Raw genomic sequence first — 121,896 nt, forward strand, 5'->3', positions numbered from 1 at the left:
CACATTAGAAGAAACTTTACTTGCCTTTTTATACACTGATGGATAGCAGGTATCACTCATCTCTCAGTTTTAGTCCTCCCTGGTGAGACTGATGCTCTCAATAGATGATCTGTGAGTAATTTCTTAAACATAAGGAGAGAAAAGATCATTTAAAGAAGATTGGATTAATGTGAGGAAAGTAGTTCTCTCTGAGGTCTAGGAAAAGGTGATTTCTTAATGCCCTTAATGAGGAGGGAGAGATTTTAAACAGCTGATTACAAAAGGTCCAGCTGGAGTTAATTATGTTGTCTAAGAGGCTTTGTACTGACTGTGTTTCCTGGCCTTTGGCATCCCACAGGTGGAAAGAGAGACAACAGTTGCCCTCTGAGTTTCTCTGGGTACCTTGTTACCTTCTTCCTCATTCCTTCTGCCCTGGTGCGACAGAGCCCTAGACTGAAGTCCTGGAATTATCAGCAGAAAGGGTGCCATGCAGGCTTCTGGGATGAACTTGGACACATCTTCCTGAGGTGGTTGGGCACCCCTCTTCCAACAGCACAAGTTCCACCCCCTTTCTGGCCTCTGTACCAGTGTGCAGGGCCTCTTGCTTTGGCCCAAGTGCACTACAGCTGCTGCTGGCCTCACCTTGGGAGTGTTGATAGGGATAGGGATAGGGACAGGTCAGGCAGAGTAGCTCCTTGCTAGGGGTCCCAGGGGACAGGCAATGCAAAACTGCAGAGAGAAGCCTAGGAAGGAAGAAATATTACTGCAATTTTCTCTGCTCAGTTTGGGCTTGTTACTTCCCACTCCTCTGACTGACTTCACCTCTCCACAGTGGCTGCCTGCCATCCATGTAGTACCTGACCATTTAAAACATGTTGGTGTTCTTAAGAAGAACAGAAAGTGCTAACCATCTGCTCTGTAACCTTTACTTGAGTTTGGGTATCATATAAAGAAACATTCTCACGCTACAGAATGTAGTACACATTCTGTACTACAGAAGAGGTGAGAAAAATGTTTGTGGTGACACAGCCACTTGAAGTTGCAGGTCTTTGCATTTTGTCTGTAACTTACATATCATTATGTCATTTTTTATTTATTTTTTTTTAATAAAATCCACCTTTGAAAAGCAAACTAGTCTCTAGGCAGGAAGCGTGGGCAGCCCAGCTCTGCAACCCCTCTGGAGGGCAGCTCACTCAGAAAGCAGAGGGTGGTATTTCCAGAGTATCCTTTACAGAACTTTAACTTGTGGTAGGCTGGACACATGGAGTCTGTTGGAAAGACATGCTGAGTTAATTTGCTGCTTTAGCAAAGTTGCTGTATCCACACTGCATAGGGGTTATAGGTACTTTGTGCTATATATTTCTGCTATAAAGAATGAACCCTAGGCAGATGATAATAGCAGCTACCTTTGTGCTATGCATTTCTCATGAGTTCATGAGTAATTCAGTGAACTCCTCCGCACAGCTCTAATGAGGTAATTCCTCTTGTTCTCTGCCTGATAGGTTGCTCTTTTCCCTGAAATCCACAAATATGTTTTGCATGATGATCCCAATTTTTTAGATTTCAACAGCAAACAGTGGAGATGATCAGAACCCAGAAATGGTTCCCTGCAGACAAAGAGCCTGAGACACAGCCTGCAGTAATTAACCTTCAGTCAGTATTAGCAGGATGGCACAGAATTGTCTCACTCCGGGTGACTTCAGAGGCAGCAGTGGGACCTAGAGGCATTTTACTGCAGTGGGACGAGCGATGCTTCAGAGTAAGGGACCAGAGAAAGATGGGAGTGTCCATGGAATAAACTGAAGGCCTGAAGAGTGCAGGGACTTAAATGAGTAGAAGAGAGGTAATCCCGTGAAACCAATGATCCTTATTCTGCAGTGTGTTCTGTGTCACACACTCCTGGTGGGCTGCTGTACTTCCCAATTCCTTGACGTTGGATACACCTTTATCATCCTGGTCTGAGCTCTCCAATATGCTCCTCAACAAGCTCTAGACAAACACTCCTTTACAGAAACTGCTTTCTCTCATGCATTTCTTGAGAAACTGCCTCTCTTGCTGTCAGCCTTACTTTTCTGCTCTGTGAAACCTAGGTCAGAACTGGCTTTTTCAACTTCCAACCAGTGTTTGTACTTAAGGCCTCCAGAAGTGGTTTATTTTCTCCATCCCGTTCTTTTGTGATCACAGCCAAACTTCTGGTATAATTTGTTCAGCATGATGTAAGAGCAGAAATGCTGCATCACCCTCAAGCACATCTAATAATGCCTTGTATCACTTCCTCAGGCTGGTCTTGAGAAACTGGCCTTTCCCTTTTTAGTAACAGTGTCATTTGTAGATGTAAGCAAAGTTAGCTGAATAAAAATGCACTGTAAGAATTGCAGTCAATACCACTGAGGTGAAATATTCCTTGCTATTTTACTGCTTAAACTCTTCCTCAGTAACAGTCTTCACAGGCAGCAATATGTAATGACTAAATTGGTTTTAATGTATCTAACAAGAAGCAGGATAAAATAGTGATATCCTCCCCTTCAGAAGTGTTAAGGAGGATTAGAACTGTAATTTTTTGTTACTGACTCTGTCTTTTAACAAAAAGAATTAGAAAACCAAAATGGTCCTAGAGAAGTCATTCTCTGAATACATATCTTCATTAATTCAGTGTCCTCTCCAAAGGCGAAGGTTCCTGGAATTTCTAATAGTGTATGGAAGTCTGCACAGAATGACCTCAAATAATGCCTAAGTATGATCCCCAAAAATGCTGCACACATTCAGTGAACTACAAAACTGAAAGTTGCTGTTGCCTTGACCATCGTGTTGGGCACTAGGCCACAAGGATAGTCCACAAAAACCACTGAGGACCCTGCTGAGTGCCACCAGCTGGGTACCCTCTTGATCCCTCTTTTCTGCTGTCAAATTTGTCAATGTGTACAAAATTATCTTCAGCAAATAAGAGATGCATGGGAAATGTACAAAATCAGCCTGAAGTTACAGCTTTCTGAACATCCATCTACCAGCCTTGTTCTCCTCTGTTTGCTCTGTTCCATTTAGATAAGACAACATGTAGATTTTATCACAGCTAAGCACATAGAAAGAAACCATATGTACCTCTACAGCCCCAAACTTGAACTGGTAACCCATGCTGGTAATCTAAGTAAATAAATCAAGTTACAATTTTGTTACTGAAAATCTAATCTTAGTTAGCAAAGCAGAACTGGATAGGAGGATATACCTAAGCATTTGTCTTAAGAAAAAAATATAAATCACTTATTGTCCAATCAAGCTGCTTTTGCTCTGAATCCAAAGACTAGAGATCCTCAGGTTTGATTCCTCTATTCAGAAGGTCTGTTCTTCCTTGTGTCCACACAGTCATACAAAATTAAAGAAAGAGAGGAAACAAACAGTGGGAGAAGAGTTTCTTTTCCCTCTTTTGGCTAAGATGAGCCTAATGACACAGATTCGGGGGAAGGAGTTAAAGGTGATGAGATGTATTTTGTTATTTTGTAGCTGCTGTGGATTTTGCACAGAGGCTTGTGGTAACTGCCAGCTTTAGCAACTAATTGGACCAAGCAAGATAGATGAAAACAAAAGAGCCAAAGCATGAGTCTAATTCTTTGACAACTGAAAATCCTTGGAAAGGCTACTCTGGGACAGTAAAGGCAGTAAAAGTATAGCTAAAGGTCCTTGAAGTGTGCAAGATAAAAATGGCTGTTGCTTTATAAGAAGACATATAATAAGAGAAACATTCTGTCTTAAAAATAAGTAAATAAAGGCTTCCCGACACATACAAAGTTTCTTGATAGTCCAAAGGGGAAAAAAGCTTTTCAAAAGAAATTCAGGATGTGTTCTTGTACAAAATTTTTCTCCCAGGAGAAATATTTAATTTTTTTTACATTCATTCCACGGGCATATAGCACTTCCAGTGGTATTTGGTGTGTTTCTCTCCAGAAATTGTTTGTGTTCCAGTTGCCCCACTGTGTGCAGGGGTTGTGGGAGAGTTTGTTCCTGATGCCATCATCCATTCAGTCCATCAATACCTTGAGATTGTGCTACTGAAACTTGCAGGGGGTTTCTGCAAAAGAGCTGTGCCTGTGCTTAGACATCCCCCAAGGGAGCTCCCAGCTTGGATGGGCTGTTTGGTGTTTCTTTGGCCCCCAGCTGTGTCACAGTTTGCTCCTTTCAGGCATGGCTGAACAATGCCAAGGTCAGTACAGGATGACAGGGAATAGTATATTGCAGTCAAGCAAATGAAATCAAAACTGTGCCAAAGAATGGATTCTTTATCTTGTTTGGTTATCTTTAGAAAATAAATAGACTGCAGCACACTTCATACAGTAAACGGTAACTTTGACTGGCCTTACTCCAGTAGCACCTGAACAAATATTTCTAACATGGACAACTCCTCCTCCCTCCTTCTCAGCTGGACTGATCACATATTTGTGTAACTCCCTGTCAGGTCTGATGTGGTCAGCCAGGGCAAGGAAGCTCCCAGAAATAAAGGAATTCAGACATTGCATTTACTTTTTCAACAGTCTTAGAACTAAATTATGCCTTTCTAGGAACAGCCCCAGAAAATATTCTATCCAAATTCTACTAGTTAAGGTCTAAGGCTCCCACTTCAATCAGTAGGCTACTGACAGCTAAAGGAGCTCAAAGAAGAAGACTGGATAGCATATGTACACACAGAATGCAGGCAGGCTCTGCACAGGAATATTACATTTTGGAAAACATTTTTGGCAACTCTGCTTAATGAAAACAGGAATATTTGTACTGTTGGACAGTTGAAGGAAAAATCTAAATTTCCCTGTCATATTAAATAATTTGGAAGACCTTGTTTAGTTAAAGAAGATTCTCTCTGAAATTACACGAACAATAATCGAGAGGCATCAAGTCCTTTAGTTCAAGATAAAACATCTGAAATGGTTTGAACTGTATTGACAATGTTAAGGTGAGTAATGTGTTTTCTTCACTTTCAGCGTCCTACCCAAAAAGAATCCTTTGATAAAGAGGTGCTGAAGCTGCTTTACTTGTACTTTTTAAGCATAAATATTCTCTCACTAACCATTTTGTTCTTTCAACAGCACGTTTCAGTTCCGCCTTCAGCAGTGCCCCTTTGAAGATCTGCTGTATCAGTGCTCTGTGAAATCTGTGGTAATTGTGAGGTTTTGACAGTACTCAAGAAAATTCTTGAGTACTTTAATTCTTACAAAAGATGCCTGAACATTTTACTAATCCTGCAGAACTACTTTGAATAGCAAATTCAGAGGTTGCTTATAAACTGAAATCAAACATTAAGACATTAAATGAAAACGTATATTTATTGATGGACAAGCCAACTGTTGGACAGATCTCAGGAGGGCAACTAAGGGGTAGTTTGCTGGTTTGAAGTCAGTGTGAACTCCTCCACTCTCTCAGCAGTGTTTCTAGGGGAAATACTGATGTGAAAGAACTGCAGGAATACCTTACATGCAATTGGAGAAAAACAGCAATGGAAAAAATTATATTAGCCCTTGAAAATTCAGGATTAGAAACTCCACGATTTGCAGAGTTCCAAGTATGCTGTAATCTGACTTCACTGATGCTTGTCTTCTCAAGCAAGATTAGACATTATTCCCATCCCTTTTTACATACTCAGGTACCATTAGCATATCAGCTCTGTCTCTAAATGACCCAGAACCTTTCACTCTTCTCATTTCACAGCATTACAGAATGGGGTTGGAAGGGACCACTGGAGGTCATCTAATCCCACTCCCCTGGTCAAGCAGGGTTCCCTAGAGCACGATTCAGTATTTCCTAGAGCTCTCATCACAACTCTTGTACTGTTCTGGTTTCTTTCCAGTTAGGGCTGCCATCCAAGACAAATACAAAGGAAAGATGGGATGCAGGACTCAATTTTTTTCAATTCCAAAGAGAACTGCAGTCTGTATGATTCAATTCATCAATCATACATGGTATAGACCAGTTCCCATTTATTTATGGTACCTAAATTTCACTTTTGTTGTACTTTATGCTCACAATTACTTTCTGCTAAAATGGATAAGCATTCCTGACCCACTATTTGAGGATTCAGTTGGTTGTACATAAATGCAGTGCTTTGCACTTATCTGCACTGGATTTCATCTTATTTTTTTCTGGACCATTTTATCTGTTAGTTATGATGCCATTGGCAAGAGACATAAAGCCATATTACACATCACATTACAGCCAGGACACATTTTTACCATTTTTTTTTTCTAAGGACACAGGACTTACACAATCACACTGTTCTCTGTCACCTCCACCACTTCCTGACAAACCGCTTTTGAACCACTTGCTTAATTCCATCAAAACATGATGGAAGAGAAAGGTCTCAAAGTTTGACCTCAGCAAGTGGGTAAAGGAGAAGCCTGAAACTGCTTTCCTTCCCCAAGGTAAGTGCCTTTGGCATGAGCACACCTCCTGTGTGCTGTTTGTCCTGCCAGGTGGCCCATCCGTCCCTGAGCACTCACGGGCCCAGAGCACACGTGTCGCCCCTGAGGACCAGGCAGAGCACGTGCTCTGCTTTGCTCTGCTAACACAACAGGTGAGGGGGGAGCACTGCAGGACCACCTCCTGGAAGAGGCAGGATTACACAAGACAGGGGAGGGAGCTGCAGTTATTGCAGCTGGTGGTGTGTACACACCAAGGACATGTAGATAGAGGCCACGGCACTTCGTTAGTTCTGCTGCTCAAGGAGGAGCTTGTTTTCAGCCTCTGGCACGGGGTCACTGGGGTGCAGATTTCCTGTGTATTGACTCTCCCCTGACTGAAGCAGACAACAGCTTATCATGCACAAAGTGGGGGTGCTTCCTGAGCCAAACTTACGGCTTTAACACATTTTGCTCTTGTAGGTTTTTTGATCCTAATGTGTTATGCTTAGGTATCTACTGAAATTCTAATAGCAGCATCCACTGTACATTCCCTTACCCTTATCTGCCAAAGGAGGAGACTCAGATTTTTTCTCCAGTAACTTCCCATGCATTTACAAAAGATTAAGAACTCTTAACTATGCACGTGTGAAAACAGATTGCTCCATCACTCTATATGAAGACTAAGAGTGGAAAGCACATAGCTGCATGCTTCTCTTGTGACCAAATACAATAAAGTTTAACTAGAAAGACATATTGACCCATACAAGGACAAGCTGAAGTATTTGAAAAAGCATTATTGAACAGCGTGCACTTTGTCCATGCTCTCTGCAAGCCTTTAAGCAAACATCCTTGTTCAGTTTTTTTCTGCCCTTCAGTGTTGCAAAATATGGTGTCTTTTTTAAAGCAGAAGCTAAAGGTATAGTCTTATTCCAGGAATAAAATAATTCTTATTACATCATGCAGTTAAGAGCACCCACAAGCAGGAAAAAGAATGTTTGAGTACTGAGGGCAAGACAAAAAGGACTGTTACTCTAATACTACCAGCTTCTCTGGTACTAACTATTTGAGAAAGACATGAATGCAGAGTACAGCACAACATATTCCTGGAGAATCTGAAAATAGCTCAGTCTTGAGGCAGTTGGAAAGGCATTAGTCCCTCCACAGTGCTAGATTTAGAAAAGCTATTAAGTTGCTCTCTCTTCTCTAACAGGAAGTCTTTACTCTAAACCACTTCATGTTTGCTGACCTGGGACATACACATCATATACTGCATAGAAGCAAATACAGCAGTGACTGTAGTATTTTAAAACTACTAGATATGAACCTACTTACTCCTTTTCTAAGAGACAATTTTCTCAATAAAGAAACAGAAAATAGTTTAAATTGAAGGGACTGAGTTCACTCTTTCTGATTTCCTTTAACAAGATTCAACTTCCAAGCCCCATCAGTGCTCAGTTTATGAAAATGCTTTTGAAAACAAAAATCAATTAAATACTCAAGTGCAAAATAACAAAATACCTTGCCTTCCAGAGGTAGGGCTGATAAAGCAAAAGCAAAGCAGTGCAACAAGCAAACAGTGGTAGATACCTCCAATCATTCTACCTTTGGCTGCTGAGCCACTGGATTCCACAGGGGCTTAAAAATCTCTGAACTTTCCAAAATGTGAACTGAGTGAAAGAAAACAGTGAAACCACCAAAGGGGAAATTGTGAAGGGCTAAAAAAGTGGGGTTTATCCACTTAGAATACTTCACAGTAGTCACAATTCTTTTTCTTTGTACTTTTGTACCTACAGAAGTGGATACGTGTAACTATTTCCAAGTCAATATTCTAACGCTTGTCTTAGTTTGTAAGTGGCAGTGATGGGGGCAAACATTGCTAAAAATGAAACTTGGTAATCTGACTTTTACATTGACATTTAGGGTAACTCTTAGAGAAACATCACTTACCCTAATGCCACAAGTCTGATACATGCAATGAAGCCTGTCGTTCTAACACCCCATTCTAATTCGCACATGGGAACAAACAATTACTACTAACTCTAATTCCCACAGAAAAATAACAAGGTAGTAACACAACCAGGGACAAACCATAAAGGTGTTTTTTTAGGCAAACCTCTAGTTCAAGGATGAATCAGTTCCAAGAAATCCTAGTGAATTAACACAGTATCCTTCTAAAGATCAATTCATCATGCAAACATATCCTAACTACACATAACCAGAAGCAGTTCTGTATTTAATTTTGAAAACTACTTGAGTGTTAAAAGTATTACATTTATCTGTGAACACTCCTACACCTAGGGTTCTCCCCTACAGGTTGCTGCTACAGAAGGCCATAACCTCAAATTCAGTATGGGAAAAAGATGAGTGGCAAGGTGAAATCATTTGCTTTCTGTTGCTCTGCAGGCCAAGACACAAAACTGCTCTGTGACCAATGCAGGACCTGGGCTGCAGTTTCAATACCACAACTTCATCTTCAAATATTGTGCCTTACATTACCACTGTGATAAAAATAAAAAGCAATGCACTGAAGAGTTATAGGGCCATTGAAAGGTTTTGACTACACTTGACATTTGCTGCTTCCTCAGTGCTTTTTGTTTGTACTTCATGGCTGTTCCATCCCATGATACTGAAAACCTTCATCCACAGGACCGATGCTAAATGCAGCACACCAGCATCCCCCAAACTAAATGATACAGGACAAATAAGGTTTTATGCAAATTTATTCATTAGCTTTAACAATACATAAATCAATACTATGTCCAGCATAAGGTTGTATAATAAAATATTCTGGTAAGATTAATTTCTAGTGCGAACATTTTTAAGGGCAGTTTTCATCCAATTTGGACACATTTTTTAAAAAAATAAATAAATACAAGGCCAAAAATGCTTACTTTATGAAAGTCCTGCTAAGTAAGACTTCAGGCTCCACATTGCTCCAAAGCACTAACAAGTACAGGTGTCTGTGTACATCTCAGACTCGCACACAAATGGGCTGTGCTCAAGCAGCAAACATTTTTTGACATCCAACTCAGACCAGTACATACCAGATTTCTAATGTAGACCTCCTTATTCCTCTTAAAGCTAGCATCCACTTTTTTACTGTAGGATTGTCTTGCCTTCCAGCTGTGATCTGCATATATGAATCCTAACATATGCACAAAATAGAGGTCCACTCCCCTCTTAATATTATGTTTTTGGCTTGAGATCCTGACTGCACTCTCTAGTGGAACTATTTATGAAACAAATTGCTACTCAATTCAAGTACACCTAAATTGCCCTTGGAAAAAAAAAAAACAAACAAACACTAAAACATTTTGGGAACAGGCAGGTACATTACATGCTCCCAGCTTTCTTTGTTATGCTTTGGAGCTCTCTAAACTTCAGGAATACATCCTCTCTGGGATGTTTGATGCTTAGTGCTATGGCATTAAGTTTTAGGCACGCTGGGTTCTGTGGGCTGCAGACAGTCCAGGAAAGGCTGCATTTTCAGCTTTGTTTCCCTGGTGGTCAGGGAGTCCAATATTAAAATCTGGTCCCAATTTAAACTAGATACACATGAGAAAACATATTTGGCACATCAAAGGTGTTTTATTTACTAGTGTACTTATACCATATAGGCTATCCTTTGGGTATATTTGTTCTACAAATCTAGATAAGCTTGTTTTGTCTTCTGACAAATTCTCCTGATGGCAAAATTCCCTTTTCCTTAAGTTACACTCAGGATTGAGTCACAAATTTTAAACCTACTCTAAATTACACATTTTACTTCATTATATCAAAAAAAACCTGCCAATGCTTGGTCAAAGTATAAACACTTACAAATCTAGAGAAAACATCCCTGAGAAACTTTCAGCAACATAGAGTAATTATTGGTTTTGGTCCACTAGAGAAAATTGTTACATCCAGGTATTGAAAAATGTGGGCTACGAGTCCATTGGTTGTACACCGGATTCCCATTAATTCACTTTCACTCCCCTTACAAAACATTGTATCTGAGACAAAGACCACTAGAGGTTCTTTACATTCTATTTAGTTTGATAGAGAATGTAATTGTTAAAAAAAAATTGTGGTGAATGGCCTAGATTCAGCCCTGGTGTAACGCCTTTAATTTCAATGGAGTTCACACACATTCCAGGGCTGAAGTCTGGCAACACATATGACTGTGAAGGACAGTACCTAAAGTAAAAAAAAAAAAAAAAACCCTTAAAAGTTAGAGGATACTTTTCACAAGTTGCTGACATTTTTTTGCATACTACTTATTTTGCAAACAAACATTTTACCAATATTGAAGTTTAGAAGTCAGACTGCCGTGCCGTAGGAAAACTCAAAACACCACCTGGTTCAACTCTACTGAGAAAGCAAAGTGCACAACTTCCACAAGAGTGCACATAGGGCTAATGGCTATGGAAATACTGTCTTAGCACACATGCAGGGCAAAGAAACAAAAGCAAAAATGCAGGAACTTCTTGAACAGAGGGATGTGTCAGCTTTAGAGGGTCACACAGTCCACCATCTCATTGCTTTAGCGATATTTTAGAACAAAGCCAAAACTCACATACACATGACATAAATGCAAGAAATCCACTTTCTTTTGCCTGAAATATTAAGTATTTTCAAATACAATTGTTTTCAGAAACTCTATTAAAGCCTGATATATTGGAAAATTTATTAAAGCTGCTTGTACTCTAAGGCAAAAAACTAAGTTAGCACTAGAATTTATCTTTCTGTACCAGTACTCCTGACCTTAGCACTTTCTGCTACAAGCCTGAGCAAACCTGCAATTTGCAATTCAAAAGCCATGCTCTGTAATGTTACATCAATAGCTTCTGCTAAATGAGGCTGTTTCACTCTATGAAGTGCAACAAAAGTGTAATACAATATCTTGTACCTAACACTTGTCTAATTTGTAAGGAAACATGCAAAAAAGCCTGCAAAGGTGTTTCCATAAAGTTAAACCAAAACAGATAAAATACTATAATGGTTTTGGGAAAACATCAAAAACTTAAGAGTCCACTTCAGGAATCTACAAAAGATCACAGAATATTCTGAATTGGAAGGGACCCACAAGGACCATCAAAGTCCAACATTTATAAAGGACATTTATACTAATTTAAAGAAGGTAGGGGAGCAGAACCATTCATGGTATGGGAATATTGGAGAAAAACTCCAAAAAAAACCCCAAATACTGTATAATGAGTTATTATGAAGCAACTAAAAAACCCCCTCATTTTACTCAGAGAACACAAGAACTGTTCAGAATTTATGAGTGAACTGAGCAGTTATAGCCACCGAACAGTATCACTGTGGGGGTCAGCAACACAACTTCAACATTATTTTTGAGATCAAACACTAGACATATGACTGCTGGGGATCCTTTGATACAACAGCTGTCAAGATCCAACTGGGCTGTCCTCTGCCAAAAGTGAAGCCTTTGTACAGAGTTGCTGTAATACAAATTTTCTCTCTTGGGACAGCTTCCCCAGACAGCTAAGTTATGCATTCAACTCTAGAGAAACACCTCAGACAGGGTCATAAAAAGGGAGTATACATGCTTAACCATGATATTTGTGCAGCAAAGTTAGTAAGTGAAGTGGATCCTTTCAGACAGTAGATGTATTACCAGGTGGTGAACTGTCAGGGGCTGTTTTGGGATCAGGAGTGCGACAAACAAACAGTTGTTTTCCCAAGGTTTTTTGGGCAAATCTGAAGTACATTATGTGGCCCATTGCAACAAAAGACACAGAAATAAGCACCAATAAGCCAAAAGCTTCAGGGTTTGGAGCCAAGATGACCATGATGAAGTGCAGCAAATCAAGAAGATAATTCATGGAGTTTTGGACACCATTTATGATGCCTCTTTCAGATTCTACCACATTTTCCTGGAGTAACTGTGTGACAGTCAAATCAAAGGACCAAAGGCCTATGGAGAGGAGAAAAAAAAAAAAAAAAAAGTTATCCATGCAACTGGGATTCTCATAGTAAGCCATCATCACTGGCACAATACAATTCCTCCTTCAAACACTAATTTCTGCCAAAAATGCACAGGATAGGATATCCTCTTGTATGACTAGAATTGATTTCACACTCACAGCCAAGAGCAATTTACTTTCCTTTTACTAATATTTCCTGAAATAATACATACTGCTTGACACATTAACTTGCCTGTCATATCTTGCTTCAACATGTCTATGAAGTTAAAATTTCGCTCATCTTTTCCTTGTTTAAATAGCTGGTTTACAGCTATTTACTGTGTATTCATGCTAGCTACAACCACTGAGTTTTGCAAAAGATGTCTGCAAAAGAATTAAACATGTTTAAACTATGCAGAATACATAATCTAAAATGGTCTCAGTTGACACTAACTTCCATACTGTTTTAGTCCATTAATGATTCAGCTTTAAAAGTTTATCTTGAAAACAAACCTAAGACACGTGAATCAAGTATTTTATTCCTCCTCAATTCAGCAAAACCTGCAGAAATTAAGTACAAAGATTCTACAAATGACAGTTACTGTTCATTACATTCATGCATTTGACTGCTTCTGCTGTTGACTAATACTAATACTACACTAACCAGCAATTCCTCTAAAAATTAAGCTGTCTGAATCAAGTTGCTATTCTAAACTCTGAGATTAGACAATTTAGTAAATTGATTAATTTAGTAAACTGCAGAGTTTGAAGGTTTTGACAGCAGATGTGTTTAGTTCTGTTTCCTAGTAACAGTTTCATTTGGTTGTGATAGAATATCATTGAGATGAGCATTCCAAAGAACCAGTTGCATTAATCTCCAAATGTGGTAACTTTTTCCCATTAGTGACATACAATGTACAAGAAATTAGTACTTCATTCTTTGCCCCGGTGATCATTTTTACGTGAAGTATAATCAATTAGCCTTAGAAACGTGATACAACACTTCAACTATAGCCTAAATTCTAAATTAAAATTTGCATTTAGTTGACAGGCACTGCAGTCTTTAAAATGAAAAGCAGTTAATAAACAAAATTTTAATAGAGACATAATACTCACCAACTCTAGCAGCAATGACTCCTGCAAACAGGAGACTGACAGAGATCAAAGGCACGGGCTCAGGACTCGTCTCTGGGTCGCTGTTAGCAGGAGTAGTAGACCCGTTTAACAAGTTGGGCATTCCAGTTGCCAAAATCATTTCAGGTTCTGGAGATGCTATAGTAGGTAATGGCTCATTTTCAAACAGCCTGGCACTGATGTCAGCAAATGGGGAAACAGTCAAATCCATAGGACTTCCAGGCATAAATACAGAGATGACACATAAGATCAGACAAGCAAACTGAGCAGCTCCAGAAATGAGGCCTGTGCGGATGAGGCCACACTTGCGACGAAGCCAAGTGAAAGCTACTGTTCCCATGATTCCAGTGACTGCCGAGGCACCCATGAGGAGGCTTAGCACGGAGCCACTCAGCCCCTGAGTGTATGCATAGCCTGTAGTGATACAATCAAAGCCCAGAACAGTCATGTACAGAAATGCAAGACCCATGCCTGCGAGAAACACCGGCTGGTTGTAGTACGCGACCCATCCGTCGCGGAACGTTATGAAGGGTTCAGCAATGCGGGCGGCGCAGCCGACTTCCTTCTCCTGTGGGGGCTCAAAGCCAGTTACATCTTTCTCAACAATTAACTGCACTCCTTCAGCAGGTTTCATGTCACTCTCTGTGAACAGAAAGGCAGCTGTCAGATACACTCCTGCCTGGAAAGTGCGCAGTGTAAACCGACAGACAGCAAGTTCACTTCTGCAGAAGTGCATCAGTTAAACACCACGACCAAGCTCTCTCTGAATTACCTAAATAATTTTAAAAGTGTCCTAAAAATCCCACCTGCAGGGCAAGATCAAGTAAAATTTATCCCTATCAACTTAAACTCCTGCTTATTTAATTGAACTGTGATAGAAGAAAGCACTGCCAGCTTCTAGACTTGCGACTGAATGCTCCATTTTCATAAAGAAATTATTTAACAAAAGCTAATGTTAGTTGACATTTTAACATAGCTTTGTATGCTTCAATACACTAATTGCAGAAAGAAGGGAATACTTAAACACCTGTCAATATCTCATGTCATGGTAGAAGAACTAAGGCTGAAGCCTATCCAGAGGCGAAAGTTTTCAAAGTTTGACTTAAAAAAACCCTTCAAACCAGGCTTTTCTACAATTTTATTTTCACTGTAATATAGGAAAAAGGCACCAAAAAAAAATAATCCAAACCCCCCATAGCAGTATTTACATTTAGTAATATGGATAGAAACCCTACAAATGTCTGGGTTTTTACACTGTTTTTACACTGTTAAGCTTAAAACTAACTCCACATATAGTGAGAAATGAAGTATTCTTGAAATTTTTAAAAATACAAGTCTCCTACTAAAATCAGATACTGCAATAGCAAAGATTAAGAGGTGTTTCCTACATATTGACATTTGCTAAATGCTTCGTTTTTCAGAAGTCATTAAGAGTCAGTTCCAAAGCCCTGGAGCCTTCTACACTCTATTTTGTTCCCCTACCCTGGACTGCCATCAGCCTAGTCCAAGAGCTTACTAGACCAGCCATTACCACAATGGATCTGATAGCTGGCAAGATATGTCTCTTCAGTACTTTTAATAGCAGCTTCCTATCTCACCTTATATTGAGCAAAAATTGCTAGCTACCATTTAAACAAAAAGCAGGAATTCTTCATATTTCTTAAAAAAAACCCCAAAAATTGCAACCTATTGGTTTTTGGAGCCCATGAGATGAGCTTTCAGTAGCATTCACATACTGCTACCTTAAAAAATGAGAAAACACTTATGTTTGGTATTCCAGTATCTAACACTTCAAATAATTCATAGAAATAATTCGTGCTTCTGAAACAATTTTTATTGCTGATATTCAGTCTACCTGAAGTAATGTTAATACCAATTTTAAGGCTGCTTATAGGAATAGCCATAGTCATAGCCATCTACACTGTAAGCCTCATTAGTTCTGCTTGGCCAAGAAAGCAAAATTCAAGGTCAAAGTAGATTTTTTTATTCCTCCACCATTTCATGCAGCACAGCATTCAAGCCTGCCAGGCTAGACCACCTATTCTACAACCTCCTGAAAGCATGTTAGTACTATGTACAAGTAGAAATGAGTTAGCAAGAAATAGTCTTACAGAGGCTGTTTTTCCCCTTGGAAACTACAGAGCCAAGGGCTTTGTCCAGATTATTAGCTATGGTACAGATGAACAGGAGCATTCCTTACAATCAGCCCTAAGTTAGAGGGCAGACCTACTCTAAAGGGTTAAATAAGAGGAGAGAGATCATTCTTTGGCTGTATTTTATGGAATTCCTCCAACAGCTGCACTAAGTATTGTTACTTATATTAGAGTCTCTGGTATTTATGTCCAAAACCTGAAACCTCCAATCTCTGAGTAGAAAGCTATATAGCCTCAAAACAGTGTCTGTAGAGAAGTCAACACTTCATTTGACTGATACAATTAATATACTGTAAATTTGAACAGTTACTTCTGTGTTTTCAGTACCTTTTGTTACATTCAGCTGTTTCAGTTCTGATTCTTCAACTTTGGCAGATTTGAGAGCCAGAGTAGGGGTTTTCTGATAAACCTTCCAGAGCAGCAGATATTCCACACACATCGACATCAGGTTCCAGCCAGAAATGAATCCACAGCCAATCATCGGGGAGCCAAACGTCATTATCTGACCAACCGCCATTGGAGCCAAGATGTTGGTCAACTGATCAATTCTTCTTATTGTGGCATTCATATCTGTCAGAAATTATGATGGCATAAAATAACTGTGGAACACTTACAGTTAAATATTCACTAACATAAGAGTGGATTACACATGCACAAACATCAAGCTCTGTAGTCTTGCTCTGACTGTAAGTGGTTCCAACAGGAGAAACCAGAGGCACCTTCAGAGTGTTCAAGTGTTTAAGTTTACTGCCATCAACCAAGGTGTTTCTAAGCCAAATCCCTACTCCTGCCAGTTTTGCCTGCATGAGGTCTTCTAGGTTAAGCATGCTGGGTTTACACTGAAAGTGTAATTCTGCAGGTAAAACTGCTGGTCCTGAGATCAGATCACCTTTACATATCATGGCAATGATCTTGTGGACTCCTAAGTCTCTCTCTGTAACGCTCAAACCTAGCATGCACAATTCCAGCAATCTCATTAGGTGGAATTCTTTCCTGTAAAGATAGTAGTTGCTGAAACTATCTCCCAATACTGCAACACATATTTCTTAGTCTCCCTCACTTACTGCTAACAACTGGTGACAACAGCACCACCACGATAGCAGCAGACCTTTGAAATGGCTTTACCTTTCCTTGCTGAGTCACACTGGTTGATGGCAGTTGTAGGCATTCTCAGATCTTACTGAGCAAAGTCCTCACTCCTTTCTGTTCCACACTTTGATGTTAACAGTCAAAACAAGCAGTCCATGCTTAGAACAACTGCATCTTCCATTTGCTGGGAGGGGATGTCTCACTCTCCTCAATCTTAGCCACTTCAGTGCCATTAAACCCTCCAGGCTCCTCTGAGTTCCCAATTAGTAGTGCCATTGTTCCACTCCTACAAGTTGCTTGACACTCAAGGGTTTCACATATCAGGGCTTCAGGCTGCTTAGAAGTACATCTCAAGCCCATTTTAGAGTTCTACTATGAAATTAGAGCTTTTGAAGGACAAGTGAAACTGTACATCAGTACAAAGCTGCTTTACTGAACCTATAGAGAATTATTCCTCGCCATTCTAAGAAAGATTTATGTTATTCTATTTAGAATTCTAAGTCAATTTAGTGTTAATCTAGGTAACTCTCAGTCAAATCTAGGTAACTCTCATCTAAATAATTAAGTTAGATGTTTGCATAATACTGAGCTTTGGTTTTTGAGTATTTGAGGAAGGCTAATATTTCCACTCAGGAAAGGTACAAAGTAAGAGTGAATAGGAAAACTAATTAATGGCAATGAAGAAGGGGAAGCCAAGGGAATTTTTTATCACTAACTTGCATAACTTAGGCTCCTCTTTGAGGAAAGGTAGCAGAGCAGACATGGACAACAGTATTTGCTGCAAAGTCAATGCTGGCACTTCATTATTTTAAGTTAGGGAACTTCAAATCTCCAAGTTAAATCATGATTAAACACAAACCAACCCTATTCAGCCTGGAAGGGATCTTTTAGATAAACCTGTTGAACTAAGGTGCTTAATTCAGTGGCTGTTTTTGAACGAGAATTTAGAGTAACCTCTTGCCGGATTTTTCAGTACAAAATCTATGGGGTCATACAATTGTGCCCAAGACCATGAAGCAGAGAAGAGGCAGGACTGCCTCCCAGGCAGTTCTCTGCAGGTGTGGTCTGTGCCTTATCTCAGCTGTGGTATGCAGGACAGGCACTGGGGAGATGATTTGCTGAGTAAGATCTGACACAGGAAGAAAGGTTAATGAGAACTATTAAAACTAAGACTCTTACAGACAGCTGCTATTTTTCTACCTGTGATTCACATGCATGAAGAAAGTTCACCTGTACTGCTGCTCTACAAAAGGCATGACCTAGAAAGGGACAGCAAGGTCAGAATAAAAGACTACAGGGGAAAATTTGTATACTAAAAAATTAAGGTATGGCACTTCCAATGCATCTAAGAATTATCCTTTCCTGGATAAGATGGGTAAGTAATATTCCTTCACTGAAGATAAACATCAAGTAAAAATCTGGAATACAGGATTCAAATCCCTAAAAGGATTCCAAACTTTATGGGCAATTTAGCAGCTTCATACAAAGTCAGAGTCCAGAAGCTGAAATGCTATCTAGGCCTGGAATTATTTCAACTGTGTCAGACTAACTTTAGTTGCAGAGTTAGTAAGCTATAAATGTCTTGGTAATGTTAAGCTGCACTGTTCTGTGTTAGCAGTTCAGTATCGGTTCCTCTGTCTGAGAAGGCTCAAGTCCCTTTATGGGGACTATATGGGTCCCTATATGGGAGCCCATATAATCTGATCAAATTCACTGTGAAAGTGCTGCTTCCCTGTCTGTTACAGTCAGAGGAGCAGCAGAGCCAAAGATCCATCATACACCCCTTCGTGTGATTTGCCTTGGGGCCAAGAGTACCCCCAGCAGAGACAGGTTCAATGCATCCTTGGGGAGGTTCCCAAACTCCAGCATCCAAGTAGTGTCATGACTACCAAGTGCAGTAGAATTTGAATGAGAACTCATTCTCTCTTCTAATAGTACCAGTGCTACTACGCAAGAAAGGGTGGGGGGAAGTAAAAACATTTTCTAGGCAAAAAAAGATGATTAAGTCTGTGGTCAAAGATTAAAAGTATCAGATGGAATTGGAAGCTCTACTTTCCTTTGAGGACTGAAGAAAGGTGTTCACAGCTCTGAGTTAGACATCTAATTCTAGAGAAATACAAGATTTCCAGTGTGTCTGCATGCACAGTGTTACCTACTGGCAATATCCTGATCTACCTACTTAACTGTTCTGGACTTCATTCTCATGTACCTCTTGGATCCCTATGAGAGGAGCCCAGTTATGCAAGAGTTTTCTGTTTCATTCCAGGGACCTAAAAATAAAGTATTGCAACACTTGGCTTGTTCAGCAAGACTAGTTTTCCTGACAGATCTGCAACAGGTCTAAAAAGAGGACAAAACAAGTTTAGGGATGCCTAAGTGAACTGTAATCACAACAGTAATTTCTGATCTCAGTCAGAGCAAGGAAGAGCAAAATAGAGGCTGCCCCTTGACTTGATGTTTTATCATAATATCTGGAACTCAAAGATGCACTAATATCTGTAAAACTCCAGTCTAGGAAAAAAAAAACAACAAAACCCCAAGCTTGGAAAGTAAGACATGTAAAGTATTAAAAAGGCAACATATTTCACCTGCCAGTTTGCTTCTGTCTTCCCCTGCAACCACAACAATCCAGTCCCTCTGAATTGTGATTGCTGTGGCAGTGCTGGCCAAATTGGCAATATTTGCTATTGTGATAACCAGGATATAGCACACCGTCTAGAGAGGGGGGGAAAGAGTTACAACATGAGAAAATTCATGAAGAAAAATCTCCACCTCCTGCACAAGCAGAAAAGGATTTTACATTTGAATTCACACATTTTGGCATTATTATTCACACAAAACAAGATCAAGTCTACTTTACAATTCCTGGCAGAAAACAATCATGTCTGTTTACCCAACAAGCTCAGTTTCATTTGCCAGTTTTAGCTCCCAGAAATGTCTAAACAGACTAGAGGAAAAAAAATAAAAATTCATCCATCTCCCATGCTCCCCAAAGTTCTTTGTAAAATAATTTCTTATTAACAAGTTCAAGTACTCACAAGAAGCCATCCATGGTATAATGTCAAGAGTTGTGTCTTAAACAAGAAGATAATCATCAGGATAATACCACACAGGATGACAGATGCATTCTGTACGATCAAGGATGTCTGGGCCACTGTTTTAAATCAAAACAGAGAACAACAGTTATGAAATAAGAATGAGCTAACTATAAACTTAGGAAGGACATAATTAAGGAACATGCACAGTTTCCTTAAATAATTTTATTTTCCTAGTCTTCCCAAAATATGAGCAGCAAAAGTCTACTTCATATTGCATTTTAATCTTCCATTGTCTTAGAGAAAGAAATTAATGTCTGATGTAACTTTGTAGCTCTTGATTCACAGTTCAAGTAGGTCTTTTCTCAATCAAAGTCTGTTTAAATGCTGATACTATCTTTCCAGTAGTAAAAGCCTAGCTCAAACATCTAAAACTTATCTTCAACCTACCATGGATGGATGGGATGCTATTTTGTAAACTTTTGGAAAGTAAAAACTCATATGAAGAACTTGATGCCATTTTCTTTATATAACGGGCTAGAGAATACATTTTTTAAATACGTATTATGCAAATGCAGTGTGTGTTTGCACTGAAGTGAAAGATGTTTGTATCCTGACAGAAGACAACAAATAATGCAAGTGTATGTTAGTGTTAGACTGTAAAGAGCCTGGTCTGTAAAAGTTGTGGGCTTTTACCTTCTGCATTTCCAGGCATCTCTCCATACCACACAGGTTTAGCCTGAGTAACACATAATCACCACTTAAAACTGTTTTCCTCCTATCTTAGACAGTATCTTTGTGTAACCATCACCACTCAAACCCTACTCCGCCCTTCTTGTAAAGAAATTAGCAAGCCCCATTCTCGTATGTGACTTGAGGAATTAACTCTATCAGCTTCAACATTAATTTGATCCATCCTTAAGCAAACAACCTGCTCTAGACATCTAACCTTTGAGCCTGGAGTTCTTGTCCACCCAGTCTCCAATAAGGGCCCCCAGGAGAAGAACAGATCCCGCCACAACCAGTCCATAGACCGCAGTCAGGAGTAAGCTGTTCCCATAAAGTTCCACCAGGAACACGGACACAGCAAAATGCCACATGCGATCTCCCTGCGAGAGTAACAGAGAACACACACATGCAGCATTAGTTTGCACTCTGCAAGCACACAGGTTCACTGTTTTACTAACGCCCTGACAAAGAATCTGGATGAAAATAAAGGTTTGTTATGCATGCAAGGGTGGAGTGGGGGTGGTTGTTTTTGTTTTGGGGTTTTTTTTATTACTGTATCCCGCCACCATTGATTTTATCCCAGTATCACTAAGATCATCTGTCCTAATCGAGTGAATCATTACAGCTTGCAACACCACATCCAAAAATCCCAGGTATTTTCTATTATAGTATTACAGGACCAAGTCTATTATCAGCCACATCCAACAAGCCTCAAAAAGCTTACATAAATTCCCCAGCACAGATCAAATATTAACAACAGATTTACTGGTTATTGACACTATTTAAATAACTTTGAGACAACAGTTTGCTCTTCGACGATCAAAGCTTAAGTGCTGCTTTAAAACACAAGAGTGAGTCGAGTGAAAGCAAGTCATACAATTTAGGAAAGACATGGAGAAGTGTTAACTACAGGTTCCTAAGTCAATGGACTTCAGCTATTTTCATGTTAAGCATTGGCATATTACTCAGAGGTAGAACATCAGAGCTCATTTAACCTATTGTGAACTCATTGCTAGTTCAGCCTATTTAACTTACTGCTCGTTTAACCTAGTGCTTAGAATACATTTTCACATTCTGATACCACTTGCTACAGGTACAAAAAGGGAGCCCAAATTGCTGAACATGTGCAAGTGAAGTAATTTCCATACTGTTCAAAACATTTTCAGGTTTGCTAATGAATACGTGGGGTTTTTCTGCTGTCACATGATGGGAGTCATATCTCACTTTATTATATTGCAAGAAATGAACGACAGAAAATGCTTTATGTAATTAGTAACAGAGCAGATGAATAGAAATCATTCATACTATTCTAAGGCACACAGGTCGTTTAATAAGGGTCCCCTTAACATTAGCCTTCTACAAACCAAACACAAAACTGTTTTCTTCTGCTGCCTTATCTTAAATAAACAATTGCTGGGTGATACAGCAAATAGTACAAATTTCTAAGGACCTCAAATATTCTTAAGGGCTGGGGGAGGTGTAAAAATACAAGTACTTTTAAAAAGCTAAGCCTGCCAAATCTAACTTAACACGTACCACAGCAATCAAGACATACATAAAAAGCATGCTATTTGGAGAGTCAAAATAACTGCACTTTGATTAAAGTCTTCAATATAGTACAGACACAAAAAGCATTTGCCTTTTAATGTTATTCAAGCTCCCTGAAGGAGGTTTCTGTTAACATTGTAATGTGCAAACCTTCATATTTTTTCCCTAACCATAGGCAGAAAAAAATTATACTCCAATCATGTGGAAAGAGAAATTTCATCTGTTCAAAGAAAAACTCTGGGTATTATGTTTTTTAACTAAATCCAATGAAAAATCCTACTACAAGCATGATTATCTTTTATGTCCCCATACACATATAATAAACCAATTTTCAGTTGAGATACACCTAAAGTCATCTGTAAATATATTCCACTTATATTCCATGGTTAGTTAGTAGAAATATATAGAAAATATCCCAGCAATAAATCCACAGGGATATAATTTCCCAAGTCAGTCATTCACTTAATACAATCTGAGGTGGTACTTTAAAGTATTTCACTTAAAATACATGCAGGTGGATGAACTAAGTTTTGATCAGCCTGTATAACTGTTTATTAAGCTAGAAAAGTGAGCCAAAAATGTGCTTTCACAAGAACATTTCACAACAGAAGTTTGGGTTTTTTCTTTATGTAGAGATGTTTCAGCTGTCTAATTCTCAAAAGATGAAAAAGGCATTTTAAAAAAATCTAAGCATGAGAAAGTCAGTGCCAGACACTACTGTCAGATTTAAAAGCTGAATCTCACTTGAAATTCATGGGAAGGTTCCCTTGACTCCAGTGAAACCAGGATTTTTCTATACAGTTCATTTAAACATTGCTCAACCTTATCCAATTCATTTACTCAGAGTATTTTGATCAGGCCAATCCACAGAGACAATTCTTGGGGTAACCAAAGCTGTTCTAGCCTGGAAGCATGAGTTTCTTTCAAGAATTAAAAGCCATAAAGAGCAAGCAAAGATCAATGAGTGTCATAAAAGAACAATATTAGTGAATTACAGAGGCTTGAAGCAGGTACATAACCTCAAACTAGGCTCTATTGAAACTTAAACAGCAAACATTGTCCTCAGAATCAGGCAAATCCTTGATTATATATACTTAATCCCACTTCAAAATGTGGGCATTTCAAAACTTCTAAATGGCTACAGATGTTTAGCCTCACTATCCTTTTAAAGACAGCTCTTCCTCTTCTTTATTTATAATTATCCTTATAATCACCTCAAACGGAACGTTTACAATCCCACCTCAGAACTGAAGCCAACAAGTTAAGCAGGAGCCAGGCTACTACCTACTGACAGGCCTCCTGATGTCTGAGGGGCACAGATAAGGCTGGGAAATTGCAACCAACTGACCTTCTGGGAAGCATTAGGCCTGGCAGCAACAAGGTAAACCCAGTTCCATCCCGTTCCCTCTTTACTGCTGAGGGATTGACAGCCATGGATTAAATACAATAAGGTCTGAGACTCCAGCTCAGCAGAGCACATCCCTGGGGCCAAGCACAGTTCAAATGCTTTACTCAGCCAGAGCCTGACAGAGTCTAGACTTTGTTCAAGTCTCAACATTTGTTGAGCTGTGACATGTTTAATCATTTACAGGTTTTTCTTTTTATTTAGGAATGGCATAGTAACACAGAAACCTAATTAGCTCCCTCAGTTACAGTAAAACTCCATTTCTATCAGGTTTTGTATTGTGGGCAGAGCCATTCTAGAACAGAGATGATCTATTACTTGGAGTTCTAAAGATTTGGGTATCTGTTTATTTTTCCTACTATCAAAAACCTCCAGAGTACAGGAATAGCAAAGTTTAGGAGATATAAAATAAGATGTATTTCTGTTATTTCAGCAGGTTGTTTCAGCAGGCTTGGTCAGGGGTTTTTGAATCAAGATTTTCAGCACAAAACCTACCAGACCATTACCAGGTGTACATTATTAATATTGCTAAACAGCTGAATAGATATTTTGCAGTCTAATGTTTGTTATGGTGTGCAACATTATTCTCAAACTCTGCTTTGTCACCTTTACTCATGTACTCAGAGAGCAACCCTACTGCCAAGCTTCGAAGCACTCGTCATAGAGCAGCAAGCAGGGTTCGTGGGCATGACTGACAAAAACTGTTGCAGGTAACAACCCTGACCTCTAAAAAGCAGCAAACCAAACAGAAACATCAGCACTCAGCTCCTTCAGTAATATTAACAACTGCCAAAATACTGCACTTGTTTAAACATGTGTTTGATACCACTCAAATTCTTCTTCCACCAACAGAAACGTCAATAGGACCCTTTAGGTTAGTGAAAGCAAGAAGCTGCCAGAATCAGGCAGGTGGTGTTGTAACTGTAGATCAGCCATTTGTTCAATGCACACATCAAAAGAACCCAAATGCAGGACTAAAAGGCAAAACAAGGAATATTAGGGGAGAATTTTTCACTTCTTTTTTTAATCAAGCCATTATATGGAGACTTAAATTCTTAATTTTATTATATAGAATAGAACCACACTGTCTATTTTTTAACACATATTTTAAGGTGGTGTTTGGATTTTTGTAGTATCCTTCAACTGAGTAAAAGCTGGTGTAATGAGTTACTTTAGCACAGAAGGAAAGCATTTCAGAAGGCAAACGTTTTTACAGAAAAAGAGACATCTCCTGACAGTGTCATCAGGTTTGCTAAGAAGCAATGGGACCATTGCAAACATTGAGTATTTCCCATTAGTAAATATACAAGTCCTTCACATACATGGACTGTAATGGACTGTCTCTCTCTCTGCTCCTCTTTAAGGAGTCTCACTGGTTCTGTAGTTATTTAAAAAGTACAAAAAGGTACAGAGCCAGGCCCTCCAGAAAGCGAGCACTGCACTACTCTGCACTACACCTGAACCTACTGCAATGTGTCACATAAAGATTATGAAGACCTAACAGCGAGGTGTTGTAATCAGACCTCTGTCTTTGTGTGATGTGTGTGAAGATTTTTTGGAAACTACCAGTAAAACTCAGGTAAGTCACGGACAAATTAATAAAACCCTACTTCTACCAGGCCGGTATTTTACTTACCCAAGTGGACAGTGCATGCCCAAGATAAAGAAGAAACTTTGCAGACGTAAAATAGGCAACCACAGATCCTAAACGAGAAACAAGAAACAGATGCTAAAGGAGATGCGGGCACATCCACCGCACTTCGGCACGCACCGGGTGCACTTCGCTGCCGTGAGGGGGACCCGACGCGGCGCTCGGAGCGGAGCCGCCCCGGACACACGGCGCGGTCCGGAGCCCCCCCGCGCCCTGACCCGAGGGAGCGCACTGACCGCCGCGCCGCCGGCCCTGCGGCTCCGCTGCCCGCGCCATGCCGGCCCGATCCGCCGCTGCCCGCTGCCGACAGGAGGGGGGGACGCGCGGCTCTCTCCGTGTTGCCTTCCCCGACTTAGCCAGCACTGTAGCTGAAGTCGGAAAGCCTTGGCCTTATGCGGCGCGGGCGGCGGGGACGCTCCGCCGCGGAGGGGCCGAGCGCCGCTCGACGCCCGGCTCGGAGCTCTGTGGGGCCGGAGGCTCCGAGGCTGTGGGCTCGGCTCGGGCCGCGCACCGCCCTTTGTATCGGCGGCGGCGGCACCGCCCCCGCCCGGCCCCTCCCGGGGGCGGCCCCGGCCCCGCCGCCGAGCCCGGGGAGCGGGAGCGGCGCCTCGCGGGCACCGCCGGGCCGGGAGGGTGTTCGCGGCCTCGGCCACGGCGGGGGGACCCGGCGGCCACCAGGGCCGATCAGAAAGCGGCACAACGCCGAGGTGATTTTCGCTGTGTGCTGGGCCCCTGAGCCCTGCCCCTGGCTGGGCTCTCTGCTGTTGCCGTGGTGTTTACAGCGATTCGGAAAACGTGACGTTCGTGAATGGGCAGCTACGCCAAGAAGCCGGGGTTGTAAGGGAAGCGCCCAGTATCACAAGCCAGCCCTTGAAACACCTGCGAATGACAGGGCTTGCTCCCAGTTCAGAGCTTTCAATTTAAAAAAAAAAAAACTAAGCAAAGTACCAAAATGTAAGCTATTTAACTGAAATAACATTCTGTTCTAATGAAGATAGTGCAGAATTCACTCCTTCGGTGCTGGCTCAGGCATATTTACGGCCCACCATAAATACTTTTTTTTGCGCACTATGTGACCTACTTTTGGTACTGACCACCACCAAAAGCTGCATTTTTATAGAACTTAAAAACCAGTCAAAGTGTGCAATAAGCTATTTTTTTCTTTCTTTTTTTTTTCCCCAGGATATACAAAAATATTTAAGAAGTATCTGTCCTTGTGCAGTTGAAAAGATAATGATTGCTCTTGGCTGCCAGATGATTTTTTCATTGTGTAATACTGCAAAGTTGCCTCCTATATGTGTAAAATTGCTTTTGTTTTGGGTTGTTTTTTCGGTCTTGTTTTGTTTTGGTTTGGGATTTTTTCCCCCCCAAGTATATAGGCCATCCCAGAAGCAAATATGCCTGACATAACAGACCAATAATCTGTTCTGGTGTTGCCATTCCTGTGATCTTGTTCAAAGTATTTCTTGCATCAATTAGATGATTTTCTATGCATGAATCATGGATTACCCTTTGCATAAAGGGAACTAGACCTTGGGAAAAAAAAATCAGAAATAAAAATTCATATAAACATGGGAAGCCTAAAAATGCTGATTCAATGGGATTGGTTATCCTAGGTGAGTTAAGCATTTTTTCTTATGGTATGTTTCTTAAAAAATGCAGAAAATTTTTTCTCAGATTGGCATCAACAGCAGAGGAAATTTTCTTGATGGCTTGTCTTACAAAGCCTTACTGCTTTACTAACAGCTAAAAAGAAAATTATTTTTCCTAAACTGTAACATTTTTAATATTATTAGCCCACATTAAATAAAAAAACCCGACCGTGTGTCAAAATCAACTGATATTTAGTTGGTTTAAAGTCTATTAAGTGTCAGTGCTTGCATTTTTACTACAATTGCAGTGTAATCCACAAGTAGATACACTTGAATAACTCGGGTCTAACACCTGATTGTTACTCTTATCTCAGCAGTAAGGCAGCACACAGTCTCGAGGAGCACGGTGAGATAGGTGCCTGCTGTGGTCCAACACATCTGACTTGCATCTTTTCCACCCCTGTCCCTGGTGGCCCTTGTGGCCACTGTTACAGTTTGGTTACTGGACTAGGTGGGCCTGGGGTCTGATCTGGTCTGTCAGGTACCATACCTAATACAGCAGCACAACTGGATCCTACAGAGATTCACTGTCCACTCAGGAACACTAGGAACACCTACCAGGACAGTACTGCTGGTTAGATCCTTTTTTTATTAATAGAGAACAATGTGGATGAATTAGAGTTGAAATAATAATTTCCGATTCAATGCTCACTGAACTTTATACATGTGCATTGGATTATTTGGATGAAATCATCATCTCTGTCATTTTGTCTACTGGGTAATGATTTTTTATTTGGTGATATTTAAGGTATGAGAAAAGGCAATGAAAACATAGCTACCATCCTTCGAAATTTAAAAAGCAGTGGTTGCTATATCTCTCTGGGATTTCTTGTCACACATGTCTCAGACACAAAGCCACTGCACACATGATGTAGGGTACCTACTACCTGCAGGTATCATCCAGAATTTATTATATCCAAAGCCATATATATTATACCCTTTTCTAAGAATTTCTCTGCCGAATGTCCAGCGGTTCTAGACGTAGAGCTAAAAGGCCATTCTGGATTTAGGAAGCATTTGTCTCCTTCTTAAAGCAGGGGAGTTGGCAGGCAGGGAAAATCCACAGTTATTCTCCTGAATTTGCCACCACTTTGCTGATAATCTTTCCCCACATGCTCATTAAAATAAGTCTGAGCTCAGGTCTCTTTCCCTGTCAAATAGGGGATAACAGATCATTTTTACAATACTGATGTTAAAACCTAATACAGTAGCTTGAGCACTTTGATTTTTACACCTAAAAAAGTTGCCGCTAAAAAAGTCCCAAGTATTCTTATTAATGCTCCACCTAAATCCAAGTTTTATTAGATTGCTTTGTGAAGCCCTTGTGAATATTTTTAAAGATGTAGCTCTTTTTTCAAGTTGACTGGCTCACCGGAGTCTTTTCACCACAACACTTACAGATTTCTGATGCATTTAGGGAGGTGTTTAATAGCTGGAAGCTACACAAGAGGAGTTACCAGTTTTACTTGGTGTAGCCCCGACTCAGCAGTCTTGCAACAATATTATACATAATGGGACAGCTACAGATTTGAGACCAGGCCTGACTAATGGTCACTGGCAGAGTGGAAATGGAGACCAAAAAGTGGGATTGGAACTAAAAAGCCATATATTTATGTTACAGTCTTCCTAGCCTAAATTTTTTCAGTGGATAAATTCCATAAGCTTTCTAAGAAATATACTGTTAATGTCATCTCTCTAGTTATTATTTGAGTGAAGAAATATAACTACTGAATTAGGTTTGAGAATTGTTAAGTTTATGATTAAAATATAAAAAATAATTTCATTCAGAAAACAGAGACATTCTTCAAAATATTTCTAAATGAGACAGCTGTCTAGAACCAAAAAAAGTTATAGTATATTCAATTTGTCAGGCAACAAGGGCAACAATTCAACTATAAGATGTAAACAACTGAAAATGTTTTAATTATTGGTAAATGCATAACTACGATGTGAAGAATATTCAAAGATACGCTTCCAGGAAAGAAATGTCTTAAAACATAAGAGAGGATATATTTTAGCTTTAAACAACTGCCCACATCAGTGGCAGCTTCTTTAAGCACTGTCCTTGTAATAGAGCTACTAAATGTAGAGCAATAGCAATTTTACAGAATAATACCCACATTTGTCATCACGGTTTAAGCAAAGAGGTGTGAATCATAGTGAGACCTCATGCACGCTCAGATCTTACACTCAGCTGAGAGGTTTCATGAAGTTTAATTATCATGATGTTACCATTCTTCATTAAGATGCACCTCTTGGTGTGCAAAGTGGTTTTTTTACTCATGTAGCTCACACAAGGCCTAGCAAAACTGGAAAGGATATGTGTAATCTGTGCCTTTTGAAGGGTGAAGCACAAAAGCCCTTGCTGCACTGACCCCTGCCATGACTCAGGCACAGAAAGCTGTGGCTCTGTTGCTCATAACCCCACACATTCGACTCTCAGAACTACCATCCCCACATCAGATGACACTCAGAGGTTGCAATGCTGTTGCAGAAAGAAACGGGCAGAGATGAGGTGGAGAAAGGTCTCCCAGGGTTTTTAGGATTACTGCTTCCTTTCAAAAGAGATGCTTTTTACTCCAAAACTGTTCATTTCACTTACATGTTAGCAATTTGAATATCTATATCTACTAATGGTCACTAAGCAAATGCCTACTCCCTCTCACTTGCTCTAAGATCCACAGTGTAATGCTCCTCTTGGATTTGTTTCGCTCAAAGTGACAGCCCCTGTCTCTCAGGGCTAGATGACTAGACCACACTCATTTTAACCTGAGCTTTTCAGGACCAGGGCTAGACTCCTGTGACAAACTCTTGTGAGAAAACCATCCAGAAGCTCTAGCAAATTCATAATTGAGAGGTTTATTTGGAGAGGGTAAAATTACCTAGCTTATACTAAACTCCAGCTCAGGGGGGCTGACCCAGCTCTGTGCTCACATCTAAGATGTTTTAACTGAACAGCAACAGCCTAACTAGTGAGCAACTGCTTAAAATCATGTGTTCTGTGTGACTGCTTGATTCAAGAAGAGAATACTTTTGTCCAATCTTCCTCAGTCATAAGAAAACACTGTACCCTAAACAGAAATAAGGAAAACATCCTGTACCAAATGAGAAAAAAGTAATTAAAAGAAAAGAAGACACAACATCTACTTAGGGATAAGTGGATGTTTTGCACCCAAATGTCAGGAGTAACATTTCTGCAAACTCCCTATATCATATGGCACTTTCATTCTCAAGAGTGGGAATTATTTACTTGAACTGGAACACTGTGTTGAGGAAGAGGCTGAAATGAGTCTGGAGGGTCAGATAACAGTCTATCTGCAATTTGAGCTCATTTGGTTTGTTTTCTTCATTAGAACTTACTGCAGTTTGACTTCTACAGGGTGTCATTGTTCTGCTGCTAAAGAATACACCAATGCTTAATGAACAGAATTTTGTTTCCCATGTGTATTTTAGTAAACATTATGAAAACACTGGGATTTGTTATTTTCCCCACAGCCATCTAATACCTATGAATTTTGCCTTTACTCCTTAATTCATTGTTCAGGTATTTTGGTACATACAATAAAATCAAATGTGAAAGCAAATCAGACAGTATTTGTATCCCTTAAAGAAGAAACCCTGTTATAAGTAGTATGCATTCTTCTCTTGAACAACTCCTGTAGGAGATTATGGTTGGCCTCTCTAACACAGACAGATTTTGACATCCCTGTTCACCTTTCTGCAATGTTTTATTCTGATTCTATGCCAAGAAAATACTTAAAACCACATTTTTAACTTCAGGCACATGTTTAGTTTCCATTGATTTCAATGAAATAAAAAACAAACAAAAATTTACTAGATTTAAGATACTGTTGAAAAACTTTTTTGAATAGAAGTGGACAAGGGAATAAAAGTTTCTTTTGACCTGCCCTTAGTTTGAACCGAACAATTTCTACTATCACTGATCCCACAGCAGAAAAAAAGGAAGAACTTCAGTTGCACTATCAATTTCTGTTTCTGGGTGTCTCCTAGAACAGTCTTCATAAAAACATGTTTGTCTTTGGGGACCAGTATACACTTATGTTCAAATTAGCCACAACTTGAAAGTAATTTTTTGGAAGGCAAAGCATAAAGTATAGGAAGTACTTAGAATTACATGATGAAGCAAGTATATGTCAGCAAATAAAATCATTAATTTGAACTGTTCTGCAGTTATAGAAATAACATCCACCTCAACAGCCATCAGTTTTGTAGTCATTGGTCTTGCAGGTGGAACCCTGCACCCATAGACAGCAGGGCTCTGTGCTGGGGCAGGACACTTACCCAAATACATCTTTAGAAAACCTGCAGAGATGATTCTGACACACAGTTATGAGTACAAGAAAAACCTCATACTACCATCTGACTGTATTTGATGTTAGACAGTGATTAACTAGGTCACCATATCCTATTAAGAAATAATAAGCCATCTTTTCTAGTTCTGCAATATCATTAATATAATCTTTCAGTGTTAGCACTGTACTGATTATTCATAATAATAAAAACAACAACATAATCTAGTAATTAGCCATCATTGTACAATTACTTAGCTTTCAATTCTCATAAATTCTGGCCTTAGCTTTCAAAGAGTAGTTTAGCCATCAGACTCAGTCAGATACCTTCTTATAACCACTGCTATATGATTTCACTAACTTAGTAAACATCAACTATTGTTTCAGCCAGGTAAACCTGTTCCCATAGGAAGCTCTGTCCATCTTCAGGCTATTTGCTTAGAAGGTAGCAAGAATTAATAAGCAATTTAAAAATTAAAAAAAAAAAACCAAACAAACCTGAAAATTTAAGTTTGCTCTGAAATTTCTTGTATAAAGGCTCTAATAAGAACTTTCATATTAATATTTTGTTAATTTTCGAACTTCTCTGAAGTGAAAGTTAAGGTAATAGCACAGGAAGCATTCTCTCTGTTCCATTAATGACACCTGTTGGCCTGAATCATATTACAGAGATGCTGCTGAGGAGACCTCTCCAATGTCCAAAATGGTTCATGGAATCTATTGGCACCAGTATATTTATGCAGTGTGCTCAGGGACAACATACAAACTCCTCTGCCTCTGAAAGTTTTTCAAAGCCTTTGGCCACAGTGGTGCTCTCAGCCCTCACTTTCAGCTCTGTGCAAGCACTGCTCTATCAGAGCTGCAAACATGGCTTACAGGTTTTTTTCACAGAGCTCTTTTTTTTTTTTTGTTTCCCAAAATCTTAAATACAGATCTACTCGGTACCTTAAATCGATGAACAAGAAAACACAAATATGACTGATAGCTTGCTGTTATCTAGAACTTCTCCACCCTATTATTATGGCTAGCACTCCCAAATGGATGAAATGATCTGTTATCCTACCTCAGATAGTTGGCTAAAGTACAATTTTTCATGGAACAACCATGCTCAATGGCCTAAATCGTGATATATCTAAATAATTAGGGAAACCAGGTCCCAGTGTAAATGCCCTTTGAAAATTTTAAAAGCAAGAAGAAGTGGATCAGGGAAGGCTGCTGGACAACAAGTTGAGCATGGATCAGTTGAACATGAAGCAGCGTGTCCTTGCAGCAAAGAAGGCCAAGTGACCCCTGAGCTGTTTTAACAACAGCATTGTTGGGAGGTCCAGGGAATTGACTCTTTCCCTCATTTGGCACCTGTGAGACTGCATCTGGAGTACTGTGACCATTCCTCTGGACAAGAAGAACATTGAAATACTGGAGTGAGTTTAGCAAAGGGTCACCAAGATAGTCAGGGAGCTGGAGCACATCATATAAGAGGAAAGGCTGAAGGAGCAGGGTCTGTCCATACTAGAGAAGGCTCAGGACATATCTTAATACTGTCAGAGGATACACAGAAGATGGAGCCAAATTCTCCTTGGAGGTGCAATAGGACAAGAGGAAACAGATCACACTAAAAATCCACTGAGCAGAGTCAGTGCATATAAGAAGAAATGGTCAAAAACTCATCCTGTTTGTTTGAGAAGACAATGTTGATTTGAATTTGGGAAGGGTTGTATATACCTAGATGTTACAGAAGAATTGCTCATGAGTCAACTCAATTTAAATCAAGGTTAAATTAATATAATAAACACAATCAGATCTCTAAGATGTTGCACATCAGGAGATCAAACATTAATAAATTAAGGGAACTGATATGGAAAGTTAGCAACATCATGGGGCCCTGGTCATACGAAGCCTGGCATGTGAGTCAAATGTGAGGTAGCAAGAATCCTTTCCTAGCATAGCAGTGTCAGGAAAAAGAGAAAATATTTTCAAACAACTTAAAACAACTATGAGGAGGGAAAAATCTAACAAAGTCTGTATATTACTGGTACTGCAAATACCGGTGCCAGTACACTGTATATAAGCTATATTCTTAAACTACCCTGCGTAGGTTCACACATAGAAAAAGTAAAACAATGGCAAGATCAATGGATTTTAAATTGTCTCTTAATGTAGTATAATGATTTTTTTTTTCTGACCTCAGCTGGGGCTGAGGGAGGGCTCTTGCTTCACTGCAGAAGAGGTTGACTTAAGTTGCTTTTCAAGGTAAATTTCAAGTAAGTAGTCTTTTAAATCTATGGGCAGCTCACTAATTATGTCTTCAGTCCTATAAAACACATAATTGTCCATTACTGTATTCAGTAGAAATAGTCAAACGTTAATTATGCACGTGCTTCCAAGTGTTTTCAGGATGAGAGTCCATGCCAAAGTCAATTAAGTATAGGGCTCCAAAGTGGTTGGGAAATTACATAGGATAAACAGGCAGAGGATGTTTCTTAAGTGAAGGTGCAATTCTGGCTGTCAGACATGGTCAGGAGCATTGTTGTGATGTATTTAACCTTGCGAACAAACAGAAGAGTTGTTGTAACATATAATTATGAAAGACAACTTTGTCACAATTAAACCTCTAACTAATGTCTATTTACACAATATTGACATCCATCTGGAGGAGCACAGGTTTTTCATTTGTGAATTCCTTTCTTCTGTAGTCTTTCTGTTTTGACCACATTCTTATTGCCAGCAATCGATTTCGTACCTCCCATTGCAAAACAAGTATTTTGTTTATGCTTTGCCAATAACAAGTTTCCAGACAGTGATTATTTCAGATGAAAAACTGCTCAGTGACTACGTTACATAGGGTCAAAATAAACTCCTTAAACATGGGCATCTATTTCAAGAGACCTCTGTGAAACTACAACATCCAAATGGTAAATACAACATAGATCCTGTAAAGAGACCTGGGCTCTTCTGAGGTGTAACTGGGTGGCAAACAGGATACCCTCTGTCATCTCAGATGACAATAGATGTCTAAATTTAGAAAAACAGAGCAAATTCTTACTCTCTGAAAACCTTACTGAGGCTGCTGGATCTTTAGGATGGCATGTGTTTATTAGTATGGCAGGGTTTTGGCTTTTTTGCAGAGTACTTTGCCAGTATTTCTATGTTGAGACTCAGCAGCACTTCTGCACTAGGTTTTACAGCCACACTGGAAAAGAGCTGAGGTTCAGGAAGATTGAGAGCCACATTCAGTTTTCCCAAATCTACTTCAGTCTTTGTGTCTAGCATTTTCCACTGGAAAACCCTACAGCTAACCAACAGAAACACTGTGACTTAGTTGCAATTTGTATGGCCTGAGTTTGACCTTACACAGCTTTCTCCAACATGATCCCTTGGGGCCAGCAGAACCCTTGGATGGAGTCTTAATGGGGAGCTTGTCCTGACTGATTTTTAGAAGGCACTCTGAAAGAAGAAAATGAGGTCTCTACAATATATGAGCTTTTGCTGCTGTAATGACTAACAGGTTGTAGTTGTAACCGAAGGAGCTACTCACTAAAAAGGTGAGAATCATTCCAAATTGTCCAAGGGAACATACCTGTCTTCACAATCATTATTCTTAGATAACTAAATACATGGATATGGGCTGTGGGAATCACTATTTGGAATAAAATAGTTCAGATCCTTAGCATTTTGTATAGGTGCCTAGACTCGGTGATTTACAGGAAGGCATCAAAAGAAGCATTTCATTAACTCATTCAAGACATGAGATTCATTCTTGTGATTTGTTTGGTACAGCCATTCAATCAGCAAAATTACATAATTATGCTCTGATCTGTCAAATCAACAAATGGAAGATTCTGTCAATTCAAGGTTTATTACTTTCTCTAAAATGCACAGGCCAAAGACAGTGGGACAGGAAGGCTGGGCATTTACTTAAGTAGGGAAGGATGAGGGAAGAAAGAAAATTCAAAACTGTACCTGCCAGTGAGCACATGATCTGATCTCCAGTGGGGCCTGCAAGAAGTAGAAGGCAAATGGGAAGAAAGCAAAGGGAAAAAAATAAAAATTCAAGCTTGGGCACACAGGAAGGCAAGACTGAGAAGGAGACTGAATGCAGCGAGTGACCAGCAGCCTGGGTGCCGGGCCCTTCTGGATTTTGATCTTACTTTCCGTGCTGACTCACCATGTGGCCGCCAACCAATGGCTCCACCTTCATGTTTCAGTTTCTCATAAGCAGGTTGGCATTTATCTATTAGCCTTACGGACTGTTGTAAAGATAATTAATACAGGTTTGGAAAGCGCTTTGAAGATGAAAGGCCAAATTCACAGGAGGAGGGCATGGAATTGAGTTGCTCATTCATTTTCAGCAAAAACAGTCTATTCTTACAGAAAGCACACAAAAAATTGCCATTTGCTATTGCCACCTACTCTCTTCTCTACCTATTTTCACCTATTATTACACTCTGTGTTTAACTAATGTTTGATTCAAGCAAATCATATGTGTACAACTATTTATCATCTAAAGTTAATCATGTGCCCGACTGACTGTCAGATTAGATTCCAGGACTAAATGGTGTATAGAGGGCTGTCTATTATTGTGTATCTACAGAAACATCTGATAAACACTTTTTCAAGTACAAATAATAACAGCTGGCAAGTTATAAAAAGGTGACAAATACATTTAGCACTGGTCATCAGCTCTCTGAAGTTGGGACCATTTTTAAGGTCCATTTTTCTACCTTAGCATCAAAGTAAATGTTGATGCTGGGTGTTTGTTACAATTTTGTATTATTAAAATATACTTATCAAAAGCACCTCAAACTGACCTTCCCTAATGATTCCTCTGCTCTAGGCTGAAGTCTTTCAGGTTGGCAAAACAGCCTTAGCTGTTAGGCCATTAGTGTTTTATGGGTGCCATAAACAAACTGTAATTTCTATCCAACTCAATATGTCTGTCTTTAATATGAGTCTATTTAAAGTTTTGTGTGTCAGGCTTTACAGATTCAACTATCTATGAAATCACAACAACTTGACCTGATTTGGTAATGTTGTGTCACAGAAGAAAGCTCATTTGAGAAAGCTCAGTAGCCATCCTGAAATAAAGTTTATTTGTAAACTATTCAAACAAATGATTTTATAAATAATTTTGAACTATATTTTTAGTGTGTTGCCAATTAAGATTTGCTGTGTTTGGTCAGGCATTGCCATTGAATTATCATCATGTATTACAGCAACAGAAAAGATGGCTATTCAATGTGAATTAGTACATGAAATGTACAATGAAGTGATTGGTCCACTTCTGCTTCTAGTGTACATAATAAGTGAGTAAACTAGATTTTCATTCTAAGGAGAACTAGAAAACTTGCTGAAAGATAAAAATATTATTAAATTCTGGAAAAAAATTTGCTTTTAAGGCTTAATACATTTGTAGTTTAGGAAAATCCAGTGCAAAATAATTTATCATCTCTGCAAGGTGTTCGAATGGGAACATAACCAAGCACACAATAGGTTTTGTAAAAAAAGACAGCTAAGTTGTAATTATTTAACAGACAAAATAACAGCTAGTTTAAAAACAAACAGACTGTATCTCCAATTTCAAAACACCACATATAACATCACTTGAGAAGTTGCAAGAAGTGTCATTACATCCAAATATTCACATCTAAATAGGAAAGAAAAACAACAATGTTTTTGTGGCTTGAGTGGCTTAACTGAAAGTAGGATGGAACCACTGATAATTCACTGCTTTCTCCCTACTGATACCAAAATGAAATGATACAGCAGTTTGCTAACCAGTAATCTTGGATTCCTCCTGCCTGGGGCTCTGTCCCTGATGCAGGGGGCACCTACAATGCAGTCTCTCACACCAATCTACTTCTGGCAGCAGTGAGTTGAGCAGAAGCTACACAGCCTGGCTAGAAAATGGGGTACGTGCTCAGGCAGCCCATGTTGAGCTTTATGCTGCCATACCAGTAATGCTGAACATGCTACTAACTCCAGGGAAAACATACCAACAGTATGTCACCTTTTCCTTTATCAGCAGCTCAGTGGTTGTAGAGTGAGAATCCACTGGTCAGACTCTATTTTTTGTTCTATCATGCGGGTTTTTTTATGTCTTTCTAATCAAGTGCGTATTTTGTCTTAGTTTTACATGCTATAAAAAGAGAGATACTTTCTAAAGTCTCCTAAAATTTGTGGATGAATAGTGTCCTGCACAGTAAATTCACAGCACTGTCATATGCAGTCATGTCTGGTTTTATATCCTCATCTACAGAGTGAGGATTATTTTATGTGTTACAATTAACAGGTCACTAATAGGTTAAATTCCTGAATGTCAGACAGCTATTCTGAAAACCTGAAAATGGAGACAGCATTCAACAAATCATTTTATTAGTTTCCCCACATGCACCCTGCATAAAGTTTAACTCTACAGAGAGGCCAGGGAGCAGGAGACAGGGAACAGTGATGTTATTGTGCCCAGGGTGGTAATAGAACAATGACCATTATAAGGTGATGATAATTTATCAACTGAATGGAACAATGGCAGAGGCCTAGCACCCAGTACTCTATTAGTTGTGACATTATAAATCAGAGAGCTCACAAGAAGGAGGCCAGTTCTCTGGACTAATTGTGTTCGGCTACTTGTTGAGAATTGTTTTTGTAAGAAATGTGTAGTTCAGTTTACAGATCTAGTGTACTAAAAATTAGACAACCAAAAGGACTAAAACTCAGCTGAGCTCCTCTCCCAGTGGTACCAGTCAGGTTCCTTTGTGGCAGGATGCTGAGCACTTCTTAAAATCCAAGGGGAAAGCATGCAGTTTGCAGGATTCATGTGTCATGATTTGTTCTTTGTGAGGAGGAGTCACACTGTTAACATCTAAAACATATGTTTCCACACTGTCCACAGTACTGGATGCTCTTCAGGAAACAAAGCAGTTGGACAAAGCTAAGTACTGAGTAATTCACACACCATTTTTATATTTATTTATTCATTTGTTTGTTTATAAAAAACTGGCTAACAGCACTGGAGCTTGTCACACTGAAAACTAAGGACCAATTAATACCCAGTGTGTCTGACCATACCATAGTTCTCCCAAGGAAAGAAGATCCTTATGCAGTGAACAAAGAGGTGCTAAGTTCAGGCAGACATCACTTTCCCTTCATAGCCCTCTCCGTGCCTTCCCACTGTGCTTGCCATGTTCTTTCTGATGTGCAACAGCTTTTTGGTGAGCAATCTGCACATGAATTGAGAGATAAAGTGAAGCCGTTAGAGCAGGGGCTGTGCAGCAGCACAGCAAAGCACGGAGCTGCAGGAGCAAAGGCTTATCTGCTGAACAGAGGGGACAAGAGGGAAAGCAGGATGTGTAAAAGTCAAATCTGAAATGCAAGATGCAATTCATTTATTTTAGGTGTTAGAAAAAAAAGGGAAATTAAACAACCCGAGTAAAGTGGAGTAAAGTGGCTTGACTGGCCAGGTCAGAAAGTTTTTTCTATTGCAAACAGTGTGATAAAAGCATGAAAGATGGAAAACAGATTAATTGATCACATACAGTAGTACTGTCAGCATGAAAGAAGTAAGGAAATTAACTTCAGTACCTGAACATGCACAAGAAAATAAGGCTTCCTTCAAATACAGTGAAGATGGTGTATACTGTCCTTGTTCTCTCCTCTCTGCAGTGTTACTTCACACAAGTTCAACAGAAGTTCTGTTGCAGCCTTGGGGACAACTGCTAAGTACAATCTTTGTATTGGAGTCTGTGGCAGAGCAGTGAATATGGGAAATGGGGTTTAGGTAGCATTCCCCACAGCTACAGATCATCTCACAGAGGCAGATGTGAGCAGGCTGAAGGGACACTGATTAAAGGAAGATGTTGCAGGTGAACATCAGGCCACATTGTGGCAGGTTTTATGGGTCTTGTGAGTTGTTAGACACCTTCAAGTTTTTTTTGATCTCAAAGATTTGAATACTAGGACAATTCATGCTGGAGAAGAGGTCAGAAGGTTTCTTGTCTAATATCCTGCTCCAAGCAAGGTCAGCAATGAGATAAAGTTACTCAAAGGTTTATCCAGTTAGGTCTTGAAAACCTCCAAGGCTGGAGACTGCAAAACATCCCTGGACAACCTGCTCCACTGCTCCACTGTTCTCATCTGCATCTTCTTCTATCTCATCTGAGAAACTAATTATTGCTTCCAGTTGCCAGATATCTCCTCTATCTGTTCCTGCTTCATCCTCATTGATAGTGGCCCCCTGGAATTGCTGTGGCATTATGATGAAAATAAAACCCAAGGAAGATGATGCTGTGCTATAAACTTAACCCCCCATCCTTGTTCAGGGGATCATACAGCATTAGCTGATGGCACTGTCATGTTATGAACAGTCTCACAGTTGTTATATTTAAATTCTGTAGGCTAAAAGGCTGAAGTCTAGTGATTTTAGGAGCATCCACCTGACTTCAGGACAATCTGAAAACATTCTCACTGTCATCAGAACAAGGATTTCAGTCCCCAGGGATGTTTTATGAAGGACAAGAAGCAGCTGTACAAGCATTCCTGCCAAAATAATCAACAAAACAGTAACTGGCAGTAACTGGATGCATATTTTGCACCCTGAGAACTGCAGGGAGCCAAAATAAGAGCAATAGCAATGGAAGAAGTAGTTAAGTAGTCAGGGAGATAGAAAAGGACAGCAAGATACTCCATGATATGGAGTTTTATTCATTTTGAGGTATGCCAATGGGCCTTCTGAGGCAGAGGTGAGGCTGCCCAGCACCTCAGCAAATTAAAAATCAGCAACGTCATTTGGGTCCCAAACAAAGCAATGATAAATGTTCTTCCCACACCTGTGCACAGAGGTGTGGCACTCTGGTCTTTCATCAAATCTCTGTTTGGAGGAAAACACCTTGCTAGATAAAGCTACTGCCTAGTAAGAGCCTTTCATAATGTACACTCTAAACCTGGCTGAGTAACCCAGGAAAGTTCCTCCAATTAATAATCCTTCCTGTCCCAAGCTGGCGTTTTTTAGGTAATTCCGTGGACACTGCAGAGTGCTCAAGGGCAGAATATTGGCCTGATTACACCACACTCCCTCCTCAGACACAATGCAGAATTTTCAGTCAGGATGTTGCAGCTGTCCCACCGCTGTGCACTGCGGTGTTATGCAATAATTTAGGCCAGGAAATGGAGATTACTTCATACCTTTTGCAGAGTGGGTGAGGATTTATGAAAATTCTCAGAGGTAAAGTTTTATTTTACAATTAAACAACAGGCAAGTAAACACATGAAGCAAAGGCACTAAAGTCAATCAGGAAGCCTGCTTAATGACTTTCAAATATGAAGAACTAAAAGTACAGTCTAAGATAAAATGACAATAACATATGGAAGAAATAAAAATATCCTCAGCCTGTTCATCTCAACTGCTGAGTTTACCAGAAATATTTTGCCTGCTATTGGATCATAGAGAAGATGCTCCACAGGCAGTAAGAACTACTTGATCCAAACACACAGGACACTCTGTTTGATGAGAAGCAAACTATAAAGAATTAAATAGAGAAATGCTGCTAAATCATATTTTTATGGATGAGGTCATTTGAAGACAAATGCCATCTATTCTGCTAATCAGAATTTGACAGATATTTAATAAACAAACCCTTGCAAAAAGACCTATTTACTGTCTACATCTATGCTACAGTCTCACTTTTAAAGATTAACTAGTTAGAAAATCATTAAAAATTAATTGTATTAATACCTAAGGAGAATTCCTTTTAGTTGTATCTCTCAGCAAAAACCGTAGCAAATGGTTCTGTGGAAAAACAAACAAACAAAAATGTTCTAATGCTGAAATAAAAATGCAGAGAACTTCAGGGAATTCAGTTATCTTTAATTAATCGTGCTAATTAGCATAGTGGAAGCCTCAAAATTGAAGATGATAACCAAAGCTTAGCATTGCCAATTGCCTATCTTCTGATACAAGTCTGATTGCACTGGTATTTGTGAAATTGTTTTAATACTTAGCAGCCAGCACAAGATACTGTGCCATTGTGTTGTTGCTGTTGATTTCTTAAAATGAACATTTGATCCTGCAGCATTTGACCCATTGCATTTATCTAGGTGCCTGACATTTTGGCCTTGCTCTGCAGCAGCCAGTACTACAGAGCAGATTTCAGCAGATGTGCAGCTCACTGTTGCTTTTGCACACACCAGTACAGAAGGAGACTGAGGGGCTTGAATCAATTCCTTTCTGACACCTAATGAAGCATGAAATTTTGTTCTCCTTATTCTACTGTGCCCTATGACAAAAAATATCATTAGAGCTCAGAAAATTAGTCTATTAAAAAAAAAATCAGCGTTTTAAAACTAGGAATTTCTGTGGCATTGCATTTCACCCACCGTGTGCAATACGAATATTTTCAGTTCTAAATATATTACGACCCCAGCACCCATCAGTTCTTTTTCTGCTATAAAATTAAATTTAAAAGAGGCAACAATCCCTACTATCTGGATGTCTCATTCAACCATTTTTCCAGGTCTGACACAGTTGTAAATAAATTCTCCCACACATCCAACATACACTACCAGCGAAGTGTTAGATCAGACAGATAATTACTGTCAACACTGTTAGCAATCATCTTGCCAATCATGTAGCAAGTATTTCCTCATTTATGTTCTGCATAGGGCCAGCAATGTCAGCAGAGTAGATGGTGTAACCTGTCATTAGAAGCTCTGCTGGGAAGAGGCTGAATACTACAAACCTTCTCTTCCCCCACTCCCTCAAATCACTTCCCTATCTGCATGTTAGAACACAAAACCCTTATCAGTAATCAGCCTTGTCCTCAGCATCAGAATATGAGACACTCACAACTCTGCAATGGCTAAAAACTGAATTGTCCAGTAACTGGAGTCAAATCTTCAGCTTTCTTCATCAGCTGTGTGCACGATGCAGCCTTGTCAAACAAAAATACCTTCAGTTCTGAAAATCTAAAAGCAGATTGAATAACACTGAGTATATTATCAAGATAATATATTGAGGTATACACTGAACATGCTTACCAATGTAAATACTAAGACATTCTGCATGGTTTTGGAATGGAGTAGTGCCTGAAAGAAAATAGGAAACTGCAGTGATCCCAGGTGCATGTTTAGGATGGATTCACTACATGTTGTATGGAAACTGCCCCCTTTGCTGTTCTGTTCATATGAGTGTTTTAATTCACCTGAGACTGCGTTTTAATGACTTCTGCAAACTTGAAAAAACATTAGTTGAGGTATCCACGAAGATTTAAAAATCCTTTTCAAAACAGCATCTGGCATCCTCAGAGGTCATCAAGCTTAAGAGAAAATTGTGTATCAGTAGGCAACACAGATCAGAAGTGGAGCAAGAGCAGCATCTTTTAAGCTAAAACTATTTATAATTCCTCCTGTTCTCCTGAAGTCTTTTTTTTTAATTGTTTGTTTTTATGTTTTTTTCCAAGTGCTTAGTATCACCTAACTTCCTTATTTGTCTTTATTTGACAGATACATACTTAAGAAATATGGAATTCTACAATATAAAGAAATGCTGTCAACAATAAATAGGATTATTATCTAATACAGTATGCTTATGTGCATATATATAAATTTGTATTTCAGTACTCACACACAAACTTGCACACACTTAAATTTATACAAATGAGACATTAAGTTCCATTAGAGCTAATGAAAATCCTCCAGCAGCAAGACTTTCAGGACTGTGCTGCTTATATTCCCCACAAGAAGGATGCAGTCACCCAAAAAGTTCTTCACCAGCTCCTCTTGCTTTGCAATCAACAGTCATTAGATTGAAGTTGTCTACAGGAGGAAGGCAGCAGAATTTGGCTTTGTGGACTACTGTTCATTTAAACAAGAAAGATGCAGGTTGCATGTCCAGGTTCTTATATAATAAGATGATAATGACTTGAATTACAGTTCAAATACCAACTACCATAACAAACAAAAAAATAAATCCTTCTTACAATCCTTACTCAGAACGAGAAACACATTTCATTTCCCAATGTCATGTATGAACAAAATTTTCCAGTTTTTCAGGCATTCAAATATATATTTTATTCTCCAAGGTGTTAGCTGTTAACTCTTTCATTAAAAAAATAAAGCTAGAGCACTAAAGGAGGAATCATACAGTCTGCAGGAGTCTAGTCTAGTGCATTACTGAAAATAAGCCTGGCAATGTCTCCTGGCAACACTTAATAAACACAGAAAACAAGTAAGTTACATTCAGTAACTGAATGCTAGAGCTTTCATTTCTTAGCCAAACATATTTGCAATAGTTCTATGTACTGTTGAGGAACTGTTGTACCCATTTCAGTAGCAGACAATCCATATTGGGCTATATAGTGGACTTATTTAATAGAGGATTAAACATCAATTGAATAAGTCAGATAAAAAGTAAAACGAAAAACAAGAAAGAGCAATAATTGCCTTCCTCTGATTTTTAACTCCTCCTAGTTAATACAATTTTTAATCAGATATCTTAATGTAATTTCTGCAGTAGGTGTATAACTAATAGAGTAAATCTGATAGCTGCAAGGGCTATGAGGCCTTTTCAGCAGGTATTGGCCAAACCTGTCTGCTCTGCTTTAATTATGCTGGTTACTGTATAAATTCTATAACAGTTGTGACAGATTTATCACTTAAACTCTGCTCACCAATAAGCTAAACACAATCTCTGACACTACTGCTCAGGGGCTTGAATGTGGGGGTTTTTTCCTACTGGTCAAGAACCCCTGCAGTCAAATCTTAACCCTTCTCTGTGTCTAAAGGTTGCTTTAAATTTTGAATTGTCTTTTGAGCTCTGAACACTGTTCATAAGAGGATTTTGATCATTCATTATCTCCTTGATAATCATTTTTAAGCATTTCATTGAGGATGGAAACCAGCAGAGAAGGCTAAGAAGATACAAAGGAAATTAAAAACCATTGCCTGTTTTCCCTTTTTTAGAGAGAACTTTCATCCTTTTGGACTGGAATAATTCTAGAAATGTATGTTCCTTCATTATAATTCATTGTCATGCCTCTATTTTTGTTCTGGTCTGGAGGGAATCAAATGTGGTCACATCTTGCTCCTGTTGCTTGCAATTTCACCAAGACTGGCTCCATAGTTTAGTTTCATATGCTACTACTGGCCACTCTACATTTTCCTCCTTTATGCCAGGTACACTGATGCTGACAGAACTGTCACTTCAACCTGTTGTGACTGTAAGGAAAATTTGGCAAGGGTTGCTTATTCTAAATTCAGTATTCTTATTTCTGACTTCTGCTGCTAACCAAGGTCACTACTTCTGAGTTTAGGTCTGTCAAGTTACCCTGACACTCTCACATTCTTTGTAAAAAGGTTTTAAAATTTTGCTTTAACAGTATTAACTGAACCTACATTGTGTGTAGGCTGAGACATTAACTTACAGGTATCTGATGTTAGCTTTGGGTTGTTTTGTTTTCCAGACAGCTACTACAGTGTCCTGATTTCAGAAGTGCTGCATACCAGTACCTTTCTTTAGAGAAATGTCAGAATATTTACAAAAAGGATGTTACTAGAATGTTCAATGTTACAAAACTGTATGATTTATCTGTCACATATGATAATGTGTGTCACTGGCAGAAAGACCTTTATTCTATTACCTAAGCTACTGGTAAATTCAGAGCCATGGGCAATGTTTTGATAGATATTCAACAATTAAAATACATGCCAGGACTTATGCAATGATACCTCTGCCTCCCTTGTGGTTATTCTTGCTGCAAATGATGAATTAACATTTTAAAAAATCAGCACTGTGAATACTAGGAAGGTAGACAAATTAGTGCATTTTCAGTTACTGTATGAGATACAGATAAGGCAAACATTCAAAGCCTATCAACAATTACATTGCTGGTTTCTATGTTTCTAGTGGTTCTGCCTTGGAAGAGAAGGAAACCTTTTGAGGGCATAGAACATGAGGTTCTTACACCTCACAGTAGTTATAGCCCACTCTTTTGTACTACTATACATCCTTCTTCCTTAATTCCAACAGCTGTAATTACTTCAAGAAGTGTGTTAAATGTAGGAAAGAGTATAGGATCAGTGATGGTGTTCACAGGAGGATAGCTGGGGAGAGCAATTAAATCCCAGTGATGTTTAGACTTCAAATATGATGACAATCATAGCAAAACTTAAGGCACAGGAACTTGTAACCAGCGAATTTTGCCTTTCCTCAGGTTTTATGTCAACATGGCAAACAGAAATGTTTTTGTTCTGTGATGACTTAAAATAAATGTTTTATGAAATGTTTTCTGTGAGCTTTTTTGTCAGAGCTCACCCAGGTTTCCTCTCTGTATTCATCTATCTCAGTCAGGCATTTTGAGTTCTGTGGACCCTTAAAGCACTAAGTATCATATTCACCATAAAAGGATGGTCAACAAGTATAACCCTCAAGACTGAAAGTTCTAGTAAGTATTCAGTTATCTGGGTATCAGGTTTTTGCCATGTGTGCAGGCTGATTTGTACAAAAGCTTCAAGCAGAGATTAAAAAAAGAAGAAAAAAAAAAAGCTAGAGAGGAATAATCACAATGGGTAATGGGGTAAATGGAAAGCCCTCACAGTAGCCTAAGACAGAAACAATGAAGTTTAAAAATAAGTGAAACCCAACAAGCCATTTGATAGCATGGCCTCTGGCACATTAGAACTTGAAAACCCAAGAGTTGCCTTTCAAATAACTCCCCTCTCCAAACATGGAAAAACAATCTCTATCCTTGGTGTCCAAGGTACTATATTTACTCACTAGCAAGAGCCAAGTCCAAATGTATATGACAATGAGAACAAAGGCACAAAAAGCACATGAGAGCAGCACATTTAATAAAACAATCCAGGCAAGGTCCTAATCCAGCAAGGTGTCTCAGAATGAACCTTCACTCTTGCCTTAGAGAGCCTTACAAACTTATTATGCATTTCCCCTTTCTCCAGCCTACTCAGACATGTTCTGGTCTGCTCAAGCTCACACTTAGGCAGGTCCATTTGGTGTCTATGGAACATGCTTTATGGGACTGTAACTGTCTCAGCTGAAATGACTAAGTCCCTGATTCCAGGAGACCCATACTTTAATAACCCATCCTGCTCAGGCCTGCCTCCTCCTTCAAAGCAATCTAATCTCTGTGCTTTATCTTCAAGAAAATATCAGTTGTATACAGTATTAAACACAATACTTACTGTCAGGGAGGCACTCCCAACAGGAAAGAGAAGCAAGCACATAATTATCTCTAGTCTTCTCCAGGCTTCCTAGCTCAGCTTCCAAAAAGAAGACTTACTGGGCAGGCTGATCTTCACTCAGAGTGTTTTTGGTGCCATTCTCTTTTCCTTTTCTCCCTAGCACTGATCTGATTTGTATCAAGATGCCCAATCCAAAGTAAAGCAAAGGAAGCATCAGTCCATCCAGTGTCTCTGAGCAGTTCTAAGCCTCTCATATCCTTGCTCTTTGATGGCATCAACAGAAGAGCTTCCAGCATCCAGGCACCAGGCTCCCATCTTCACACTGCAAACAAAATGTTCGTTGTTGTAAGACAGAGCATTTGATTTTTTAAGATCTCTGAACATTCACTGCCCAAAATATGTACCTGGAAATCTGATCCCATATTCAAACTAGACTGTTACTACAGTAAATGTGGGCATGGGTTCAAAAGCCTGTGAGGGACTGCCCTGCCAGGTTATAAAGTCTCTGTATCAAAAGGGAGTTCATAAACAAGAGACAAACCCCCAAATCTTTTAGTTCTACTTTTCTAAGTGAAACTACCACTGATGTGAACTTAACGTTCTTTCACACTCTAACAAAGTGCACAAGTTGTTCTGCACTAAGGGAGGAAAAATTATGAAAATTAAAGGTCAAACTCTTCTCATCTACTGCAACACAGGACCTGGAGAAAGGCTCCTGTATTCATTAGAGTTACTTCAATTTACATTGAAGAACACAGAGTGGACTTGGAAAAGTCTATTTTTAAATCCTCTCCTCATCATCAGATGAAAGACTGATGGGAGTATTTTACAGACAAGCTGCTTGGTTCAGCACTTTTAGAAGCTTTAAGGAATGCAATCAGATTGTAAAAACTTATGAGAGACTGATGATAGTCCTCAGCTATTTTGACAAGAGCCTTGAGATCGTCCATGTGAAAGTGATGAAATTCTGCTTTAAATTAGAAAATTAAGAATTTTATGTGTGTGACCTACGCAGAAGTTTTGTGTGAAGGAGTTCTCAGATTGCTTTAACAGTGTATCAGAACTAAATGCCGAAAAAAATGATTGTACTTCAAGCTCCTAAAAGTGCTCAGACTTCTTGTTTTACTTGCAGCGACAGGACTTTTAAAGTAGAATGATTATAGGGTTTGAAAGGTTTCTTGTGCAACTGAAAATCTAGATACTTAACCTAAGAAAACAAACCACAACTTTACCCAGATTCCAGTACACAGATACAAATCCCTGGCTGTGTAAATTAACCTAACTCCCTCCAAATCCTAACGTATCAGACAAATTAGCAGAAGGATTACCATAAAGTAAACCCAACTAATTTCAACAATTCAAGTTTTCTTAGACCAGTATGAGTTAGCAAATTATTAAAATACAGGTTCAGCTGAGAAATTAACAGGGATTGATGTCACATCTCAGAATCTACTCACGTGGATTCTGATGGAACAACGTCTGGATACAAAACAACCCAGGATCAGAACTGAAAATGTTCCAAAACAGGCAAAAAAATTCAAATAACCTTTAACTGTGCTCTCCCCTTCCATAGACCTCATCCACCTGTGTTATATCCCTGGCTCCACTGTTTCCCGGACTGTCTCTGAGCAGCCAGCACAGTTCCGGTTTGCTCTCTTGTGGCCAACGTTAGAGCTACAATTGTCCTGGTACTGCTCCGTTCCAGGGACCTCTGTGAGTGGTCTTTCTAAAGCTCGGCAGGTTTCCTCAGATTACAGTCCCTTACATGACTCAGATTTGAACACACAACCAGGTTGTTGTTGTTGAACATGTTACCGAGCACGAGCTGAGGTACAGAACCGCAGCAAAGAATGGGAACCCGGCACTGCTGAGCCTCAAAGGCAACACCAGTCCTACCCTGTAGCTCTCACATCTGTGAAGTCATCTGACACAAATGGATGGGCCACAGCCTGAAAAGAGATCTTGGAGACTCGTGGTGTTTTCAGAAGGATGGCCTCACATTTTCAGTGTGCTTTTAAAAGCCGCCTTTCAGAGCTTGCGCTTGGTTATTTGAGGAAACCGTTTGGGCCGTGTGTTTGCTAACAGGTGACAGCACCTTCAAACACTTTCTGGCACTGGAGACTGTTTTGTAACTGTTTACACTGGTTGTTGGGCAATTTGTGCTATTTTATATATTTTTAAAGATGCCAGATGCTGAAAAGGTGAGGCCTTTAAAAGACTGAAGTATTCCTTGATCCTTTATTAACATTGCATCAGGCATCGTTAATCTCAAAAAAGGTAGTTTTATGGCAGTAAAAAGAAAAATAGTTCAGAACACCAGAGCTGGCACAAGAGCACAGACACAAGCAGATTGACCAGAGAGGTATCCAGCACGACTGTAATTTCAGGAGTGATCTTGCTACAGGAATCCATTCATTTTAAAAAGGACTTATCACAAGCCCATTCCATATCAGTAGAAGAATCACCAATTTGTGGTAAGACCAGAAGCTGAAAACATTCCACATTTGCTATTATGCCTCAAGACCATTATCAGCACTCTTCTGAAGAAATCAATAAAACTGAGTGATGGGTTTTTGATTAATAAACATTAACTGCTTTTATTACTGAACATAAGAAGCATAATCATTACAGACATTATACTTTGACTACTGGGTTACTTGATCATCAACCTTTGTAACATATCAACAGCAAATAAAACACTCGGGCAGCAGAGGGTTGGGAGTTACTCAGATTAAACAAGTTACTCAACAGAACAAGAGTGACAAACTACAAAGCACACTGAACAATATCACCAGAACTGCTTTGTGTGACCCAGATATGTGTATTTCCTCTAGAATTTGAAGGACAAGCCTCAGAACCACTCCAGCCCCGGGGCAACAATTTCCCAGCAGCTTCAGTTCTTCTGCTTTTTGGGAGTGCCAGAATCACACAAGCACTGGTGCATTGCAGAGAAAAAAGGATCAGCTCCCTGACCTGTCCCATCACACAGTCTCACACACAGCCATGGTCATGCAAGGCTGGAGGCACAAGTGTGTGGTTGCAGGTGGAGGGAAGAGCAAGGCTGACCTTTTCTGAAGATGTAACTGCAGTTTCTCTTTCTGTTAAAGGCAAATAAGCAAAGTTACTGTATTGTCAAATATTCTTATGGCCAAATTGTCTTTTTTCATGCTTCTACTAGGAGCCAAAATCTTTATTCTCCCTAAGCCGCTGTCAAAAATTTCAGTCAACATCACAGACATTCCAACCAAGCTCGTGGATACCACCAAAACAAGGTATAATCTTGCCACAAGCTCTAGGAATTATCAAAATATATAATACGTATGCTTATGTGAGCCACAAAGCAGCAAAAGTCAACACTCCTACATCACTTATGAAAGTAGCAAATATTTTCAAATAATTGATCAAGATTTGAACTATATTTGCACTGCAGTTTTGGCACAAGGACTTGGGATAGATATCTCATAAAATCCTACAACTGAGCTATCGGTAGCAGTCTGTAAGTTTGGAATTACTCTTGAGTGTTTAGAATAATTATACAACAATGTTTAAAAAGAAGGGATAAAAATGAGACAAAAACCCCAACTGGAATGTTCCTGCATTAGCTACCTTGATAAAGTCTTACCCAAAACTCCCCACTGATATCCCCTGGTACTCATTAACAAATCTATAATCTATTTTGTGTGCAAATCAGCAGACTTCTGATTTCCTGAGATATGCATTCATTCACCAGTTGATTTAGTGATTAGAACATGTAATTCTTTTCATAAGTAAGCCAATTTCTTAACTTAATTTTTTACTCCTCATTGGTGCGATGGGAAGATATTTTCAAAACCTTCTGGTCACAGTAATTGGCTCCTGATACCATTTCTCAACCTAAATTTATTTAGGATAGTGAATCATGATAATAGTATTTGTCCTGCTATTGTTGCCCTGTCACTTAAACTTGTCCCATGATGTGTTTATAAAGACAGGAAGAGAGATGCATCACTGTGGAGATGCATCACTGTGATAGAGTGAAAGAGGCAGAGAAATGTTAAGGCCATCCTAGGCCTGAAACATCCACCTTGTACAATAATAAAATCATGTGTCTGGTTTGGGTTGGAAGGGAGCTTAAAGATCATCTCCTTCCAACCTCCTTGCCATGGGCAGGGACACCTCCCACTAGACAGGTTGCTCAGAACTTCATCCAGCCTGGCCTTGAACACTGCCAGGGATGGGGCACCCACAGCTTCTCTGGGCAACCTGTGCCAGTGTCTCACCACCCTCAAAGGGAAGATTTCCTCCTAATATCCACTCTAAATCTGCCCTCTGTCAGTGTGAAGCCATTCCCCTTGTCCTGTCACTACACGCCCACGTAAAAAGTCCCTCTCCGTCTTCCTTGTAGGAACATATAATAATGATGAACATAATGAAACATATGATGCTAATATCTGTAAATAATATATCATTCATATCTCCCCTGGAATACCTTTAAGCAAACCGCCTAAAGGTGTTCGAGAGGCGGGATCAGCCCGGGGTCACACCGCACCGAGCCGTTCCTTTCCTTTTCCGGGTGTTCCCTCGCACTCCACAAGGGACACAGTTTCCAAGCCTCATTCCACACATCTTTCCCACATTCGGCCTGTCCCGATGCCCTCACGGACAGCGGTGTGACACGACTCCCGTGGATTTCTGTCCCGACCGGGGGGAAACGCCCGCTTGGGGGGGGGCCCGCGAGGCGCCTCAGGGATCCCGCCAGCGGCGCGCGCCGCCGCGCGTGCTCGGGCGCGCCCGCTGATTGGTGTTCTGCGCGGCCCCGCCTCCGCGCACGCGCTGTGTCGGGACCGGCCGCGGCCGCCGGGGCTCGGAGCGCGTGGGGCTGTCGCCGCTGTCGCCGCTGTCGCCGCTGTCGCCGCTGTCGCCGCTGTCGCCGCTGTCGCCGCTGTCGCCGCTGTCGCCGCTGCCGGGTGTGAGCGCCCCGTGCCCGCCGGGGGGATGTCGGGCCGCCTGACGCGGCAGGAGGACGGGGAGAGCGCGGCGCTGCGCCACAGGGAGGAGCTGAGCCGGCAGGTGAGCCCTGTCCTGCGGGGGCCGGACCGGTCACCCCGGGTGCGAGCAGCCTGAGGGAGAGGGCGGGGGCTGCCGGGGGCCGGGGATCCTGTGCCAGGGGTGTGCTGTCGGGCCTCGGGAGCGCCCCGCGTGTAGCCAGCCCGTGTCGCCTCGCTGGAAGCTTCTCGGGTTGTCACGTTGGGTCCTTCTGCTCCGAGCGGAGATCGAAGTGTCGGGTGAGGCGCAGTGAGGGTTTTCTCATAGAATCACAGAATCTCGTGAGTTGGAGGGATCCCACAAGGATCATCAGAGTCCAACTCCTGGCCCTGCACAGGACCATCCCCAGGAGTCACACCATGTGCCCGAGAGTATCGTCCAGACACTCTTTGAATTCTGTCAGGCTTGGGGCTGTGCCCACTGCCCTGGGGAGCCTGTTCAGTGCCCAACCACCCTCTGGGGGAAGAATCTCTTTCTAATGTCCATCTGAACCTCCCCTGACACAGGTTCAGGCCATTCCCTCGGGTCCTGTCACTGGTCCCCACAGAGCAGAACTAAGTGTCTGCCCCTCCTCTTCCCCTCCCGAGGAAGTTGTAGCTGCAGTGGGGTCTCCCCTATGTCTCCTCCAGGCTGAACAGACCAAGTGCCCTCAGCTGCTTCTCATATGGCTTCCCCATATGGCTTCTCTGTAGTACCAACTTCATCCTTATCTGCCCAAAAAGTCCCAAGGGATTCCAGCCGCAGAAGTTGGTGCTCCTATGAATTCACTCCCTCTTCTCTGGTGCCCACTATGGAATCTATCAAGCCCCATGAAACTGCTTTCCCTCAAAAAAAAGCTCATTGCAGCCTTCCAGTATCTGAAGGGGCTTACAAGGGAAGCCGGAGAGGGGCTCTCCATCAGGAGCTGTAGTGATAGGACAAGAAGTAGTGGGTACAAATGGAAAGAGGGAAACTCTAGGTTAGATATTAGGAAGAAATTCCTTACTGTGAGGGTAGTGAGACACTGGCACAGGCTGCCCACGGAGGCTGTGGTTGGCACAACCCTGGTGTGTTCAAAACCAAGTTGGACAGGGCTCTGAGCAACCTGGCCTAGTGGGGAGTGTCCCTGCCCATAGCAGGTTTTTGATGTCCATTCCAACCCCTTAACATTCTATGATTCTGTGAAAAAATGACTTCTATATGGCCATAATGTATAGAGCCAGTGGTGTTTTTGATTGCCTGGGAAGCTACAAAGCTGGGACATAACAGAGCTGCAGGTTGATGGTTTAGTCCTTAGCTAAGGATGGCAGTGCTGTTTTGCCTGTTGGTGTAGCTGCTGGAGAAGTGGTACTTTCAGTGTGCCATATTCAGTTTGGGTAACATCCCAGGAAGCAGTAGCTTCCTGCTGTGCCACCAATTCCAGGAGACACAAAGGAAAAAACCCTCAAACTGTATAGTTTGCTTCTAACAAAAAACCGTTGTGTCCTCTGACCAGATTTTGTTCCAGTTTTTGGCTTTTATCACAGTCCTTCTTATTGCTTTTTGCCATTCAGAGCTGTCATAAAAGAAAATGGGAAAACCTGCCACATCTGTCAGTGCAGCATAGAATGGAAAATCCCACTAAGGAAGTTAATGCAAAAATCCAGAGCAAGAGAAAGGCTCCCATTGCTCTTAATACAGTTTTAGTGTATTTGGATTTTCATTAATTTAATTTTGAATCTGGAGCATACCTGTGATTATAAAGTGTATTCTTGATATTATGCTAAATTTGTTTTCTAAAGTTATTTGATGTTGTATTAGTTGTGTACATGTTTTCTCCTGAGGGAGAAAAATGTGCTCTCTGATAATAAATAGCTACAGGTACTCTGGCTTCCCAGTAACGATTGCTTTTGGGGGGAGGAGAAATACCAGTGCATGCAAGATAACCTGTTTCTAGAGCAGTTACTTTAAGTATTTAATTTTTATATTTACTTTGTCTTCAGTGGTCCATTTGGAGAACAGCAGCTATATATGCATGTAGCTGTCTGAAAATATCGGTAAGAATGTTCACCACTAGCATTATAACACGGTGGTTTATTTTTAATAATTAAAGTGCATCTTTCATCTTTCAGATTAAAGAGCAGAAGGTTGTAGTAGATGAGCTTTCTAATTTGAAGAAGAACAGGGTAAGTATTTACAAATTTGCTTTTGACTGGTTTATTTTAGAGGAGAAATAAGCATAGAGACAAGAGGGGAAACAAAACCAGAGCATGCTGTCTTTAATTTGTTTTAATACAGATTTTAATACACATGTGGTCTGCTGTCCTCACAATAACTTGTCCTGCAAATGATTTGGTTCTGTACCCTTGTGCAGTATCTGAGTTATTTCAGTGAGATGTTGGAGTCGATCAGAAGACTTTGTGAGGTATTCTTACTTTTTCTGTGCACGTGTTTAAATTAGAAAAGAGAAATGCAGAATAGTCATGGGTTGATCCTTAAATGTTTTTGATGGTACAACATTAGAATGTTGGTGTTGTTAGGGCACAACTTGTACTTCTGGCATTAAAGTGAAGGCTTATCTTGGTAGACCCACACCAGCTTCTGCTGCAGTGTGGTTCACAGCCTGTTGCTGTGACTTAATTGGTTTTGTTTTGCAGAAACAAACCACTTAAAGCGTGGTTTTTGTTTTGCAGAGAGTTTATAAGCAGCAACCCAACAGCAACATATTCTTCCTTGTGGACCGAACAGAAACGCTGTCTCAATGCAAAAGTGAGTTTGCAGTGTAAAAGTAAATCAAATGATTGAATATTTAAAAGCTGTATATTAAAATGAAAACCTGACAGCTGTATGTCAAAAACAAACTAAACTTCAGACACCTGCTTGTTTTTCTGGACTGGACAAATGTGAAAATGTTTTCACTTGATATGGATGTGATAGAAGAGCAAGTGCTGAAGATAAAGATGGAAAACATCTGCTCCACAGAGGAGTCATTATTATCAGTGCCCTTTGGGCAGCTGTATAGCACTGTGTCCCTTAAAAAAAATTTAAAATTGCACAGGATGAGGAGAAAGAAAATAACAAGTTTAAACTGGAGGTTAAGTTAGAAATCTTTAGTTGAAAGAATGGGTCTGTGGGATTATGAAGAAAGGAGAATGGATAATAGAGGTGATGGTGGAAGAAACATTAGATATTTACAAAATTAGAAGTATAAATTTTATTTTCTGTATTGAACAATTGCTACTTTCATTTTCTTTCCTTTGATTTGGATTAATAGTGTTGACATTTTAATCAACAATCCCCTTTTCTTTCTACAAATATATAAGTCATACTGATAGGATAGGCAATACTTGGCCTATGGTAACATGGTTTTCTTTGGGAGAAAAAAATTATCAACTTTGTGTAATTAAGAGGAATAAGCTACAGTGGGCTATAGAAATGATGGTGTACAAACACAGCACTTTGGTTAATTAGCATTTCATTGAACAAGTGGCTGGAATTACTTATTTCTTAAATAGAAACTTTTCTGTTTATGAAACTGATTATTTGTATAATGCTCTCTTACACAGATACATTAGATGAATTAAAGAAGGCACAGCAGGAGATGGAAAATTCAGAAAAAGCTAAAATGAAGAAATAGTTCATGTGAATCCCAAGTCACAATGTGTGGTATTTGTTGTGTTGTTACTTTGTGTGGCCAACGTGCTATTCCTGATTTCCTCAGCGAAGACACACTCCACCGTCTGAGAAGAAGAGGACCAGACAGTAGCCAGCAGTTGATGAAAACTGTGTCAGATCTCTCTTACAAATGTCTGTTTTCTGGCCATGTACTTCACTTGAGGGGACTGGTGACTCCTCAGCCTCTAGAAGATGCCAATAACAATGTTTTTCTTTGGAATGGAGAAGTTTTCAATGGAGTGCATGTAGGAGATCTAGACAATGACACTCAAGTAATGTTTCATCATCTCACATTATGCAGGAGTGAAGAGGACATTTTGTCACTCTTTTCATCACTCCAGGGTCCCTGGTCTTTTATTTATTACCAAGCATCTAGACACAGTTTGTGGTTTGGTAGAGATTATTTTGGTCGTCGTAGTTTGCTTTGGCAGTTCAGTCCTGAGGCTGACAGTGCTTTCTGTCTCACATCTGTAAGTGGTTATTCTGAACCAGGCAACCAATGGCAAGAGGTCCCAGCATCTGGAATTTTCAAAATTGATCTCAAAGCTTGTGCAGCAACTAAGTCTTTGTCTTTAACATTGTTTCCATGGAAGTACTGGTACACAGAGAAAGCAGCAGAAGAAACGTTCATTAATGTTCTTGACCAAGTGTCAAAAGATTTGCCAAGCCACATACATCTTGTGATGAATGAATCAAAGCTATGTCTCAGAGCACCAGTTATCCCCTTAAATACATCCATTTCTGAAGCTTCAGGTGAATGTCCAGGCACTAATAGTAGCAACATCATCCATGTGGCTTCTGTAGAAACCCTCCAAGGATTTCTCGCAGAGGAACACAAGAAAAAATTGGTGTGTCAGTTTATTGATGTTTTAAATGAAGCAGTCAAGAGACGAGTTTTATGTCTCTTTAGAGATCAAGATCAGGAAACCAGAGAAGTTCCAAGCTTGTCTCATAAGAAAGCACATGTTGCAGTGCTCTTTTCTGGTGGCATTGATTCTATGGTTATTGCAGCCCTTGCTGATAAACATGTGCCTTTGGAGGAGCCAATTGATCTTCTCAACGTAGCTTTCATGATGAAAGAACAAGCTAAGCACAAGGGTACCACTAAAAGACATCCCAACCGTGAAGTACAGCTTGATTTGCTTTGTCCTCAAGAAACCTGCCAAGATCTTCGTGCTAAAAGTGATGCTCATTTATCTTGCTTTGATGTTCCTGACAGAATCACTGGTAGGGCAGGACTGAAGGAATTAGAAGCCATTAACCCTTCAAGAACCTGGAACTTTGTGGAAATTAATGTTACACTAGAGGAATTGAAAAAGATGAGGAAACAGCGCATTAATCACTTAATCTATCCGCTGGACACAGTCTTGGATGACAGCATTGGCTGTGCAATTTGGTTTGCTTCCAGAGGGGAGGGTTTTATTAGTAGCCAAGGAGAACTGAAACCATATAAAAGTCCTGCAAAGGTACTGATTTTTTTGTTTGTTTATTTTCTGTCTTATGTTTGTAAAACATAAGTTATGACTTACGAACGTAAAAACAGTTCTGTTGATTCAGAAATCAGGTGGTACCTTTGCTATTCATAAGGTTTCTGAAATTCAGTGACAGAATGTAGAATAGTTCTGTAATTATAATCTTTTTGTAATTCTGGAGTTAAAAACTGCATTCAGTTCTTTTGTCATGTGATGTGTATGGCTTTCCAGAGAACTTGGATAAGCAACAACATGACTAGGAAAAAATAATAACCATCATCTATAATTTTCAGTGTTTCAGTTCCAATAGTGGGTAACAGCTATTCAGTCCAAACTGTGTTAATAAATTTAGAGATGTTAGTGAATTATTAAGTAATATTGTTTTGTGCCAGCATCCCACCACTTGTCAAAATATCTTCTTATTTAGGCATGCTCTTGATGTGATAAAGTAGCAAATAGCATAGGCAGAAAAGATCTTGGCATCTTTTGTCATTAGAGTCTGAATGACAGAAATACAAAAACTAGCTCTTTCCTTTTTGTAACTTATCTTCATGTATGTAGTATGAAGTAAAATATTTTTGGTAACTAGGTGATTTTCTGGGGAATTTGATTCTGATTTCTCACTTCCCTATTTCTGATGATTTTCGGAGGGAAGAATGAACTGTTTAATTTCAGGAATTTACAAGCCAACCACCACCTCTGCTTTTTGAGGCTCCTGTTACTTTTCTAATAACTGCTAGATCCTAAAACCATAAGAAATCCACCATCAACAGAAACCCCAACAAACACAATAGTTTGCTTAAAAACTACTACTGTAGAACACAGTTGATATAGTTGGCAGATTTACTTAAGGATGTGCATCTCAGATTTGCAAAACATACAAATTCATCCTAGGTCCAGAATATGTTGAAATGGGTCATGGGTTAATAAAACATAAAGCAAAAGTGTCATTTTCCCATCAGTTATGTACAGCTGTGTTGGTAAAAATTGAGTTGACCACTAACTGGTATCAGATTAGTAAAACACACTTGACTGTTTGTTAAAAGACTTCCACTTTTATAGTGAATTGCTGTTGAAGGCACAACAAGGGGCCAGATGTGGTAGTTGTTTTTGTACTTACTGAAGAGACAGAACATTATGAGCCATTTTTATTTAGTGTAATGCAATGTACTTACCCAGTATCTGGTAAATTAATCTGGGTGTACATTCAGATAGCTATTTAGAATATATGACATGATCTTTGGAAACAAATTTTTTTTATAAAGGCTGGTGTTTAACAAATGCTGTTTATTGTAATAGAAACTAACAAAGACATTCTTCAAAGATACTGGGTGTATTTGTGGTGCATAGGACGTTATTTTGATGTTTTTTCTTTGGATCAGTAGAAATGTTTGTGTGTACTTTTAGGTCTGATTGTGAGCCTATTGCAAGTTTCCAGTGTGATTTTTATTGGAAGTTGTTTCAGACTTTGTAAATGTGTAAGGCAGGTCCCACTGTGATAAGTAATACCTTTAGAGGATGCCTATTAAAATGAATATCCTTAAGATGTAGTTAAACATTTAAGGTTGTTACATATTAACTTGCCCAGATACTAAGGTTTGTTGTATCCTGTTTCCTTAGGTTGTGCTTACAGGAATTGGAGCAGATGAACAGCTTGCTGGGTATTCTCGACATCGTGTTTGCTTCAAGAAATACGGCTTAGAGGGTCTGAATAAAGAACTTGAAATGGAGTTAGGTCGCATTTCTTCCAGAAATCTGGGTAGAGATGACAGGATTATCGGTGATCACGGAAAAGAAGCCAGGTATTATTGTTTTAACATGAAGCAAAACTGGTTTTGCAGGTTAGATGCAGTTTCTAACACTCCAACAAAAAGCTTAATTGAAACTTCTGTGTGTTTTAGTCTCTAGTTCTGTTGCAATTTTGCTAACGTGGTGTATTGTGCTGTGGAGTTTTTTGGTTTTGTTTTTAAAAAGGTAGCCTGTAGTGCTGTGGAAGGGTTTCTTAAGGAAATTTAGTAACTTGACTTCCATCCAGAAGTTTTAAGAAGCAGCAAAAGATTAAACAGGAGAAATCAAGTACGGTTTATCATTTTAAGTGGAAGAGTCTTGTGCACAACTTTGAGGTGTTCTTGTGTGGTCATTTAGGGATTGATTTTGGAGAATGACAACATAATGTAAAAGCTGGGTATTCTTGTCCATGCCATGACAATATCCACTGTGTTTCCTGGTGTTAAGTCTGAATAGTTAAAAAATCCTTTTATTTGTGTTTACTTCCTCCATGCTACCACAAACTTGCAAAAAATTCCCTAGTTGTTGTCCAGTAGCAGAGGCCACTCAGGTGCATGAAAGGTTTTTTCCTGTGATCTTAGTGCCAGTGTTTTTCCAAATCTGTTCTTAGTTGCACATTTTCAGTGTAGCACAAGAGCAGTTGCAGTGGTGGACAGGCAATGCTGTTAATCCTGCATGGGATTAGGTACGAATGCCTGGAATTCAGAAAGGTGTCAGAATTTGTTGTGTAAATATTTTTGTTTTGAAGTTACAGTGTAGCTTCACACAGTAGTTTTAAATACTTAGGAGTTATTTTGAGAAGTGTTACTTAAAGATTTGTCTTGCCCTTCCGTTGTAGTTTCTGATGTTCTTCGTGATTTTTCTTCTGTATAAACACACCATTTCTGATCCTTGTTTTTACTGTTCTCTTTGGTTGACTTTTGAAAACTTCCAGGCTTCTGAGTGTAAAATGATATATTATGAGGTTTCTTTCTCCAGGACAGTGTAACTGCTTTGGAGAACTGTCTCAGTACTGTTATACTAAGATTTAAGGTACATCTATAGTTAGGAATTGATACAGACTCTGAAATCTTTGCATGTGGTAAAAGGGAAAACCAAAACCACTCGTATGAAATTTTTAAAGGGTCTTTCCCCACGTGTATCTTTCTTTCAGGTTTCCTTTTCTTGATGAAGATGTTGTTTCATTCCTCAATTCTCTGCCTGTCTCAGAAAAAGCTGACTTGACTCTACCTCGAGGAATTGGTGAGAAACTGCTCCTGCGCCTTGCAGCCCAGGAGTTGGGCCTCACAGCCTCCACTGTTCTGCCAAAAAGGGCCCTACAGTTTGGATCTCGGATTGCAAAACTAGAGAGCCACAGGGAAAAAGCATCTGACACCTGCAGCAGGCTGAAGTTATTTTCAGTAGGTGAATTATAGAACTACATCCTGAGATATATCTAGTCTATTTGCAAATGCAGTAAATCTTTGGAGTTTTCTTGGGATGTTTGGTCTGGTTTTTTACGCACTTGGACATTATTATTATTAATCATCAAGCTAATACATGTAGATGTGTACTTTTACTAGAGACTCACTATGAATTCACCCCTGGAGGGAAGGGAATACTGGGCTTTGGGGAAGAGGAAATAGCCAGAAGTTGCCTTTCCCACCCTTCCAGTGTTGCCAAAACGTTGAGTCTGTCCAATTTGTCACATATATTGAATTCAGTACATTGCTTCGTGGTAGAACAGGGCTAGTCCTGCAGCTGTGCTTTAGAAGAAGGTTTGGGTTATGGTTGTGGAAGGGAGGGCATGGTGAGGAGCTGGCCTGGGTTGCCAGAGCCAAAAAGAGCTGAGGGTCTGGGGTCTTGTCAGCTCTTGGGAGATTTGCTCTCCAGGCATCATCAGACATCAGAAAACAGACATCACACACATCCCCTGGGTGTTTTGGGGCCATCCTGTACAACCTCCCAGAACTGTGGCCAGTTCTGCAGGGATGGGTTGGTTGGCAGTCCCCAGCCTGGGGCTCCCTATGTTCCCAGAGAAACTGGGAAGTTCCCTCCAGGCTCTTCTTAGTCCATTGTTGACTCCCTAGCTTGCTCTGTCTCTTTTTAGCTTTAGCTCTGCCACTTTTGCTTTTAATTGTGTCCTTCAATGAAGATCTCTTTTAAACAAATCAAAAAAAGGTCTCCCTTGAAAAAAAAAAAAAGGCACTCTGGGTGGGTATGTGGATGCAATCATGGGGTTGAAATAGCAATATGAATGGACTGCCTCTGAAGAAAAGCTTGAGTTAGCTTGTCTTTCTAATTGTGTATGGAAGGATTGCATTGTGATTAGCTTTACTGAACTTCTCTATTAAAAACAAAGAAGAGAAATCTAAAAGGCACTATCTCTATACTCCGAAGTTTTAATTTTGTGTAAGAAAGAACAGGCTTCTTACACCAGCAGCAGAAAATTAGGTACTGCTGAAATTCAGTTGCACTGGCACAGCAAACACATTGGGATCTGTTTGAAGATCTGTGCAGTCAACTGTTCTCTGCAATCATGGAAGTGAGGATTTTTTTTAACATGTAATGTCAATTATAAACTTTATATGAATTATATATTATATTGATAAGTTATCATATATTATAAATATATGAATTTATTATAAGTTATGAAGTGTAAACAATGGAGGTATTTTCATTTGTGTAAGTTCCTATTTATTAGAAAGTGCACTTTTAATTTTTTTTTCAGTTGTTTTAATACCAAGAACGCTTAGTTGTGCAATAGTAACTGGAATCACTTTGGTGATAGGACACAGCATTTGTTTCTCTGACAGGTGATTTTCAACACTGGTAAACAAAGTACTGTCAGTAAACATAACAGCATTGAAACAGTTTTTATTGAACAATTTCTATTTGCATTTACTAAGTTACTTTTTAAGATGCCAACCATCGTATCTCTTTTAATTTTGGCACCTTGATGGAATCTTCTTCAACTCTTTTGGAAATATCAATTCCAAGGGGAGCTCTAGAAAATAAAATTATGTATCTGTTAAAAATAACATCATTGCCATATCACACAGATGTACAGCTTCACAGACCCTTTTTACAATTACAGTATTTCTGCACGTTCCCTGCACCATTAAAATGGTCTGTCTGAAGCTGTACTTAAAAACATCTTTACACTGAAGAAATATTTGCATTTCTAGCGATGCCAAACTTGGGAAACACAGTTGTGGTTTCAAAGCCATCTTTTGGGGATGGGGATGTTGTTAGATTCTGATTTTAGTTGCTTTGCAACTAAACTGCATTTACATGCAACTGATGAATGCAAGATGCACTAGAGATCTACAGGTATCTCTTTATATGATAATCTTACATAATGTATTTTCTACAGCAAGTGAAACTTAGTATTTTATTCACTGATATGTATATAGCAAGTTATTTTTGAAGAAGAGTATCTTATAATTTTTCATGTGAAAATTATAATACAATTTTTTTTTTTATTGAGACCGTCCAAGTTTGTTTTCCTGAAAATGGAAAGGGAAAAAAAAACTGGAAAAAAGCCCAAGTTTAAGACCACCTGGTACTTTTGAAATATTAGAATTTTGTTTGGCCTTAAGAATAACATCTATTTAAATCCACAGAGCAAGCATTACCTAACTAGTCATTAAAAAAATCAGTATTATCAGTTAAAAAAAAGTATTATCAGATGATATATGTTAAATTCTTTTTTTTAATTGATTGCTCATTATGAATACACAGTTGGACTTGGAGCATGATGACTTATGCCTGTGGTGACTGAGAAGGTAAGGGAGAGTATTGCAGCTTAACTGGCTCCAGTTTTCCTGTGCCACAGTGATAGCAGGAAAACACACAGAACTGTTGTGATGTGTGGTAATTTAAGTTTCTGAGCCAAACCGAACTTAAATGATCATTTGTATGTCACAACCACGTTGAACAGTAACTTTTATAAGTGTTGCAAAGATGCTCCTCAGCATCTTCTGCCACTTTTTAGTGTAACCTCCTTCCCCTTTCACTACCAGACTGACTGAGCAGTCACTTACTTGGGTTCGTAGCGGATGCCATCGGTCCCGTGTAGAACACCGAGTCCTGCACGTAACCTTTCAATGCCATTCCTGGGCAAGAAAGCAATTACACAAAATGTTTGTCATAACTCTCTGAATATGGCACGTGGTTCAGTCCCCACGAACAGAAGTTCTTGACTCTGATGTCAGCTTTTAAACAACATTATAGAAGCACATGCAAAGAGAAACAACTCTTACCATGCAATCATTACACCGTTATCAGTGCACAGTCTTGGAGGAGGACACAGTAAAGCAAAATCATTTGCTTCTGCCAAATTCTGTAAACCTTTTCGGATATACTGATTACTTGCAACTCCTCCTGATACAACCTGACAGCAGTGACAAAAAAAGGCATTAACTCAAAAGTACTAATGGGTCACACTCAACTAGCATCCTGTTTGAAAAAGAGGTTATCAGTTCTGAAGACAGCAATTAATAATGCATTTGAAGATTAAAACATATCAGAAAAGAGTATGCTAAGTGAGCTTGTTATGCTAAAAGACATTCCTGAATAAAAGCATGTCAGTCTAGTGGAAGGAAGGTTGGAACTAGATGATCTTAAAGGTCCCTTCCAACCCAAATCAGTCTATGGTTCCACTGGAGCTACAACAGCCATCAGTACTGTGGTGCACAAGGTCAAATTATGTGGCCTAAGGTGTTATGGGAGGTTAAATTAGATGGTAAGAAAATACCTTTCTAGCTTAAAACCCAACTGTGAAAGACTTCATTGTAAATATTTATATCACTATTACTTCAATCCTGATATTTTAACAGTGTAATGCATACTGAGATCTTCCTCACCTGTCAAGGCAGGAAGTACAACAAGGCATCTGCATCTTCAAATGATGTTACATAGTCAAACAGAAAAAGGAAGAAGAAGCATACCCACCAAGGTTGCATTTTTTGGTGGCAAGATGCTATTTTTGGTGCAGAACAGCATGGCCCGATAGGTGCGCTGGATGATGTGAACAGCCACCGCGTGCTGGACGGCAGCAGCAACATCCCCAACGCAGGACAGGATCTCACCTTCCTCAATACCTACAAAAATGTATGGTCAAAGGGGTTCTCCTGAGTCATCAAAACCATGGTTTACACCTGACTGTTTAAAAATACCTTCTTCTTTTTCTTTCTGTGCAATGGCATTATTGACGAGGTTCAGAAGTCCAGAGAAAGAGAAGTTGCAGTTCCGATACTGGTTCATGGGCAGTCGGAACATGAGCTGTTCCTGGTTTCCAGTCTGAGCCAAGTGCTCTATGGCCTGCCCCCCAGCCATGCTGTGGCACTCTGGGTGCTTTCTTAAAGACAGTCTTCTTGCCACCTGAGGAGAGAATAAACAACAGACTTGAAATCAGTTCCTCCTGTAACTGCACCACTGTATAGGAGTCCATGGAATAAATCTGGACACCACAAAATCCAATCCAATGTGAAATTACAAACAGGGCACAGTAAGCACAAGACATAACACCAGCTGGATTTTTTTTTTTTGCTGGAGTATTTAGAAATGAGATTTTAGAACAATTTGGGCAAACAAATTTTGTAGGAAACAATAATTACTCCCATTTTCAAGCTATAGGAAACACACAGACTGCCATACCGTACTACCAGATACACAGGAATAAAGTTGGTTTCAACTTTAGATGGTCCCCTTTCTGACTCTCCCAATTTTTTACTTAGTATGCACAAATACTGTTTAAAACTCTGTGTTTGAGAACAAAACTGTAAGTGACCAATTTTACAGACTGTACTCAGTGACCCAGAAAACTTAAGATTCTGAAAGCCAAACCACGCTTTTCAAACTGTAAGCAATAAAACTAGTATGAAATGTTTTAATATGTATTGTTTTAAACCTGACAGCATCCTTTAAAATAGCACTGTCAGTCTTCTCAAATTCATACAACTTGTTTGTATAATCGGTGTCAATGAAACTTCCAACGCCAGTTTCAGTTGTTAGGCTGCCTATTTACTAAAAGTATAATCAGTGTACATATGTTACAATTGATGTTATGTGTACATTTTTAACAGACTCTTGTGTCTGTTCAAAATAGAAAAAAACCCTGTTAAGTGAAGCTCATATTACACCAAATTACTATCCTTGGGCTGATGATAATACTACCATTATGTAGTATAAATGCAATAAAAAAAAGAGAAAACTAGGTTTACTTATGTCAGGAAATATTACCTTATCCAGCATGTCACCTGGTGCAATATCTATGGACTGTCCAAGCAGAAGGAAATCTGACACTCCTTGTGCTACTGCCAAGATACAGTGGCCTCCAGAGACCAAAAGAACCAAGAAGGGAAATTCCAGGTGCTGTGTGAGCCTGACGGTCAGCGCGTGAGCCTCCATGTGATGGATGGGTATGAATGGTTTCTGGTGCCTGTTCACCAAAGCCAGGCTGTACTCCAGCCCCACCCCAAGGCTTAGAGCAAGTCCAGGTTTCACTGTAGTTGCAACAGCTGCAAGCTCAGGTACAGAAACGCCACTGACACGAAGCGCCTCTTCTACCACTTGCTCGATGTTTTCTCTGTGAAGCTGCTGTGCCACCACAGGAATTATTCCACCTGTTCTAGTAAAACCAAAGAATTACAATCCATTGGTGTTTTATAACAGATAGAATGGCATAAAAATAGTTTTCAGGCACCTCTTAACCTTGCCATATCCTGCCTGTCTCCTTAGTGGATTCTGAAATGCCTTGTTTAGTGTAAAGGGCACTGAAGAGAGCTAAATTATCACTAGGAGGTCAGAAAATGATGTAACCTGCCCTTTTTGATACAGGTACTTCTTAAATGCATCTCAACACTGTTCCAAAACAATGTAATATCATATTCACAACCCCTCGCTTATTAGTTCAGGTTCTTAGCCACCAATGCTTGTATTTATTTTCACTTAAAAACACTGAGACATTTGGTGGTCTTAACAGTAACAGTGATTTCATCTTTACTTCAAGCTAGAGAGGTAATCTGTCCCCCTCTGAAAGAAAATACTAGAAGAAACTTTTGAAATGCACATTTCTTTCTTCCCCCTTAGTACTATCTCAAGCAGTAAGTATCGTAGCCCAAGGGATATGTCTTCCCACCCACCTACCTCTTACTGATTTTTATGGAGCAGGGAAGACTTCTGTGAATGATATTGCAAGTAATAATAACAAAAAAAGCTATTAAGGCAAAAGCCTTCAGAGAAGTATATTCTTACTGTAAATGGACTTCCTTCTGACAGTGCAGGGCTTCTCCCAGGACACAGCCGGCATCATCCACCACAGCAGCACCCGTGTCGTCACAGCTCGTCTCTATTCCCAAAACCAGCCTCCGAGAACACTGTTTTCCAGGGCGAGCTGAGCTGCTTCTCAGCCACGCAGCTTGGACGTGTTTAACCGATTTCAAAAGGCTTTTGGCAATACTGTTCATTGTTAAAAATCTACCTGGCAGTTATGTCTAGAAGAGAACTGTACAGTTTATTATTACTGGAGCGTTTTCAAGCATGTGCGCTGCTCTGATTTTCTGAAGAGGTGGCATTACTTTTACAGTTATGAATGGCCACACATCATATTTAAGGTACTAAGAAAAAACCAGCTGGGAGCCAACGTCTTGTTTTACCTTAAAGAGGGTAGAGTTCCTCACCAAGCTGGTTGTGTGTGGTGCTTCTGGCAGCCCTACGGGCGGGACTGAGCCCCCGCAGCAGCACCGCCGTGTCCGCGCCGCTGCCCGGGCAGCTCTGTGCTCTCCGCCGCTCCAGGGCCACGGGCTCGCCCCGATCCCCGGAGGATGCTCCTCCCGCCCGGCGGCACCCCCGTGTCACGGCGCCCCCGCACTGTCCCCTGTCGCGACCTGTCGCCGCCGCCGCCCCCCGCTCTCCCCGGCGCTCGGCTCCGCCCCGCCGGGTCACAGGGCGGCGCTTCCCGGGCACGGCGCAGCCGCCGAGCTGCGATTCCTTAATCCAAGGGTTTTGTCCGGCCGCCCGGAGGCATCCCCGCCCCCTGACCTGCGGTCCCTAAGGTCGGTCCGTGTCTTAAAGTCCCTGCCCCTTGTACAAGGCAGTGACCGTCAAAGGCAGCACAGCCTTGTGATGGCCACTACTTAAAAACCAGTTACCGCTTCCTGTCCAAATAACGCAAAGAACTCATTACTAAATTGCTAAAGAAAATTCGTAACTCATTGCCACTTCTTCACATTACCTTTATCGGTAAAGTAAATAACCAGAAAATTTCCTTACCAAGAAAAGAAGTACGCCACTGTGGGCTTGTCTTTTTTTATTTTTATTTTTAATTTTTTTTTCCAGCTCACTGGCTGTCACTGCAACCAAAATGTAAATCAAGTCTTAAATGGAGTCTTCTGTTAAATCTGAGCCAGTTTTGGCTGACAGACAAACGGCAGACTTCAAAATTCATCCTTTTTCCAAGACAGAGAAATAAGTGCTCAGAGCTGTAGATGTACCTTCTTCAATCTAATTCCAGAGCTGATTACATACAAGAATACCCCGTACTACACAGTACCCCTAAAACACAGCATTCCTCCACATTTCCAAGACATGCAAGTTATCTTTTTCTGCAAAAGCATACAGTTAGTCCATGTGATTTGCCTACTCACCTACTTCTAGTTCAGCTTCTATTCTAACTTACAACCCACCCAGTTTCCCTTATATGCTCTGACACAGCTGTAACAGAGCTGCTCCTCCTACACCACCAGCAACTCTTTCCCGACCCCATCACAGGCCTCTCAGCTACTGAAAAAAAACCCATCAGCCAATATCAGAGAAAATAGTCAAAAGTCCACACCTAAAAAGAAATTCCAATTTTTCAGGATGTCCCTTTTACACATAGAAAAATCAGTGTCCTGCTAAGCAAAATGAAAATAACACAACAGCGGCAATTTTCCAAAGCATACATAAACCGAGCTATCAAGTTGATGTGGAAATCCCCTGAGCTGGCAGTTAAGGACTTTCTTCGGTCATTGTGACAAAAAAAAAATAAATCACAAGAACAGAGAAGGCAGGAATTACACCATCAGTTTATGCTCACTGTCACAGTACTTACTGTGAGACAAACTTTTACAATGCAATAACAAGCACAACCACCTACAGTCCATACAGCAGGAACTAGCTACTTTCACTTAACCTAAGAATGCAGCCTCACCAGTCCCTGGCATTGAGGATCCTGGATTCATATGTAAAGTTACCATCTGCATTATGGATAATGGGCATTTGTGAAACACTGCTCTCCATTTCAGCTGTTACCGTGCACCTTTCTTTACAAATCACCTGCTCAGCCACATGTTGAGTCTTAGTGGGGATTAGGCTTTAGAGCTGGGCCTGCCCAGCTCTTCATGGAAATCTCTCTTCTACAGGTTTCCAATTCACATTTAAGTATTTGAAGGCAGCTTCTTATAAACTCGACTTTCATCCCAGCCAATGCTGCAGGAAGCAGGAATTGTATCTCAGATGTAAAGGCATCTCTGACTGACTATGACGAGATACTGGGCACAGCAAACTACTCGTTTCCTTCACCCAGGGAGCAGCAGGAGCCATGTCAGGGGCGGCCAGTGTGCAACCTTCTCCTTAGTATTTATTGATGCCAAAGATCCGAACACCATGCAGCTGTGGCAGCTTGGGGATGAGCACGGTCAGGAGAGAGGCTGTGTTCAGGATAAAGTGTGTTGGATCATACTTGGTGTAGAAACTCGTCAGGAAGTACCTGCAGGAGAAAAAGGAGCAAGCTTAGCTGATGGCACCCTGGTCTAAAAAAATAAACAAACAAAGCAGAGTTGAAAAAAGTGCTCTAGTAATCAGTAAGATTTTCCTGATCTATTCCTGTATTAAATATCTCACCTGAGGTTCTAGAATATCTACAGCAAAATTACGGTCTAAGTCTCTTCTTCCCATACTTCCCAAGGTGTTAAAAAGCAACTCACCACTACTATTTTCCTCCCCCACCTCTCCTTGCCCATTTGAGTCTGAGTCTGACTTCTGCAGCTACAAGTCTGATTTATGATTCAGATTTTAAATAGTGTAAGATCTGCTACCAAAATATTTGCAGTTCTGCTACCCTAGCAAACTCAGTGACAAAGCATTCGACATTTTTCAGTGCAAATATTATTTATGCTGAGCACACCTGTGACTGGCGTGATTTTAAAGTGCTTCCCATCTGACAGATGTTTCCAGCACATTTTTCTTTAAAGCTGGTTCACAACCTGTTCATCTAGAATAAGGAAATATGCCTCAGAAAACCCAATTCACTACCAACTGCTTTGAGCCTGTAATTTCATCCTCATCATAGAAATGAGGCAATCAGACTGTTGGGGTTTGGGTTTTTTTCCCCAGCAAAACAGAGATGTTATTCAGCTACTTATACATTATTAGTGCATCAAGAGAACCATACACTAGTGTTATGAATACAAAACTCCTGCTGCAAAGTGGGGACCTGTCCTTGAAATTTTTTTTTGAGGAATTACATATATTTTTTTCAGTTTTTATCCTTTATGGGCCAACTCTCTAAACATTACACAGGATCGTGCCTCCCCCCCCCTCACTCTGCCATGCAAGTGGACAACTTTCTTTAGGGAAAAACAGAAAGACTTTTAGAGTTGGACATTTAATACATATCTGATTTCCTTTAGTTACTCAACCCTACTTTTGTCAACAGTGTGTAGAATTTCTAAGCCATTTACAGAACTAGTGTAAACAGAAGACAGTAGGTACAAAGCCAAGCTGACACTGGACCCCATGCAGTGAGGACTGACACACTCCTCCAAACTCAGAAGTTGCAAAATGGTTAATAAATGCTGTTACAAAGACAGTTGGTTAAGATTTTCAATATTCATGACTTCACAATCTCTTAAAGAACTTCAAGAGTTACCAGTAAGTTTTCCTCACAACATTTCTAATCTTTAAAACCTGCCCCATAACTGTTTACAAACTTTGACTTCAATATGTGGAGTGTCAAAAGCAGCAGGAAGAAAGACTGTTGATCACATGGCCTATAAATATGTACTCCCTACCTCTGTGATGCAGAAGTAAATTAACAAACAAGCAAGCAAGAAAAGAGAGAAAATGCTTTCAGAATGTAAATTGCAACCCATTATGTTGCAGCTTTTGTAATCATGGTTTTATGATTCAATTCATCCATAATACGGTTTTGAACTCACAGAATTATAGGAGAGATTGTGAAGAACTTTCTTGAAGATGTGAACTGTACTCCATAATCCAGTTGTTCCCAGTGTGTTAGTAGCCTAGCTTTCCCCTGATCAGGTGTTTCAAAAGGAGTTCCCTTTACTGCATGCAAAAACACATACATTCCCTGGGGAAAATAAAAAGTGAATACAGAGGCACTTTTAGTGTATTTTTTTTATAATTGTTACATTGTTCAATGCATTGTAAAAAAAAGAATATACGTGAATTCTCACCCAGAAGAGCTGCTGGCCTGTAACAAAATTATTGAGGAGCAAGGAAGGGACAAGAAGTGATTTGCCCAAGACTGTGCAGTGAGTGGCACAGTCAGAGTTAAAGCCAAAGTCTGTGTGACATCTGATCCACTCCCTTGTCCTCTATGTTAGATGGCAAAACTTCCATGAAATCAATAGAATTTTAAAAAGCACTGTTAACAAGTTTGGGGTGGCTTATTTATATTACCACAGTGTTAAATGAGTGATGAGGTAGAGTCTGCACAAAGCAAACATCTACCTACAAATACTGGCAATATTACAAGACCTTCAGAAAGCTTTCTCAGCCCCCCACCACCTTCAAATCCCTAGAAGCTGACTACAGCAATCTGTTGAATACCATCTGTCCATCTCTTTGCTGCCTCTCCTTAACCACTCTGGACTTTCTACGTTCCTGTTCCTGTTTGATGGGATCATGCCATGCCTGGTCTGATCTGAAAGATCAGTTTGGGCCTGGTTTCACATAGGGGAGTACGCCCTTTTCCAGTTCTAAAAAACATTTGTTTTCTATCAAAGAGAGCACACCAACTCCAAGCAAGAGACTCTAACAGGAAATATCACAGACTGCCTTATACACATACAAAAAATTTTATAGAAAGCTTTATACAGAAACAAGACCACATGGAGGTGAAATTTCAGCAAGTCACTTCATGTCTCATTCCACTTTTTTTTGGAACAGCCTCCAGACTAGAGGCCTATGAACCTAAGACAACTGATTTGTTTAATTAATTTTTGGATTCCTGATGTTTGCAGTGTCTCCATTTTAATAACCCAAAAGAGGCTTTTAGGACAGTTCCAAATGCTTACTACACATTTTATTTCACGCTGGTACTTGCAGAAAGGACCACCAAAAATGCTTTCAAGGTAAACTAAGAGTTTTCCATTAGTGGAAATACAAGGATTTTTTTTCTTTGTCAAACCATTCAAGGATTTGTTTCCAAAAGAAGTGCCATCTAAACGCTGAAATATCCAAAAAGTGCAATTTATACTTATCTTCTAGTGTTCCACTACCAAACTACTTGTCAGTGCATGCTCTCATCCCTGTTGTCATTACAGCTACTTGCAATGAATTCATTAAGGCATGTGGGAAATATTTAGTAATACTTTTCTCTGCCAACATCTTAAATGTCTGACATGTCTGATGGTGTCACAGATAACATACAAAATGCTCTAATGACACTTACAATTCCACCACTAGTTTTAAACCTATCTACAAAGAGCTCAACTAAAAATAAAATTTTACATGATATTATCCATCCTCAGTCTTTACAGTGAACTATTACTGTTGTAAATGAGGAAGGAACTATCTTCTTGTCAAGACTTTGCTGATAATCTGAGAAAGCTGAGTTAGCAAACCTCAAGTATGATGTAAATTGCTGGATTATGGCCCTCTTTTCTCTAAGCACTGAGGACCAATATACAGAGTTTCATTACTTTAAGTGATTATAACAAAATGGAGAAAGGAGCAGAAAGATTCTCAAGATCATCAGCTTCCAAAATCTTTTGCATACAAAAGTCATCATGCAAATCATGATCCACTGAATAACAAATGCTTTCAGGGCTTGGGTCAAATTAGTCCAGTTTTTCCCACTGCTGTCAAACAAGATTTCTCTTATGTCAAATATAGTTATAACCTTGTATGCTGAAGTCATTCTGAGCTACAGTTTACCTAGCTTGGCCAGAAATCAAAGCTAGAAGAAACAGAACACAACTATTTCTGTCCAAGAAAAGAGGTAAGGTGCTGAAAGTAAACATTTTGGAATACTATCAGATTTAAGTAGAAAAATCAGTAGATAATACCCAAGAATTAAAAATGTGATGTTTTATTGATTCAGCACAGCTCTCTAATATACAGAACACTGTAAAAGTTGGTCAGCATGATGACTTTATGTTTGCAACCTTCTAGCTTAATTAAATGCCTTTTAAAAGAATACATAACTAAGGAATATTTCATGTCTTTCATGCCTAAATCAAAAGCGATCAACTATCACTCCTCCATTCCCAGACAGCCAATTATCTGTGGATAAGCCAAGCAGAGGCGCTGTTTGGGCCAGCAGGATTTCATTATCCACACAGACTGGCTAATATCCTCTTCCCCAGGTACTGAAAACGAATACACATGAACAACTTCTCAAATTCTGTTGCACGAGTGGTTACTTACCAGGTTGTGAATCACATTTGTTAAAGTCCAGGCAACGGGGACACTAAAGAAGGGAATGCTGAGCAGGACAATGTGCAGCATGCCCACTCCCAGCGCGTATGTCAGCCACATTCCACGACTGTTCATCACCCGAGTGTTTGGATTCACCTCGCTGTGGGCAACTCCTACGTTCATTTTTACCCTACAAAACAGATCTGGTTGAAGATTGAGACTGCTGTTACAGAGGAGTACTTAACATATGCCATTTTCAAATGTGGGAATAGGCTGTTTTAAATGATCAGGTCTGGAAAGAACACAGGGCATAAACCAAGACGTACTTCAAACTCTACAATTCATACAGAAGTCAATGCAAAGGGGCAGTTAGGAACTGTTTGTTAAAAAAAAGAGCAAACAAACAAAACTTACAAGCCTGTTACAGAAGGAACATTTAAAAAAAATTGTAAGCTGTGCTGTTAGAGGCTGTAGTTGCAAACCTGTAAGAAACCAAGCTTATAACTTTCATCCTCTGAATTAGTTTCTCCATCCATGACAATATCCAGAGTTCTTCTCCACTTCCCGTATCAATTTTCCTCCTGTTTCTTGTTCATGTAATGGTTAGTAAAGAATTCTGCATATATCAGTTGCCCAGCCACCTACTGCTAGAAAGAACAACCAAGGACTAATTCATGGCTGTTTTTCTTGCAGTAGAGTGCAGATTTCACATATTCCTCCCTTACCCATCTGTTATTTTTCAGACAGACATTTCCATCTTTCAAATGTGGCTGAAATCAGAGTACGGGTTCAAAAGTTTCTAAGCAACAGACACATGCAGACACACAGAACAATTTCATATGCTGATTTAGTAAAAAAATTGACAGAACTTAGGGATGGTGACACTCTCATCCTGTTGTAGTAAAATTTGTAATGATAATTTTAAAAAAACCCAAACAAACCATTGCTTACTTCATCCTCACATGATCTGTAGGACTATGGATATTCTTTTATGGGACTGGGAAGGAGATATGTTTTAACATTCATCTGAATCAGACTACAAAAGCACCGTTTAACCAGCAAAAGCAGCTTGCTTTCGGTAGGAAGTTTGTTTCTGACACCGGCTTAGTGCTGCAGAGAGTATAAAATAAACACAAAATACCCGAGTATTTCGCAGTATTAACCGCGGCAGAATAAAAACAGACGCGATGAACCCGAAAGCGAGCCGGGGCGGTGCCGACATTAATCAATCCCTGTCGCAGGGCATTCGAACCGTGCAGGGACACGTTACCTGGGATGGGCGACGCGAGGCCGTTCCTCCCTGCTGGGGATGCAGCGCCCGCCGAGCTCGTACCTACAGAGACATCCTGGCGTGACCCACCGTCCCTTCCCATTCCCCCTCACCATTCCCGCCCGACCCGAGGGGCAGCTCGGGTGTTTTCCCTGCCATCGCTCCCCTCCCGGCCCCGCCGCTGCCCCGGCCCGGCCGTGCCCGTGGCCTTCTCCGCGGCCCCGGCCGCCCGTCCCTCCCTCCGCCCCCCGGGCGGCCCCACCTTTCCGCAGCCCCGCGGAGCCGGAGCGGAGCGCGGGGCGCCGGGCGCAGGTAGAGCCCGCGGTGCCCTGGGCAGGGCCGGCCGGGGGCAGCGCAGGGGCCGGGCCGGGCCGCCCGCACCGCCCACGGCAGCGGGAGCGGGGCGGGCGCGCAGGTGGCGCAGCCGCGGGGCCGCCCGGGACGGCGGGGAAGCGCCGCCGCCTCCCCCGAGGCTGAGCCGGGCCTGGGCCGAGGCCGCGCCAGGCCCCGGGAGCAGCGAGCGCCGGGTGGGAGCGGCCCCGCCTCTCGCAGCGAGAACCAGGAACTGCGGACGGCTCGTGTGGTTTGGGGTAAACTCGAGAGACCGCAGGGTTTGTCTGCAGCTTGTTGCCTTCCCACCCCCATAAACCAGAGTTGCCTCAGTTGCTGGACCCCTGAGGAAGGCGGCTGTGTGAGGGGGCGGTCTGGGTGCAGCTCCAGACGTGTGTGGGGCGGGAGCCATGGAGTTTATGGAGGTTTTGTCCCCGGTTTTCCTGAGGGTGTGCAGCACCGCGGCTGTCGCTGGGGTGTCGCACTCGGTGCGAAGGGGCACAAGGGCTGCATCAGTGATGGGGCCCAGGCACAGAAAATACGGAACCTGCCCACGGATCACAGTGGTAACGTGTCGGTCGGTGGGAAGTACAGGAGCAGTGTGGCTTGAGCTGAAATGTGTGTCTTTTAGCGAAGTCATCGGAGGTTGGATGCATTTCCATGGGTGGGAAGGCCCCAGTGGTCCCTCCCTCACAGCAGCTGTTCCCGAGATGTGCCCAGCGCTGCATCCCTGGGTTTGGGCCCAGGAAAGGGAGGGCACACGAGAGCAGGTTCCTCTCCCAAACTGCCTGCATCAGGCACACCTCATGGAAAATTTGTCATTGGGATCTGCAGCGTTTCTGTTTTAATACCCTCCCGTGTCTTAGTCGGTGTTGTTTCATGGAGATATCCAGCTCCCATCTGGCAATTGCCATGAGTAAATCATGAAGCACTTGACACAGAAGTCCTGTACGATGTGTGAATGTGTGAGGGAACCTGCCTCAAAACCTGCCCCTCTGAACACATGTACATAATTAATATTGGTCCGTCTTCAACAACACATGTCTTCTCATGCTCCTTTTCCAGTTTGTGGAAAACCAATTTGTTGGATCTTTTTACCACATGTGCAAGGAAAACTTCCTTTGCAATGTAAATAGCAATATAAAGAGAAAACCTCTTTGTAGCTGTTCTTAGAAAAGTTTTAATGATGCTTCCTCTTCATGGCACTGGTTTGCTTTTTTTCTCCTCTCTAAGTAACCACATTTTTGCCTTGTCTTTTATGTTTGAAGTGTGTCAGTCTTTAGAAGGATGTTGAGGCAGAGAAGTGTCCTGTAATTGTTGTATCAGCTGCATATACCCTGCAGGGTAGTGGTGCCCAGGGGTGTTGGCTGCAATCCCTCACCATGTCCTGACTGTGTCAGGAGGAAATCTGGGTATGTTCCATTCCTCCACCTCTGCTCATATCCTTGGGATGGGTGCTGAGTGTGCAGTCTGTGTTCTTCAGCATATACCTTGGACTGAATCGATGGGGAAGCCAGGACTGCCAGGATAACAGTGTAAATAACATTACATAACATAACTTAGAGGAGAGAAGAAGCCTGTTTGGACCATTCTTGAGGTTCAAAGAGCTGTCTAGCAATGATCTTCCCCCCCTCCCCCTTTCTCATATGCATGAAAAACTGCAGCTGAGTTCTCTGTGTCAGGCTACAAGGATCAACAACAAGGATTGGGCTTGGTTAATTGTGTTGATTTGGGTGCTTAAACAGAAATATATACTAACATTCAGAGATCCACATATGATCTCTTCGTGTTAGAGTGTCTCTATAATACAGCAAGAATTTTATAACCCTTTGGGTTCCAGTAGTTAAAAAAAAAGAAATCTCCACTGGTTGATAATGTGAGAGATAGAAAAGAGAGAGTGACACAGAAATAAACTGACCTGCCTGAGGACACATGGTACACCAGATCAGAGAGGCAGGGTTGTAATTAAGAAGTTTTTTGGTTTGGTTTTTGTTTTTACTAGTAGATCACGTTGCCATTGGATATGACTTTCCCCTCAGCACCACTTTGTTGCCTCCCCACTTCTTTCCCGACACTTACTGACTGCAGAGAAAGCTGGGACCTACTGTAACATGAAAATTTTACTCTCCAGCCGAAATGTTGTGCTTTGTCAACATTTACAAGTTGCTGTGAAATGGCTACTTAGAAATGTGTATTTGTAGTGTTCCTGTTACACTCTTTTTCTTTTATTTTCTGTGCAGCTTCTCTGAATCTTATTCCACTATGAAGCAGCTGCCAGGAGAGACTATTCGTCTCCTTTCAAGTTCTCAGGTGATTACTTCAGTTGTCAGCGTGGTGAAGGAGCTGATAGAAAATTCCTTGGATGCCGGTGCCACAAGTATTGATGTTAAACTGGTAAATCCCCTTTCTTTCTCTTTCAAAGAATTGGATGTAAAATAAGATACCAGGAAAGTTGTTCCACTGCAAATGCATTTTTTAGGCCATTGTGATTTGGGGAATGACAAGGTATTAATAGTATTTATACATATATGTTTTTACCTCATGTAAAAATGATCCAAAATTAGTTTCCATTAATGTTTTTCAGGCCCTGCTGAAACAATAGAGCATATTTCTACTTCTGAGTGTATCTTAGGGAAAAACCTGACAACTTCCTTAATATTTGTTTTCCTACTTAAAATTTAATTTTTATGACTAATAGGTAGTTTTAAAAGATATTGAACTTAAGTTTACTGCTAGACTGACGTATTTAATGCTTATTACAAAATATTGTAAGGAAGGTGAAAATGGAAACAGTGGAAAAGGTTGATGGCCATGCTAGAGTTTTTTGTAATATAAATTACCACATGGTCCCTAAATTAGCATGGTTAGCTCTTGCTACTTCTAGCACTTCCTTTTTATAAGTTGTTAAAAAAAGTTGGCATGTCACTGAAGGATAGTTTCTGACAATAGAAAATCTTACTTATAATAAAGAATTTGATTTTTTTCCCAAATGGGGCAAAATGGCCAACTGATCAGCTATTCTTGCTGTCATATCTCTGTTTTTGCAGTGTTTTGTCAACAGCTGTATAGTAGCAGTGTCTCCTGCTTAGTAAGAGAGAAGTGTTGTAACATCCTGTATAAATGGATGTGTCCAGAACTGCATCCAGTTTCCTTCAGTGCAAATAATTGTATAAGATATTATCGAATTAAGTGTTAGACAAGTGCTTTTCATTAGGAGGGCAATTCAATTTCTGCTTGTTTCTTTGTCCATGTCTCTGCTGCCTTTTTTGAATGAGTCTTGAGTGTCTTCCATCTGAGAATGCTTTCCTGCAGATGCTGAGAAACAGGCTCATTTGCTACTGCCTTAAGTGAGCTGAAGTTACTCTGTCTTCACTATGGTCTGTCATGACCTCTGTCTTCTCCCAGTATTTAGATTTCACAGAATCTTGCTCATGAGTAGCCCCAAAGTGAGTAGTGTGTGCACAGTTATGGGGGTCAGGGTGTTGGAATCAGATCCTGTGATCTGATTGATTGATTTGATATTGATCAGGCAGTAACTGCAAGAAGTCAACAGAGAAGGTTTTGGAGCCTTCCAAAACGGGTAAAACAGACCTTGTCTCTTGTGCTGGTGTGCTGTTACAGATGTGCAGATAGCTGGAGGAGAAAGCTTCTCTCTAATCAGTGTGGCTTTCACGGCACAGCAACCACCTGTTTTCATAGTGATAAGTCCCAAATCAATTAAAGACAGCGTTTTCAACCATTTTCAGTGCATGAGTCATCTGCATAGTTACATTCTTTGTCAGTCGAGCCCAGTCCAAATCAGTGTAGTTCTAAAGAAACAAACCTGGCTCTACACAGGTTGTCAGTGAGTGAAAGAGATTTGCTGATTGTTCTTCTGTGGGTACTAGGGGAGAAGCAAAATCCTGCACTCTGTGCAACTCTAGACAGTAATACTGTGAAACAATGAATTTTTTTCTTGGTATTCTTTTATGTGAAATTTAAATAATTCTGACTGTGTAATAGAGATCAGTGACCACATTAACTCTGGATTAGTTCAAAGTCATAACAGAGAAGGGAAACTTTGAAATTCCATTTTACAGCTTGATGGCTTTTGCGAAACTGCAGCATTTTCATTGATTTAACCTTTTTCAGATGGATTAGGAAGGCTAGTTGATTCCTTCAGTCTTCTTACCCAATTTGCCTGAACAAATACAGGAACGGCTTTTGAGACAAACAGGCAGGAGTTGACTTGCAGGTGGAATGGTTCTCAGGTAGAAACCATGGCAGTGGTCAGCTGCAGTGGGAAGCTTTGCCTGGTGTTTTATTGTTGTTACCTTCTTGATTGACCAAATCCCATAGGTGATGTTATTGAGTGTCTTTGCACTGTGTATCAACATGAATCATAGTGTTTGACATCAGTAATCTGGCAGAGCAACCTAAACATCTCATAGGATCATAACCTCAGTAGTATTTAGGTCATGGAGGAAGGTGTTGCAGAGTACAGAGTTTGAGCACTGTAATATTTACGTAAAACGTGTGCAGGTGAAAATTAATAACATTAGAAAAGAAACAGAGAATCATTCATGCAACATTTTGATTCAAGATAAGTCTCACTTTTCCTAAACATGTAAGTGGTGTGGAAGTAAAAATTTAGAATGGAAAATAGTGGCTTTTTGTAAAATTCTCAAATCCTTCCCTAGCACATACAGCAGCAGGGTAGAAGGCTTCCTGCCTATATCTCCTTATGTGTTTTTATGTTCAGTTGAGGTGTACTGCTTAGGTTCTGTTTTGCTTCCCAATAGGAGGTTGACTCAAAGATAAGCAGAAGCATTGTTTTTTCACCTGAAGACAGCTTTTGCACTGTTCATTAATACAGCAAGTGAAAAGTACCCACATTTCTGTTGCGTATATATTAAATATATATGGTTCTGTGTGTACCTCAGAGGCTTTTGATGTTTCCTAAAGCAGATTGTTGTGAATACAGGTAATATCTTTAGATAGCTTCCTTTTGTTTTTAATCACATCTTTTTTTTACTTCAGGAAGTAACCTTGGGAGTACATTATATTTTTTTCGTAACTGTTTTCAGTATAGGCCCAGATGAGACAGCAAAGTTTGTTCTGTTTAATCAGTCAGCTTTCAGTGATCAACCATTGCATGCTCTGTCCATTAAGCCACTACTGAAGATATTCTTTTAGCAAAACCAGTTTACACATGACAGCACATTTTTCCCTGTGTTGCATCAGAATCTTTTCAAAGAGCCAGTTGTGCTTCTGTAACAGAAGTTCTGTTGGTGATCCTGTAGCTCTGAGTACTTTCTCCTCCTGGCTTGTGGTTCTTTTGGGTTCCATTCCCATGTGCACATTACAATGCAGCTGTAAGGAAGCATTTTTTTGCTGCACCTGTTGGAGATGTTATAGAACTCGAATTCCATCTTGCATTTAGCTGTTGTAAATATCTAGCTTTTTAGAGTTTTACCCTATTTTTGCTGGTGCTTATTGAAATGACATATTTAAATTGGAATTCAGTAAAATATGTATTGCATATATGTAAAGGTAAATCACAAAGATTGAGCTTTGCTTCCTTGAAAGCTGTTTTAAAAGAGCCTCTATGAACCTTTACTTCTTTCTGTAAAGTATTATATCTCTTTACAAGCTTATTACTGTTGTCATTCATGCCTTGCCCCCCATTAGAGTTTTACTTCTGTATATTGAGACAGACCACAGAGCCTGGAAAACTACTGCAGTAATGAAATTGCATAAATCAAGACTGAAACTGAAAATGGTTCTAAGTGAGAGCGCACTGACTTTAATGGGTGCAGGGCTGCATTTGGGTGATTTCAAAAAAATTGATATCAAGTAGGTAAGAGAAGTGAAAAGAGGTGAAAAAGTCTTTAGCTTTCCAGATATAGGTCTCTTTTTGAGCTTAGGTTTTGCAACTTTCATCGTAGTTTAAAGAAATCTTTACTTAAATACAGCAAAATTAAAACAGAAATTATGTTGACATGCTGTTTCCAAACCACAATGTATGAATTACGTTATTTAATTAGAGAAACCATCACTATGATCCTGCATGTTGTATTTTTCTTTTTTTTTTTCCTTAAACAAGAGACATTTAATGTTTGCTCAGTTCCTCCCACTAAGCAAAACTCCCGCTTCTGTGTGGATGGCTGGAAGGTGTAACCTTGGCTGCTTCAAACTTGTGCCTTAGTTTGATTGCTTTAATGCTCCACTGTGTTTTGTTCTCTTTTCAGGACAATTATGGGTTTAACAAAATAGAAGTAAGAGACAATGGCAGTGGAATCAAGGTTGAGGACGTTCCTGTTATGGCCATTAAACACTACACCTCAAAAATAAGCTCTTCTGAGGACCTTGAAAGGCTGACAACGTACGGTTTCCGTGGGGAAGCTTTGGGATCGATTTGCAGCGTAGCAGAGGTGAGCGGTTGCTATGAATGTGTCTGGTCTTTGAGTTATGATTTCTTTTGTCTGTATGTGTTTGTGAAGGTTTTATTAAAATACCAGTGCAAAGACTTGAAATGTTCCAGTGGCCTGCTGGGGGTATGCTTTCCAAACCATTTGGCATGTGTATGCTGCCTTTCCCCCCAGCCCCAGAAGCCATGTCATAGGAATTTCTTGCCAGTGTCAGTCCTGCCCTTCTGTCACACTGGTCACAGCAATGCTCTTGTTTGTTTTCCACAGTCAGAACAGGTCAGAGAGAGATTGGGTTGTATTTTCTTTTCTTTTGTATCAGGGAATATAATGTCAAAGAGTATGGCTGAATTTGCTACTTGAATTAGGATAGATCAAAGTGAGGAGCAGCAGGTGGTGGCCAGGAGAAATAATTTCAGGGAACTGATGGCCCACATAGCTACCATTCCAGTAACCATTTCTGCCTTCTTATCTGGGTGATCAGCAGTCATGGGATCATGCTGGGCTCCTTATTGCTCTTTGACATGTATGTGACTGCAGTTGCACAAACTTTGTCCCTATGAGTAAACAGGAACCTGCTACTTGGCATGTCTGAGTCTGATCCATATGTTTATGTTAAGAGGATTGGCACTGTACTGATACTTATGATTTAACTTGTTGGCTGAAAGTAAGTAAGTTTGTTCAAAACCATCTGAAAAGTGTTCAGGCTGTTAAAGGCACAGCATCTGGCAGTTCTGTTGTGCTCTGCCTTTCTGTATTCATACTGCACCAAGGTCAAGTTTGGATTCTTTGAATCTGCCAAGGATTAGATCCTGCAAGAAGATACTGACCTCTGTGTCTGATTGGAACCATCAACTGTTGAGGTCAGGAGAGATGATGTTAGAGCTTGACTCCTTGCTGCCTTGGGCTACATTCACATTACACTAAGCAGAAGTGGGTTGTGTGTTTGGATAGAGATTTCCAAAGATGCTTTCAAAAGTGTTGGTGTTTTGATAGATGATGACAGACCTCAATCATTGGTTCCTTCCAATGAGTGGTCAGAGCAGAATGCCATCTGTTCTGAGCTTCTCATCAGCTCTATGGTACGTTTCATAAGAGATGGGAGGTGGCCTGAGTGTATGAAGTGCTTTAATAGGTATTACTTCAATCCTCGTATCAGTAATTATATTAATTAAACACTTGTAGCATTCATTGCATTCTGCCTACCCAAACTGCCCCCTGAAGTTTCGGTTTGGAGGTATTTAATATTTAAAGGAGGCCTTTAAGTAGATCTGTAATACTGTCATTTCCAATTAACCAATTGCTATTTTTCTCTCTAGAGGCATGACTTAACTCTAAATGATTCATACAAGACACTAAAATAACCCAGAATATCCCGAAGCACTGGACGTGTGATAAACTTTGTCTTTCAGGTGGTTAAAGTGCAGTGGCTCTGCTGTTCAAAATGTTGGTGCCTGAACTCTGGTTTACAGCTGCTCTTGCTAAAGCCATCTGTGTATTACCTTAATAGCTTACAAAACATGCAATGAGTGATTGCCAGATATGTTTGGGTGTGGAGAGATAATACACAGAGAGTAGTCCTTAAGTTTGTTGGATCTCACATAAATTTAAGAAGTTGTCATAGGCTGCCTTCTCTCTCACAGAGGATGAAAATGCCAAACTGTCAATTGATTTAGTTGTTTATTTAACCTGTGTTAGAATAGAAGTCAGAGCAGTGTGTGTTGTAGGAAGAGGGAATTGCTATGCTTTGTGTATTAGTGTGATAGAAATGCTTTTAGTTAAATGGATGGAAACATGAATAATAAGTATTGCAGAATGTTTCTGTGCCTGTAAGAAACACCCCTAGAAGAAAAATTTTATAAACTAATTAAATGTAATCATGGAGACTAAAGTAATGCAGTGGTGAGAGTGGTAGCAAAGCTTGTCTAAGCTCATTCTGAACTTTGTCTACCTCTGATTAACTAAGTTTTTTTTAAATCACTCTCTTCAGGTTTTGGTCACAACCAAGACAGCTACTGATGATATCAGCACTCAGTATGCTTTGAATAACAACGGGCATGTAACTTCTAAAAAGCCTTCCCATCTAGGACAAGGTAGGATATCACTATTCTGGTGTTGCACTGTAACAGGAGTATTTTGTGTTTCTCTGAGGCTCTGTCTGATGTTGAAATACCTGTTCTGTACTTGAAGGCTGAGTATGAAATCTTTGCAACTGTAAACACTTCTTGCCTTATGTCTGTCAGCTGAGAATGTGTTGTCATATTGTAAGAAATAATATGGCTTGGAAGTTGTTCTAGATGGTAATTATAAACTAGTTTCTCCTTCTTTGACTCACTTCAAGCTGACAGTAGAAATAAAAGCTATAAAAATTCAGTTCTCCAGGTCTATATGAAAGGTTTGTTCAGGACCAAACTACAGAACTATGTTTCTGTACATAGCAAAATCCTTGCTTACAGGAGGAAGACTTGCCCTGCTGCTGTACAAAGGAATTGCTGGAAGCAGCCTGGCTGTAGGACCAGGCAAAGTCATAGTTCTTTATAACCTGTGGTAAGGGTGTGTAGCTGATTTTAACTAGGGATTCTTTTTAAGATTTAGACTAGTATATTCCAGCCGTGGAAAATACTATATTTTGCATTACCTTCTCTTTTGTCAAAATTGTTGAATGATTGACTGCATTCTGTGACATATGTTTAACACTTTGCAATATCCTTGTGGGTTCAGAATTCATGTGATTGTGTTGGTAGGTGAATATTCCTCCTCCCTCTGTGTACTGTACCTTGAACAGAGACTCTTCAGGAAATACCCTAAAGCAAATGCTTGTGAAGGCCCTTAATGAAGCACAGTGTTCCTTTGTCTCCAGATATGTGTGACTAGATTCTAGTCTGAAATCATTTTACTAATGAAAGCTAACTTAATATGCACTGAAAGAGTCTTCAGCTTTATTTAGTGCTGAGTCTCGCAATTGTCAATGTGTGTGAAAAAAAACTTAATGCTGCAGTCTCAGAGCTCTTGAGGTCTGTAGATACCTTTTTGGGGAGGATGACTGCTGATTTGGTATATTTCTTCTCATGCTAATAACCTAATCTAGCATTACTTGAATTTATTTTGTATGCAGCAGCATACAAACAGGTCTCTTTAAGTAAAAATAAAGTTTCCTCCATATCCCGTGATGTGCTTTCAGTGTAATTTCTACTTATTTTTTTATCACCTGCTTGCAGGTACCACAGTAACAGTCCTAGATTTGTTCAAGAATCTTCCAGTAAGAAAGCAGTTTTACTCAACAAGTAGAAAATGTAAGGAAGAACTAAAAAAAGTCCAAGATCTGCTGACAGCATATGGTATCATAAAACCGGACCTGAGGGTAACATTAATACATAATAAGGTAATAATGAGTTTTTCTTCTATCAGGTGTCTTAAGGATGACTTTCTGATGAATTTATGCAGTTCATCTTATATTTACATAAAATCTTTAATTCCTGGGAATTTTCTTGCATCATAGCTTTGTTTTGGACTTCCACTTATTTTTTCCATTCATAGTTGTGTATTTATAATGGCTACAGATTTTGATCTTAAACTTCTAAAACTCAGGCTCAGATATTTTTGGTGTCTTCTAACAGATGCCTGGTTAGATATATGAAGTATAAAAATTATTTTACATGCTAATGGTTAGTAAAGATGTTGGTGGTGTATTGCAGACAAAGAAGCAAGACCCTCCTAGACCATGGGGTCTGATCAAAGGTTAGCCAAAGCCAACTGAAAACACTTAGAAAACTTATTTGTTTAGGCTGTTTACCTGGATAGACACTAGAGCTCATCTAGGTACCTTGTCATAAGAGCTCAATACATAACCATGATTTTATTTAAAAAGGCTAAAAAATTCCAAACAATTTGGTACCCAGGTGTAAGAACAGTAACATGTGTTATAACAGAGAGCTTTAGTTAAGCTAGTTGTTCTTTGTTTAGATGTGGGGGAATGAATTCAGAGGCTACTTGGAGGCTGTTTTGACTTCACAGCTTACTGAATGGTAATTCTACAGCACAGCTACAGAAAGTAGACACACAGCCACAGAAATGACGTGTTGAGCAGTTGCTTCTACCTGATCCAAATTTAACATAGTGAATTCCATTGGCTGTACCTTGGCTTTTTTGACACCTCAGAGAAGAAAGTTGTGCTAATTGATTTCCAAGCTGCCACAAAGCAGAGAGTGACATCTCGTGGCCAGATCCCTCAGAAATTCTATTTCTGTTCTAAAATAGTGTTATTTGTTGAAATGTGGCCCGTTCACTGAGCAGTTTTGATCAGTTATCAGCCAAACATTCTCACTTCAATTCCTTTTCAGTGGGCATAATAAATGGCACTGTGTGCTTTCCTGAAATGAAAACATATTGCCCTTCCTTTTCTGGAGTTGTTTAACATGCTCTGATTATATTTATGTGTATATTTCTAAATATAGCTGTGTAGATACTGTGAAAAACAAAAGCCAGCCTTTTGACTGGCTACAGAATTAGTATTTCAGAGCTGAGGAAGTGTAGCTGCTTGCAGTCTTATTTCATTGGGAGCACTGAGAGTTTGAAACCAGAGATCTCCAGGGGTATCTGCTTCTAATATTGTGCTGAGCTCCATGACATATCTAGCAGTAGTTCGCAATATTGGTCTTAAATGTTGGTTAATAAAACCAATTGTGTCTTAATTGGTGGTTTGATTTTGCCCTCTCTTGCAAGTTGCAAATGTTTTTTTTTTTATAGTATTTTGATTTCATCGCCTTTGAATAGACTATTGCATATCTTGGGGATTTTTTTCTCTTGTTATTCTAATGCAGTGACAATGATGTGCAAGAAGGTGATCACATGTCTTTTTCACAGTACTTACTGCAAAGATGGTGTGAAGAGTGGCGTGACAGTTGCCATTGCACGTTGCTTTTGACTGCCTGTCCTGCTGGCTTCAGAAATACGCTCTTCAATACCCAGTTCAGGCAGTATCACTCATTGTGATGGCAGAGATGGTGCTGATTTTTTTAACTCTTTATTTTGCACTTCTGCCCTTTGGTTCATTTAATTCATTTAGAAAAAAAAAAAGGAAGGCGAGTGCGAAAGTGCTCAAATGTTTCATCACAAGAGGTCGCTCAGTAGCTGTTGCTGCGATGGGAAAATTAAAGGCTTGAGAAGTCAGTCAGAAGGTGTAGTCTGTCTCTGTGGAGATGCTTTAAAAGAGTCTGAAAATTAAAAACTGAACTGAACGTAAAAAAATTTGGGTGCAAATTCCTGGCTTGCTACTGATGTTGTCATTCCTTGTAAAATAAAAAGTTACCTGTTGTGTAATATCTTTTAGGAAATTTGAAATTCTGAATTTCCAATGTATAGCCACTTGCAGTAGGTCAATGTGCATTTGTTTTAGCTTATCACAGGACATGAATATTCTTTACCTTTTCCTTTTCCTGTTATTATCGTTACAGTTATTAATTCCAGTCAGAAGGTGTTTTTTCTATACTGATTCTACAGCATATCTGTGCTACAGTAATACTCTGCTGAATAGGGTTATTGCATGACTTTTTGGTTTTTTTGGTGATGTCTTTTATATTTTTGTTTGAAATCTGCCGGTAGAAAGAATCAACTTCTTGTAATGGCTTTATTTTTCGTGTATCTCATAGATTACATATTCATTTAAAAGACAGTTTGTATATGCAATTATTCAGAGGAGTTCTTAGAATCCCAAATTCTTAAGGCTGAGCCAATGCTTTCTGTTGCAACGGACGAAGATACACATTGGGAGTAAGATCAGGTTCTGAGGCTTAAAAGAGCAAGAAGATACAGATGAGCTACAACAGAAGGAGACAAGGAAAGATGGATTGAAAGACTAGAAAGGGTAGTAAGTGAGAAAGGTGGAAATGAAAGTGTATTTCAAAGAAATCTTCTCAATAAATTACAAAAACAGTACTCTAAAAAAAAAAGCCACACCAAAAAACAAAACCAAAAACACCCCCGCCAAGCAAACAAACAAACAAAAAACAACCAAAAAAACCAAACCAAAAGCAAATCCCCTCAGTTTTTAAAGTCCTGTATTTTATATGAAGGTAAAGGAGCATGGAAGGTTGGATGGGGCTTTGAGCAACGTGGTCTAGTGGAAGGTGTCCCTGCCCATGGCAGGGTGGTTGGAACTGGGTGACCTTTAAGGTCCCTTCCAACCCAAACCATTCTGTGAGTCTGTGAAGGCATAACCCTCACTTTAGCAAGGAAGAGTGTAATGAGGCTGAAGCTGTCACAGAAATGTCTGTGGTTAGGCATCTGAAAATGGTTGCCTAATTGATTCCAGCAGAAACTCATCTTGACAAGTCAGGCCTCTTTATAGAGCTGTTGAATATATATATAATTTTACGATGCACGATACAGAGCATGTTTTATTTCCACCACATTTGGTTGGGTTTTTTTAAAAGGTGTGTATCTTATGCTTTTGAATGAAATTTCCAGAAATTTTTCTTCTTGCTCTGCTGCATTTCATATCTGTGTTTAGTTTGGAAAATATTACCATTAAGTGTGATTGTTCATAGAAAAGAAATCAGACAGTGCTCTTCCAGCCTTTATGTTGTTTTTTAGTAAGTAAGAAAATAGGTATTCTTTTATCATTCCTCCTAGGGTTCATTTATTGTGTACTCTCCATCAGTGGGTTTCCGAGATAGGAAGTAATCGGTTGCTCTTTCTGCTCAGAATGTTTTGTTTGCATTAGCAATAAATAATGAATCACTTTGCAGATCAACCCTATGAAGTACTATTGCTATTTTGACAACTTGGATTAGCTAGTGCTCCTTCTTTTTATGAAGGTTTATCCTGCCAAGACATTCTTTGAATACTGATAATGTTGATCCTCTTGCCAGTATGGTTATGTTAGAAAGAGGTATTTTTCTTCTTTCATCACCATGTTCCTTGAAAGCATATTGAATAATGAGACAGCCAAATGGAAATAATTTACATGAGTATTCAGCAAGTTTATTTAAAGTTAATGTTATCTGAAGGCGTGCTAAGAACATTTCAAAGTCAGCCACTGCTTAAACTGCGTCAAACCCTTCAGCCCGAAATGCCGTATTCCTGCCACCTATGAGCTCTGGCTGTGTTGTACAAAACACAGCTTTTAGTAGTTCCAGGGCTATTCCAAAAAACTTATGGCAGCAAGTGGTTTAAATGGTGCCCATCAGCAGGTCATACCATGCCCAACTGGTCCCATGTCTTATGCAAAGTACGGGTCAGCCGTAAGTAGGCTCAGTAAATTTTCCAGTTCCTGTTGAGGAAAACTCTGCATAAGGGAATATTTTTTTTTCCCAGTGTTTTTCATGCGTAACACTTTGTAGCCTTGGTCACACACGGTTTTGCCTGGAACTGTGTGTATTGTTTGTTTCTTGAAAGAGTTGGGAGTCAGAACTTTGTGATACACGGTCCATTTAAAAACTCTTATAGATAACAGGGGGTGGTATTCTTCTCCAAACCCCTTTGTTGGTGGTGTTGACTTAACAGATGCCATCTTCATTTTTTAATTTACAGTAAGTCTCCTCTTATTTACAAAGTTGCATAATCTTAACCAATAATTTGTATCAAATAATCCCAACCCAAGGGATTTTTCTGTGTCTCTGTCCTCTGTAGTAAGTGTGGATTTTTGAGACAGAGTGAGTGCGTTAGGGTAAATTTACCATTTTTAATAATGTCAGTATACTTTTCACTCATTCACTGCGATTCCAAACTCTGCTGTAGCTGCATGTTGAAAATAAATCTGTATTGCGCAGAAATAGCAGCACATGAGCTCTGTCTTGAGTTGGAAAAGCCACTCCATTTAATGATGATAAATTAAGTCCCTCCCTAATCTGCGTGTCTGAAAATATAAAGAGGAATTATGATTAAGAATCTGCAGTGCTCTGCAGCCAACATGCTTTCATGCTGACCTGGAATACAGCTCAGTCTTTGCTTCTATTCGTTGTTTAGTGGCTTTGCTGAGAAAGCCAAACAGAGAGTTAATTATGGTGTTTTTTTGTGCTGAGGACACCTGTCCACTAGGAAATGCGCTGAGACCCTCAACTCAATTTACATCAGCCAGAGAACAGCTGCCAGATGGTAACTACTTTTGGTCACTACCAACCTGGTTGAATTTGAACTGGTGACCTAGAGGTGAAATGCTTTATATCCTATTACTAATTCCTTGAGGTTTCCAGTTTCTCATCCATCACTTTTTTCAAATGACAGCCCAGTATATGTCTGAAATCTCAAAACAATTACTGTTTCACATATGCAGTGTGTGTTGCAGAATCTGAGATGTGCCTTTAGCTCTTGCAAAGCTTTTGCACTCACTTTGTAAGCTTAAAAAAAGGTTAGTGGAAAAAGGATGTTTCCAAAGCTGCATGGGAATTTTCCCTCTTCCTTAGCAATGTACTTAGTCACAGTTAGGTATGTTATTTTTGTTAACTACTATTTTACAAAAGACTTTTAAACCTCCCATTTATTTAAATAGAATTCACTGTGATGTTGTACATCCTCTGAATGACATATTTGGATTGGAAACTGGTTTTTGGCAGAAGTTTAATTGTTTAGGAGGTTTTATTTTTTTTCCTCCTGCTATGGAAATGAATTTTAATAGAATTTTAGAATATCCTGAGTTAAATAGGACCCACAAGGATCATCGTGTTCAACTCCTGGTCCTGCACAGGAGAGCCCCAAGAATCCCTCCACATGCCTGAGAGCATTGTCCAAATGCTTGTTGAACTCTGTCAGGCTTGGTGTTGTGACTACTTCCCTGAGGAGCCTGTTCCAGTGCCCAACCACCCCCTGGGGGAAGAACCTTTTAATAGAATCATTAAGCTTGGAAAAGATCTCCAAGATCATGAAGTCCAACCTTTGACCGAAAACCACCATGCCGACTAAACCATATTGTGAGGTGCCATGTCTACTCAGTTTTTGAACACTTCCAGTGATGGTGATTCCACCACTTCCCAGGGGAGCTTGTTCCAACGCTCAACCACCCTTTAAGTGAAGAAATTTTTCCCAATATCCAACCTGAACCTCCCCTGGTGCAGCTTGAGGCCATTTCCCCTTGTCCTGTCTCTGGTTGCCTGGGAGGAGAGGCCGACCCCCACGTGAGAGTGGTAAGTTGTAGGGAGTGATAAGGTCACCCCTGAGCCTCCTTTTCTCCAGGATAAACGCCTTCAGCTCCCTCACCTGCTCCTCATCACACTTGTGTTCCAGATGCTCCACCATCATCTTTGTCCTTCTCTCGACATGCTCCAGCACCTCAGTGTCTTTCTTGTGTGAGGGGCCCAGAACTGGACACAACACCAGTGCCGAGTACAGAGGGACAATCACTTCACATTATTCAGGCCACATTATTCCTGCTGCAAACCAAGATGCCATTGACCTGTTTGGCCACCTGGGCACGCTGCTGGCACATGTTCAGCTGCTGTAAACCAGCAACTTCAGGCCATTTTCCACAGGGCACCTTAATAGCCTCTTTTCCCCAGCCTGTAGCACTGCAGGGAGTTGTTGTGTCCGAAGTGCAGGACCCGGCATTTTGCTTGTGTTGAACGTCACACAGTTGGCCTTGGCCCATCCAGCCAGCCTGTCCAGAATCCTCTGCAGATCAACACTCCCACCCAACCTGGTTTTGCCTGCAAACTGACTGAGGGTGCACTTGATCTCCTCATTCAGATCATTGATAGAGATATTAAACAGGACCGGCCCCAATACTGATCCCTGGGGAACACCACTGGTGATCAGCTGCCAACTGGATTTAACTCTGCTCACCCCCACTCTCTGGGTTCAGCCATTCAGACAGTTTTTTACCCCACAAAGAGTGTACCTGTCCTAGCCATGGACTGCCAGTTTGTCCAGGAGAATGCTATGAGAGACAGTGTCCAGGGCTTTACTGAAGTCTGGGTACACAAAATCCGCAGCCTTTCCCTCATCCACTAGGTGTGTCACCTGATCATAAGAGAAGATAAGGTTCTCTGAACACCCACAGCTGAACATGTGTGGTTAAAGCAGTCAAAAAACTTGTAACTCTCAGTAGTCTCTAATTCTTGAAAGGCTTTAAAGACAGGTGTTACCAGATGAAGATCCTTGGCTCCTTGTAATATCTGTTAGCTCCTCTCCTAACTTACCTCCCAGCTCTCAAATCCGAGCATTTCTCCACTGTGTCATGCTCAGGAAAGCCTTTTCATTGAGAAGGTGCTCTTGTATCACGAAAGGGAAATCTGAGTAACGAATACACTGGAATCTGTAGGATGAGCAGTGCCGTGGAACATGACTGTCTTTCAGCAAATCCCCTTGATAGCTGTAATGTCTGATGCCCATGGGATAGACAGGTATGTCAGCTGCATCCAATGAGTGGAAAAGTGGTGTCTTGAGTTTCTTTACTGCATATCTTCACTAATAGTTGTCCCACCATCACTTAAGGAATGGAGGGGACAACTGATTCCTTAGGGGCAAGTATAAAATATATGGGGAAAATAGTTCTGATTAGTTGCATAATTGTTCTGTAAGCTAAATTGAAAAAAACGGTTGTGATTTCTGTTTTCAAGAGAGGTTTATGTAAGGGCTCTCTTTTAGTGAGGTAACTTACCACTGGTTTTAAAACAGGACACCAATTATGGCATGGAGTTGAAAAACATTAACACTTTCAAGGCTGGGATTCTAAAGAATGTGGTTAAGACTTGATCTCTTCTTGATCTTAGCTGATAGGTTTTCTTTCACAGCAGAGAATGTGCCAGCCCTAAAGACTAGGTGTCTGTGCATCATTAAGCTGAAATGACTCTAGACATTGTACATGGACTGCTGTGTGATGTCTTTTGGTTTCCCTTGGACTGAATTCAAACTTGAGATATTGCTGCCTGGCTTTGTTCCTGTTTGTTTACTCTCAACAGGTAGGCAGCATTGCTTTCATCTGAAGCCTGATAAGCTATTAGGTTTTAAGTCAAGAAGGCTAAGGAATGTACTGGCCCAAAGAGATGCCAGGGTGACAGGAATTTGGAAGCATGTAAAAATTAGAGAGACTGTGAAATACAGTTCTCTTTTACAGAGCTAACCCAAGTTACATTCCCAGCCTGCAGTTCATGTGCAACTGCTTGCTCACCTAGACTTTTACACCCTCAAGCTTTATTAGAGGATATGATTGTCACAAAACAAATTAAGAAAATATGTGGTTTCTGGGTAGTAAAAGTCTACTTTGTTAAGTTACTGCCATTAAGGAGTAATAATGGGATGGGTTGGTTTAACTTGTAGTGTCACAGTTGTACTGAAGTAGGCGCAGTTGGAAACAGCATCCAGTCCTCAGCTCTAATTAAGGTTTTCCTTTTGTCTGTGATGGAAAATCACTGTAGCTGCTGATAGAAGTTCTAAATATGAAGGATAGTTAGGGATGTGGAGTGGCTGCATTTTTTTCTCTGTCATTCCTTGGTGTCTTTGAGGAGAAAAATATTGAGCAGCTCTTAATTCTCCTTAGTGCCATAATACCAGGGACCCCAGTGGGAAGAGGGTGAATCTTTCTCCACTCATGACACATTTTTCAAGGAATCCTTCTGGGCTCTATATATGCATCCTGAAACAATGGATGCCTACTCCATGTGTGCATGCAGTCATAGTATCATGTATGTTGAAATGTACATTGTCACCCTCCACAAAGTATGCATATCCTAGAGCTGCATGGGATGGAGAGAAATAGGTACAAACAGACCTACTTATCTTCTGTACATGTGCAGTAGATTTTATACACCTGATGACATTTTGTAATATCTAGATCGTGCAATCCCCTTCAATGAAACAAGGAGAGAGGTGGGATATATTTGGCTGGCTCTACGAAACCCAAGATGGGGCATATGTAATAATATATCTTTGAGTGGGCTGTTTCTGCAGCGTCATCATACTGACTGGAGTCAGATTCTTCCTTGGCTCATCCTCGACACCCGCTTTATATGACCTAGAAAAAAAATTTCGGGGGTGTGTGGGGGGTGTATTTTTAGCTAAACTAAAGGGTATAAGTAAGGTTAAAAAAATAGGGTATTGCAGGAACCTCACGGAAACAGGCACTTTCTGAAATAAGTGGAACAGGCATTGTTTCTCTGTGAATTTTTTGATGCCTGTTGATACATCTGGAGAGTCTAGAAAAATAATTTTCTTTAAATTACTAGCTCTTCCTGTGTTGTTGCTCCATAATGTGCCGTCAGGGCTAAAAGTGAATACACACTGTATTCTGTGTTCATGTAATGTAGAAATTAGGAATACAGAAATTGGAAATTGCCTAGCCTCTTTAGTACATAAGCTTTAATTTAATCTACAGTGGTAACTATTTTCTAAAAGTATGTCTGTAGTACTGAGTATTAATATCTGATAAATATATGACTAGTTGAAAAGCTAGTCTGAACTTATTACAGTATCTACTTTTAGCAAGTTTACATTTAATAAGTTCTCATTTTCCACCTTACTCAAGTGATCTTTTCACAGTTCTGAGTATCAGCCGTTTAGCGGGTCAAGCAGTGTAATAACCTTGCATTAATCAGCAGCTAAGATTTATATCTGTACCTGCAGCCTTACATTAGCATAACCTAAAATAAACAGCATGATGTTTATGTTAGTCATATAACAAGTGTCTTTCTCAGTTTGGTCACATGCATTTAATTTAAAATATATCCAGTAAAGAAAAAATCGCTTGGCACTTTGTGTTTCCATTTTAAGTAATCAATTTTAAAATAGAAGCAGTACAGGATATGTTTTATAAGAGGAGCTCTAAAGAAGAGGACAGATTCTTTCATCACTCCAAAATATCTTTGAGGAGACTTAGAGCAGGTGTAGAGGAGAGAGGCTGAGAGGCAGCATGCCTTGGGCAGCCCCGGGCTGTCCTTTCCCCCTCTGTGCTGCTGGAGCACGGTGGGGACTCCCTGCCAGAGCTGTGGACACCCAGCCCGTGGCTCTGCCTGCTCCTTTCTCCTTCTCCCCCTTGTCTATTTGCTGCCCTCCCTGACGTAAATTGGCCTTTATGTTTTAAGGGGTTCAGGCTCGCTCCAGGATGACTGAGCTGTGATCCAGCATGTGCACAGGGCTGTCAGGCCAGTGTCTAGGAGCTGGATTAGATTCAGGCAGGACTGCAGAGCCCCACTTCACAAATGCTGCAGAGTGTACGTGGAAATGGAAAATTAAAGATTTGGGGAATAGTTTAGGCTCAGCAGTCTCAAAGCTTTACAATTCCACCTGTCCTGTAGGAGGGGAGTATCATTTTACTGGAGCACTGTGTTCTTCTGTGGAATTCACCCCTGAAGGCCAGCAAATATCCCACGGGACAGGTGGAATTTTAAGGCTATGTATTGCATTTCTTGAGATGGGTGCTTGTGTATTTTTTTCTCCCACGACACTTTCAGTTAACATCCTGTATCAGAATACTGTGAACTCGTTTTGAATTCATTGGACACCTAGCACCTACTGAAAACATAAATTTTAGCAGCACTGTAACATCTGATTTAAAATACAACTTGCTGAATTTTTTTTTTCTTTTGTGTGTGAAGGTTGCACATTGAAATGCACTCAGGCATCTAACACTGACAAAAGTAAAGTGGACCTGAATGTAAGTCTGTTGCATAGAAGCAGAAAACCAACTAAGGAAATCATTTTTTATTGTTGAATCAGCATATTCAGCTAAATTTGTGACTGTGTGGTATAGGACTTGTCATTAGCAAGAGACAAAATTTCACCTTCCAAAGTAGCTAATACTTTTTGTATCCATGAGTGGACTTGACAGGTAACTTCTGTTGCAAGCTCAAGTTCACTTTGCCTTATTGTACTTATCAAGTCTTTGCAATAGTATTCCAAGACATGTAGCAAATAGAGCAGTTGTTCCTTCATCCTTCTAACTTTTACAAAGTTTTCATTAGACAAATAACTGCTTTCCTTTCTAAACAGCAGGCTTGTCACAGACCTAGAATATCCAGGTGAGGACTATGAGTGGACAGGTAATAGCCTGATCTCTACCAAAACAGCCTTTCTCTTCAGTATAAGTAACAGGCATTGCAGTGCCCAACTTCAAATGTTGAGCACCATGTTAGAGACACATCATAAACCCTCAATTTATATGCTTAGTAAAAACACAAAGCCTACTGTTGTGTACTGAAGAGGAGAAGTAGTGTTTGTATTGATTTGTGTTTAGCAATTGCTTCAGGTACAGAAGTCCAGATTAGCCACGTAACATCCATAAATACAAGCTTTGCTTAGTTTTCCAATTGCTTTGAGTCTAAATAAGTAATACAGTATGAGAAGACATGCCAAAAAGTACCCTATCGAGTCGGTTAACACTGAAAGTTGTGATTTTCAGAGGGTCAAAGTACAGAATGTTACATATACAGTGTGTGTGCAGTTGCATATGCATGTTCATAGACATGACTTGAGTTCAACAAATATAATGTCAAAAATTTGACTCCGTGCCATTTGTTTCAGGCAGTTATTTGGCAGAAGACCAGGGTGTCAGATCACAAAATGGCCTGTATGTCAGTTCTGGGAACAGCCGTTATGGGCAGTATGGTACCTTTTCAGCACTGCTGTGAATATCCTGAGGTGAGTTTAAACTTCCTTCTCCCAAATTCACTTAAAGCCTGTCAATGAAGAGAGCTAAGTCAATATTCAAATAGAAGGGGACTTTGAAAAAGAGGATGTATCCCCAGACTGACATCTGATTAATGCATTTGCTTCTGTTACTGTCCTCTCCGTAAAATTAATTGGTTTGGTGATTGAAAATCCACTCCAAGAATCATCTCATCAGGACTCATGTGGCACTGATCAAATGGCAGTAAAAACAGTTGTGATGACAAATGCAGAATTGCTGATTGCTCAGAGCTGTCCAGGCTGGGATTCCTGGCCCACAGGCAGGTTGTGCTCTGATTAATATCTAAGCATTTAGATCGTTCTCATCTTCGTGGCCTCTTAGCCTTGCACTCTAAAGAGGATCCCTCAGTTTCAGTGAGAGGCACCTGAGAAGCAAAAGAAACACGTACTTAGAAGGCAAGTTATGCAAAATTTCCACCAAACATGTATTTCAAGGAACTAACTTGCTAGTTTCCAGAAAATTCAGTGCACTTGGCTTCCTTTGCCCTTGTTGAAAAAGAGGGAACTCCCCATGATACTCCCTTTTGTCCAATGTTTTCAAAAATTTTTTATTCACCTTCCATTTTTGTTGAAGACACTTTTGTAAAGGGGAGTCTTGCTACTATGGAACCTTCTAAGTTGCATTTTTCTGTGTCTTATAATAATAAATCTTGACCAGTCACACAGATGAGATGAATCAGTGTAAAGTCACAATGGCTGTTAAACACAACTTAGGAATGCTCCATTCAGCATGGTGTTTAGCAGCATTATTCAGATTTTAATAAAAGTCTGACTACATATTTGTATTACAGTTTAATAGCATTATTCAGACTTAAATTTTGAGTTTTTCAGAATGCTTGTAGCAAAAATGCAGTGAAATGAGGGAGAAGAAAGCAAAGTCACTTCTTGTGACTTTAATTGCTTATGTCTGACAGAACATCCAGAGCTGTTCTTACCTGAATGTAGCTTGGATGTGCCCACAGGGCAAGTGCAGGGGGCTCCAAAGGGAAGACATGGGGGTATTTAGAAGGGACTAGCTTGAAGGAGGCACTCAGGTTCTCACATTACTTCCCTGCTATATCATGAGGCATCCATATTCCTTGAATAGAAGTGGGAGAACATTCCATCTCTCCCTCTGTCTCTAAATAGTGTGTAAAATACCACGTGCATCATTTATAGGTGTAGAAGTGATCCATGCATAATGCTCACGCACAAATTGACGTTCAGAAACCATGGACATTTCTAGACTAAACAGCCAAACACTATAAAATGACAGAATTAAGTTGCCTGTGTAGCCATTTCTTCCTCCCTTGAGTACAGGTATTGGAATAGGTGTTTAAGGACAAGGCATAGTTTTCCTTCCCATTTAGATCCATGCCTCGTTCAGTGCACAGACCAGAGGGCAGCTCTTTCATTCTGTTAACTCCTACTTGTTCATTGTGTAGCTTCATATTCCTTTGTTGCAAAGTCTGCTCTGAAGACAAAACTAATTTTGCTGATCCAGGGATTTTAAAGACTGGTCTTCAAAAGATCTCCATTGTGAACACTGAATGAAACAAGAACACATTTCAAGTTGACTCCAAAGCATGCAAACTCCAGAGCTACTTGTAAAATTAAAAGAAAACTAAGAAAATAAAAAATTGGCACAACTTTTTACATGTACTAAACAGCATTTATGCTTTTCAGGTCCCCTGTCTTGTAAATGGATAGATTTATCTGGGCTGAAAACTTTCACACAGGAAATTTTCCTAGTATCTTCTTTTTCTATAAAGGTTAAGTTAAGCAGATACATGTGCCACAGGGAAAAAAATAACTGTTAAGAGCATTCTGCTGTCCACTCATCACAGATATATTTTGATACGTGTATAAGTTGGTTTTTTTATCAAAACATTAATTTTGAAAACAGTTGATCTAATTTGAAATCAAAGATTCTGTGGTATTTTTCAGTCTTTGTAATTTTGTCTTTATACTTCATATACTTTCATAGTTGAAAATTCTAATAAGACAAGTTTTATAAATTGTGGATAACTTTTCGTACTGATACTCTGCATGGCTTTAAATAGTAACAGCAGTCAGCCATTTCTAAATCTGGCACCTTCTTAAATGAGTTATTCAGAGATTTTCAGTTTTGCTTTAATGTTTTCTGTATATAAAAATATTGTTCGAAGTGAAAGACTTTTACAAATATTTGTGAATTAGAAAAGTAACTTGAAGCACAGAAGGGGAACATTCAGGGAGGATATGCTAAAGCTGCAGAATAAAATCTAGAAGTGCTGCATGTTGTTTTCTGATAATCACCCAACAGATATTTGAGACCTCTTCAACTTGACCAGTGGTGTTTGGTTCTGCACGACGTTGCTGACCTGAACACGCCAGCTTTAGCACAGAATGCTTGTGACAAGGTCACCAGGGAATAAGGGAGCACATGAACAGAGAGCTGCTGTGACGTAGATGAATGGGAAGGACAGGCCAAATCCCAGGGATTTCAAATTCCGTTTCAAAAGCATGATAATTTGGATTTTAGTAAATACAAGGGGTTCTGCCAAAAGCAGAGCTAATGAGGTCTCATTTCTGTGTTCAGTGATCCACCCTGCTACCAGAACATTCTCCAGACTTTCCCATATCTCCAAAATCTCCATCTTCATGATGCCTCAGTGGTCCTTCACTATCAGTCTGGGCAGGTGGCAATGGGGTGATGTGTGGGGCTGGCCAGCATGTCACTTCTTGCCTGCTGATGGGTCCTGGCTTTTGAAAAGTTGCAATTGCCTTTTCCTTAGTAAGGTCATTCTTCTGAGGCTATCCTCTCCAAACAGCTGTAAGTTATCACAGGAATTGTGGAAATATGATATCTTTGGGATTTCTGCTTCTTTATCAGATTGATTTGAAATTGATCCAACAGTTTGAGAGTTGCCTGGTGAGGGAGAGGGGGAAGTGGTGGGACAGGCAGCACAAGTCGTTGGCTGTATTTTGACCTAAAAAACCCTGTTAAAGAATCTCGACAGAAAAAATCTTAAAACTCAGAGTTCAAGTTAGGTACACAAATCATGTGTTGTTTCCAAGGTTCCCTGGCAGTGCTGTGTGCTCACAGGTTCTGCTGCAGCCTGTGAATCGTGGGTGCTCAGCACTCTTGAGAGTCAGATGATTTGGATACAGGTGGCGTAGGTAAATTTAGGTGCCCTGAATAAATGCCCTGTGACAGGCTATTTAAAGGTGCCCTGTGTGTAGAAAGGGGGGGATTGTGTGTTTTGGGCTTTCCCTGTAGGGGTAGTTCACTGCTTCCTGGGCCAGGTTGGGCAGCAGTGCGTGCCTTTAGCTTGTGCAGGGCAACCCCACAGCCAGCAAACCTAAAGCTGCTGGCCTGGCTCTCCCCAGCCCTCAGCTGCAGGAAGCATCCTGCTGCAGCTGGCTGTCCCAATGGGAAATATCCCAGTCAGTTGGTTGAGGAAAATAGATATGAACCCGTCTTTCTCAACCTCTTTTTTTTTTCTTTGAGTGTGTTTATTTTTTTATATTGTAACTTTCAAGAAGCAGTGCATGCATTTGAATGGCTTGGACTCCTGTACAATTGCCTTTTAAGATCTCACCTCTCAAAGAACCTTTTTGGTTTCTCCAAAAGACTTTTGCACTGTATTTGTTTTATCATTGCAGATAAATCTTTCTGGATTTCTCCCAAAAGCTGAATCAGATAGTTCTTTGACAAGTCTTTCAAGTTCAGAAAGGAGTTTCATTTTTATAAATAATCGTCCAGTTCTTCAGAAGGAAATACTTAAGGTAATATCTTTTATAGCTTTTAATTCAAGGAACAGAAATGTGATTTCTTGGAGGACAGAGATATATAGGCAATCTACAACCTTTTTCCCACATAAAATAGAGTGCTACAGGTGAAGATACTGGCATTTACAACAGAAACTCCTTCCACAAATCCGATGCTGCTGGTGCCTCAGTTCTATTCCATTTGCTGCAGTCCCCATCACTGCAGGTTACGTTTTTGGCTGTTTAAAAGAAAGGTTATTTCAGATGCTCTATGCAAGAGACCAGAACAGTTGATTCTTTCTTTGTATTAGCCTGCAGAAATCACCTGTGCAATTTCCCATAAGGGAACTTTATGTAGTTTCCTGTAAGATAATTCTTCTGTAAAGTTTTTGTTTTGTCCACTTCTGTTGTGGGCTTGTCAAGCGAACACCCATCCTTTCCCTTTAAATTTGTGTATGCACTGGGTAGAAATGAAAGTGATAGTGCAGCAGCATTGGCTACAGCTGAGCATTGTGTAGGCAGAATTTGATACTCTTGGGTTTCTGTCACTACTGAACCTTGGAGCACTTCACTTGGAGCAGCCTTGCTGTCCTAATCCTTGCCATCGCCAGGAAAGAAAATCACGTTCATGCCAAAGTGTCCGTGTAGCTTTTAAGGTGGAGACAATGAAGTTATTTTCAGTTGGCAAGCAAAGCTCTGTAGGTGTAAACCCTGAACCTGTGTTGGTATGTTAAGAGCCAAAGAAGGCTAGTCCATCTCCACACAAAATATGGTTTGCTTGTTTCTTCTGGGAGTTCAAAGCTCAGCTTGAATCCCAGACAGATAAGGTTCTTTTAACCAGAGCATAAAAGCTTGGATTCAAGGTGGGATTCAGCATACTACCATACAAAGTAAAACTACAATGACCCACATGGAAAACAAGCTATACATCACTTTTAGCTCCATGCTATGTGTGGGGAAGAAGTGCTGGTGGACCTCTTGTTACTACAGTTCAGTGCCAGCTGAGGACAGACTGTGGGAATATTAAGGTTAAAATAACTTGAAAATATTTCAATAAATTCAATGTTATTTAAACAATATTTATGAATGAAAAATTAAATTTTAATCATTTTTTACACCTTCAATTTTTTTTGGTCTTGTTAACATATTCTTTTCTCCAGTATGTATGTCTGTGGGAGGAGGGATCCAGGATACTAGAGGGGAACGCAAGGATCTTTTATTTGGTCCTTGTAGTTAACACCACCAAAATTCTGAAACAACTGAATATTTTTGTAGTCTTTTGGAGGAGTTTTTAGGAGTATTATAGAGAAAATAGTAAGAACAAGAAGAGTTTGAGAAAAGCTGTAAATTTATAACTGCGTTAATAAAAGGAACAAATTGGTCTTGTTTTGGGAAAAGAGCAGGTCTGTAGTCCAAGTGCTACTTTCTCAAACAGACTTTATTTGGACTGCAAGAGACAGCGGTGTGGTTGTATGCTGTATGAGTCAGTTTTCTTTAAAAAACAACCAGTAGTATTGCTGGTGATTGAGGAAAGAAACATCGAAATTGAAGTCCATCCATTGCATTGCATCCCAGTTGCATCCATTGGGCACACCAATATCTTTTCTTCCAGGTGCAATCAATACGTTCATTAGAATGTCCACTAATATCTTGGAATTGTTCCTTTTTTTTTTTTTAAATTTATCTGTGGAGACATGGAAACCACCAGCAACTGCCCTTTTGGTGATTTTTTTCTGGCATACCTGTATATAATAACCTTTTTAGCATTCCTTTAACTTAAAAAAGCAACAAAACCAACAAACCAGTTATCCTTTTATAATGTCAGATTTTGTTTCTATGCCTTTTTGTCTGTTTTATTGCCTTTACTGACACCTCTCTATTAAATCAATCTGTAGTTAATTCGACAATACTACAGTATGATGACACACAAGGACTGTGCTCGTTTATATCCTGTTTTCTTTTTGAATATTACTGTACCTACCTCTGCTGTGGATGTGAATGTAACACCTGATAAAACTCAAGTTTTGCTGCATTATAAGGTAACTAAGATTTTTACCCTGTTTTTGAGTTGTCAGCCTTTTACTTATGTAAGCATAATGGCTTTGGGGACTACACAAAAGTTGGAAGATAAACAGTGCCTCCGGGGTTTTTTTGTTTTGGTTTTTTTTTTAGTTACTTGATAGCTTGCCTTTGTCACAGGACTGTTTTGATCAAAAAGTACTGAACAGGATAAGTGGAGAATTATTCAAAATTAATTTCCCAGTTGATTTCAGATTTTTATGCTGTCAGATATATGTGTGTAGCACTTTCTTTTCAGACGCCTTGATAGTGAGGGTGGCTAAATAGAATCATGATACATGTCCCTACATAAATCTCATACTTCATATATCTACACTAAGTGATCACTATTTAAACACTACATACATTAAGGGGGGTGGACAGGAGGGGCATTGATTTCTCATCAAACCACTATTTTGCCATTATGTGTATAGATTATTAATGACATCAATTAAGTGCCAGAGAAATTAGGAAGACTACATTAGTAATAAGGTGCTTATTCAAAGTTAATGTAGGTAGTCACACCAGTATGTTAACGGTGTTCACAAAAAACCTTTTGTATTTGCCTATGTCAGTCTTGTAAATGTACTGCCTGTTAAGTGCCACTTGTATGAAAATTAACACAGCATTCTCACATTTGATCTAGTTTTCCTTTGGCATTAGGAAAAGGGTTGGGTTTTCTTTTTCCCTTTTTTTTTAAAATTTATTTCTATTTTGTACAGTTTTGGGTGGTTTTTTCCTTCTTAATTTCCATCATTTGGTGCAAAGCTGTTTTGGAAACATGTACAATAGAAGCACCTACACAGACACACTTGCATGGAATGGGATGTTGCTGGTGCACCTGTTTTGACTGTAAGCTTCTAATTCCAAAGGAAGTAGGAATAGCTTTACCTGATAGTGGTTTAATCAGTCAGTACCCTGTTGTAAAGAAAGCAATTAAGTGATTTTGTGATATCAGAGTAAACTAGTAAAGCAGAATACCTATCACAAAATATTTGGTCCTGGAGGTGTCCAGTTGAGTCTTTTTGAGTGTGTGTAAACAATTGAAATGCAATAATCTGTCCAGATAACAATCTGAATAAGATAACTTTTTTAATATTTTTCTGTATTCTCAGCATCTGTCAGTTACATTTTCAGGTGCACTTGTGTGTATTTTCTGTTTTGTTTCTTTTTTTTTTTCCCTAGGAATCTGTCTTACTTGCAGTTGAAAATGTGTTGAAATCTCTGTATGGGCCACTACCTGCTGCAGTCCCTGGTGAAAGTAATAAAACAGATGTTACCTCAGCAGACATGTTTGTTCCTAGAACAGAACAAACAGATGTGGTTGGTAATGAAATGGGACCATCTGGAAACGATGAGCTACATGCTCATACTTCATTCCTTTCACTCAGCAGTGATGTGCAAAACTGTCAAGCAGTAAAAAACACAGAGATCTGCTTAAATCATCAGACTCCTTGTGCTGATAATGTACAGAGTCGCCTGGACGAGAGAGGGGCTTCTAAGAGTGATGCCTTTCCAGACAGTTCCTTAAATTTATTGTGTGAGGAGGAACAGAATGGACAAAATAGGACTGATATTCAAAGGAACAGTGTTCCTGTGGACCCCAAGTCTAGAAAGGCCAACGATGAGCATCTTTTGAGTTTTGATAATACTGATCAAATAGATAAAAATGAGGAAGCCTCAGTCCCTAAAGACTTACCTGAAATCTCTGCTGATAGTTGGAGTATGGGAAGTGTGTTTAAAGACAGTCTAGGAGACAAACTGGAACCTGTCAAGATTTTGATGCCTGAAGTTGGAGGAACGATTAGTAAGCAAAAAGAATGCACTGCTCAACAAAGCAATGATCCACAAATTTCAAATCAAAGCATAAAGAAAAAAAATTTGATAAGTGAAAAATTCGGACATCTGACAGCTTATGACTTAATTAATAGGAGAATAATAAAGAAAGCAAAGTCTGCATTTGAAATTTTCACTAACGAATGTCGTCCAAAATTGATAAGTGATAATCCAAAGAGCAGCATGGCAGACATTCTGCTGAAGATTGAAGAGCAGTGGAAGAATTTGAGTGAAGAGGAAAAAAAGAAGTAAGTATTCAGACTGTGACTTGCTTCTAAATATGGTAGCTACCAAAGAGTCCCTTGTAATGAATTAAAAAAATTGTAAATTTCCAGTTATTTATGAAAAAAAACAGAACAGAAAAAGATTTTTGACTTTTTAAAATCAGCATCAGTGTTGTGAGTTGCCATCTTATGCTGTGTGCAGTTGTTCACTGCTGATTTGAGTTACTCATTTTGCCCCTGTGCCATGGAGCAGTTGGGTAGGACAGTTTTGCTGAGTGGTTATTTAGAGATGACAGGCAATAAAGCATACTGTGTGAATCCTGCAGACTTCTGTTTTCTGAGGGCTGCCTTTGCTTTGTCACTCCTCATGATTTGTCCTTGAAAACCACGGTGATGGATATATATAATATATGTAGTTCCTCCAGAGGTTTTCCAACTTTACTGCTAGCAAGTGAGAATTCTTTTTTAGGATCTTTAGTCCTTGAACATTTGGTAAAGTCCTTTCCTCTAAATTTAGTACATCTCCCAACCCAGGCTACCTTAGAATTGTATTTGTAAAACCCAGTCAAATGACAGAAGGAATTACCTTTTCCCCTTAAGAGCTATTCTAGTGCTGGTTCAGAGAATACAGTACAATTTGCATTTTAATTTGTTTCAAACAAGACCAAGTTGCTTTCTACATTACAATGTGAACAGTTAAACTCCATAGTTTTTCTAAAACAAAATGTCACTGAGTTTTTGAAAACCATCTGCCAGGTTGAGAAAGGAAAATATTTTAGGCTAATTTGGGATTGAGGTTGGGTTAGTTAAAATATTAGGTAATGTTGTCCTCCATATGGAACTTACCTTATGGTAAAAGATGAATTAATAACAGATTTTGAGACATTTTAAGACAGTTAAAAAAAAAAAGAAACACAAAACCTTCAACATTTTGTTTGTAACTTTTTAAACTGTAAAACACTGTAGGGCATCACACAGATGAGGAAAAACAGAAGTTGTTCTTCAGTAGTTTTGCATGTAATTGATTTGAATGCATATCATGATTTGTAGCAGAAAGTTTGGGAGATGAAAATTTGATTCTGAAGAACAAACTCATTGTAAGTGGTGTGAAAATATGTTTTCTTCATATTGTGGGAGCAAGGAGAAGGGAATTAAAGACCATTGAAAAGGAAACTGTACTAGCTAAACAAGTGTAATTTTAACACCAATGAGAGATTTGATTAGGAGAATGTTAAGAAAGAGAAGCCATACCTGTTGAATTACTGTTATATATCTTTTTCCTTGACTTCTTGACTTTCTTTCAAAACATCTGCTTTGTTCTGAATACCAGCTATATCAGAGCTCAGTAAAACCTTTTTTTCTAGCTTCTGATTTACTTAATTTAAGGCTTACTAAGCAAGCAACATACTGTGGTCACAAAACCATACATGTGACAACGTATTTTGTCCATCTCTGCATAAGCAGAAATATTAATTTAATAGTAGAAATCTACTCTAATTATGTTCACACTTTTAATGAAATGAAACAAAAGATTCTGCCAGCTGTTTCAGAAAATTTTAATTTGCTCTGCTTTAGCTTTTGGGATTTCATGGTTGCTTTCCTGGTACAACTGTTATGTTAAAGAGTGTGCCTACAGATTAACTCTGCATTAGTTCAGGAAGGAAACCTCTCTGGTAATGAAGTTTTCCTTATATGTAGGACTGAATGTAGTTTAGTCTCTCTCTATGTATTTTCCTTATACATAGGATTGAATGCCATGATTGTTGAAGCAAATGAAAAATTTACCCCTAGTTGTATCCATACATTTCAGCTTTGATTCTTTCAGCTTCTTTCCACTTTTAATCTCTTAAAATTGCCTCAGGGAATATCAAATAGGAAGAGACACGCAGACAACTTCTCCTGCAAAGCAGCAGTCCAGAAGGACTCGTGGCAGAGAACATTAGTCTTGCCTACCAGGTACTCTGGATAAATTGGGCCACCTAGAGGTAACAGCAAATGTCTATAATCAGGGCAGCCCAAGTGCCAGTGCTCTGCTGAGCACACCGTACCTCCAGCTTCGTGCGTCCTGGCTGGCACAACGCCACATTTCCTGGGCTCCAGCCCTCCATCCTTCTGTGATAAAGTCATGCCTTTTGCAATGGGTGTGCATGGTTTCAGCATCCCTGTTTCTCTCTGTGGCCCCTCCAGCAGGTCTAAATTAATTTAAATCCCTTTTGGGAATAGTACAAGCAACAGATGTCTCGTAGTGACACAGGATGGCCTTTTCAAAACAAGCCAGCGTTTATTACACAACCGGAATGTAAAATGTTATGGTCTTTAGGTTATAATAGAAGAGGAAAGCTCCCATGCATGTCCATGTTGGCAGCATCACATATCCCCCTGCTTTGCAAAGCCAGGATTTAATTTCTTGCACTCACTCTGCTCTTACTTAATACAGCTGGCCTTAATGTTTCTTGCATATCAGGCTCAGGTAGGAGTGGGAGAAATCCCTCCAAGTGCCATAACAGTGGCAGGAGTAGTTACCCTGAAGGTGTAGGAAAAGTTCAAAGCTACACACACTTTATCATGGGACTAACAAATCGCCTTGTCAGCACTCTGCAGTAATTCTTCATGAGTATATTTGTGCCTTGGGAGAAATATTATTTTAGGTAGCGTGGTCTTTGCTGTCACAGTTTGCTCCAAATACTCAAATTCAGATTATTTGTCTTATAAGGTCTGAGACATTTTATGTTAAAAGAGTTTTGTTATATGCTAAATATTTTGTTTGGGATTAAGATGCAAGGGGAAAAGAATATATTGTGGATCCATTTTTTTAGTTAAAGCAAAGCTGCCTTTTTAACTAGACTTCATTCTAGTCTTCCACTCTGTCCTTACACCCATTTTTGCAAATTTCCTTGGCTTTAGGTTTTGTAGCTTCAGAAAAGGATCTTGAATTTACAGTCTTAATTCCCAAAGCAGAGGAGAAGCTATTCTTGTAACACTTGTTGATTTTACTTGCCTCTATGGAAGGATTTTTAAAAAGGCAAAGGTGTTCCCTCATAGTTTGTAAACCTGCAGTTTTTCCTTGATTCTCAGCAAATCACTGATAGTGATGTGTATGAATCTGCAAGACCCTCACAATCAGAGTTTGTAAGGCTGGAATTTTTCTGGTAGCCTAAAATGACAGGCAAGTTGGAGTTTGTTTGGAAGTGCTTTCATTTTGGATTATCAGTGTATCACTGAAAGCTCAGTTCTCTTACAGTTAAATATCTTCCTGTGTTACAATTGGGTCTATTCAAAACAAAGTATTTATTGATCTGGTCAAAGCTATAAATGAATTTGGGATTTAAAAAATATTCTGTTCAAGTGATTTCGTCCATTCATTTTAAAAGGAGCAGATGTTTTTTATCTTAATGTTTGCTCCATATTTTCTAGGACATGATTTATTGCAAGAAACTATTTAAGCTGACTTTTTTAGTTAACTAAATATTGGTACCATATGTGAATGCTAGCACATCATAATTAATTGCAAATGGTGACCCTTTTGTTGACCTTAATTTTCCAGCATGCATACACATAATTGAATCAAACTGTTCTAGCAAGTAGCAATAAATAAGTATGACCAGCTAAAGTACTTATTTCCAATACTTATATATGATAGCACTATCTTTTTTAAATTAAGATCAGGCTGGTTTGAATTGCCTTCTAGAATTCAGAATATCAAATAAGGGCAAAAAGAAGTTCAGCAAATCACATCTTTTTCTTTCAAAAAGTAAGATTCATATGCTGTAGACAAGCATAGACCTGGCATCTATAAAAGTTTAGCTATCTTCCTGACATTTATCAACTCATTAAGAATCCATTCATGTTGTAGAGGCTTAGTAAGTAATGATGTTTTAACCATTTAGACAGCATTTAGGAGTAGTTTGTTATTGAGTGCTTTTTGAAAAATCTGTAAGTTTATTAGTTACAGGCTTCTGTGATAATAGTACATATTCTGTATTCTTACACTTTATTTATGTGGTTAATTTTAGTCCATTTGTAATCAATCAATACTTTTATTAAGTAAAGCTTGAGGCTTGTGAAATTATTCAAGCTCCAAACTCCTGCCTGGCCACGTGGAATCCCCTGGAAGTCTGTGGAGCTCTAGAAGCTTAAGTGACTTTGTGAATTGAACGGGATGTGCCTGTGACACAAAACTCCTTCCAAAACTATATATTTGGTTGCAACAGGGGACTGAGGTGAAGAGCAACTTGCTGTATGTAGATCTTTATATGATGAAGTCTACACCTCCCCCTTCAGTAATTCACATTTTGCTGGCTGTCATGATGAAGGAAAATTTGGAACTTGTCTTCAAAGTGTAATGTAATACAGGCACGGGCCCCGTTGTCCTGCCATCCCTGTCACAGCAGAAAGCATATTGGTGTGGATGCTTGAAGGAACCAGGGACATTGTTCCTTCTTACCTTACCTTCTGGTTCAAGGTGTTAGGAGTTAGTTGGGGTTTGGGGCTTTTTATCTGATTCTGTTCCTGGTTTGTTTTCTCTTTTAAGTTATGAAATAAAAGCTGCCAAGGACCAGGAACGGTACAACAGAGAGGTCAAGAAGGTTAGTGCCCAGACAGTGCACCGGCCAGCAAAGGAGACAGGAAAACAGAAAGCCAAGCTAAAGAGTTCTGCATCTGACCAGCAGAAGCTTGACAAGATATTCCATGATCAGATTGAAAAGAAGGGGAAACTTGAACAGCCCGTGAAAATTGTGACAGTGCCTTTTTCTCTGAGTTCCTGTAGACGTCACCTTCAGAGACAGGAGAAAAATGTTTCAGACAAACAAGAGCTTTTCCTGATCCGTCGCCAGAGTTGTCCTGATGTCTGGATATTTGCTACTGAAAAAAAGCTGAAGTTGCTGAATCCATATAGATTGGAAGAAGCCCTGCTATGTAAAAGGTTACTGATGAACCATAAGTTGCCAGTAGAGAAACTGGATGAGCCAATTATGTTAACAGACAGGTACTGTACAAATATATATTGAGCAAAACTTTGTATGTTATTTGAAGTATCATTTGATAATTATTCACAGTAAACTCTGGTAAGGCCCTCTTTGCTAATTCTATCATTATTTGTGCATTCATTTATCTGTAGGAACAGATTTTTGGGTTTTATACTTTTACCTTGAAGTAATGAGCAGACTCGGTCTTGTTCCTGTTGAAATAAGTATGATTTTTGAACAGTTTCACTGGTAGTGCAGCAAAGACAAATCTCTTTCCCCCTGAAGACAATTAGATGCTCCACATTTTCACAGTGTCACTGTAGCTGACTTTCATCCATGGATTAGGGAATGGCTGATATAATTATTATTACCATATGCCTAAGCTTGGTCACTCACTAAGATATGTGAATAGTTCTGATTTTGTTTCTGTAAACAAATTGCTTTTTCAAAATACTTCTAAAAGTCTTGATCATTCCTTATCACTTGCTACCTTTTTCTGTGTCTTTTTTGCACAATTTTAATTTTCACATTAAGGATTTTGGTTTTAACACTTTGGGGATTTTTTTTGCAGTCTTGTTGGTGGATCTCAGTACTTGGCTGCTCTTTATAAAATGCAGAAGAATTACCAGAGTTTCCATGGATCAGGTTATTTATCAGATCCAAGGCTTGTAGCAAATGGATTCCAGATAAAAGTGATAGAAGGTATGATGGTTTTAAAATCTTTTAGTCGTATTTGAGCTTATTTCTTATGATATAATGATTTGAGTTATTGTTAATTTAGATCATGTTATTCTACATCACTTTACCTTTTAAAGCACTAGCATTCTGCTTTCCTTAACATTGAGATTTTATTCCTTGGCAAAGAATGTAATCTTCTACACAGAACATTGATAATGGATAACTGAAATGAAAGCTTTAATAGAATTTTGAAGAATGCTTTTAAATCCATGGTTTCCTCACTTTCAATTCTTTTCTCAAAATGCTCGATGCTCGTATCCTTTATTGCCATTCTGACAATATAGATTAAACTGATGAGAATTCCCTAGTCCTGGCATCTTCTTCCAGATGGTGTTACTTCCAGAAGCTTCTGCTTTAGCTGACCATTTTTCTGCTGTTGAGCAGTTGAGGAGGTCCAGTGAGGAGCTGGATCTGGTTAATGATGTACTTTCCTATCGCAGTTGTGACACAGAGCCCAAAGGGGCCAGCAAAGAGAGGTGGTCACAGGATCACCACACTTTTCCATGGAGTTTGATCTGGACTTGTTTTTGAGGGAGCATGCTTTTCAATGCCTCTATGTTGATCACAGAATAAATGTGTTTCGTATAAGATCCTTTAACCTTAGCAAGAGAGCTCAAATATTTACGCATTTTCCTGAAGAACAATTTATAGGGATGCTGTTGGAAACCCAGGGGCAACCCACCCAGTGTTGGTTCTGCAGATCACAAATTCTCCAGCAGAATTCCAAGAAAAGGGAGCGTCTTTGGGGGTAGTACCTAGCTGACAGCTCACAGAAAAGATTCACCATAAGAGCTGTTAGAAATGCTATAGCTTCATGTGTTACAGATCCCCACATATGTACAGTGATGACAGATGTACTGTAACATATGGGATCTTTTAAGGGTAGGTACAAAAAAGGGATGTAGACCAACTTCTTCACTCAGAGGCTGGCTCTTGGGAAGAACAGAGCCTAAGCTGTTTTCCTTACTGAATCATGCACAGCAAAACCAAGGAAACTTCTTTCTGACTGACTAAATCTCTACATAAATAGCAAAACCTTTGTGGAAGAGGTGTTCATGGTAATAATCCTAGAGTGAATGATTAGGGAAATGAAGTGTGTACTGTAAGAGACAGCTCTTACAAGGTTTGTTCAGTCTAGCAAATTAAAGCTGAGGAGGTCTGTGATATGGTCCTAGACACATATGGGAGAGAGGGGTTGTGTCTTAGCACTTTTGCTCACATACTTTTTTTTCCCTACCTCCTGATATTGTAAATTTGCTCAAAATCTAATTAATGTAAACTGGATGTGAATAAATTGAATTTGAAGATTTGAAGACAGTTTCTAAGCAACAGCAGAAGAGGGTTGTTGACCAATCTTGTGGTACTGGAGATGTGTCATGGTGTAACCCCAGCCTGCAGCTCAGCCCCACACAGCCACTCACTCACTACCCCCACAGTGGGGTGGGGGAGAGAATTGGGAGGGTAAAAGTGAGAAAACCCATGGGTTGAGCTGTGTACAGAAGCGAAACAAACCAAGGAATTAATTCCCTGCCTCCCACGGGCAGGCAGGTGTTGAACCCTCCCCAGGGAAGCTGAGCTCCATCACAGGTAGCGGTGATTTGCAAAGACAAACTGTGTCACACTGAATGTCCCCCTCATCCTTCTTCTTCCCCCAGCCTTCTGTGCTGAGCATGATGCCCCATGGTGTGGAATGTCCCTGTAGTCAGTTGGGGTCAGCAGTCTGGCTGTGTCCCCTCCCAAATCCTTGTGCACACCCAGCCCTCTCGCTGGTGCTGTGGGGTGAGGAGCAAAAATGGGCTTGACTCCGCGTGAGCCGTGCTCAGCAGTAACAAAAATGTCCCTGTTTTATCAACACTGTTTGCAGCACAAATCCAAAGCACAGCCCCACACTGGCTACTGTGAACAAAATTGACTATCTTGGCCAAAACCAGCACAAATGGGAAACTACTTCTAAGACAGCTTGATTAGTTTAAAGCAGAATTGTACACTATAATAGCAAGGAACTCGACACAGTAACTGGGAAGTAGTAACTGTCTTCCATTCCAGTGTTCCTAAGATGTAAATTTAAGGAAGTCTTGTGAGGAAACTGCTCTTGCACTGTACAGGTTGATGAACCACGGTCATGGACTTGATCGGTACCATGCGGATAGCCCAGTGAAGAATGGGAATCTAATTCAGTTCTTTGTCCCAGTCTTCTATTTTAACTACTCAAGTGAAATGTTAATAACATCTGAGTCTTGTCAGTCATGTTTATAAGCTTCTGCTGATGACATTATAGCAGTTACAGCCTCTTGTATAAAAAGAGCATACCACTGCAGATGAAGGTAGAAATACCAGCAAACAAATGGAATTTCTCCCAGCTTTTTTTCCAGCTGACCCAAGGATTTTTATTTATACTTCATCAGTCCCTCCTTTTTCTTTTTTTTATTTAATCTTGTCCCTGAAATACACTATCTTCTACAAATACTTATTAAAGCTGATTTTTAGAAACACAGGTATTAATTATTAACATTCCTTATATGTCCTTCTCAGGGAATCCCACTATGTATTTGGGTTCTTTAGTTCATAGATTCTTGTTGTATAATCTTTACAGAAAGTGACCTGCAGACCAGGAGTGATTTGTCCCACTTAGACCTGAGTATTCTGTAGGATTTCTCAGCTCTGTAAGAACAAGTTTGTCTCACAAAACCTTCTTCACTATCCTTATAGAAGCATTATTTTTTTCGCTGATTGAATTCAGTGTTTATTTCTGTGGTTTTTTTGAAATTCAGACACATCCTGAAGGCAGGGAATTCAAATGTTGTTGAACTAGAAGTTGCTTCAGAAAGATTTTTTTCTTCAGGATATATTGTTAATTTTTGGGGCCAGAGGTTCTACTTTGCATGGTGAATGATTGCTATGGAGAGGTGTCCATAGCACAGCTTGCTATGGAGAGGTGTCCAGAATAAAAATGTGCACTTAACCCATGACAGCTGGAGAGTTTCACCTTGGCAGCATTCACAGGAGCACACTGGAACCCCTTTCTCTGTGCACATACCTTTGTAACTCAATTTTTCCCAACTTTTTTGATTAATTGGATCAGCCCTAGTATTTGCTGTTTCTCAACTGAACTATCAACTCTTTCTTGCTGTCAGGGTCCACTGTAGTATGTTTGAAGGTCAGTACTTTCCTTTAGGACTTCATCCCTGACATAGTCACATTAGTGTTCCTCTCTGACTGCTGGTTAATTTTTTTATTAATAGCCACTAGTGCATGGCTCCCTTTTTCATCCTGGGCAAAGAGTTTCATTTTCTGTGGTAGAAAGTTTCCTTTTTCTGAGACAGATCCTTTTTTTATGTTACAAGCAAAAGATCTGTTCTTTACCTTTGAATATGAACGGGAAAGTGGTATTTCTGATAATTTCCTCTTGCTAAATAATAAGCCTTTCTGTTGTTCCATATGAATAAGTCTGTGATACCATTGGTAGCACTAAAATACCTTCCAAAGCAAGAACAAAAGAAACTTAGCTCCTCCAGTTTGGTGTTCAGCAGTTTTAATCACAGAAGAGGCTTTCCTTGACCCCTGGTGGTCTTTGAAGAGGACTGTTAGTCTAGTAGGTTGCCCTGATTATTTGTTTAAATTTCCACACATACTCTGCCAAACAAGAGAAGGACCCAGACAGTTGCTGCCCACTGCCATATATTAAGTTATTCGTAATACTCAGAGACTAATTTGGAATGCCAGACCCCTTGCTTTGGTATTGTGCATCTCATAGGACAGTTTCCTAGATTAAAATAGTTACTTAAATATAGGACCATGTGTTCATTCCTTATTTCCTTTCGGTTTTGGGGTGTTTTACAGAACTGACTGTTTATTTAATAGCAAGAAAATCTGAGCAGCTGCCTTAATTTGGAAGGTGACTTTGGTAATTCCCATGTTGGATTGGGTGTGCATCTCCACTGATCTTTGTTAAAGATAATTCTTTGCAGTTCAAATTCCTACTTTTCGGCAGCTCTCAGCACAGAGGGGCTTTTTAGAAGGATTTTGATTCTGACAGTTGCTTGCTTGAAAAAAAACCCACCCACATAATATTGGTTTTTCCTTATTTGGATGACTTGTCTGTAAGGGGCAACATCAGACACAGGATAAAAGAATTGTAATGCATTAGTCTTGCACTAAATTTGTCAGGTCTTGGGATTAATAGTCAAAAATTGAATCTTATTCCCTCACAGGGCTTTTCATTCATAGAAATCCAACTATACACTTTAATGGCCAAGACCTTTTAGCTCGTGGGGTGGTTCTGAGGTTAGTTAGTTACTCCAGTAACTTTCCAGGAGTCTTCCTCACAGGCCTACCATGGACATGCCTTGCTCTGAACCACATGGCACTACATGGCACCAGATGCACTACTCCTAGTGGGTTTTTGAAAGGTCTAATTAGGTGTTTTCTTTCTAGCAAGAACTCAGTTGCACATGGAGTTTTGTTCTTGTGCTGTCATTTTGGTGGGAAAACTGTTTGCACTTCCAGCAGTGTTTTCCTTTTTCACAAATGCACCTTTGGATATTTATTGTTACAAGAGTGTGGGAGTTCCAGGACTTACTTGCCTATTGTTTTATTTGACAATAAGTCTGCCCTTTCAATGTGTTCTTGTTATAAGACAGAAAGGTAATTTACATTTACTCCACATTGTTCAGAGACTGTCTATGACTGCAGCCAAAGTTGTTCCAAGTATCCTAGATTTTGGAAGTGCCCTATCTTCTTCATGGTTTTGGTAGACTAAGATCTTTTGTGTTGTCTCCCCATTTCTCTTTATATTAATTGCTCAGCAGTCTAAGGAGTTTTCAACTAGATTTTTCTCTGGATAGCTGACAGTGAAAAACATGTTGTGAAATAGCCCAGAAAATGCTTCTTGCTGTCAGTATGTCAGTTAGGCAAAATCAATGATTTCTTTGTGGAATGTGCCAGTTGTTGTAATTTGCAAGGCTGTGACGCTGAGCTCCAGTCTGTCTTCCACTGCCCTCCCACCCCCTCATGTTCTGGCCTTACTGAGCATCCAAGTGATGCTACCTTTGGGAGAGCAATCTGTTTGCTTTTACTTAATAAAGCAAATTACTTAATACTCAGTGTTCTGGGATCTGCCAGGCATTTGTTTGCTCACAGTGACATCGACGTGCAGAGAAGCATTTCAAGAAGTAAGAAGGATTACTTTCTGTCCAGTTCTTCTTAAGATGTGTTTGTCTTATGTACCTTCACTGCACATCTGTCCATCTGCCCTTGTGAAAGTCCTGGAATTGTGAATTCTTGGCTGGAGAGGAACTGAGAGCAAGGAACACCTTACCTGCTTTTGTAACAATGGTGGGCCTTGGGCCATGCTCCGGGGCAGGCTTTTAGGGTAGAATTGTCTGCCTGAGTATGAGCAGCCAACATATCCATATACAAAGAATGTGCTTATGAGCCTTCAAAGAGCAATAATAGGTAAATAACCAATCATTCTTGATAATAACAGCTGCCTCAGCTCTTGTAACCCACCAGTGGAAAATCATGCTGCTACTTAATTTCACTTTGATTTTGACCATAGACTGGAAGATAGACAGTGTTATAGTGTCACCTAATCTAGGTGGCAGCTGGAAGGGAACAGTTTTTCCTGGCCATCTAGAAGGAATTATCCAAAGATGATTGTAAATGCTTTGTTTGAAAAGAGAAATGGGGAAATTTGTAGCAATGAGAAATCCACATTTTTAGTCATGTGAAAGCTAGTTTATTTGTTCATGGAAATATGTTCTTTGGAAGTTGCAAAGTATTTAATAGAAACTGCCATGGAAACTGCTTGAAGACTGCTGTTTGAATACTCAAAAATCTTAATGTATATTTTGTCAAAAATTTACAAGTACATCGAGGCTTGGACATCTGCTTATTTCATCAAATGTTGCCAGTATGAGAGTTCCTGCAAAGGCTTGCAGATGACTAGTTGTTAATCAGCATGCAGTGGGCTACTTTGCAGTTTAAAGACTGTAAGCAGAAAAGGAGAATGGCACACAAACAGAAATACCCAAGAAGACAACTTCCCTTAGCCGGGATTTGTACTGTTTGTTCTTATGTTCAACTCTTTAAAGCCCCCTCTGCCTTTCAGATTAATGAGCAGAATGGTGAAGTCAAATCTGGCTGTCAAAATTTGCAGATGGAAGGATGGCTGTTGGTGAAACTGAAGAGTATGTATAGGAAATGTTTTGCAAATCCAGAACTTCACTGTCATAAAATTTTAAAAGGAAGCACTGGAAATACAAGGTTTTAAACTGAAAATCTGAACACTTGAAACCTCACAAAATTTTGTGTCTTGTGTTTGGTAGCATATAGAGAGGTAACTATTGAAAGGTTGTCAAGTAGATTGAGTTCTAATTTTAGAGAGAAAGTAACATAAACAGGCTGGAACAATTACTCAAATCTAAACTTTCATTAAAGCAAAAAATGGGACAAAAATGAGAGAAAAGAGCTGAAGGAAATTAAAAAGACTTCATATTTTCCTCTTGTCTCTTGCTGGCAGGCTTTCCCATGGGGAAATACTGGCATAGTACATCATCTTATCTCACCTCTAATAACTGGTGAACTTGGAGATAATTTAACATTTTGCTTTAAGCTGAATCTGATCACAAGTTTACAGCAGTGCATAAAAATATGTCTGTGCTTGCTGGTCATGGTTAGGAAGAGGCAGCTTGGGAAAGAGAAGGAAGACAAGGCTGAGTGAAAAACAAAAAAAAAGTTTCAGGTGTAAAGCAGTGTTAAATATGTAGCTGTAAGAAAGGTCTGTGATTTTTTGGAGGGTTGGAGTGTTGTTCACTATATTGAATTCCCATTCTGGTCAAAGTGTCTCGTGCCATGAAGCTTAAAGAGGCCCAACAGCATTATTTACCTGGTGACACAGGAATAGTTTCAATCTGCACAGTCTTCCTGTTCATCTCTGCTCTTATTTAATGACTGTCAAAAAACCAGTACCTGGGCATGGATAACAGCCTTGTTCTACTACCTAATTAAAGTACCTTGTGGTGACATGTATACTTTCACTTCTGAAATATTTCACATTGTTGTTTGGATTAGGAACAGGAATTATCCCTTATCACAGTTTGTTAGTTTAATGCACCTTGGATCAGTCTATTTGTCTCCAGCTCTTTTGACTTTACAAAAAGCATTCGTGACTTGTGCTGAATGTAATTTATCCTACCTGGGGCCGTTACACAAGAGTGGATTTATTTTCATTATGAATTGTCTTTTTCCATGCTCTCCTTGTGAAATTCTTTACTTGTTAGACTTGCAGTGGTGGGAAAGGGGAGGTGGCTGTGCAGGGTTGAGATTTCTGTGCACCCAGAGTGAATAAGAGGAGGGGTCTGAAGGACTGCATGAGAATATGTGAGCCCGACCAGCAGAGAACTCGCTCCTGATTGGGAGTGGGAGAAAATTCAGCTGTGCAGGAGCACTTCATTCCATTTTTTTGCAAGTCATGTGAAAAAGAAAGTGAAGTGAAATCACTTTTAATCTTCAAAGCTTGAAGATTTGTTAGGAAGGCTGTTTAAATGTTTTATTCATCATTCCTACTCAGAGGGGTACCTGCTGCAGCAGCGATATGATATAAATGATAATATGAAGTCAGTCACAGACCCTTTAGGTTTTTCCTCAGCTGTGGTAGGAGAAAAAAATGCTTTTCGTTTCAGTAGAAGCTGAATGTGTTATGATAACATTTGAACTCTACAGATGTTTAAACCAATTACATAGGAAATAGTGCCAACATTCTGTTTCAATTTTTTTCAAACTAAATTTTGTTTTATTGCTGGCTTCTACTTTAATTTCATGTATGTTTAATTAAAGTCACAGAAGCTTTAATTAAAGCTGTGCTCAAGACTGGGAATGCTGCAAAATGTTTTAAGCATTAAACAGTGCCAGCTAGGATTTGAATTAGTGTGAGCTGAGACATTTGTGATGTGAATAAGCACAGATCATCATAAGGAAACATTGTACAAATAAATACTTTTCATTCCAAGGGAGGAGCAAATAAAGTTTTCTAATTGTATTGAATTTGTGAGACTAATTTACTAAGTGGCTTTACATCAGTTTAATTTTCTATTAATTGCTCCAGAATAGAAGTTTAAGCAGTGCATGAATTACTGCTTTGTTTTTGTATTTTCAGGTGCTTCAGCTGCAGAAAGTCATCTGGAAATAGAAGGGATGGCAAATTGTCTGCCATATTATGGTATTTCTGATTTGAAGGAAATTCTGAGTGCAGTAGTTAATGGAAATGCAAAGGAAGTATATGAATGTAGGCCTCTCAAAGTGGTAAATTACTTGGAGGTAAGACAGAAACTTGCTTTGAAGTATTAGCCAGCTATACTTATAATTTCTTCAACAGGTTGAAACTCTTTCTCCAGCTTTCTGTTTTAATTAATGTCATTGTGTTCTAAACAGAAGTTACTTTTGAAAAGGAGGATGTCATATCCTCTCTGAGGTTTATGGGTTGTGCATTGCTTACCACAATACTTCCATTGGACTTATCCAGTGGGATGTAATACATGCTGAAAGCTGATGTTCACAAAGTGATTCTTCTACACAGGCCGTTTTCAGACTTGAAATGCATTTCTCTGTGTTAGAATACAAAGCTGCCACAGAATTGGTTTGCAAAGTCTAGAAGGCAGTTGAATCCAGAATAGTCATCCAAATTTATCTCTTATGTAAATAAATCTATGAAGTAGTTATAAAATGATTTAAGGTAATAGTTTATGAAAAGTAGGTGTTAATTGAAGCTTAATTTTCATGTAAACCTCAGTGGGACATATACTGTGAAAATTGGAAAGTACACCTTTTCCACTTAAAGAAGAAAAATTCCTATGATTCATTCAGAGAAAGGGCAGAGATACATAAGTGGATATTACTTTTGCCAGAAAAGCAAGCTGTCACTGGAATTAAGACATTGAAGCAAAAAATGAAGTCCCACATGCAGTGAACCCCATATGCCTCTGCAAATGCTTGTATTTAGTTAACACCAGTAAGTTCTGTGGTTAACAGAGACACATACTGACAACCAACAGTCTTGTAAGTCCACACTGTTCAGTGCAGAAGAAAGAATAGGGTAATGATTAAAGAATCAGCCTTCCAGGGTACAGAATATTCCACAGTGATCTTTTTCCCACTTGGAAGAGGAGGGGAAAATTTCAGACAAACAAAATGGGCAGATTCAGATTAAATCACTATGAATGCTGCTCAGTTTTGTACAACATGAGGGGAGATTTTATGCTGCATCCATTTTTGTCTAAGCAACATGACTTAAGTACAGAAGAGAAGGCAATGGCAGGAAGGCCCATCTTGAAGGAGGAAACAAAAAACCTGACAACTTCTTTTTGAAGTTGCTTAGTTATTTGAGGGTGTGTGCTTTAGCAGTCACCTCTGCTTTACAGTACAGTGAGATAACTGGATGCAATAGACAATAGTAAATACAACATTAACCTAAGGTTTCACTATAGTATTTTTCAAAATTTGTTTAGCTGGCTGACTGAATTTATGTTAGTTCAGGTGGTGTAGGACGTGTCTTGTGAACTGGTAAACATCTTCAGCTGATGCTGAAAGTGAATGATGTCAACAGGAAATAAGATCTTTAGAAACACAAAGCATCTTGCAGAAGTGGACTCCAAAAGCAAAAGGTTGCAAACATGACCAGGAGACTGACTGTGCATGGCTCCATTGTAGAAGTGTCATGAACTGACCAGTAAGGTATGTTTAGAGTTACATTTAGGTTTTGGGGATTCAGAGTATTTATCAGCAGAAAAGAATGACCTTTAAACAGTGAGTGCTTAATGCCTGCTTTCTGGTAGCCCCAGGCTAATGTGCTAAAAAGTGATACTTTAAAACTCTTGGGGTTTTGTTTTTGTTTTTCCTTTCCACAGGGAGAAGCAGTACGTTTAGCTCGGCAGCTGCCCTTACATTTGTCAAAAGAAGATGTACAAAACACAATTTACAGGATGAAGCAACAGCTTGGAAAGGAAAATAAAGGCTGTGTTCATGGTCGCCCTTTTTTTCATCACTTAACAGATATTCCAGAAGTTGACAAGCACAACTCCATGGAAATTACTTAGTAAATGGAACATTTTGTTTGGGGTCATACTTCTCTTGCTTAATTTTTATCATTACTCTGTGATTTCAGTATGTTTTGTGCAAAGCTTTCGTTATAATGACTTTTCATTGTCATATGTTCACCTCCTAGAGACTTGTTTTATTTAAGTGCTACTTGTAAATTGGAAATAAATACTGTAGAGAAACTACTTCTCACTGTTTTTAAAAAGAATTTATTAAAGAAATGTTCTCAGCTGGTTTCATCCTTTTCTTATTGCTGCAGGTTTAGAAAATACCAGTATGTCAAAATATTTTAGATGTGAAGTGGTTAGAAGTTGCTTTCAACAGAGCATGGCAAAGTTTGCTGTACTAAGGGCATCAGATGTTAATTTTCAAAGGAATTCCGGATAGCTGTAAGTATTTAAATATGGCATTGGAATATGCAGTTATTATAGTTATACATCTATGGTGTTGTATTTCTATTTGGAAATTCTTAGCTCTTGTAAATAAGTATTGAAGTCCTAGAGTCCAAGCTCCAAAAATTATACACTTAAAAAATGATTGTTAACAGTGTAGTACTCTTTAAAAACTTTAGATCAACAAAAACTGGCCAGTGACCTGAAAGGATCAGTCAGGAGCCCAGGTTAGCACTGAAATCAGATGCCCATGGATATATGTTGGTTCAGTGATATACACCACACAAACTGCTTGGGGGTGGGAAACATAAACTGGCCTCACTTGGGGAGAATGTGGCCTAACCAGGGCATAGTCTGCTAGAGAGAGAGAGACTGATTGTGGGAAACTGGTTCAGAACACAATATTTACTCCTCTATTTTAAGTAGGAGCCTACTTCCATAAAGCTGCCCTGTTAGGCCTTCTGTGTATAGCAGATGCAGTGTCTCTGGAAGAGTATGTTTCAAAAGTTTCAGGAAAGCTCACCTGAAAATTCCTGTCCATCCCCAGATTTTCAGTCGTTAGCATATCTTGGCACTGTGAAAATGTGGTGTTTCTGTGGCTGTTGGGTAAGTGGTTGAAGGTTGCTGAAAGGCCTGAGTTCAAGCTGCTTGGTGGACAGGAGTATGGGACCAGACAAGCAAATGTACAGTCTGAAAATGTAAGTCACTGATGTATTGCCCTTTATCAAAGAGTGCTGAACTGGTGAACTAAGGAATCAATTCACAGCAATACGTGACAACATAAAAATTCTGATCTGAAAGGTAATGATTGTCTTTTTAGCAGGGCCTGTTGCAATAGGACAAGGGGTAATGGTTTTAAACGGAAGGAGAGTCGATATAGATTAGATATAAGAAAGTAGTTTTTTCAATGATGGTGGTGAAACACTGGAAGAGATTGCCCAGAGAGGTGGTGGATGCCCCATCCCTGGAAATATTCAAGGTCAGGTTGGATGGGGCTCTGAGCAACCTGATCTAGTTGAAGATGTTCCTGCTCACTGCAGGGGGGTTGGATTAGGTGACCTTTGAAAGGTCCAACTCAAACTATTCTGTGATTCTATGATTATGTCTTTATGCCATTAAAGTAGGTTTATCCTTTTCATAAAGAGCAAGGGCACAAGCAAGATATCTTTCCAAGCTCAACAGTGAGCAAGGCACAAGATGAGAATGTCACTGACAAACTGAACACTTGTTGGCTGTAAATGTCACTCAGTTCAGAAGATGTGAATTTTTAGAATCGAAGTGAGAAGGTGGATGGAGACAGAGGAAGGAGGACATGACTCTTGGCTCCGATGGGGAAACAGGATCCCAGCCGTGCAGTGGATACAGAAGGTTATGGTTTGTTTATTTTTATTCTTGTTGGAATATAAACTGTTAGAGTTTAGAGAGTAGCCATTACAGTGAGAAAAGCCAAAGGCAAGCTGGAGAAGTGAAATTTATCTCTAGTCTAATTTTGCTGGAACTTAAAAGAATATGTGCACCAATTCTAGTCAGTTGGGAATATAACATGTATAATAATAATTGCTGATTCCTTTCCAAAATATAGGTAAGATAGATGTATCCTAATTATACTGATGCAAATGCTAGTATCTTTGATAACACTTGGGTCTACATCAAGTCCCTTCATGTAATGGTAGCATCGCAGAGGACAAGTGGTTTTAACAGGTTTTCAGGCCATAGATTGAGGACAAAGTGATTGGGAAATGAGTATTCACAGGTGCCATGGTGGGTTTAGTTGCTATGAAATCAAATTAGCAAATTAGGATTTTCAGTAGGTACAGGTGTGCCAGGTTAGACAATTGGGAGGTGGGTCTTCCCTAACTTCCTTCTTTCCTGGTGTGTTTGCTGTCCTTCACCTCAAGAGAGTTGCTGTGCATTTCTCCCTTAGGTAGGTGTACATACAGTTTGTTTCTGTCTCTGTGGGGTCTGATGGATTGTTGTGTGGCTGGGTACCAGCAGTGAGTGCTGTAACATGGCTTGGGAGTGGTAGGTTGGGGTGTCTTCCCCACCATGGTACATGTGGTTGGGAGTGCCAGCTGAAATTGTGAGTTAAACAGGTACTCTGCTGATGGGAGATGGCTTTAGAGATGTTGGGTCTCTCCTTCCTTTATCCAGTGTGGACAAAAAGAAATGTTACTTTCTGTTTCCAGAGGTGCTCTCACTGATGCCTCTACTGATGCATCCGTTTTATGTTCCTTGTTTAAACAATAGAAGTACCCCAGTTCTAGGTTTACAAGCTCAAGTCAAGTGGTGCACCTGCTGTAACATTTCTCAAAAGAAAGGCACATCAACTTCCTGCCCCTGAATCAGCACGGGGTGCTACTGGGATGTGTCATTAGGTGGTGAACCCCCCGAGGCTCCCAGGGGAGCACACAGAGGCTGCCTGTCCCTGCAGACAGAGAGGAGCCTGTCCCCAGCTCCGTGGGCTGTTTGAAAGGAAGAGGAAAACCTGAAAAGTTCAATGCTCAGTGGAGTGGATTATTGTTGTAGTTGACCTTTTTTCCTTAGAGGAAGGAGCAGCAGGGTAGGCCGTGGTGGGTGCATTCCCAGCGATGAGCGAGTGGCAGCCCCCTCGTTGTCCCCCACGCTGGGCGCCCACGCAGCTGCTTCCCCGCGAGGGGCCGGGCCGGGGCATTTCAGGGACTTCTCGTATTTGCGCTGCCCTCTGCTGGCATTTCAGTTTTGTACGATTTTGACTAAAATGAGGGTGGACAGGTCTGAGTCTGACAGTAGATGAGCATCCTTCTTTCCTCCCTTTGCGTCACCAGCAGGCCAAAGTGTTATTATTTACAATTCTTCTCATGGAAGCGTGTTCGCTTTCCTAAACTATGCCTACTGCAGGTATGAGTGTTCCCTAGGGGAGAATCAGGAGCTTTCCAACTAAAGCATGGTCTCATCATAAAACTTACAAAACCTTTTGGTTGTATGTAGCTTTGCCTTTTTCAGAGGGTTGATTGTATGGCAGGTTCAGTTCTGGTGGTGTGTTTGCAGCTCTGGTGTCTGCCTCGCCCAAAGTCTGAAAAGTTGCATATTATTTTAATGGGAAACCATTGAATATCAATTTTGTTAAAAAATACAGGAAATTCTCATTGAAAAAAATATTTTTCTTTAAGTACAAATACGAGTATAAACATGAAATAGAGGTAGCACCTCTTATGTTTCTTTTCTGAGTGTAGTAGGAATCTAAATAATCAAGTTTCTGTTTTCTCTCAGTTAAGAAGTGGTGTGTGTAAAGGAATTTGGAGTATTTGTTTGTTTGTTTTTTTCCCATAATAATAAAACCAGAGAAACACTTAACTTATTTCAGGAGCACTTAGCAGTCATTGGCAACACTAAAACCTATATGATGTAACTTTTAATTTGTTAAAATAGATTCTTCTTCTCTATTTCCATATTCTGGTATGGGCTATATAAAATATCTAGCAATAGCATCAATACTCATAAGCAAAACTCTCTTTAGTTATAAAAGCACATGTTCCTTGATCTCAAGA

General features: G+C 39.8%; 6 protein-coding genes across 16 annotated transcripts; 3 read left to right on the forward strand and 3 right to left on the reverse strand.

The window, feature by feature from the left end:
• Positions 1–11,890: 11,890 nt before the first annotated feature.
• On the reverse strand, positions 11,891–25,438 carry SLC40A1 (solute carrier family 40 member 1). Its single transcript, XM_064660441.1, has 8 exons — positions 25,249–25,438; positions 24,998–25,065; positions 20,629–20,788; positions 19,683–19,798; positions 19,233–19,359; positions 15,883–16,125; positions 13,385–14,044; positions 11,891–12,279 (listed from the first exon to the last, which is right to left on the reverse strand). Exons 1-8 carry the CDS (start codon positions 25,286–25,288, stop codon positions 11,960–11,962), a joined length of 1,734 nt encoding a protein of 577 aa, XP_064516511.1. The 5' UTR covers positions 25,289–25,438; the 3' UTR covers positions 11,891–11,959.
• Positions 25,439–50,960: 25,522 nt separating this feature from the next.
• Positions 50,961–54,848, forward strand: ASDURF (ASNSD1 upstream open reading frame). Of its 2 annotated transcripts, XM_064660458.1 has the most exons (5): positions 50,961–51,043; positions 51,107–51,212; positions 53,279–53,332; positions 53,840–53,915; positions 54,713–54,848. In XM_064660458.1, the coding sequence occupies exons 2-5, from the start codon at positions 51,138–51,140 to the stop codon at positions 54,781–54,783; spliced, it is 276 nt and encodes a 91-aa protein (XP_064516528.1). In that variant the 5' UTR covers positions 50,961–51,043; positions 51,107–51,137; the 3' UTR covers positions 54,784–54,848. The 2 variants fall into 2 exon arrangements, with proteins under 2 accessions (XP_064516528.1, XP_064516526.1); XM_064660456.1 differs by lacking the exon at positions 50,961–51,043 and having other exon boundaries at positions 51,051–51,212.
• Positions 54,806–59,561, forward strand: ASNSD1 (asparagine synthetase domain containing 1). The gene is made up of 3 exons (XM_064660449.1): positions 54,806–56,287; positions 57,914–58,095; positions 59,235–59,561. The coding sequence occupies exons 1-3, from the start codon at positions 54,806–54,808 to the stop codon at positions 59,494–59,496; spliced, it is 1,926 nt and encodes a 641-aa protein (XP_064516519.1). The 3' UTR covers positions 59,497–59,561.
• Positions 59,562–60,917: 1,356 nt separating this feature from the next.
• On the reverse strand, positions 60,918–66,274 carry OSGEPL1 (O-sialoglycoprotein endopeptidase like 1). 2 transcript variants are annotated; one of them, XM_064660450.1, is made up of 8 exons: positions 65,722–66,274; positions 65,321–65,570; positions 64,307–64,694; positions 63,241–63,445; positions 63,017–63,165; positions 62,326–62,456; positions 62,107–62,178; positions 60,918–61,067 (listed from the first exon to the last, which is right to left on the reverse strand). In XM_064660450.1, the coding sequence occupies exons 2-8, from the start codon at positions 65,530–65,532 to the stop codon at positions 60,977–60,979; spliced, it is 1,248 nt and encodes a 415-aa protein (XP_064516520.1). In that variant the 5' UTR covers positions 65,533–65,570; positions 65,722–66,274; the 3' UTR covers positions 60,918–60,976. The 2 variants fall into 2 exon arrangements, with proteins under 2 accessions (XP_064516520.1, XP_064516521.1); XM_064660451.1 differs by having other exon boundaries at positions 64,307–64,689; positions 65,321–66,274.
• An 85-nt stretch (positions 66,275–66,359) lies between these two features.
• On the reverse strand, positions 66,360–73,392 carry ORMDL1 (ORMDL sphingolipid biosynthesis regulator 1). Of its 4 annotated transcripts, none has more exons than XM_064660452.1 (5): positions 73,243–73,392; positions 72,981–73,043; positions 71,720–71,900; positions 69,265–69,416; positions 66,360–67,814 (listed from the first exon to the last, which is right to left on the reverse strand). In XM_064660452.1, the coding sequence occupies exons 3-5, from the start codon at positions 71,891–71,893 to the stop codon at positions 67,679–67,681; spliced, it is 462 nt and encodes a 153-aa protein (XP_064516522.1). In that variant the 5' UTR covers positions 71,894–71,900; positions 72,981–73,043; positions 73,243–73,392; the 3' UTR covers positions 66,360–67,678. The 4 variants fall into 4 exon arrangements, with proteins under 4 accessions (XP_064516522.1, XP_064516525.1, XP_064516524.1 ...); XM_064660455.1 differs by having other exon boundaries at positions 71,720–71,913; XM_064660454.1 differs by lacking the exon at positions 73,243–73,392 and adding an exon at positions 72,037–72,086 and having other exon boundaries at positions 72,981–73,006.
• A 5-nt stretch (positions 73,393–73,397) lies between these two features.
• On the forward strand, positions 73,398–118,206 carry PMS1 (PMS1 homolog 1, mismatch repair system component). 6 transcript variants are annotated; one of them, XM_064660443.1, is made up of 14 exons: positions 73,416–73,570; positions 74,579–74,722; positions 75,551–75,704; positions 79,541–79,723; positions 81,708–81,810; positions 82,936–83,099; positions 94,166–94,282; positions 97,958–98,080; positions 99,958–100,101; positions 101,306–102,204; positions 106,712–107,167; positions 107,719–107,849; positions 116,041–116,201; positions 117,788–118,206. In XM_064660443.1, the coding sequence occupies exons 3-14, from the start codon at positions 75,573–75,575 to the stop codon at positions 117,974–117,976; spliced, it is 2,802 nt and encodes a 933-aa protein (XP_064516513.1). In that variant the 5' UTR covers positions 73,416–73,570; positions 74,579–74,722; positions 75,551–75,572; the 3' UTR covers positions 117,977–118,206. The 6 variants fall into 6 exon arrangements, with proteins under 6 accessions (XP_064516516.1, XP_064516517.1, XP_064516513.1 ...); XM_064660444.1 differs by lacking the exon at positions 74,579–74,722 and having other exon boundaries at positions 73,416–73,591; XM_064660442.1 differs by lacking the exon at positions 74,579–74,722.
• Positions 118,207–121,896: the final 3,690 nt, after the last annotated feature.

This window comes from Pseudopipra pipra, chromosome 7 (genome assembly GCF_036250125.1).
Source record: "Pseudopipra pipra isolate bDixPip1 chromosome 7, bDixPip1.hap1, whole genome shotgun sequence".
Lineage (NCBI taxonomy): Eukaryota > Metazoa > Chordata > Aves > Passeriformes > Pipridae > Pseudopipra > Pseudopipra pipra.

Bases quoted from the DNA above. Each gene is read 5' to 3' on its own strand.
- ORMDL1 (XM_064660452.1), bottom strand. From the start codon at position 71,893: ATGAACGTAGGAGTTGCCCACAGCGAGGTGAATCCAAACACTCGGGTG. The intron at 69,417-71,719 runs GTAAGTAACCAC...TATTTTCCCCAG, and splicing joins CAAATGTGATTCACAACCTG to GGAATGTATGTGTTTTTGCA. The intron at 67,815-69,264 runs GTGAGTTCAAAA...TTTCTCCTGCAG, and splicing joins ACAATCTCTCCTATAATTCT to GTACTTCCTGACGAGTTTCT.
- ASDURF (XM_064660458.1), top strand. From the start codon at position 51,138: ATGTCGGGCCGCCTGACGCGGCAGGAGGACGGGGAGAGCGCGGCGCTG. The intron at 51,213-53,278 runs GTGAGCCCTGTC...TTCATCTTTCAG, and splicing joins GGGAGGAGCTGAGCCGGCAG to ATTAAAGAGCAGAAGGTTGT. The intron at 53,333-53,839 runs GTAAGTATTTAC...TTTGTTTTGCAG, and splicing joins CTAATTTGAAGAAGAACAGG to AGAGTTTATAAGCAGCAACC.
- OSGEPL1 (XM_064660450.1), bottom strand. From the start codon at position 65,532: ATGAACAGTATTGCCAAAAGCCTTTTGAAATCGGTTAAACACGTCCAA. The intron at 63,446-64,306 runs GTAATATTTCCT...TTCTCTCCTCAG, and splicing joins CAGGTGACATGCTGGATAAG to GTGGCAAGAAGACTGTCTTT. The intron at 63,166-63,240 runs GTATTTTTAAAC...ACATTTTTGTAG, and splicing joins ACAGAAAGAAAAAGAAGAAG to GTATTGAGGAAGGTGAGATC.
- ASNSD1 (XM_064660449.1), top strand. From the start codon at position 54,806: ATGTGTGGTATTTGTTGTGTTGTTACTTTGTGTGGCCAACGTGCTATT. The intron at 56,288-57,913 runs GTACTGATTTTT...CTGTTTCCTTAG, and splicing joins CATATAAAAGTCCTGCAAAG to GTTGTGCTTACAGGAATTGG. The intron at 58,096-59,234 runs GTATTATTGTTT...TCTTTCTTTCAG, and splicing joins GATCACGGAAAAGAAGCCAG to GTTTCCTTTTCTTGATGAAG.
- SLC40A1 (XM_064660441.1), bottom strand. From the start codon at position 25,288: ATGGCGCGGGCAGCGGAGCCGCAGGGCCGGCGGCGCGGCG. The intron at 14,045-15,882 runs GTACTGAAAACA...TTCTGTTCACAG, and splicing joins ACAGCTGAATGTAACAAAAG to AGAGTGACATGAAACCTGCT. The intron at 12,280-13,384 runs GTGAGTATTATG...TCCTCTCCATAG, and splicing joins AGTCATTGCTGCTAGAGTTG to GCCTTTGGTCCTTTGATTTG.
- PMS1 (XM_064660444.1), top strand. From the start codon at position 75,573: ATGAAGCAGCTGCCAGGAGAGACTATTCGTCTCCTTTCAAGTTCTCAG. The intron at 79,724-81,707 runs GTGAGCGGTTGC...CACTCTCTTCAG, and splicing joins CGATTTGCAGCGTAGCAGAG to GTTTTGGTCACAACCAAGAC. The intron at 107,850-116,040 runs GTATGATGGTTT...TTGTATTTTCAG, and splicing joins CCAGATAAAAGTGATAGAAG to GTGCTTCAGCTGCAGAAAGT.